Genomic DNA, 144,179 nt, shown 5'->3' on the forward strand with positions numbered 1-144,179 from the left:
AGTGCGGATGAGTCAAAACGTGAAGGCGGAAGCAAACAAAATTGGACTCCTAGTGAATGAGTCAAAAGTGGAATATCTGATGATGAGCAGGACCCATGCTTATTCAAGAGATCCACTCCAGGCTTTAATAGTCGGAAACCAATCATACAAAACGGTTCGTGAATTTAAATATCTGGGGGTAATCTTTACAAAAGACGGAGCATGTGAAGCAGAAATCAAAGCGAGGATCCAAGCCGCTAACCGATCATACTTTGGTCTCAGTCAACTTCTTGCATCGCGTGGTCTCTCGAGGAATATCAAACTCCACCTGTATAAAACAATGATTCAACCCGCAGTACTGTATGGTTGTGAAGCTTGGAGTGTCTGGAAAAAAAGACTCGAACAATCTTCTCCTTTTTGAGCGGAAAGTCTGAAGGAAGATCTTTGACCCGGTACAACATGAGATCACTGGAGAGTGGAGGATCAGACATAATTGTGAACTAGACGAAATGTACAATAGACCAGACATTGTGGGATTGATGAGAACCAAGCACCTTGCATGGGCAGGACATGTCAGTCGGATGGATAAATGCCGATGGCCTTTGAAAGCTATGGATTATACTCCCTATGAAAGACGCCTACTAGGAAGACCAAAGAAGAGACGGAGGCATGGAATCCACGAGGTCTTGCTGCAGACTGGAATAGAGAATGATTGGAGCCAGGAGGCACAAAACAGAACCCAGTGGAGGAGGAACCTTTGCAACAGCGCGCGGTCCTCTGGGCATGATCGCGTGAACTTAAGTAAAGTAAAGTAAGTAAAAAAGTTGAAGCTACAATATCTTTGATTCAGAACTGTCTTTGCTAATTTTAAGCAGCTGCATACATATTCTGAAAATTATATGTAGTTTCTTCCTGAAATTTTTAATTCGAGATTTCGAGTACCTTCTAAAATTTATGCCCCAACTCTTGATTCAACTATTTATATGACTAGCCGCATTATAATGAACATTTGATTGTGTCTCAATGTTTGTTGATCACTCCGTGTGTTACAGTTAACGCTCAGTTAGTACAAGGTGTAGTTCATAAATCTTCTCCTTCCATCCTACCCGCCACACAGTAATACTTCTTCTGATTTCATAAACGTAAGCTCCAGTCATAACAATAACACGTGTTGTTGTGTATTTCTGTGTATGCAAATGTGTGATAGAAGCTACGAGAGAGGGTACCTGACTGCAGGGAGCAGCGTTGGATATTGGAACGTCGTTTAGTTTCAACGTAAGGTAATGATTGGCTGAATCAAGAACGTCAATGAGTCAAGAACTCGCCTCTCGTGAACCGAAATGAATGTAAAATACATGCGAGAAGTGAGAACGTTTGCTTGTACAACGAACAACTGCGCTCATTTATCTCACATTATCTTTACACGATATATACACACTGATGAGCCAAAACATTACGACCAGCTCCTTAATAGCTTGTTTGTCTGTCTTGGGAACGAAATACATGACTGATTATGAATATCAGGAATCCGAAAGTTTGTTGATAGGTTTTGTGGAGGTATGTGGCTTTGGATATCTACGGGCAGGTCATGTAATTCAAGTAAAAAACGAGCCGCTGATGTCCGTACGTGGTGATGGCTCCCGATAGCGACCCGTATGGGTCCCACAGGATTTACATCAGGCACATTTGGTAGTCCAGATACCTGCATGAGTTCATTATAAAGGTCCTGAAACCACTGTAGCACGGTTCTGGATCCGAGGCACCACAGACCCCATGTAAGCGCAGGTGAATGGCTCCCATATTTCAATACTGCTCTCATTACCCTGTGTACGTGGCACGCTGCACGTGTCGAGACACCGTTCACCTCGATCACGGCGTTTGTGGAGACGATCAACGACCTAGTGTAGCAAAAATGTGATTCACCCGAAGAGCCGACACGTTTCCATTGATCGGCGGCCGAATCCTGACAGTCCTGTGTCCATTACGATCGTAATCGCTGATGACGTTGGGTCAATATATGAACACGTAAGGGTGGTCTGCTGCGGAGTGAGCCGTACGTGGCTTGTGTTCCAGCTATTATGTATTTTACACCCTGTTTTAACGTACTTCCACCTCACTACGTGAATTTAAATTACTACTGTCACTGAGTTGCTGTTTTGCCTGACCGTGAGAGGCGTTAGCAGCGCATGTCGGTATATCCCCTCTCGTAGCATTTTTGATCCACTGCTATTGCTTCACGGTCCTTGTCTGTCGTAGTTCAGTTCGGATAGGGAGTTCGGGTCGGAGGAGCAGTGAGACCTGCGTCGACATGGCTCGCCCGACCATTGCTGCCACGCATCACTTGAACCGGGCCACGGTCTTGGTGGACCGTCTGTCGACGGCCGAAATGGCCGAGCGGTTCTAGGCGCTACAGCCTGGAACCGCGAGACCGCTACGGTCTCAGGTTCGAATCCTGCCTTGGGCATGTATGTGTGTGATGTCCTTAGGTTAGTTAGGTTTAAGTAGTTCTAAGTTCTAGGGGACTGATGACCACAGCAGTTAGGTCCCACAGTGCTCAGAGCCATTTGAGCCATTTGATCGTCGGTCATCCTACCGAACGACGCGTTTTGGCTCGCCGATCGTTCATGAGTCGGCTGTGCGCGTGCGCATCCACTCCCGATTTGTCTTCGTGTGTGCCTGGTTACCGTTGGGTATCGTTCTGGTCTTCGTGCAAGTGTTTGTCAGGTTGTGTGTGTAGTTGGCGTGGTTTCCTTTGACAAGTTATTTTAAATGTTGTCAGCATCCTGGGCTATGAGAAGTCGGTCCTCTCAATGGGCGACGTGTAACTGGTTCTCTGACCGCTTCTGGTCCTCTTCAATTACCATCTTGTAGAACTTGGGTCGGTCCTTTCCTTGTGCAGGCATGTCGTTTGACGAATGGGCGTGTTTCCTCTGCATGGCTGGGTCCGGGCCAGTATTTCCGCCGTCGTGTGTCTGGAAGCGAGTCGGAAACGCATCAGCAGTGCAGTCCCGACGGAGCAGCAGTCGTTGAGGCTGTCTTAGGCATGTCTGCTTAATACTGGGAAAAAGAAGAGGGGCTAGGACTGATCCTTGTGGAATGCGACTATTAAGCTTCATTAGAGGGCGCAACCTGTTACCCATTAAAACTTGGAAGCTTCTATTGCTTTACATAGCACTGACGAAAGGCTCCGATTTTAAGACATGGTATGACTCTTAAAAGTTTGGATATAACCACTTGCCTCTATACAATATCATAGCTGCTGTTAGATCTATTAACACAGTTGAAGTCTTTTGTTTGTTTTGGAATCTTGCTGCAATACAAGTTGTCAGTGAGAGGATCTACATCTACATTCATACTCCGCAAGCCACCCAACTGTGTGTGGCGGAGGGAACTTTACGTGCCACTGTCATTACCTCCCTTTTCTGTTCCAGACGCGTATGGTTCGTGGGAAGAACGACTGTCTGAAAGCCTCCGTGCGCGCTCGAATCTCTCTGATTTTACATTCGTGATCTCCTCGGGAGATATAAGTAGGGGGAAGCAGTATATTCGATACCTCATCCAGAAACGCACCCTCTCGAAACCTGGCGAGCAAGCTACGCCGCGATGCAGAGCGCCTCTCTTGCAGATTCGGCCACTTGAGTAACGCTCCTCCGTAACGCTATCACGGTTACCAAATAACCCTCTGACGAAACGCGCCGCTCTTCTTTGGATCTTCTCTATCTCCTCCGTCAACCCTATCTGGTACGGATCCCACACTGATGAGCAAGACTCAAGTACAGTTCTAACGAGTGTTTTGTAAGCCACCTCCTTTGTTGATGGACTACATTTTGTAGGGACCCTCCCAGTGAATCTCAACCTGGTACCTGCCTTACCAACAATTAATTTTATATGATCATTCCATTTCAAATCGTTCCGCACGCATACTCCCAGATATTTAACAGAAGTAACTGCTACCAGTGTTTGTTCCGCTATCATATAACCATACAATAAAGGATCCTTCTTTCTATGTATTCGCAATACATTACATTCGTCAATGTTAAGGGTCAGTTGCCACTCCCTGCACCAAGTACCTACCGGCTGCAGATCTTCCTGCATTTCGCTACAATGTTCTAATGCTGCAACTTCTCTGTATACTACAGCATCATCCGCGAAAAGCCGCATGGTACTTCCGACACTATCTACTAGGTCATTTATATATATTGTGAAAAGCAATCCGGTGGATGCAGCAGCGGTTTGGGCGAAATCCTGTCTGTTCAACAGGCTGGTTTCGGAAAACTTTTTCCCTGATTCTTTTATACAGTATTCTTTCCAAAAGTTTGTATACTGCGCTAAATAAAGCACTGTGTCGGTAGCTTTGCGGTTCGTCATTTGGTTTACCTTGTTTGTTCCCCTCAAATCATGGGTCGGTTATCAGTCTGGAGGATATCAGTAACGAATGCTGCTAGCCAACTTTTTACATGCTTCCCACCGTGGATTAGGAATTTTGAATGAATGCCGTCAAAAACTAGGTGCCTTCCCCGCTTACACTTCCTTAAGAGCTGTCGTTATTTTCTCAGTGCTCAATGGTCTGGAGTTGTCTGATTCAGGTCTACAGGCTAGTGTGAGAGCGTTCAATTCCTTTTTGCCTTAATTGTATATGGTCGAATCTTAGGAGTTCTAGATATGGTCATAATGTTATTTGCTGCTTGCTTGGGAGTAAAAGCCTCCTTCGTGGGGTCTGGTGGTTTGGCACCTCCTAGCAGGGAGCGGGCTTTTCTGCCTGAACTTTTGAAGTCTAAGGCCACAACTGTTTCATTCCGTTGCATACAAGGAGCCGCGTCGATTCTGTGCAGAAGTTCATCAGCTGTTTCACAGTTATTGTCGTTGCAAAACTGTTCGTACTGAGTTTTGCACTTTAAGTCCGTCCATGAAACGTGTCATCGGACTCTACAGAACGTATGTGTGCCATGTACAGAGCTAGTGACGTCCACCGACTGGCTAGTGAGTGGAAGGACTAGCCTTAGGTCGTCTCTACTAGGTGACCCTCCTGCACGTTCTGTATGCACGTAGCTGCAATGGGCAGCATGCGTTATTTCAGAAGCACACATTTACTACTACTATTAAACTTCGTTTGCAAGTCCGTCTTTCAACTTCTTAGTTAATACGTTAATTCTAGCAATGAACGTGTACCTGTGAAATAACACACGCTACCCATTGCAGCGACGTGGACACAGGACATGCAAGAACGTCACCTACCAGAGGCGACCTAAAGGTAGCGCTTCAACTCGCTAGCCAATCGGCGCATGTCACTACCTCTGTAAGTGACACACTTATGCTCCGTGGGATCCAATGGCACGTTTTATATTCAATCATATATGTACATATCTTTCAAGTGGCACACAGCACGTTGTTGAATCCATTGTGCAATGTATGGTAATTTAAAAAGTCTTAAGGCAAAGCTGTGCAGGGTAGAGATATTACTTTTAAATCGTATATTTTACATGTTGATTAAGTAAATTACATGCACATGTCCTAGACAGTCAATAACTTCCACATTGGTTACAGATGATATGTGCTGCCGGCCGGAGTGGCCGTGCGGTTCTAGGCGCTACAGTCTGGAACCGAGCGACCGCTACGGTCGCAGGTTCGAATACTGCCTCGGACATGGATGTGTGTGATGTCCTTAGGTTAGTTAAATTTAATTAGTTCTAAGTTCTAGGCGACTGATGACCTCAGAAGTTAAGTGGTATAGTGCTCAGAGCCATTTGATATGTGATTCTAGGTACAATAACTTCTGCAGAACACACTTTTAAAAATATCGAAACCTTGGTCAAGGTTAATAAACCTATATTTTGTAACTGGGTGGCTGTTATCCATTGAAGTATGTGTTTATGTTAGTTCATTAAAATACTGGCAATTTATACCGTGTAAATTGCTTGGGGTCTGTGTGATGCCAGTGGTATTCAGTGGAAAAAAAACTTCTAGTAGGTGCGTTAAATAATACAGGTCTTGTCAACTCATATTTCTCAGTTAGTTCAAATTTGCTAGAACAAATAGCCCCCAAACGGTACCATCGCCATCAAATGGCTACAGGGGGAAGCGGCTTCAGACTTTTCCGCACAGTGTTGGTACTGTTAGCGCAGTGGTACCAACTTTCGCTGCCGGCAGAAAAGAGGCGCAGGCCTCTGCAGGAAGAGGCCGAGCGGGGACGACAAAAGCAGGGCGCAATCCGGCCGCGACAATGCGCCCATCCAATCTGTTAATTGCGTTCCCCACTGACGCACTTCCCGGCAATTAATCAGCTGAACCCTAAAACTGTTAAGTGGATTTCCTGCGGTCACAAGGAAGGGATTGGGGACGGCCTGCAAATGAAACGGGGAAATTGCATGGGTCGCGAAATGCCGGCCTGCGGGAACGAGTGGAAATGCTCAATTTGTGACGTCACCGTGTGGCTTGCCGTGGGCTAGCGGCTGCTTTTACTTTCGTATTACAGAGTGCTTTATCGTCCGCAGAAACCTACCAAACCAGTACACTTTTAATATCACGTCTCCTAACGCGATATCAATACCACTATAGTCGGTCTGACTGCCACGTAATTATTTGTGCACAATCGAAAGGAAACGAAAAGAATTAAGAATAAAATGTTAAAACGTATGTCACGTACGGTATCTTATTAGATGTATTATTTTCATCTCTAATTTCGGTGACGTACACTGACGATACATTTGGCATTGCATTTAATCATAATATCAGACAAACCTACGGACACTGACACCTAATTCAGTCTGGTGAGTGCATTGTCACGACAATGCTTTACAAGTATACATACAAACTACAACGGCAGTAATTCAGAGATACACTTTAGTACTATAGAGATTTGTGCAGGACAGCGCTGTCACCAAGAGGATGCTAGTGATATGGTAGAAAATGGGTGAGGTTAGTGGTAAGGTGCTGGGCACATTAAACCCATAACGTAATTTAACACCCTTTATTAAAACATTAAGTAAAGTACACTTGGTCCAAAACAATACAGAATTAATCATGATAGAAAATTTAAAAAAATCCTATATAGCTTGCATCAATACTGAAATCTTGGACATAATTATTACATAACTGATTGCTCAAACGAGTAATTAAATTGTTGTGGTATAGCTTCAAGAAAATAATTGTTCTCTAACATTCAATGTCATACAACTTTGCCTCTAGATAGATTGAAGCTCAACAAATTTTGAATTTAATACCATGACAATTAATCAAACTCAGATTCAAACTAGTGAAAATGGTAAGTTTGCGTAACGCATTTACACCGCTGCTCCCACGGCACGCATTGAAGATACTCAGTAATTAAAAAAAAAGTGATTCAGTTAAGAGGTAATGTACACTACTGTCCATTAAAATTGCTACACTACAATGATGACGTGCTACAGACGCGAAATTTAACCGACAGGGAGAAGATGCTGTAATATGCAAATGATTGGCTTTTCAGATCTTTCACACAAGGTTGGCGCCGGTGGTGAAACCTACAACGTGGTGACATGAGGAAAGTTTCCAACCGATTTCTCATACGCAAACAGCAGTTGACCGGCGTTGCCTGGTGAAACGTTGTTGTGATGCTTCGTGTAAGGAGGAGAAATGCGTACCATCACATTTCCGACTTTGATAAAGGTCGGATTGTATCCTCTCGCGATTGCGGTTTATAGTATCGCGACATTGCTGCTCGCGTTGGTCGAGATCCAATGACTGTTAGCAGAATATGAAATCGGTGGGTTGAGGAGTGTAATACGGAACACCATGCTGGATCCGAAAGCCCTTGTATCACTAGTAGGAGAGATGACAGGCATCTTATCCGCATGGATGTAACGGATCGTGCAGCCACGTCTCGATCCCCGAGTCAACAGATGGGGACGTTTGAAAGACAACAACCATCTGCACGAACAGTTCGACGGCGTTTGCAGCAGCACGGACCATCACCTCGGAGACCATGGCTGCGGTTACCCTTGACGCTGCATCACAGACAGGAGCGCCTGCGATTGTGTACTCAACGATGAACCTGGGTGCGCGGATGGGAAAACGTCATCTTTTCGGCTGAATCCAGGTTCTCTTTACAGCATCATGATGGTCGCATCCGTGTTTGGCGACATCGTGATGAACGCACATTGGAAGCGTGTATCGTCATCGCCATACTGGCGTATCACCCGGCGTGATGGTATGGGTTACACGTCTCTTTCACCTCTTGTTCGCATTGACGGCATTTTGAACAGTGGACGTTACATTTCAGATGTGTCACGACCCGTGGCTCTACCCTCTATTCGATCCCTGCGAAACCCTACATTTCAGCTGGATAATGCAAGAACGCATGTTGCAGGTCCTGTACGGGCCTTTCTGGATACAGAAAATGTTCGACTGCTGCCCTGACCACCACATTTTCCTCGGGCATGGATGTGTGTGATGTCCTTAGGTTAATTAGATTTAATTAGTTCTAAGTTCTAGGCGACTGATGACCTCAGAAGTTAAGTCGCATAGTGCTCAGAACCATTTGATCATTTAAATAAAAGCCCGTGAAATGCAGTCTACAAGTTTGGCCACACAAGTTATGGTGCATACAGTACACAGATACCGCCTCTCAAGATCATAGGCAAGATCAAAACATATTTTCCACATCTCTCACCAGTTAAAAACGTCTGGTCAATGGCGGCCGAGCAACTGGCTCGTCACAATACGCCAGTCACTACTGTTGATGATCTGTGGTATCGTGTTGAAGCTGCATGGAACGCTATACCTGTACACGCCATCCAAGATCTGTTTGACACAATGGCCAGGCGTATCAAGGCCGTTATTACGGCCAGAGGTGGTTGTTCTGAGTACTGATTTCTCAGGATCTATGCACCCACATTGCGTGAAAATGTAATCACATGTCAGTTCTAATATAATATATTTGTCCAATGAACACCCGTTTATCATCAGCGTTTCTTCTTGGCGTAGCAATTGTAATGGCCAGTAGTGTACTTCCAGACAAGTATAGCTTACCGATTGATTATTTAATTCACATAAGAGGCCCTTTGGCCGTTATTGTAAGTGCCATAGTCACCCGACGCCTCAACTGTTTACACTCACCTCGTGCCTCCGATACAACTCCATCTGTCCTCTCTCGGCCTACGCAGCCGAGCTTAAAATCTTATTTTTCCCTCTACTGTACTGACCCCTTAGGCTGGCCATTCACCGCAGATATTCCAGCCTGCCGGAAGAAAGAATTTCCATGAGAAATAACCATTGTTAAAATATATATTTAATTTGCTTACTTAATGTAAATTTTAAACATGACTGAGCCTTAAATGTGCCGCTAGTCACTTCAAGCAGTAATGCAGTAGACCGGTAGCAGTGCGTAATAGTGATTTACAATAACGGACAAAGGGCCCTGTATGTGGAATAAACAATCAGGCAGTAAGTTATACTTATTAACATTATTTAAGGGACATAGTATATAATTTTAAATTTTGGAGGCAACAACTAAACGAGAATAATAACACTGGTTACGTTAAAGAGAGGAAATTTTCAATCACGTAACCCCTTACTCACAGTAACGGCCAACTGCCAGTTTTAGGTTTGAGACAAGCGGGTGACCCATTATCGTAAATAACAACAGGACCGGTTGCAACTATAAAGTAGTAGACCACAGATAATGACGTGCGCAGTAAGATTTCAGTAGACAACTGCGCTACACAAGATCAAGAAATTCGAGAAGCTATTTACACTCCACAAACTTTGAAACGAAAGGGGGACAATAGTATGTGAATAAGTCAGATGGTGGAAAACGTGCCTCAGTGCAAGCAAGTAATAGCGTAGACAGCGAAAACATTTAAGAATAATAATAGTAGTAGTAGTAGTAGTAGTAGTATTAGTAGTAATAATAGTATGGCGCCTATATGTAAAAACACAGTCCCTGAGGGTCAAGCTGTGCTGGGTAGCCGTGCGGTCTTGGGCGCCTTGTTACGGTCCGTGCGGCTCCCCTCGTCGAAGGTGTGTGTGTTGTCCTTAGCGTGAGTTAGTTTAAGTTAGATTAAGTAGTGTGTAGGCTAGCGGCAGATGACCTCAGCAGTTTGGTCCCATAAGAACTTACCACAAATTCCCAATTTCCTGAGGGTGACACAGTGTAGGGATGTAAATCAGCTAATAATTTACATTAAAACTTACGTAAAGACTGCGTTTAACATGTTGTTGTTATGGTCATCAGCCCAAAGGCTGGTTTGATGTAGCTCTCCATGCTACTCTGTTCTGTACAAGCCTCTTCATCTTCGAGTAACTACTGCAACTTTCTTCGGAACTTACCGTAACTATCTCTTGTTCTCCCTCTGCGTTTTTTACCCTCCACGCTTCCCTCCACTACTAAATTGGCGATCCCCTGATGTCTCAGAACGTGTCCGACCAACCGATCCCATCTTTTAGTCAAGTTGTGCTACAAATTCCTCATCAGACCAATTCTATTCCGTAGCGCCTCATTAGTTACATGATCTACCCATCTGATCTTCAGCATTTTTCTGTAGCACCGCATTTCCAAAGCTTCTATTCTCTTATTGGCTAAACTGGTTATCGTCTATGTTTCACCTCCATGCGTGGTTAAACTCTATAAAAATACTTTCAGAAAAGGCTTCCTGACACTTAAATCTATACTCGATGTTGACAAATTTCTCTTCTTCAGAAACACTTTTCTTGCCATCTCCAGTGTACATTTTGTATCCTTACTACTTCGAACATCATCAGGTGTTTTGCTGCCCCAAATAGCATCTACTACTTTAGGTGTCTCATTTCCTAATCTAATTCCATCAACATCAACTGATTTAATTTGACTACATTCCATTATCCTCGCTTTGCTATTATTGATGTTCATCTTACATCCTTCTTTCAAGGCACTGTCCATTGCATTCAACTGCTCTTCCAAGTCTTTTGCTGTCTCTGACAGAATTACAATGTCATCGGCAAACCTCAAGGTTATTATTTCTTCTTCCTGGATTTTAATTCCTGCTTCAAATTTTTCTTTGGTTTCCATTACTGTATGGCCAATATATAGATTGAATAACATAGAGGATACGCTACAACCCTGTCTCACTCCCTTTTCAACCACTGCTTGCTTTTCATGCCCCTCGACTCTTATAACAGCCTTCTGGTTTCTGTAGAAATTGTAAACAGCCTTTCTCTCGCTGTATTTTATCCCTTCAACCTTCAGAACTTTGAAAGAGCGTTTTCCAATCACATATTTTCAAATACTTTCTGTAAGTTTACAAATGCTGTAAACGTGTGTGTGCTATTTCTTAACGTGTCTTCTAAGATAAGTCGTAGAGTTAGTATCGCCTCGCGTGTTCCTACATTTCTCCGGAATCCAAAGTGCTCTTCCCGAGGTCGGCTTCTACCAATGATTCGAGCGGGTCTGCCTTCCACGATCAATGCTCTTACAGGTCACCTTAGTTTCTAGTGGTTACTAGTATCCCTCTCCTGCTTTCCAAACCGCACAGAAGGATTCTAGCATTATCTCCTCGTCTATTTCTCTTGGAAGAAAGAGTAAGACAGTGAATGATATTACTCATGAAAGGCAAGGGTCTGGGTTCGAGCCTCGGTACGGGGTACTGTTTCGATCCGTCTGGAAATTTATTTCCAGTATTTTCTGTCTCTTCTTCTCTGTAAGTTTCGTTCCTTACCAGCGAGAAACACGCTTATGTTCATTCTTCTTTTAATATTTTTGTACATATAGTATAGAATATCTGCAACGTGAATATGCGTCACTTTTTTGAGACTTTACTGACATCTTGAAAATAGCTGTCTCGAGCACATTCTTCTAAATACCGGAGCCGGATGGCCATTTTCGTGTGTGTTCGGCCTTATAGTAATGTTACTAGGCCTTTGTATAAATGATTTCGGGAATGGAGGAATCTGTCGGTAGAATCTTCGTGGCGCCAAGTTCTAGGCACTGGCGTTATGGACGGAAACCGGTGTGTGCCTCTCACGGAATTGATTGGTCGATGAGTAGCAATGGGCAGCCGTTACCAGCATTGGTGAACAAGTAAACTGCTCGCCGCTCTCTGCATGCTATTTGAGGAAAGCTTGTTTCAGCATCTTCAGGGTTTCAGCAATATTTGTGGATATGTTAAGAGACTCAACGTTTACATTCAAGGTAGTCGGCGCCCAAGCTTGTTTCGAAAGCATCCTCTTTGGTTGCCGTCTGAAGTACTCGCTTATTGTTTTGTAACGTATATAACCCGTTGCAGGTAAATCTGCGTAGTATTACTTAGGTTTCAAATTAATTACATTTGCCTTTCATTTCATGATTTTGTACGTCGAGCCCATTCTTTGTAGATGTGGATATTTCTTTTCGTGTCATCAGTCTTCTGACTGGTTAGATGCGGACCGCCACGAACTCCTCTCCTGTGCCAACGTCTTCATCTCAGAGTAGTACTTGCAACCTACTTCTTCAAATACCTGCTGTAAGTATTACAATCTCTGTCTTCCTCTGCAATTTTTACCCTCTACAGTTTCATCTGATAGTATGGAAGTCATTCCGTGATGTAATAAAAGATGTCATACCATCTTGGCCCTTCCTCCTGCCTGTGTTTTCCATATATTCCTCTCCTCTCCAGAGAACCTCCTCGTTGCATACCGTATGAGGCCAGCTGTCCGACCCCGGTAGCTGAGTGGGCAGCCGGCATGGCAGCTCAGCGTGTTCGGTCAGAAGGCTGCGTGTTCTCTGTAATAAAAAAAAAAAAAAAACTGAGTCAAGGAAGCAACGATCAACTCGAACGGATGTCTTGTGACGTCCGCCCTGACCAAACCCAACGAACAATATCGAAGAAAAAAAAAGTGGTCAGCGCGACAGAATGTCAATCGAATGTTAGTCCTAAGCGCCCGGGTTCGATTCCCGACAGGGTCAGAGATTTTTCTCTGCTCAGGGACTGGGTGTTGTGTTGTCCTAATCACCATCATTTCATCCTATCTACGCGCAAGTCACCGATGTGGCGTCAAATTGAAAGACTTGCAGCCGGCGAACGGTCTTCCCGACGGGAGGCCGTAGTCGCAGGACATTCACATTTTTTTTTATCAGGCCACCTAATTTTCAACATTCCTCTGTACACCACATCTCAAATGTGGATACAAAAGACTAATAAGTAGCCCATCCGGAATTCCCCGGAATGAACTGTATTAACGATACTGCGCACTCTCAGCAAAATTCCTGGATACAATCTGAACATGGCCTTCCCCATCAAAGAAAGTGGTGGGGAGTGGGGTGGGCAGAGGGGAGAGCCGGCAAGTAAAGTAGAGTTCAAAAAGTCGCAACTATCGGGACATATCAGAAATCTTATTTACTTTGACTTCGATTACACTATTTTCCTGTTGATGTTGATGTGGGGTTTTCACAGTTTGCCTTGTAAAGTATGGAGAATGATAAACTTGAGTGATGTTAAAAGCTTTTGGAAAGATGTTACTGAGTGGAAACAACAAGAGCTAATTCCTCTTATCTGCAACGTACAACTCAGGCCAGTGCTGCTAAGGCTACGTTGGGAATTTACGTGCTATGAAATCGAACACATGGTTCCTCCGCTTTCGTCATTCAGAATTTGCTGAGAGATCTGTTTGATGAACACAGCGTGGACAGCAGACTACTAACCTGGTCACTACAGTCTGGAACCTCGCGACCTCTACGGTCGCAGGTTCGAATCCTTTCTCGGGCGTGGATGTGTGTGATGTCCTTGGGTTAGTTAGGTTTAAGTAGTTCTAAGTTCTAGGGGACTGGTGACCACAGTAGTTAAGTCCCATAGTGCTCAGAGCCATTTGAAACATTTGACCTAACCTGGTCACAGTTGTCAGCCAAAATATTTTATCAACGAAAATGAAGATTTATCGTAGAGTATAAGGCAATTAGAGACGGTCAGTTGCTGCTGTTGTGGTCCTCATTCCGAAGGTTGGTTTGATGCAGTTCTCCAGGCTAATCTATACTGTCGAAGACTCTTCATTTCTGCTGTTGTCTCATTCATTATTATCTCTATTTTTCATTACACCTTGTGTTAATAATCCTGTACTCACCTGAATAGAAGTTCTGTTCCTCGTGCCAGCGTACGGCACCAACTGCCACTGTAACTAAGTTCAGCCTCTCTATTTGTATTTATACGCTGCCTGACAATCGCTAAGGAACACAGACATTGATAGGCAGGAATAATCACAGGCAATGATGGGCGACGTGAGACGAAGTACTTACGTGAAAGAGTTGGAGCGGTATGTTTAACAAAAAATGGTACAAATTCCACCACATAGGAAAACAGGAAACAGACATGAATAACGTTCATATCTGACACAAGTCAGACTCCCAAGATAAATGAAATGATAATTTAATCAAGACCCTAAGCAGTTGACAGGCGTTGAAAATGTATGCCCCGACCGGGACTCGCACCCGGGATCTCCTGTTTACATGGCAGACGCTCTATCCATATGAGCCACCGAAGGCACAGAAGACAGTGTGACCGCAGGGATTTATCCCCTGCACGCTCTCCGTGAGACCCACATCCCCAACTTAATGTCCACAAACTACATTCGTAGTGCCCCTGCCCATTACACACTTTACTCGCGGTTGACAATCTTATCGAGTCTCGAAAGAGTTCGGGCAATGCGTGTGCATCCAGCAAAGGAGAAGAAAGTCAATGCTCGGTTAACCTTAACTATATGATATCTGTTCCTTCAGAGAGGGAACACGTTACACACAGTCCGAAAGAACGGATCCATCTTCATATAGTTAAGGCTAACCGGCCATTGACCTTCTTCTTCTGTGCTGGATGCACAAGCATTGCCCGAACTCGTACGGGACGCGGTAAGATTTTCTACCGCGAGTAATGAGTTTAATAGACAGGAGCACTATGAGTGTAATGTGTGGACCTTAAGTTGGGAATGTGAGTCTCACGGGGATCGTGCAAGGGATAAATCCCTGCAGTCGCACTATCCTCTGTGCCCTCGGTGCTCAGATGGATAGAGCGTCTGCCATGGAAGCAAGAGATCCCGCGTTCGGCTCCCGGTCGGGGCACACTTTTTCAACTGTCCCCGTTGATGTATATCAACGCCTGTCGTCAACTTAGGGTCTTGATTTAATTATCATTTCTTTCTAAGAGAGCTGCATGGTCACCGATGGTATCTGTTCTTTCGGACAGAACAGATACCATCTTCGTATATCCCAACATAAAGGTCGATATCAGACTCTCAATAACGCATGTACCATCCTCGGGCACCAATGCATGTTTTCACTTGTGGGTTACCAGACTGTTGTGGAGTCCTTGGGAGATATTTTCCAACTCCTCTCTCAATGCGATTTCAGTTCTTGCACGGTTCTGGAAGGGGTATCGACCAGAGTCTGCCGAGAGAATCCCAGGCATGTGCTATAGGGTTTTGGTCCGGAGAGTAAGCATGTCGTTCCATACATTCAATATCTGAACTTTCAAGTTTATCCGACACCTCAGCGTAGCGACCTACCACACTCCTAAGCAGACGAACATCATCTAGAATAATCTGTAACGGCATCTTGCGCAAAGACATGCAGTGGTGTTCGGCCAATGCGCATGATACCAGTTCACACGATAATGCCTAGACCGTACCGAAGACGGTCAAGAACATTCCGCAGTATGTAACGTGTCCCCTCCTCCTCCTCCCCCACTCTCTACACTGACTGCTGGCCAGAATCACTCCTTACAGTGAAGCGGAATTCGACGGAGAACATCACTCTGGACCACTGATCCTGACCCCAGCCAACATGCTCCCTACGCCAATGAACTCTTTCTCGATTATGGCTTCCGTGAAGTGGGGTACATGTAAGAGGTCTCCGAGATTACAAAGCAGCCTGATTTAATCGCACCGGAATTATTCAGTCAGCGACAATCGTCTACTCCTGGTGCCTTGCTTCGACTTGCGTCTTTCAGTGGCTTGTCAACCTCTTCCCCCACTACCGTATCCTTTATCTCATCTTCACTTACTCTCTCTTTCCTTTCCATAATATTGTCTAGAAGGTTGATTTTTTTACGTAGTACTCCTATAAATCCCTCCCACGTTTCACCATTTCTATACTTGCTTGCAGTAACATACAAGTCGCCGAATTGGCGTCCAATGGAAAGTTCTGCACCAGGTCTTCGAAACACTCGGAATTAATGTTCTTATACTTAGTACTACGTTTCTATCGGAGTTCTTGACATTGATACAGCACATCGATATTAAGGTTATTGGACAAGTTTCTCTCAGAATTAATCGATCGGAAAATTACGCAGAAACCGTGTTTATTGTAATTTTGAATAAAACAAAATATAGGTTATAAAGTACACTGTAGGACAACGTTCACTTGTCTGATAGTAACCGATTCTGAAAGGTATATTTACCGATAAACGTATTCATTTCAAGCTCTATACGCATTTGCACGGCCCGGTCACATTAACATGACCACCGCCTGTATTCAACGTCAACGGGCACTTAACCACTCGTAGACGCTCTAGCGGTGGAGATTATATGAAGCGCGTCAGGAGGGCGTGAAAAGTAGTGCAGCCATTGTGGTAATGCGAGAATAGAGCAATTTATCAGTCGTCCAAAAGGGGATGATCATTGGCTTTCGAGCCAAGGGTGGAATTATTTCTTAAACGGCTAACTGTGCAATATGTTCGCGTGCCGCCGTAGTTAAAGTACAGGGTGTCCCAAAAACAATGACCTGATTTTAACTTTAACAATATTTAGACAAATGTCACTAGGTAGCTGAAACAGCGGCATGGTCTAGAATTTCAGAAAAAATCCGCTAGATGTCGCTACGAGCGCTGACCTGGAGCGTGTAGCCAGTCTCTCGCAATATGGCGTACGCACAACAAAAGGCGTATTGGGGAATTTAGTCGTACTCAATCAGTGATCGCAGTTCAGTGGGCGTTTCATATTCGATTTCGTGCTAAACGAACATCACCATAGAACATTCGACGGTGACATAAACAGTTTGAAGAAACAGGGTGTCGCTGTAAAGGCAAAAGTCCTGGCCGGTCACACGTTCCTGAACAAACAGTGGAACAAATCCGATGAGCATTAACGCAGAGCCCCCGCAAGTCCACCCGCCGTGCTAGCCGAGAACTTGGGTTACTGCACATGGCAGTGTGGCGTGAAACCATACCGATTACAACTGGTGCAAGATCTTCGATATACTGACAAAGTGAAGCGAGTGGACTTTAGTAATGCTATTCTAGAGGACTTGCAAGACGACACTTTTATGTTACGGTTGATATTCAACGATGAGGCAACTTTCCATATTAGCGGTAAAATTCACCGCCATAATGTGCGTATAAGGGGGCACGAAAATCCTCATGAAACAACTGAACATGAACGTGATTCACCAAAAGTGATTTTTTTTGTGCTGTTTCGCAATGCATGGTTTAAGGACCCTACTTTTATGAGGAAGAAACCTTAACAGGACAATCATAACTTGCAATGCTATGGAACTGGTTATTCCCGGAACTATCAGCAAGATGGAGCACCACTGCACTGGCACAACAACGTGTGCAGTTTCCTCAATGCCAATGTGTCTCAATGTTCGATAGTGCATACAGGACTGCGAGACTACGCTTTATGCTCTTGGCCTCCTAGGTCTCGTGACTGAATACCTTGTGATTTCTTCCTGTGGGGATATGTTAAACAACGTGTTTACATTCCTCCCTTACCTCGTGACATTGATGAATTAAAAACCAGAATAGCAGCTGCTATAGCTGCAGTGACAGAAGACACCTTGCGCTCAGTTTGGGATGAATTCGGCTATTGGCTAGATGTCGTCCGTGCAGCCAATAGAGGACATACTGAACACGATGGCTGCGGAGATGTGTGCAGGCGAACAGATGTGCAACTGTTGAGAAACGGACCGCCTAGATGAACCAAGGGGCTTCCAACAATGTCATCTCAACTATCGTCCAGCGAACATTGATGCGTAGAGGCCTCCGCAGCGGGCACCTGGTTCATGCTCCCTTGCTGACTGCTGTTCATCGGCGACGAAGGCTGGAATTGCACGTCAGTACCGCAGTACCGCAACAGGTGGCCTTTAAAGATGGATCACGTTTCGTGCTCCATCGAACAGATGGCCATTGGCGTGTACAGCACCTCTGAAAGCAAACAGGTTACAACAATCGCTGGAAGAATCCAGGACAGAGGTCATTCCCTGGGTGGTCTCCTTATTCTGGAAGAGAAATTGGACCAACACAAGTCAGCATATGTCGCTGGGGACCATGTCAAAACCTTATCCAGTTTGTTTTCCCTTGGAACGATACTGCACCATACTGCCAGCAGTACATTGCAAATTGTGAAACAGCTCGAAAAACTCTAGCATGATTTTACCGTACTCTCCTGACAACCAAAGTTCACAGATTTCAACCAGTTGAGGATCTATGTGATGACCTCAATCGTGCTATTCGCGCCCATGGATCCTCAACGTAGCGCAAACAGCCACAGCACTGGAGTCCACCTTCCAGAACCCCATTGACTTTCTCCCAGCACGTATTGCAGCTGTCTGCGTTGCAAAGGATGGCTCTCTAGGCTTGTAACCGATGGTCACACTAATGTGTCTGGGATGATGTGTAAAGCTTACAGTTATGCACTGCAGAAACCTTTGCATCTTAATGGGCACCCACCTTGTGTCTGCCAAGGAAAATATTGTGCTATAAACACAAGAACAAACCTCGTAGTTATGGTGTATATACAGGGTGAGTCACCTAACGTTACCGCTGGATATATTTCGTAAACCACATCAAATACTGACTAACCGATTCCACAGACCGAACGTGAGGAGAGGGGCTAGTGTAATTGTTTAATACAAACCATAAAAAATGTACGGGAGAATATTTTTAATACAAACCTACATTTTTTAAATTGGAACCACCTTAGTTTTGTTAGCACATCTGAACATATAACCAAATACTTAATCAGTGACGTTTGTTTCATTGTAAAATGTTAATTACATCCGGAGATATTGTAACCTAAAGTTGACGCTTGAGTACCACTCCTCCGCTGTTCGATCGTGTGTATCGGAGAGCACCGAATTACGTAGGGATCCAAAGGGAACGGTGATGGACCTTAGGTACAGAAGAGACTGGAACAGCACATTACGTCCACATGCTAACACCTTTTTATTGGTCTTTTTCACTGATGCACATGTACATTACCATGAGGGGTGAATACACGTACACACTTGGTTTCCGTTTTCAATTACGGAGTGGAATAGAGTGTGTCCAGACATGTCAGGCCAATAGATGTCCAATGTGGTGGCCATCATTTACTGCACACAATTGCAATCTCTGGCGTAATGAATGTCGTACGCGCCGCAGTACATCTGGTGTAATGTCGCCGCGGGCTGCCACAATACGTTGTTTCATATCCTCTGGGGTTGTAGGCACATCACGGTACACATTCTTCTTTAACGTACTCCACAGAAAGAAGTCCAGAGGTGTAAGATCAGGAGAACGGGCTGGCCAATTTATGCGTCCTCCACGCCCTATGGAACGCCCGTCGAACATCCTGTCAAGGGTCAGCCTAGTGTTAATTGCGGAATGTGCAAGTGCACCATCATGCTGATACCACATACGTCGACGCGTTTCCAGTGGGACATTTTCGAGCGACGTTGGCAGATCATTCTGTAGAAACGCGATGTATGTTGCAGCTGTTTGGGCCCCAGCAATGAAGTGAGGACCAATGAGGTGGTCGCCAACGATTCCGCACCATACATTTACAGTACACGGTCGCTGTCGCTCTGCCTGTCTGAGCCAGCGAGGATTGTCCACGGACCAGTAATGCATGTTCCGTAGATCCACTGCCCCGTGGTTTGCGAAACCCGCTTCATCGATAAACAGATAGAACTGCAACGCATTCTCTGTTAATTCCCATTGACAGAATTGCACTCGATTATTAATGTCATCACCATGTAATTGCTGATGTAGCGACCCATGAAACGGGTGAAAGCGGTGACGATGCAATATGCGCATGACACTACTTTGACTCAGTCCACCGGCTCTCGCAATGTCCCATGTACTCATGTGCGGGTTCATGCCAAGAGCAGCTAACACACCAACTGCACCCGCTTCTCCTGTGACGGGCCTGTTACGGACCCGTTTGCGTGCTACGACCATACCTGTTGCATACAGTTGGTATATGTTTTGCAATGTGCGGCACGTTGGGTGCTCTCTGTCCGGGTACCGTTGTGCACACACCCTGCAGGTTTCAGCTGCATTTCGTCGACACTCGCCATAGATGAGTATCATCTCCTCCTTTTGAGAGTTCGAATACACCACAGTCACAGTTCCTACAACACTACACTATCACAGACGTCTGGTAACACGGTGTACTACAGTTGGTCTGCGTGCGGAGACGAATGCAGAATAACAATAGCAGCAAGCGCTACATGCGGACACTGCGACAGCTAGACCAAACCACAACAGTGCACTACAGCCACACTCGTAAACACGGTCGTCATCGTAAACATGTCCCTGCAGATGCTGCTCGCCGACCGTGGCCCGTGTTTGTTACAACACGCAACTGAACGTCGGTGGTCATTTTAGGTGACTCACCCTGTATAATAAACCAAAATGACAACGGTAAAATTAAGAAATATTACAGGTCATAATGATCTCGGAAGAGCAGAGTGATCCTATATGAATTAATACTTTATTTTCTTCTGATAACTCTCGTCAAAAGAGACACAAGTTTACCAATGAGACACGGATTTTGCTCACAGTTTATTCGAAAGCGTTTGACACTGGAGAAGTAAAAACTAAATGAAGGAAACAGACATCCTACAATATTTGATTGTAGTATGTACATCGATAAGAATGCGTGCAGAAAAAGATGAGAGACAGTCAAATCTAACATGGGATAAGACAAGGGTGTTCTTCTTACTGTTCACTTTTGTGCAATTAATACTTTCCTTCCAAGTGATAAGCTACCCCAGAAAATTATTTCATGAGACATTATACTGAATGAAAATATGCAAAATATGCCAGGAGATTGGTTAGTTTGTTTCCAAGATGAGAGACAGTCAAATCTAACGTGAGATAAGACAAGGGTAGTTTATCATAACCTCTTTTTTTAACTTATATCTTAAGAATTTTAAACAAGTAATTTCAAAGTTCCAAATTTTTATACACAAATCCTGGTAAGTCATTTTGTTGCCACCTTCGTGTTTGAATTTGGTCTAACTATCATACCAAACCAGGACGCTAAATTATAGCGATGACTTTATGCAGTGCGTCAACTTACAGAAACATTTATATCGACCTGTTCGTACTTGCACATAACGTACTGTTTCTTCGAACATCCTCACCAATAATCCATATAACCTACTGCATTATGAAGTTAATTAATGAAATCTTCTAGGTTTCTAGATATCGTGTATCGAAGAAGTAGATATTGAATCGAAGATGCAGGTATTGATTGTAGGTTGGAGGATTTCAACTAGTGGCATGAAACGCTTAGGAGAACCTAGTACAGAAGAACTACTACAAAACAGCTGCAATAACGAGTTGTTTTTACCTTCATGACGGATTTGAATTAATGAGATCAAAAACAGAATCGAAAGGGTTTAAAAGACATTTTTCAGTCCCGCAGTGGCAGCCACAAGAAGATATAGAATGAAAAATAGCAGGAGCTAAATATCTAGGACTTAGAAGTGAGAAAATTATAGTTGGCAGAAATTAACAAAGGAAGCACATAAAAAGTTGTAATTAAATAAATTTAAAGAATACTTCAATACAGACCATTGGAAGTAGGGTTGTTCGCAGACCAAATAGAATATCAACCCCATAAATACGATGAAATGTATTCGCAGTTTCGAATATAGACAGTCTCCATTGTGCAATGGAATGGCGACAATGAAAATTTGTGTCAGACCGCGGACACGAACCCGGATTTCCTTCTTTACGGCTCTGGTTCAAATGGCTCTGAGCACTATGCGACTTAACTTCTGAGGTCATCAGTAGCATAGAACTTAGAACTGATTAAACCTAAGTAACCTAATGACATCACACACATCCATGCCCGAGGCAGGATTCGAACCAGCGACCGTAGCGGTCGCTCGGTTCCAGAATGTAGCGCCTAGAACCACACGGCCACTCTGGCCGTCGGCCCTTACGCTAGCATTCGCTTTAACCGCCGTGGCTATTCAAACAGGAGATACAGCCAGTGCCAAACTTGCATATATCGTCATCCCTGTGTCTACAACCTGTACTCGTACACATCATGTAATGCATACATGTGCGAAGAAACATACCATCGTATTTGTTACCAACACAGGCGCTGCAATGTCGTATCGTATTACAGATAAGAAATTAAGCTCACAACGGATCATGAGATGTACTGTTTGGTGCAAGAAAAACAATAAGAACAATGAAAGTGAAGAAAAGACTGCCACACGCGAAACAAGAATTTCTCAACAATACAGACGAAAGTTGTCAAATGCGGGTTACAAAACGTGAGAAAATTGAGGATCTGGACGTTTGGAGCGCAGGGTTACAATACACCATATTATTCTCCACTCTTTCGGCTACAAAACCATAGTTTGCAACGTAATCTCCATTCAATGCAACGGCCTCACGTCACCTTACAGTATGCCCGCCGGGTACCACTCTACTGGTCGACTTCCAACCAACGTATTGGTGCTTCATTAATCTCCCCATCATCCACGTACTGCTTTCCGCGGAGTCTATCCTTCATTGGACAAAAATCCCTTTGCAGACGCCATTTTGAAGGCTACTTAAAGCGCCGCCATCTATCAGAACTTCATGAGACTATATAGGAGCTGAAGCGGGAATACTCCACGATGTCCCACAACGAATTCCTCATTTCTTCAACCGAAATTGGCCAAAAAAGTATTGCATTATTTATTGAATGCCCCTAGTACTAATCCAACCGTTAGTCCAAGAACTAAAAAAAATGAAAATAAATAAATAAATAAAAAATAAAAAAATACGGAGATGTTTCAGCTTGAGCGGCCGAACAAGATATAGTCAGGGCAAAGCAGCACAGGAGCAAACATGCGAGCTGGTGCCAGTGTCATAGAGACTCGCTACTTGGGCCAGTTCCACAGCGCCACGGGTTGCCCTGAGGATGAAGATATCGCCCGCACCTTGGCCAGTTGGTGGTCAAGTACAATCCGCCAATGACTGGACAACAGATGGAAGCCTACTCGGAAGATAGGAAAGCAGCTCACGCCCACTTCGTTATAGACCATCGTCCAGGGCTGAATTAGACGGGGAACGTCGTTTAGGGAACTCTTAGAAGCGGACTGACAGTTGCTGTAAATTGCATGTGCTATGTTCTGTGAAGTTTACCTACGAATATTTGCACTTAGACATCGAGGGCCTTTTTAGTGTTATATTACACGTAGTTCAAATGTTCAAATGTGTGTGGATTCCTAAGGGACCAAACTGCTTAGGTCATCGATCCATAGACTTACACACTACTCAAACTAACTTAAACTAACTTACGCTTAGAACAACACATACACCCATGCCCGAGGGAGGACTGAACCTCCGTCAAAAGGGGCCGCGCAGTCTGTGACATGGCACCTTAAACCGCGCGGCGTATTACACGGAGTGTTGCAGACTCCATCATTCGACAAGTTACAGAGATAAGTAAATCTTTTTAACTCATTTGTCAGACTTTGTTACTAATTTGTAGGTTGTAGAGCCTACGTTCTTCTGTCCCATTACCTGACCTTGGGTTATAGGTGTGTAATAATGGCAGGGAGAAATTGTCTTAGCGGTGTACTGCACCAGAAGCCGTTTCATGAACTCGCAAGCTCGACCTACCGTAACAACAGTGGCACCTCGGCCTCCCCAGCAGTAGCGACATGGCCTTTACAAAACTGGCGACGATGGTTTCCCAAAGCTACAGTTGTAGATTGCAGCTTAATGTCGCCAAGGACATCAACTTACCTCGGGGTAATTCGACCTTGACAACAGTCTTTATCAGTACTGTCAGTAGATACGGCGTAGAGTGCTTTGAGTACTCCACTGATAAAACCGGCTCATGGGCTATAACTTCTTCAGACGTTATAATTCCGACCATGACTGTTTCTATTCAGTCTGACTTGTGACACTGCCAACTCAATATTACTAGGATGATCTCGTCGTTAATAGCACTGGTGTGTGTGGCCACTATTTCGTCCTCACTGGTGAGCGCCTTTTTCTCTCCTATTACTTCCAGTCTTTATTAGATGACTATTACCACATGTTACACTACTCTCAGGACACTGGCGTCAGAATAATTTCGGGCTTACAAGTATTCGTAACGACAGACTTTTCTTTAAATGAAGAAATGAGGGATACTTTAGCTATGTTCAGACATACCAGTTTCACATGAGTGTGCTTAATATTTCGTGTAACAGGGCCATATTATACGATTAAAATCGTTGTTTTCCCATATTTGACTAGCGTAACTGCCTCTTGATGTTTTGTTTTGTGTGGTGTTGCCAACAGTCGAATGTTATTGCCAAAGATCGAATGTTATTGCCAACTATTCAATGCATTTTTGTGATATCTGTGTTCTGTTTGTGTGTGCATGTCTATGTGTGTGTGTGTGTGTGTGTGTGTGTGTGTGTGTGTGTGTGTGTGTGTGTGTGACTGAGTGTAATCGTATTTGTTTTGATATTTGATATGATTAGGTGATGGTATGTGTAGTTTTTTTCAATGTGTATGTGTGTGTGTGTGTGTGTGTGTGTGTGTGTGTGTGTGTGTGTGTGTGTGTGTGTGTGTGTGAACAGCTCTTATTCACGTGTCAGAATGTATTTAATTACTATGTATTGGTTTAACCTGCTGTTGGTGGAGTGTTTCAACTCTCTTTCCAAACTTTTTTTCCCCTTTCTCTTGTAGTTCTGACACTGTCAGGTTTAGAGGGAAACGTGAGTGAAATGTGTGTTGATGTTCTTGTCGTTTCATATTACTTCTGCAAATGTATGTCTGTGCCTTTTTTATCGTTAGTTACATTATTTTTTGTTTAAGCTTATTTTGTAAAGATTTCACTGCCGTGTATGTGTTGTCTTCGGTTTTTTCTGTCAGTGCCATGAGGAGTGCGGGGTTTCCTATGCGCTGTGTTAACTCTAAATGTGTCTCAGTTGTTTTAACGTGTAATTAGACATTCCAAAAATAAAAATTATCAACGTACCGTAGTATTGTACGCAACTGAGTACGACAGGACTTCAAAAGTTGCAGATATTCGCTCGGAATGAATAAGTAAACACTCTGTTGATTACACTGAAGTTGTAACATACTTTATATATTACAACCAACAATCAACAAATAAGGTTAATTAATTAGTAGCGTGGCTGTAGTCGGTAGTTGGTCCACAACAAAACTATCTTTACTATCTTTGACATCCTCATCTTAACGATTTTAGAACTTTTCTGAGCTGGCACATAATGAGATATCTCGGACAATAGGACATTTTCCGCAATCATCGGCCATCTGCATTTCTCACAAGACATTCCGAATCCATTGATCGAGATAGTCATGTGGATACAGTATTTCTGGACTTTCGAACAGCATTTGACGCAGTATATCACCAATGTTTACCGACGAAAATACAATCACATGGGATATCAAAAGCAAACTGTGATTGGATTGAGGATTTCTTGTTAGGGGGAAAGCAACATCTCATCTATGACAGAGAGTCATCGTTAGATGTAGAAGTAACTTCGGGCGTACCCCAGGAGAATATATTGGGACCCTTGCTCTTCATGTTGTGTATTAATGGCATGGCAGACAATATTAGTAATAACCTTAAACTTTTTGCAGACGATGGAATTATCTATAATGGCGTACAGTCAGAAAAAAGCTGCACAAATATATATTCTGAGCTTGATAAGATTTCAAAGTGTTGTAAAGATTGGGATCTTGATTTAAATCTCCAGAAATGTAAATTTGTGCAGTTTACAAAACGCTAAAACGAAGCAACTTGTGACTACAGTGTAAACGAATTACTATTGGAAGCAGTCACCTGATACAGTTACCTGGTTGTAACAGTTTTAGGGATTTTAAATCGATCGATCGGATAAGTACAGTCGTAGATAGTGCACATGGTTGGTTAGTTGCTAGGGTACTGAGATAAAGCAATAAACCTACAAAGGAGATTGCTTACAAAACACCGGCAAGAGCCAATATAATGTATTACTCAAGTGTACAAGACCCGAAACAAATAAGATTAACGGGAGATTTTGAAAGTGTATAAAGAAGAACAGAACGAAATGTTACAGGTCTGTTTGACCCACGACAGAGTGTCAGTGGAACGTTGAAAGCTGTGAACTGGCAGACGCTTGAAGACGGGCGCCAACAATACCGCGAAATCCTTTCTCCAAAGTTTGTGAAAACAGCATTGAGGAATCTACAGCTCCCTAAGCATCGCTCTCGAAGGGACCACGAAGACAAGATTAGACGCAATTAAACCATCATTCTTTCCACGATTCACATGCGAATCGATAGGGAAGCAACCTCTCTACGTGGTCCAGTGGGAAGTGCCCTCAACTGTGCTCTTCATATTGGTTTGCTGAGTATAGATGATGGTGCAGATTTAGATGGTAATATTGGGCCAATTTTAGTAATTCTTCGCTCAGCCGTGTTTTTGTCCAGACGTGTAGTTTCTGAGTGAAACCGAGGCGTAATGCAGAACGGTGGTGAGAATGGGATGGAGCAATGTACGAACGTGAAATTTTATTTTAAAGTTGGGAAGGCAATGTCGCAACATGATGCGCCAGGTATATGGAAACAATTATTTGTTGAAAAAGTATGTGGACGAATGACACAAATACTTCCTCACGGCTGGAACTTAGTGGAAAACTCGCATCGGCGAGGCAGCCTTTTGACGCGCACCTTAAACAGGACGGCACACGAAAATTCGTCAACTCTTGAACGAAAATCATCGTCGAATATTTAGAATTTTGGCATAATTTACAGCAATGCCGTACGGGAATGCTTATACAACTGCCGTGGGAACACTGGATAACCGTTACTGTGTTCGCTATTGTTGCATACAAGCCGGGATAAGACGGGCAGTGACACCATTTTTCCGGATCCCCCACGCAACGTCACAGGCAAGCAGTCGTAGTCCCTGAAGCACGATCTGGTAGCGACATGTGAAATTGTCGGGTGATGTGGTCCAGGTAAGACGAATCGAGAGAAGTTGGGTGCGAGAAGTTGCACATTAAGTGCATTTTCTCCTGTATACCGAAAAACATTGAAGATTTTAGAGGGTTCCAGGAGAAAAATAAAACTGCGACTGGAAACATGTGTCATAAACCGTCATTCATCAAGGCAACAGGGCATCAGATTCATAGGAGAGAAGGCCTGTCTACGCAGCAGCTAGCTCTATCTTCTCCTCCGGCAATCGTGGCAATTAGCCGCGATCCTTACCGTTAGCGTACATAGTCACATTTGCTGCCAAAGGGGTGGCCTAGTTGTAGGCACCGAAACCTATAAGTTAAACGCCCTGTAGCTCAATGGGTTCCTATCCTCGATCTGTTCCGCAAGACCCCTCGAAGTTAATCGCAACATTTCTGGGACACCCTGTATAAAGACCACCTGCCACAAGGAATGACTATTAATCCAGCCACCTGGTAGAAGAATATCTATCAGGTCCTGAAGATCAGACGTATGCATCGAGAGTAGTTCGCGAATGATTCGTGTCGTCTTCTGCACGACAATGCACAGTCTCACCACCGTATCTCTGCGGCTGTTACGATACTTAAAGAGAGGTGGGTGGGTCTTATTACTATCCAAATGTTTCTCCTGCCCATCATTTCCGTTATCCTCTCATGATAAACGCTTAGTAAGAAAAAAAATTTCGCAAAATTATTGATATTCAACCCAGTGGGAACGCTGCACTCGGTCGACTCCATTTGCATGTGTTGTCCGAAGTGTGTATCCAGGAGAGACGATAGTTTTGAAGATTAATAATATACTATCTGATTAAAAGTGTTTAGACAGCTGTATGTAATGAGGAATTGACCACTAGATCTCAGGAGAGGCGAATGTGCCGGTATATATGGAGGATGGAAATACGGTTATGTCAGTAGAGAAACGTAACAGCAGAACTGGTCTGTCAGGAGGGCTTAGAGTCGTCTAACATCGACTGTTCGTTGAGTAATAGATCTATCAGGGAAATTTCAACTCTCCTAAAACTGCATGTGTCGCTGGTTAGTGATGCGACTATGAAATGAAAATGCAGAGGAACAATCATACATAAATCAACACCAGATAGACCACATGATAGAGATCGTCAAGCATTGCGAGGGTGATTGTAAAAAATCACATGAAGTCAATGGAAGGGATGACTCGTGAGTTCCAAATTGCCACCATCAGAACAACTAACACAATGAGTGCATGTAGGGAGTTAAAAAGAATGGGGACAATTGTCGGCTACCTCCTCACAAGCCATACATTTCTGTAGTCAGTTCTAAGAGACGCTTGAGCTGCTGTAAGGAGCGAGGCCTATGGACGATGGATAACAGGAAATGAGTGATGTCACACTATATTCTGTGCCACTCCCACAGAAGGTTTTGGGTTTGGTGAATGCTTGCCTTCATCTGAGTGCCAACACTGAAGTACAGAGCAGGTGGTGTTTCGATATTGGTGTCTTTTCATGGTTAGGGGGTTGGGGTTGTTTTGGGGAAGGAGACCAGACAGCGAGGTCAGCGGTCTCATCGAATTAGGGAAGAATGGGGAAGGAAGTCGGCCGTGCCCTTTGAAAGGAACCATCCCGGCATTTGCCTGGAGCGATTTAGGGAAATAAAGGAAAATCTAAATCAGGATGGTCGGACGTAGGATTGAACCGTCGTCCTCCCGAATGCGAGTCGAGTGTCTAACCACTGCGCCACCTCGCTCGGTCATAGTTAGGAGGCAGGCCTCTTATTGCACTTAAAAAAACACTAAAATGGAAAGGATACGAACAGACTTTACAACATTATACACTGCGTAGGTTAGAGGAACTGTTCAGAGACGATGAGTGTTGGTATCAGCATTCCATGAAGCAGGATCTGTGAGGCGATGATTTGTGGAAAATAACATCCCGTAAATGCACTGGCCTCCTGGGCTGAACCAAATGGAACATCTTTGGAATGCTTTTTGGAATGTATTAAAACATCGACTCCGCTCCAGACCACAGCGTCCAACACAGACACCTTCTCTGGTGTTGGTTTATGTGGAAGAATGGGCTGCCATTCCTCCACAGACATCCAGACACCTCATTGAAGCTGTCCCCAGTGGAGTTCGAGCTGTCATAGAGGCGAAGAGTGGACACATTGCATAGTAATGTCATACGCAAATAAAGTAAACTCATGTGGCTTGAATGGTTGGGAGACCCAAAAGGGGATGTTTAACCACCTGATTGGAAAGATTTTCACGCTCACAGGCATCTCTCCGTCTCGAAGTATGAGATCTGAGAGGGGGGCGACGTGAATGTGTTAAGTGTAGATGACTGGATTAGTATGTGAATAGTACAGTGTGATGTTCGTGTTGTAGGTGGCGGGAGAGGGGCAAAGCCAGTGATGGCGCGTAGCACACTCCTCTAGAGGGGTACCAAAGGAGCTGTCGAGCTTAATACCCCAATCCGATGGACAGATGACTATCATCATCGCCGCTTGTCCCCACTTCATGAAAGGGTACGAAGAGGTTTGGAATTTAATCCAGGAGAGTGGCGCGAAGACTGATGACCACGGACTTCACGCCACTACCCCTCCTGTTCCCTCTGCCATAAAGGCAAGGCGGGTGGGGGGTGGGGGGGAGGAATGTTAACAGTGCGCGGTGAACCCAGACAGTCATCCATCCAAGTGCTAAAAGCGTCAGCCGTCGACCAGTAATCGGTGTCCGGATACTTTTGATCAGATAGTTTATGTGGTCCTGCATAAATACTACCTTGTCTTCGACTAGTGCATTAGTAATTAGTTGTTAAGGATAATAAATATTTCCACTAGACATCAAAATTGCAACAACTTGTTGGCTGTGTGCAACAAAAATTAAATTCTTACCAAATTTTGCTATATGCACGGATATGCACATCGTTAGCGTTTTAGTACAATTGCATAAAGCAGTTAGCACGCAATCTTCAGACTGTCAGTAAGGAAAGAATACGCAGCGGATTTCTCATTCACAAGTCGCATTTTGTGTAGGTTGTTTGTTGAATGATTTTCTTATACCACGTGTAAGGGGATGAAACGCCTACCAGCACCTGTTCCAGAGATGGCCTATTGAGAATGCAGTACTGCGATATTACAGCTCTCATCGGCTACAATCCCAAAACTGGCATGCGAGTATGCAGTCGATGGTTTTAGGTGAGCCATGTTCAGAGTTATGTAGAATCTCAACTACCACACACGACTATCGCCAGAGAGGATATAGAATCTGTTCACTTGTCCTTGCAGAGTAGTTCAACCAAGTAGCTTATTTGACTCAGGAATTAAGCCTATTTGCAGCAAGCCAAGTATTCACTGGGACAACAGGACGCCATCTGGAGGACCACTGTCTGTCAGCTGAGTGACCATTGTTGTGCCTTTCCTGCACATGGCAGCAAAGAGGGGCGACTCAACAGCAGTGCGCTGAGCCATGGGCGCATTCAGAAATTTATTTGGGGGTAGGAGGGGTGCGAGGACGAGACGTTAAATCTTCATTTTTGAAATAAATTAGCTGATTAGTTTCGAGGCTTGTCATAACACAAGAACGAAATTTTACAGGGACACAGAAAAATTATTATATCCTAGAGAAATTATTGTTAGTCACTCCCAGGAAATCAGTTCTGGAAATCTATGATACCGTAATTATGTAATAAATAAAAATATTGTATTCCAGATTACACGATGGGCGGGGGAGACACGTCGACTTCTCAAATATGTTCCGTTTCTGGATTCTGTACATCAGTGGTCACATCGATGTACAGAGCGTCTGAGGAGAACGAATGTTGCCGTATTTCATTCCGCACCGCCACAGGAGCCCACTAGCTGGAGTGATGTTATGGGAATCCGTTAAGAACACAACGCGATCACCTCTGACGTGCACAGCTGGTAATTTGGACAGTGAGGGCTACGTTTATGTTTTATGGTTAGAGGCTGTGCCCTATATTTAAGGTCTCTGTGATGTAATATTTCAACAAGATAACGCAACACCCTAATTATACCCGTGCTACCGCGACCTACTTCGATGCAAAGGATGTTCTACTATTGCTGTGATATGTGTCACCCTTGGAAATATCTGGTCACGGGTTGCCGACATCACTCACCACCCAGTACGACTGAGTGCTCTACCAGAGGATTGTGTCTTTCAAGCTCAGATCAATTTCGTGCACTGCTTCGTAGAGCCGTTGTTACTGCCAGAAGTGTTGGTTTGTTACTAAATTTCGCACTCAGTTCCTCCTCAAATCACCTATAAATTTAGTCGCGTATTCTTGATACTCAGAATATGTAAAATTTCTTTATTCGCTACAGTAAACTTTCAGAAGCTTCAGTGACTGTGGAGAGTAGCGGTGATAATTATTTACGTGGGAGAGATGTCTCCCGTTCTGCAACGTCATCACACCAATCTCACTGTAATTTGCTTCCAGGCTCAAGACGTGTATGTCACCGTGGAGCAGGGCACCCTGAGGGGTGCTGTGGTGACCAGCGCTCTGGGCACGCAGTACGCAAGCTTCAAGGGAGTGCCGTATGCACGACCACCGACGGGGGAGCTGCGGTTCCAGGTGAGATTACCCACACGGTAAAGCAGCGGTACTAGCTGCGCTGTTCTGACACCTGTTATCTAACGTTGTCTGTGTAGTTATTTTTGTTGAGAAGTTAAAAAAAATTATGTAGCAAATTTTAAATTCACTGATGAAATTTTCATTAGTAAGATTGGATCCTTCATGAAGGACAGCCATTATTTTCGTACGTGAAACAGTGAAGGCGGTGGGTTAAGGGGAAAGATGACTAAGGGTTTGTTTACGATTCAATAAAAGACAATAACACCACTTTCAATATTTTTCGAAAAGAAACGTATACTGACCAAATCGTGCCTGCTTCCTCTTTTCATCCACAGTCTCAAAAAATGGTCTTTTTTCACTCTGCCACCCACTGAGCCACCTCTATAGCACTTTCAATAGAAAAGTTAAAACCACAAGAACTACTGCGCTCAACACCTCACGCGCTGAAGTTAACCCAAAAAAACGTTTTTCTATTCCTTTCGTAGGATCCATTTACTATCAGATTCAGAGCATGCTTCGCAACAAATACAACTGCAATGTTGCCTTCTCCACTAATAACAATCTGAAGAGAAACTTCATTCATAATTTGAAATCCATTCGCTCCCCTACAGAAAGTTCTGGCGTTTGTAAGATCATCTGTGATACCTGCTCCTCCTATTATATAGGGCAAATTGAACGTGCTTTCACCATCAGATATAAAGAACATCTTTTGAGAAAAAAAGGCACCAGTCTCCTAAATTCATCCTTTGCCGATCATCTGTTAATTACTGGACACGTGCCTAAAGCCATTGGCGATAGCAATATTCTCCATACCGAAAAGAAGGGGCATAAGTTAGATGTTTTGAGGAATTTGAGATTTTCAAACATCTATCTCGTCATGATAGCCTCATTCTCAACGAACAGCTGCAGCTGCGAAATAAAAACTTTTTCGACTCTATAAAGCCGTTGCTTGATCTTTGATTCAGATTTCCTCATTCAGTTAGCCGAAATGTTATCTTCCTGTTACGTCTTTGCTGTTTTATTGTATGTCATAAATGGCGTTTTGTTTTACGTTACAAAATGTACCTCTGCTTCAAGCAGATAAAAATGTAACTTCATCTTATTATTATTAGTGCTTACGTTTTGGCTGAATCAGTTTCATTACAATCTCATGTGTCTAATTTGAATGTACAGTAGCCTAGTTGTTTCTGCGGCTACTGGATGGCGCTCGTAGCAACACCATGTTTCCTTGCCCACACTTTCTAACGTGGGCACCTCAGTTTTGTTGCAACCCGTGTTCACTCAGGTACGAGCAGCCCTTAGCGGCTCGCCATCTTATCTTATTTACAACTTTTCATGACGTCGCCTTTCCGGCTTAAATTTTTTAGAATGGGACTTGTAAGTACTGCATCTCTTTCCAGTCAGTACACACTTTAGTTTATTAATGTCTTATATACCTATTATGTTTTAGAACAGTTAGTTTAATTCTGAAGACGTCGCTCATAGTAGCGTCGAAACCTGGTCAATTTTGTCTTAATATTTGTCACCGAGGGCTTATTTGTTCTAATAGTGTTTTCCTTTTTATTTATAGTATATTCTGTTAGTACTCGGAAGAACATCTACATATTAAAAGCTGAAATAACGCATTATCAGTGTTTCACTGTTAACATTTATTTCACAATTTGTTACCACTTTCGGCTTGCTAGGCTATTGTAAGACAACTTAAGACTGAACAGACAGTCCGCACAACCAGAGGGAGAGCTTCTATTTGTAAAAGATTGTTATTTCCAAAGACATGTTTAAATATTATTTATGCATACTAAAAACACAAAGCTAGGAAAGCTTCATTTGACACAGAGACAGTACAAGAAATATTATGCAATGATACATTGAAGGATACGAGTATAAAACTGAAAATACAATGTTTGTCTACCATAAACAAAAACCAAAAAAATTGCAGAGCTTCAATTTCACATTAGTACAAAACAAAAATAATGCAGTGATATACTTAAAGTTTTAGAATCTAAAGATATGAGTACACATCCGTGAATACAATGTTCGACTAATCTAAACACGGAACTACTCAAATTATACAAATATTGTTTAGTATGCTCAACCTTTCCAAACTAATATTGATGTAATAGATACGGAGTGTTTACCAAGAAACGTTATATTAAACTGTACTCAGCCATTAAAAGTTCTTGCAAAGCACAGAAAGACTATTAAGGTGTATTATGCACAAAAATGTGATGGACTGGGAAAGGGGTGGGGAGAGAGGCAGAGGAGAACAAGGAGACAAATCAAAGTGGAGAGAACGAAACAGTCACAAAATTTACTGGGAGAATGTCGTCTTGAGGTAAGAAGATTATTAACCGCTGTTGATACTTCAGCAAGGCTGAATAATGGGACTGTATCATTAACTATTGGGTCAGGATTTTCTGTTGTTTATTGATAGCCAAAATTTCCGTTAACGTTAGTTTTCTGCTTTCATTTGATCTATGGAGGACTTGACATTTAATGTCAAACAAATGGCATTCACTCAGGGCATACTCTGCAAAGGTGTAACACTCCGTTTTAGCCTCCAATTTCTTTCACATTCAGTCAGCTTCGTAGGTACACCCCTATCTGACTGACCTACATATGCTTTTCCACACAAACTGAGGGAAAACCTATATACTCAACTCTATTCTAAGTATTCCTGATGTACAAAGCTAGTGTATATTTTCTAGATTTTAATTTGTTAGCTATTGCCTGTGTAGTTCTGCCCTTATATTACATGGGGACCCAATACTTGGTAGGATTTAGTGTCTTCTGAGAAGGATACATAAGTGTTGTTATCCTCTGTCTACTCATTCTCTTAACTAAACAATCAGTTACGATAGGATTATAATCGTTACTGTATGTAATGTCTTTAATTACGTTCAATTAACTTTATATATCTGACATGGTTGAGTGTCTCGATAAATCGGCTTTAGAGTATGGGATAATAATAGAGGATTTTCTTTTAAACATGGCTGCTTAGTTCAGTGACCGTTTACACATTAAAGTTAAAGCAATTACAGCCCTAGGTCACAACATTTAAGTCTTTTGACCAGGTTTCAACACTTCTATGAGCAACAGACTGTTGCTACCTGTGGCTTTATTGGTATGAACAGCCCATAGTGGCTCGCCTTCCATGTATTTATAAGTTGTTGTGACTAAAACCTTTCTCGCTTGATATTTATCTTATACGTGACATGATAGTACTGTGTCTTTCTTGTACTCTTAGCCAGTACTTACACTCTTATATAAAAGTTTTTTCTCATACATTTGTGCTTATATTATAGGCCAATTTGAATATTTAATTTCTGATGAAGGCACTCATATAATTGAAACCTGGTCAAAAGACTTAAATTTTGTGACCGAGGGCTGTAATAGTTTAACTTTAATTATAGAGGATATTATGCTACGAAATATGTACCAGCCCCGCAAATTACCCCTTTTACTTGCCGGGAAGTGGCTAAAATAAATGTTTAGTGGCTGCAAGTTCATAGCTGATGAAAAAGCAACACTGGCACACCTCTCTCCCAGCCGAGGTCAGTTTTCGTGACCGGAGAGCTCCTCAATTTGCCTCACAAGGGTTGAGTGCACCCCGCTTGCCAATAGTGCTCGGCAGACCGAACGGTCACCCATGCAAGTGCTAGCTGAGCCCGATAGCGCTTAACTTCGATGATCTGATGGAAACCGGCGTTAACACACGGCAAGGTCGTTGGCCACTCCTGTCAAAACGAGAGACAAAAAGAAGGCTATTCATGGTGTGCTTAAGGATAACGGAAGTTTCCCTTAACCAATTACAATATATATAATGCGCCTGACTCAGCGCGGCCCCCTAATGAGCTTGACAAGTCTTTTCTTTACGACGGCGGCGATAAAGAGTGCTTGTTCTGACAAAAGCGCTTACCTGCCTTTCCAGAGACTGAAGCTGACATCATGCTCCTGGCTTACACATACATCGAAGTAGGCCACGTGGCTAAACTCAATCCCCAAAGACATCCCGTGACTACAAGAGGTCGATTGTGAGGGTAGCAATGATCTGTTTCATCTTCAGACATTGGTTCATTAGCGTGAACTCTAAACAGCGATGGTATGACGCTGATGTGGAGATATCTTTTCAGATAGAACGTATTCATAATCCGAAACCGACAGTGTCCCCCTGAGGCAACGGTAGCGCAGAAGCAGATCAAAAGGAATTTAAACGTATCATCGACGAAAACGTCGGTAGAGACGGAGTACAGGCTTCGACTGGCGGAAGAATTCTCTATGTCCTTTTAAAAGGAACGTTTCCCCTATTTACATGAAAGTAACTTCAGAGTCTTGTAGGACCATTGTGAGAGTTATACGACCATTACTTTTCGGTATGTACACTGGTGTCCAAAATTAAAGCAATAAAACGAAATTTTGCAAGGTTGCATTTCTATTGTCACAAAACAGTATAAACAGGTGATAGTAAAGAATACAGACTGTAATCAACTTCAACATACATAACGATAGACAAAAATGTTCTTCGCTCTCTTTTTCAACTTAACAGATTAGCACACACAGTCTGGCAACTGATTAATGTTCTCAGTATCGGATGTGACCACCTTTGGCTCCAATACAGGATTGACAACGACGGGACATTCTGTGAATGATGTCATCAATCTCATAACGCCCATTTTTCCTCTAGATCTGCTCGCAAGTCTTGGAGAGTGGTTGGTGGATGCTGACGTGGTGCAATCCGTGTCCCTAGTGCATCCCAGACAAGCTCTACGGGATTCAAATCTAGAGAGCAAGCAGGCCACGCCATGAGTGCAATATTTTCCGTTCCCAATAAAACATCAACGACCTATGCTCTATGAGGTCGAGCATTATCGTCCATCAATACGAAGTCTGGGCTCTCAGCACCTCGCAACAACCGCGCACGAGATCCCAAGATCTCCCCACGGTACCTGACAGCAGTTAAATCTTTCTGATTCACCTGCACATTTTCATGAAGAGATGTTCAACTGATCAACGTAATCAGTGTCCACACCATCAGGGATATCGGTATTCTTTCCACAATGTTTGAGTCCAGAAATCGTGTTCCACGTTCCCCCAGATGCAAATGCGTCGAGAATCACTCTCCGTATCAAATCGAAACTCGTCTGTGAAAGAACATCGGCCCACAGCTCGACCGTTCAGGTGGCATGTTGATGGCTCATCTCTAGATGTTCCCTTCTGCGAAGACACGCCAGACGTAAACAGATAGCAGGTCTCCAACTATAGAGGCCATTCTGCTGAAGCCTCCTGTACACCCTTTGCCTCGATACAACACGTCCAGGGGATGCTGCAAGGTCAGATGTCAGTTGCAGTGCCCTTAGAGAAAAATAACGAACTATTCTCTCTGATGTCACGCGTGGTCAGCCCCTTCCTGTTCTCCGGGATACAGTTTCGGTTTCTATAAGCTGTCGCCTCTTCTGAGAAACAACAGAACGATTCACATTAAGCCATCGGGCCACAACAGTTTGCGACTCTGCTGTCTCCTATCTTCCTACGGCCCTCCACAGCAGAGAGTCTATATGCGCCTTCTCTTTGCCATATAGCACGTCTGTCACTGTCTACACGGCGATTGTGGATGTGGGACTACCCTGCAAACACTAACCTGTTTGATAGGTGCCATGACGTCTTTTCTGGCGTGGTTGTCCATTGATCGGAATGCCGTCTTCCGTGCAGAACACGATCGTAGCGTCATCTGTTGACAGTTTGTACGATTATATTGTGAATCAGAAACAGGACAGGGAGAAAGCAGTTTGTTTCTTTAATTATGGACATATGGGATTGTGGTGTGCGTACAAGACCTTCAGTACACACACAATCAGATTATTTGACTTGTCGCTCTAACAAAGTAGGAGAGTGTCAGCAATATGTCTTGTGGTCTTATCGTGGCGTGTTTATCTTCTGCCGTTAGGTCAGACGATAGAAATGCCACTTGCATGCTTAGTGTAGCAGATTGACGGTGACCAACTTTAAACAGAACTTGATTAATATTCACACACATTTATGAAAATAATAACAAGCATAAAAATAACTTAACTTGGTTCTGGATGCTATTTACAATTGACAATCTGAAGTTCCTTTGGTGTTGGTACGTTAATCTTATTTTCACATATATCTCTGATACTTGACAAAAGTGTCTATACATTTATCTTCATGGCTATGTACACGAATATGGTAATCTTATTAGGCGCAGACTGAAACTTGACTATAGGCTGGTACAGACAAACGTAGAACTCGTACAGACTGGTACAGACTAATGCAGACTGGTACAGACTGGTGCAGACAGATGCAGACTGACTAATCGGAGGTCTGTACACTCGTTATAATACTTCGCGCGTTCATGTATCACTGCGCGAGTGTGATCCGCGAGGAGAAAAGGTTCTACGTTAGCAGCAATCTCATTGGCTGCGTTACATATTAATACGCGAATCGGCGGAAGCAGAATTTCGTCGGTCTCTATGGCAGCGCCATCTCGTAGTGCGGAGACGGACGAGCGCTGCGCCTGCACTGTTGTGCTTAGTGGGGCGCGCTCTAGTGGGAAAGTTGTGTACGCGCTGACTACGCGGAACTATGTACAAACAGGGGTGCTCATTTTAACTGAAGAAATTGAGATATCTCGAAAATAACACATCGGGTAAAAAATTTATAATTCCATTTTTTTAAATTTTTTTTTGTCTCGGAGGGACCCGCACTCTCTATAAAAGATTACGATTCTATGACAAAATCTACAAATGTTTTGTCTGAAGCACTTTCTTCATTTCGCCACATAGGACACTGTAATCGGTGCAATAGAAATAGGTACACAACCGTAATTTACGACATTCTACTCAGTGGCCCTTGAATATCCAGTGGCGCATGAGGCCCCAAGTCCATACTGCAGGGACAGGACATTTCACAACTTCCAATTGGAACTCCCATTCGTAACGTTGTATTCCTTCAAAATATCGAACAGGGGACTACTCGACGCCTCACCGCGGCCGTGTAGCGAACTACGACGCATCATAACGGACAGTAAGCTGCATTCGCAGCTCACGTATCGTGCAGACGCAGAACAGATAGCAGCCGTAAATATTACAACACTTGCACAATGTTTATTGACTGCACGCATACCTATTATGTGAACAACTGAAGTGCAAGTGGACGATGAATGCTGCAAGCACAGAATAAAAAGCTGAAATGGTACTGTATGTCTAGCGTTTCCCATAGAAAGCTCTGATACTAGAAGTGAATATAAACCGAAAAAGTTCCGTGAACATTTATCCGATTTTCGATCGGGATGGACAGAGTATTGGTGCGACAGAGACCAGGTCCATCTTGCAAGAGGTGTTCAGAAAGTTCTCCACTCATCTCAATACATTTGTCAACGCTTTGGAGGGTTACAGATGTAACATCATCTCGACAGCTTTAATGCGGCAACAGCATCGGTGATGCGAGCAATCGGTGACGCAAACGACTATTTCTTCATATGTATCTACCTTCGTAGCGTAAGCATCCCTTTATAACCACCCCATAAACAAAGCTCTAATGGGGTTACCCCGGTTGATCTCGCAGGCCAGTTAATGGGTCCACCGCGGCAAATCCATGGCTGTGGCAATGTGTTATTAGGATACTGGGATACTTGTTTGGTACAGTGAATCGGTGATAGTATGTGTTGCTCTAATGCCACGTGTTTCAAAAGTGGAAGAAGGTCTTCTACTGGAATATCATATGCTGTGGCTGTCATGCAGTTTGGAAGGGACACAGGCCTTATCACCAGGTCATCAATCATACCACACCAGACTTTCGGTGAGAACCTTATGTGTAATCTCGTTTCTCTAGTCTCATGTCGGTTCTCCATCGCCCATATATGAGAATTGTGGGTGTTCTTGATACCACCGCGTGTAAATGTAGCCTCATCTGTAAATAAATAGCATTCAAAGAAGCAGAGTCTCCTAGATGCATATGTTTCATGGGATGCAAATGAAATGGGTACATGACCTCCGAATTTAACGTACGCCACTCTCGCGTTTGTGGAATATCGAGCTGATGGCTAATGTACCGCGTTGGTGTTGGGAGTCCATTGTACCACTACAATAATGTCTTCCCTGTTCTCAACTGATTTGACTGCCTCACGTTTGATGCTACACTACTGGCCATTAAAATTTCTACACCAAGAAGAAATGAAGATGATAAACAGGTATTCATTGGACAAATATATTATACTAGAACTGACATGTAATTACATTTTCACGCAATTTGGATGCATAGATCCTGAGAAATCAGTACCCAGAACAACCACCTCTGGCCATGATAACGGCCTTGGTACACCTGGGCATTGAGTCACAGCTTGGACGGTGTGTGCAGGTACAGCTACCCACACAGCTTCAACACCATACCACACTTCATCAAGAGTAGTGACTGGCTTATTGTGACGAGCCAGTTCCTCGGCCACCATTGACCAGACGCTTAAAATTGGTGAGAGATCTGGAGTATGTGCTGGCGAGAGCAACAGTCGAACATTTTCTATATCCAGAAAGGCCCGTACAGGACCTGCAACCTGCGGTCATGCATTATCGTGCTGAAATGTAGGGTTTAGCAGAGATCGAATGAAGGGTAGAGCCACGGGTCGTAACACATCTGAAATGTAACGTCCACTGTTCAAAGTGCCGTCAATGCGAACAAGAGGTGACCGAGACGTGTAACTAATGGCACCCCATACCATCACACCAGGTGATATGCCAGTATGGCGACGACAAATACACGCTTCCAATGTGCGTTCACCGCGATGTCGCCAAACACGGATGCGACCATCATGAACTGTAAACAGAACCTGGGTTCATCCGAAAAAATGACGTTTTGCCATTCGTGCACCCAGGTTCGTCGTTGAGTACACCATAGCAGGTGCTCCCGTCTGTGATGCAGCGTCAAGGGTAACCGCAGCCATGGTCTCCGAGCTGATAGTCCATGCTGCTGCAAACGTCGTCGAACTGTTCGTGCAGATGGTTGTTGTCTTGTAAACGTCCCCATCTGTTGACTCAGGGATCGTGACGTGGCTGCACGATCCGTTACAGCCATGCGGATAAGATGCCTGTCGTCTCGACTGCTAGTGATGGGATCCAGCACGGCGTTCCGTATTATCCTCCTGAACCCACCGATTCCATATTCTGCTAACAGTCATAGGATCTCGACCGACACGAGCAGCAATGTCGCGATACGATGAACTGCAATCGCGATAGGCTACAATCCGACATTGATCAAAGTCGTAAACGTGATGGTACGCATTTCTCGTCCTTACACGAGGCATCACAACAACGTTTCACCAGGCAACGCCAGTCCACGCCAGTAGTGTACATATACGCTGGGTAGTATAATGTTTGAAAAGCCCTGGTAAATACGTCGGTGCAGGGAGTTTGTAGATTCGGGAAACGTCTCCGGTATTCTCTCACAGCCGCATGGGCGCTGCCATTACAATACCTGTACAGAAACAACATGTCGGAGTATTCTGCATGGGTGAATGTCCGCGGCATGTTGATCCAGCCCACGGTTGTACACTGGTTACTCTAGTTGCTGTTGCCTCGGTACGACATCACAGTGCTACCATCTGTTGGAGCACTCCCTCACATCCTATAGGATAGATCAGACATGTGTCCCGCAGTTATTCTTTCCATCTCACCGCCTACAAATCACCTTGATAAAAACCACTTGTTTTACTTATTTTCTTTCCCAAACTAGTTTCAGCGACAATATCATAATCATCAGTGGATCTCTCTTTATTCTAAAACGTGCAGTATTAGCATCGTTATAAACATATAAAACAATATTACATGAGTACTGTTGGTTTCAAATACAGTAGAGCGTCGATAATCCGAAGTAATTGGGATACCTGGGTGTTCGGAAAACTGGTTTGTTCGGATAATCGAACAGTACATGTTTATTTGCCAAAAAGAAGTACTGTACAGTAAATTTATTCATAAAAACAGGCATCTCTTTTAGTATTACAAAGTAACATACAAAGGCAACTTCAGTAGGAATATATAGTATGCGGCTCAGTTTATTAAACAAAAATATATACATATTAGATACGCATTTTGCATGAACAATACACACAGTAAACAAAATTAACGTGTAAAAAAATCCTTTATTTTGGTCTGTCTAAGCAAGCCTACGCGCTTACGAGCAGCGAAGTCACGTACTTTTTTCATTACAGATATCTGAAACTCGTCACTTTCATCTTGGGCTTCAGACCATCGCAAGGCAGTATCTAAACAACTGAACGCCTCAGATTCACCTTCTTCTGACCTTATAATAATCCCGTACTTGTCCCTCATAGAAAGCACAACACGTTTACGTTTAAGCATTTTGTATCGTCAAGTTCACTTCTTCACGCAGCAGCACACAAGTGGTCGTAACAGAGAACAGAAGGTGACTGTTTGCACCGTGAGAAGCTCTTCTTGGGGGCGCGCAATCCTTCAAACTGCTCGGAGCTGGCGCAGCTGTTGCTGTTAACAGCTTTGATACGGCCGCTACTTCTACTGCCAGTGCCAAGCTGACAGATGTGTGCCGGTTGTTGAAACACAGAGACTGGCGGCCTGGCCAGTCAGCAGCGCCTTGTGAAGGCCCCACTAGAAGCAATGTTCCGCCAGCGGTGGCCCAGTGCGCCGACTACTTTAGGAAACTTGGTTTGGGAGAGTAACAGGTGCGAGCGAGTACACAGTTCGGTTAAGCGGGCGTCCGGTTGACCGACGTTCGGATAATCGACGCTCTGCTGTATTGTATTGTGTGAATAGTTTTATAATACGTTATTTACTTTTAAGTGACAGCATGGTTTCTGAATTTGTTGTCGTTATTTTCGGCATATTTTTGTGTCTCGTTGCCGTTTCTTCGGCATACACCATGTCATCTGCAACTTTACGAGCGGCTGAAGTCATTTATATCAGTGTTTGCTGTAGTGTTGCGGACAGAGTTTAGGTGTGCACTACGTGCACTTTCGTTGGTCTGTTTGCAGTTGCTTGAAAAAAACAGAAAACAACTTTTACACCTTGATCATAATTTAAAACATTAAGGTATCTTGCTGTTCGCTACACCACGAAGATGACGTGCTACAGACGCGAAATTTCACCGAAAGAAAGAACATGCTGTGGTATGCAAATGATTAGCTTTTCAGAGCATTCACACAAGGTTGGCGCCAGTGGCGACACCTGCAACGTGCTGACGTGAGATAAGTTTCCAACCGATTTCTCATACGCAAACGGCAGTTGACCGGCGTTGCCTGGTGAAACGTTGTTGTGATGCCTCGTATAAGGAGGAGAACTGCGTACCATCACGTTTCCGACTTTGATAAAGGTCGGATTGTAGCCTATCGCGATTGCGGTTTATCGTATCGCGACATTGCTGCTCGTGTCGGTAGAGATCCTATGACTGTTAGCATAATATGGAATCGGTGGGTTCAGGAGGGTAATACAGAACGCCATGCTGAATCCCAACGGCTTCGTATCACTAGCAGTCGAGATGACAGGCATCTTATCCGCATGGCTGTAACGGATCGTGCAGCCACGTCTCGATTCCTGAGTCAGCAGATGGGGACCTTTGCAAGACAACAACCATCTGCACGAACAGTTGACGACGTTTGCAGCAGCATGGACTATCACCTCGGAGACCATGGCTACGGTTACCCTTGACGCTGCATCACAGATAGGAGCGCCTGCGATTGTGTACTCAACGACGAACCTGGGTGCGCCGATGGGAAAACGTCATTTTTTCGGGTGAATAAAGGGTCTATTTACAGCATCATGATAGTCGCATCGTTTTTTGGCGACATCGCAGTGAACGCACATTGGAAACGTGTATTCGTCATCGCCATACTGGCGTATCACCCGGCGTGATGGTATGGGGTGCCGCTGGTTACACGTCTCGGTCACCTCTTGTTAGCGTTGACTGCACTTTGAACACTGGACGTTACATTTCAGATGTGTTACGACCCGTGGCTCTACCCTTCATTCGATCCCTGCGAAACACTACATTTCAGCACGATAATACACGGCCGCATGTTGCAGGAGGTCCTGTACGAGCCTTTCTGGATACGGAAAATGTTCGACTGCTGCCCTGACCAGCACATTCTCCAGATCTCTCGCCAATTTTAAACGTCTGGTCAATGGTGGCGGAGCAACTGTCTCGTCACAATACGCCAGTCACTACTGTTGATGAACTGTGGTATCGTGTTGAAGCTGCATGGGCATCTGTACCTGTACGCGCCATCCAAGCTCTGTCTGACACAATGCCCAGGCGTATCAAGGTCGTTGTTACGGCCAGAGGTAGTTGTTCTGGGTACTCATTTCTCAGGTTCTATGCACCCAAATTGCTTGAAAATGTAATCACATGTCAGTTCTAGTATAATATATTTGTCCAATGAATACTCGTTTATCATCTGCATTTATTCTTGGTGTAGCAATTTTAATGGCCAGTAGTGTAATTAGGTGCCTGACTCTGACCCTTGGGGTCCCCCAGGTATTGTTGCCTCACGACAATACCTTGTACCTCTAAGTCTTCTTCAAGACGGTGTACACCCCTAAAAAAAAACCGGACTGCATTACTGTGGGTGGAGCTTGTGCAATACGCATTTCGGCCGCTAGGTGTGTGTAGTGCAACTCACTGCCAGTTCAGTGCCACCTACGCTGTCAAAGTGGCTTGTTCTGTTCATCTGCAGTGACTGTTTTTGCTAGAGATGTTTTTTTGTTGTTTCATTTTTTATGATGGAAAGTTTAAGTAAACTACGTGAAGCTGTGAAATTTTGTTTTCTACTCTGTAAAAAGGCTGCTGAACCTTTTTTTGTGCTGAAAACAGCTTACGAAGATGACGCCATGGCAAATATTCAAGCGTACGAGTGTTTTGCTCTATTTAAAAACTGCAACATTCGATTGGTGAGAAACCTCTTTCTGGTCGTCCACCAGCTGCCGAATCGACGAAAATATTGATAAAATTCGGGAACGTGCGCTCAAAGCCCGTCGACACCTAACTGAGCTACTGTCAGAGATTAGTGGGTTATCTTAGAGCTCGGTTCAGCTTTGTTAGACAGTTTTTGGATAAAAATGGCATGGCCCCGCTGCACCACGCACGTTACTCGCCTAACCTATCTCCCTTATTTGCACTTATGAAAAGCGGCAAAAAACAATACCGATTTGACAACGTTGAAGAAGTGAAAAAAGAAACGAGGGAAGAGGTCTCATCCTTTTCTAAAGATGGCTACAAAAAATGTTTCGAACAGTGGAAGCACATATGGGACATATGTATTAGCTATAATGGAGAGTGTTTTGAAGGGGATAAGGTTGTTTTGTAAACAATTTGAAAATATTCATCAGGTTACCTTCGATTCGGAAAATGTGTGCATTCAGCGACTGTTACCTGACTTATAAATTATAGAATGAAGCAATCAGTTGTCCTTTTTTAGATTTTATTACGCAAAATCCAGATTTCGGCTAGTAGCTAGCCATTCTCAATACACTGTTTTCTATTATCAATGCATGCAAGTATTCAAAGAACTGTGACGGACGCCCGAACAACAGAGACTTACATGCATTGAGAATAGAAAATAGTGAATTGAGAATGGCTAGCTACTAGCCGAAATCAGGATTTGCGTAATAAAATCGAAAAAAAAGGCGAATGATTACGGCACTATATAATTTATAAATTTGAAAATATGTAGCTGCTAAAAAATAATTGCGGTTTTTTGTGGGTTCCCGCTCGTATGCCTCAATTTTGTTTTTATATTTTGATCTTGTGTGCTTTTGATGTGTTTTATAAAAAAACTTCTTCCGAACAGGCCATAAAGGCCCAACGGCACCGACCGGCCGCCGTGTCATATCTAGCCCAGAGGTGTCAACGGATGCAGTGTGTGTGTGGTGAGCACAGCGCTCTCCCGGCCGTATGTCAATTTCTGAGACCGGAGCCGCTACTTGTCAATCAAGCAGCTCGTCAGTTTGCCTCAGAAGGGCTGAGTGAACCCCACTTGCTAAGAGCGTTGGGCAGACCGGATGGTCAGCCATCCAAGTGCTAGCCTAGCCCGACAGAGCTTACCTTCTGTCATCTGATGGCAACCGGTATGTTGCTAACTTTAATGGTTGTACCCTAACGTATTTATAACCGCTGCTTCCGGTCCCTTCAGACGGACAGTATTAGAAGTATTGAGTACGTTGCGACGTTTGAGGGGCTGCTGCGTAACGGCCGCGATGTTTGCAGGCTCCGCAGGCGGCCGACAGCTGGGAAGGCGTGCGCGACGCCCTGGAGGAGGGGTCGGCCTGCGTGCAGGAGCCGGGAGGCCCCGAGGCGGGCTCCGAGGACTGCCTCTACCTCAATGTTCACGTGCCCCTCAACACCTCCGCGCCCTTCGCCGTCTACGTGCTGATCCCCGGCGGGGGCTTCACGGGAGGCAGCGGCGCCACCCGCATCTACGGGCCAGACCTGTTCATCGAAGAGGGCGTGGCCGTCGTCGCCGTCAACTATCGCCTGGGACCACTCGGTAAAGTCCCTCGTACACCAGCGACTTGCTTGTCTCAATCGACTACTCGTGGCAGGTTATGTCTGCTGTGGAGCAAATAAGTGGCGCGTTGTTCCTGTACCGAGGCTCTCTGTCACGATTAGTTGTTTGTGGTCCTGTACGATGTAAGTCAGGTTATGAAGGACCGATCTTCTTATAAAATGTCGCCCCCCCCCCCCCCAGGGCCCCCCTTTTCCTTTCCCCTCCTTCTTCCAGGGCGGAGTTTCCTCCCCCCCCCCCCCCCCGAGTTCCTGTACCCCATCCTCAACTGTTTCCCTCCCACGACCTTCCCTCCCCGGCCCTCTTTGGCGCTCCCCCCACCCGTCTCCTCCCTCTCTTCTTCCCTTCTCCCTCATCTCCATCTCCATCCGCTTGGCGGATCCTCTGTCTGCTCATCATCATCAGTCTGCTAGTCAGTGTTGTGTTTGGTGCTGTTCTCCTGTGCGTCGAGAGCTGTGACTTTAGTTGTGTGCTGGACTTCTACATAGTGTTACTATCAGTGATCGTTATGTGCTACGCCGTCCATCGATACTTTTATGCTGAAGCCATACTTCACCTTCTGTTCTTTTAAGTCTCCCAGTGTGCGGTTTTCTGTGCTCAGTACTTTTTAGGGTTTTGTCTCCATTTTACCCCTTTTTGTCTGTTCTCGCCCATTATGTTGCTCCTTTTTTATATTTTTGTTCGCCATATTTTCTCCTTTGTAATTTTAAATGTCTTCTGTTGTATCATTATTGTCTTTTACCGGAAGAGCAGCACATATGCTGCTACCAGCCCGCCCCGCCGGGGAATTGAAATTCAATAAAGAATTTAAAAAAAAGAAAATTATAAAACGTCGCTATATACACTGACGGGAAAAAAATCGCAGCACCAAAAAATAATTGGTGTAGAGTAATGAAATTTCGGGAATACATTTGTATAGGTAACATATGTAAATGATTAACATTGCGAGATCACAGGTTAATCTACGTGCGAGATAATCCTTTACAAATTTGAGATGCTGGTACATTTACAATCCGTGTAACCGCCACAGTGTTGAGTGCAAACGTGCTTGCAATGTGTTCCACAGATGCCGGATCTCAGTTTGTGGAATGAAGTTCCGTGCTGTTGCACTTTGTCGGTCATTATAGGGACGGTTAATACTGTTTATGGGTGACTCTGGACTTCTTGTCCGATGATGTTCCATACGTACTCGATTGGAGACAGGGCTATTGCTCGAGCAGGCTAAGGTAACATGTCGACAGTGTAGAGCATGTTGGGTTACAAGAGCGGTATGTGGGCGAGCATTATCCTATTAAAAAACGGCCCCTGGTGCGCTGTTAATGAATGGCAGGTCGAATCGCCAGATTGACGTACAAATTTTTAGTCAGTGTGCTTGGAATAACCACTAGAGGGCTCTGCTTTCTTACGAAATCCCCTCAACTGGCCACCTGCTAACCAATACACGACCATCACTGTCACAGTCGCGAGACCAGTTTCCAATGGGCTCTCCTTTGACACCACTGTAGTCGCAAACGGCAGTATTTTGGGGTCAGTGGAATGCACGCTACAAGGCTTCTAGCTCAGAGCTGTCCTTGAAGTAACTGATTTGTAACAGTTTGTTGTGTCACTTCGGTGCCAACTGCTGTTCAGATTGCTGTTGCAGGAGCAGTACGATGTGCCAGAGTCGTACATCGAACACGACGGTCATTCCTCTCGGTTGTCTCACATGGCTGTCGGCAGCCCGGTCTTCTTGCGGTCCGTACATTTTCGTGACCATTGCTGCCAGCAATAACGTACAGTGGCTGCATATCTGTCAAGTCTTCCTGCAATATCGCAGAATGAGCGCCCAGCTTCTCGTAGCCCTACTACACGACCTCGTTCAGACTCAGTGAGGTGCTGATAATGGTGTCTTTGTCACCTTACAGACATTCTTGGCAACATGTCCAATCTCAGACTAACGCTCACGACAGTTGCAACGTATATCTACAGAAATCATGATCTGCATCATTATAGAGGCGCTACTAGCTGCATTCTTGTGCGACTAGTGTGAAATTTTAAAAGGCATCGTCTTTCGGATATAGGAACTATCCTACGAATTGTCGTTTACGTCGCACAACTCCTACTTGGTGTTGCTATTTTTTCCCCGACAGCGAAATATCAAAATTAAGAAACTAGCAATTACTAGTGGTATTAGCAAAGTTTTCTTTGAAAAAAATCTAACTAGTGTTAGCCCTTCTCTGCACAATCACCCATCAGTAAGACAGAGTAATCTACCAAGTCCCGTACGAGTTGGGACATAGCGTGTGCGTTCGCACGAGAAGGTCAATGCCCGTGTAGCCATATTTTAACTATATGTGAAGGTAGTATCTGTTCCCGAAAGAACAATTACCATTCATGACCGTGCAGCTTCTCTAGAATGAAATTATAATTAAATCGACACCCTAGCTACAAACAGGCGTTGATATACATCATTGGGGATACGTTGAAAATGTATGCCCCGACAGGGACTCGAACCCCGGATCTCCTGCTTCCGTGGCAGACGCTCTATCCAACTGAACCACGAGTAATGAGTGTGATGGGAAAACATCTATTAGGCGCACTACGTATGTAGTGGTGTGGACATGTTGGGAATGTGGGTGTCAAGGGGAGCGTGCAAGGGATAAGTCCCTGCAGGCGCTCTATCCTCTGTGCCCTCGGTGGCTCAGTTGGACAGAGCGTCTTCCATGTAAGCAGGAGATCCCGGTCGGTGCACACATTTTCAACATGTCCCCAATGATGTATATCAACGCCTGATTGCAGCTAGGATATCGATTTAATTATCATTTCATTCTAGAGAAGCTGCACTTTCATCAATGGTATCTGTTCTTTCGGGAACAGATACTACCTTCATATATACAGTTTCCACTAGTTTAAGTAGTGTGTAAGTTTAGGGACCGATGACCTCAGCAGTTTGGTCCCTTTGGAATTCACACACATTTGAAACATTTACGACTCGAAAATCATCTCGTTGTCTATTTGGAAATACCTGCCACGCAATAGCTTCTTCATCCGAGGAAAGAGGAAGTATTTACCGGGTGCCTTGTCAGAAAAATACGGGAGGCCATGTAGGCAGAGGGAGAGGGTGGGAGGGGGTTGCAAGATTTGATAGTCCAAAAAAGGAGCATGTGTTAGTATATCGCGTGCTGAATTAGCTGGGGTGTTATCGTGGAGGAAAAAACACTCCCTGTCTTGGACATCTTCCAACAACTCTGCATCTGAAGCATGTGGACGTGCTGCAATGTCTGCCAACACATCTCACACGTACTCGTTAGGATTAAGTTGGGGAAGCAGGAAGGCCAGTCCATTCGCCAAGAATCCTCTCGTTCCAATAGTTCCTTCACTTGTGTGGTTCTATGCGGTCGTGCATTATCACTCATAAAAATGAAGGCAGTGCTGAATGAAACCCTGAAAAGACTCACCTAACGAAGAAGTACAGTGCGACAACAACGTTGATTGGTGGGAGTACCGTGTTCAAAGATATGGAGGTCAGTACGGCAATGCAACATTACCCTTCTCACACCATAACACCTGGCCCACCAAATGATCACGTTATATGATGTTCATGGGTACATTACGTGTTCCCACCTCTCACCAAATGAGGGCAGGTCCACCACAAGAACTCCTCATCAACTTTGTAGGGGCACGTGGCGGAGCATGCACTGCCGTTCGTAGTGCCACATACCCTATTAAGAACCATGTCCTGCTTTTTTGTAATGACCAGGGGACCATAATAGACAGCTGTGACTTCGGTATAATTATTGTCTTTGAATAAAAGTGTCATTTCTGTTCGTCTTAATAAGGTATCTTCCATATTATACTGCAACAGTTCTTTCTATGTAAGGTCCAAGTTTCATCGAGCTATGTTTCTTGGCAGTGACACATCATGCGAAAGTTATTTCGTCCTTACGTTTTGGACACTAATGCTTCACTATAACACGTGATAGTATTCTATGAACTTTGCCATATTAACAGGAGAGAGAGTATATAAAATGTTGGTTAGATTTTCGAGAAGAAATGACAGCTCTAATCAGATAAAATAAATACAGCAATAAGAGCATGTTGTTGTCAGTGGTCACATTCGTGTACGGTCTCTGTATCAGAAAACAGTTCTCTCTAATGTTGCCGTGTCCTTAAGAGGGAGTTACGTTTTTCTCTTCTTCTTATGAAGTTTCACCACGAGATTTATGTTATTCTATTGCACAACAAGCAGGATTTCTGCTGGATACCTCTATAGATTTGTGGCGGATACGCCATCTACAGCGGATGCCGAAATTTAATTTCATTGATAGATTACTTTCATTAACACAATGTTAGTAGGACTCATAGTGTTCACTCTTATTCACTCATGACCAGTCCTAGTAGCTGAGATCGCTAAAGTGCTTAAGTGCTCAAATGGTACGAATGGCTCTAAGCGCTATGGGACTTAACATCTGAGGTCATCAGTCCCATAGACTTAGAACGACCTAAACCTAACTAACCTAAGGACATCACACACATCCATGCCTGATGCAGGATTCGAACCTGTGACCGTAGCGGCAGCGCGGTTCCGGACTGAAGCGCCTGGAACCGCTCTTCCACAGCGGCTGGAGCGCAAGTGCTCCACAAGATACATACACACTTGTTTCACTGGATAATAGTTCTACGGAATCCGCGTGCAGTAAATCCTTTACCAGTACCTCCCTCTTGCTCATGAATGCCACATTGTCTTGATCTCTCAGCGAAAAATGTAGACCTGACTCGGTCTCTTATTTGTTATACGAACATGTATATAAAATTTCTTGCTTTTTCCAGGTTATCTAAGCACACAAGATGAAGTGATCCCAGGAAACGCCGGTATGAAGGACCAGGTGATGGCTCTGCGGTGGGTGAATCAGAACATCGCAGCCTTCGGTGGAGACCCTGAGAGAATAACCGCCGGTGGCTCTAGTGCTGGCGGCTGTTCGGTGTCGCACCACCTCTTGTCGCCCAGCTCTGCAGGTAATCAGCTGTCGATGTGGGCAACCGTCTCTCAATTCTGTGTTAAATGCTTTCTCAGCGCTGCAATAAATGGCAGTGACAATTGTGACCAATGTCTATAAATGAAAAAGTCATAAAAAGCGTCCACGACAATTACTACACTAAATAAGCTGATACCCACTCCTGATTCCTTTTTTATTGTATAGACCTTTATAATTTTACTCGTTATCAATTTGGTCCTAAGCATGTCACAACATGAAAGTTATTATTTAAGTTGAAGGTGGAGTGGGTAGAAAGGGGAGCAACTGATGATATCAAGTGCATCAGGAATGGGCAGTTACGAGTGAAAATGTTCGTGTCCGGCTGGGACATGAACCGAAGATCCCCTATGTACTTTTTTTACCAACTTTTTTTGGTAACATTTATTTATTGGTATTCTATTTGGATACAAAATTAGGCAGTTCACAAACACTAAATGAAATGCATCTTCTGCACACAAAAAAGAAAAAAATCATTTTAAAAAATCAAAAATTTAAAGGAACAGGGATGTTGTTTTTTATTTATTTATTTATTTTCAATAAATATCACTCTGTTAAAAGGAACATGTAGATCATTTCATCGTATAGTATGTGCATTACATATTGAGTGGTGAGAAAAGCTTGAGGTTTATTATCAGCTGTCAAATGTGCACACCGACGGAACCTGGCACATCCCAACTGCATGGGGGGGGGGGGGGGGGGTCAAGGAAGACTGCCTGAAGATAGTTGGCAAAGGTTTTACGATAGTGTGACCATCTATGAGCCTCGTTGTGGGATAGCTGCAAGAAATACCAAAAGTGAAGTCGCGACTTGGCAGCATCCCCGTAGAGGTACGCGATCGTCCAACCTGTGACCCAGATGACCGACTGACATTTAGTGGCCGGAAAGTAGTCACTCTCTAGATGTAAGAAGAAAGCAGCAGCAATATCTTGCGGGGTCACACGGAGGTAGCAAGCCACCTTCTGTCTTCCTAGGAGCCAGACGTCCTCCACCGCGATACAAGTTAAGCGGTGATGGTCGTCATCCACTTGTTGACATTTCGGGCATAGTGGAGTGTCCACTAGTCCAGTTGCATGCAGCCGTTGGTTGATGTTGAACTTGCCACAGGCTACAGAGAACCACAGTGCCCGAACGAAGGTAGGAAGGAATTTTTGGTGCACATGTCTCCAATCTTCGGCCAATGCCACCTGGGGTGTTTGAGTTCAATGACATTACGACTTATCCGTCGTAGCAGCCAAACATAAAAATCCTTCGCGCATGACCGTCTCGTGCGCGGAAGCTCGTCTCTGATATAACTAAGTTCCACGATAAATGTTGAGACATGCGCAAAATGTGGCGAAATGTTGTCCACCGCCACCGGAGGTGTGAGGGACGCTGGAACCAGGAGATCCAGTAGGCGGGATGTAAGGGAATCACGTCCACTTGTACATCATGGCTAGAAGGGGCGCCGTCGCTCGGCAGTGAACATTCGTAAGTCCGAGTCCCCCCTTGTCCGTAGGGAGCGTGAGCGTTTCGTATTGCACCTTGAGGGGCGATCCAATCATCACAAAATAGCCTAGTGCTGATTGAAGTAGACGTCCGAGCGTGAGTGGTAGGGGCAGGATCTGCGAAATATGCACCATTCGAGAAACCACATAAGTGTTCAGATACTCGACTCGCTGCAAAGGATCAAGGCGCCGTAGGAGATGTTGTTGGACCATGGTACGTGTTGTCTGTAAAATAGGTCGGTAGTTAACTGGCGCAGTACGTTTTACAGTCGAGGTAAAGTCTATGCCGAGATAGCGGAATCGTTGCACGTAAGGAAACGGACTGATTTCTTCCGGCGTAACGCCCCTTCCAACCGGTATTGCCGCCAATTTGTACATGTTAACTGCACTAACAGCCTTCACACTGTGGTCCAACAACAGTTCAAGGATCGTCTTCACCTCTTCCTCAGAGCGAACGAGCAGCAGGAGGTCGTCCGCATAGGCACGACATTTGAAGGTGTAGCCCCGTAGTTCCATCCCAGAAAGAGAATTGGTTAGCCTCCCAATTAATGGTTCCAACGCTATCGCGAACAGCAGCATCGAAAGAGGGCAGCCGTGGCGAATGGATCGTCGAGTTTGAATGGGCCCTGATATACGCCCATTAATCTGTACCAAGGATTCTGCGCCCCCATAAAACCTTCTAATCAGACCAGTAAAACGGTCTGGAAATCCCATTTGTTCCAGTACAACGTACAGATGGTTGTGGCGCACCTTATCAAAAGCACTGTCAAAATCAACCGCCACCATCGCCGCTTTAAGCCTGCACTCCTCCGCCAGCGCTATCACATCACGGCATTCGCCAGCAGCTGTTTGCACATTCACCGATCCACCCGGTGTCGTCTGTTCTGGAGAGAGAACGCTACGAATTAACATACGACATCGGGACGCTAACAACCGTGCAAAGATCTTATAGTCGGCATTAAGCAGGCTGATGGGGCGATAATGTGTGACCGTAATTATAGTGCATTCACGACGTGGTGCATGGAAGGAATCTCGTGCATTGTCGTATCCTGACATCTGGCGCGCACCATGGTTCCCTGAAGGTGTTTCCGAGCTAAAGCCACTAGTTTAGCTTTCATCCTTTTGCGTTCGATCCTTATGTCCCGTCCCGGCGGACCATCATCCAGGTCGCGCAGTGCTGCAAAATAAAAGTCGGTGGTACGGTGGCGCCATTCTATCATCTCCCTGCTATATGAGATGAACGTACGGCGAAGCGCCGGTTTAGCACAAGTCAGCCACCAATCAAGCATCGTCGTATAACTTCCAACCCTTCGCTCGCACATCGTCCATGTCTCAAGGATCCGTTGACGGCATTCAGGATCATGTAGATGTTGAATGTTTAGTTTCCACGGGGCCTTACTGTTCCACACCTCCCTACGGGGAAGAAGCACCGTACAGATGTAAGCGCTGTGATCGGAAAATGCCAATGGCCAGCGTTCCGCGTCCTGGACATCATTTGCATGAGCCCGTGAGGTATAAATGCGATCTAATCTGCTCGCCGAATGACTTGTCACATAGGTGTATCCCAGTGCATCTCCATGTCGCAATTCCCACGTGTCACTAAGTAAAAGGTCGTTGACAACGATTCGCAACTCCTGGCTGATGTTTGCTTGAAGCCATTGGTCATTCTGGCTGAGAACACAATTGAAATCTCCACCAATTATTACACATTCATAACGTCCATGGAATAGTGGAGCAATGTCTTCTGCATAAAATCGCGCCCTTTCCCGCCGCAGATTATTTACCGACTGTGCATAAAGATTGATGATGCGTGTCCCAAACGTCGTGAGAGCCATTCCCCTGGCCGTAAGGAAGATGACACACGTTTTCCCCTGGGAAGCCATCTCGCACGTAAACTGCCACCCCACTCCCATTGTGATCTCCATGTGACGAATAGGATTGGTAGCCTGCGACGTATGGGAGTGTAGCTATGTGGACTTCCTGCAGCAAAGCAATATCCACATCAGATGCCCAAATCGTTTCCTTCAGTAGGTGTATTTTGGCCGGTGAACGCACGTCATTTATATTTAATGTCGCAATACGGTTCGCATGGCGTTGAATCCCACTCTGTCGAGGCGCAACAACATCTCCCTGGATCGGCGCTGGGGGCTGAGTTAGAAGGCGTTCTCTCGCCCCTCTCTCTTCACCTTCAGCAATTATTAGGCCGTCTTCGTGAGTGCCGGCTGCCTCTGTATGACGTCCTTAATATCGTCATACCACATCTTTTCAGGCTGTGCTATATTTGTGTCCATAGCCACAGCATCTGCGTCTGGAGAGCCAACTGGCTGTGATTCCTCTTCAGCATCACCACGTCTCGGTACTGTCAATGTGACAGACCGCTGTGGGTCTGATCGAACAGTTCCTATTGCCTCATCCTGTTTCGTAGAGGCTGTTGTGTCGTCTTGGTCTACAGGCACATCGTCGTCGGGGCAAGGGGAGTCATCCCGAGGAGATGTTGTGCGACGCCGCCGTTTCCTCCTTTTCGGGGAACGTTGTTTGCGTGTTCTTCCTTCCGTGTCCTCAGATTGTAGGGAATCACGGCTGCCCGACAGAAAAGCATCCGTAGGAATTGGAAATGTTTCGATTCCCATCGTTGTACCTGGCGGGAGTTCGGTCGAAACTAATGTTGTCCTCTCAGAGTGGCTGGAACTGCTTCGTGTACTATCGGTGTGCTTGGTGGGAGTTCGGTCTCATCTGATGTTGTTGCTGTAGATTGTATGCTCGATGGAGCAGCATCCTCTGTCATCCCGACATCTGCGACAAGGTATCGGAGAGTTCCATCTTGATCTTCCACCGGGGCTGTGTTCTTTCGGTCATCAGCGGACGCAGTGAGGGCTTTGGCATAGGTGATCGGTAGTACTGTCACCGCCGGCGATGGCTTCCGCACATCTGAAGGCAGTTGCGTAATCCGCCGTTGCATACAGTTCGACCTGAGGTGTCCCTCCTGGCCACAGCCAGAACATGTACGTGGTTGACCATCGTAAATCACCACCGCCCGACAACCACCACTTCTCAGATAGGACGGTACGTGCTTCTGAAGATCAGTAGTGATCTGTCGCACTCCGTTAAGAACGTATTGTCCGTATACCCAGACCAGCATGTTCTACAGTTACCGTGACGACATTCCCGTCACTATGGCAAAATCGGAGACCTGCTTTTGTCGCCTGTAGAATTCTCTCACACGCCGCGTCATTTACCATCTTAACATACACCGTGGGACTAATGATGGACAGGTGAATTCCGACAATATCGTTTGGCGGTATCTTGACTTCCTCTCGAATGAAACGTTCCACTGCTAAAGCCTTTGGTCGTTCTTAGTCTTTGCAGAAATTGAATCGTAAAGTAGTTTTCCTGTACTTGTTCGCCATGATCGTTGTTAGTAGCCCGCGCGCAGACTAAGTCCACAAGTAAACGAACACTCGCGCACGCCGCACAGGCGGAAGTATCGGACCTCCGCTTCGCACGGCCGCTAGCGTCGAACTGCTGTTCTATCTGAGCCACCGAGGTCACAGACGATAGCGCGACTGCAGGGATTTATCTCTGGCGCGCCTCCCGCGAAAGCAGAAGATCCCGGGTTCGAGTCCCGGTCGGGGCACATATTTTCATCTGTCCGCTTTGACGTATGTCAACGCCTGTAAGCAGCTAAGGGTGTTCATTTCTTTGTAATTTCATTCTAATGAGCTGTATGGTCACCGATGGTATCTTTTCTTTCGGACTTGTCCGAAAGAACAAATACCATCTTAGTATATATACACCCTTAGAACATGTTACCAAAGTTTACCGTTAAATTTATTTACTTCTACCGACGATTGTTGTAATTTGTATATAGTCCATCAGTTAATGATTCATTTTTTATCGTTGTTATACATGGTGTCAGGAGTGATGGTCAATATTCGTGGATATGACAGGAATAATCATTCGAAACAAAGTCAAGTAAACATGGGCTCTAAACCGCATACCCTGGGAGTTGTGAGCAATTCTTGATCTTTGATACTGTGAAACAAATCTTTTCTACTGCAAGATCTTTGCTTTCCATATTTTGGGTACTGGTAGTATGGACCAAAACAAGAAAGAATTGTCCAGTAAACACGTGCTCTAAAACGCATACCTTAAAAGTTCTTCGTTAGAAGAGTTGTTTTGCAAAGGAGCGAAAATGAACAAATGGTTCAAATGGCTCTGAGCACTATGGGACTTAACAGCTATGGTCATCAGTCCCCTAGAACTTAGAACTACTTAAACCTAACTAACCTAAGGACATTCACACAACACCCAGCCACCACGAGGCAGAGAAAATCCCCAACCCCGTCGGGAATCGAACCCGGGAACCCGGGCGTGGGAAGCGAGAACGCTACCGCACGACCACGAGATGCGGGCAAATGCTATACACTACTGATAAAAGGGAAGAGAAAGAAAGAAACTACTATTAAATGCTCGCAAATTGTACTGATATAAGGAGATAAGACACACTATCAGAGTGGACGGGACATGCTTGTGAAGTGGAAAAGATGCAGGAAAAGTTGAAGGTGCGTACAGGAAGATTAAACACAATTTCTGGGAAGTGGAAAGTAAGGATTTTAATGTGGGAAATGTAGATGGGAAACTTACGTTGATGCATAATGTTGGTTATATTGATGGCAGGAGGAAAAAAAAAAGGGTCTGTACGACAGGTAAGATCTGTCCAAGAGGAAGCAGTGTACGATATAGGAGGTAATTTTATCTGGTGGGTAAACCAATTACACGTTGGAGTGAGCGGGCAAGTGGAATGTCGTTGAGTGCGTATTAGGCAAGAACTTGCACACTTGACTATCCATAGGAATTGATGCAGGATGGACAATGGCGCCCGATCATACCGACAACATAGCGGCTGGCTGCTGATCTGGTCCTACAGGCACGTATCATGAACAGACTGTCCTCAGGCTGTGCAGCATTGATCATCTTCAATACAGTAGATCCATAATCCATTCGGTACATCACGAAGGTTTAATGAAACTGGAGAATATAATCTCCGAACCAGCTCCCTAACTGTTAGCTATGATGAATGCCTGCAGGAATATGGGTTTAATTCTCATTGGTGTAGTAACCACTAGAACCACCATCTGCGGACCTATCACTATCTGGTAATGAAATGAAGCGCTCCAGTATTAGTTTGTTTTCTCGGTGCTGAGCACTGAAACTGGAGTTAAAATAACGGATGATTTGTATTGAAACCGCCACCAGATATTTTGGAAAGTCTTAGAGACCATTGGATGGTGGATGTCTACGGGTATGCTGTATTCCATTCAGAATTGCTTTAGGACTGACACTTCACAAATCGCATGGGAGCGCACAATAAGGCAGTAACATCTGGCACGGAACATACTCGTAATCTCACATTTAATTCACCTCGCTCAAAACCGCAAATTACCCCTTGTAAAACTTAAGAACTGGAGACAGTCTATTCTGGAAGAGGTGCCTAAAGCTTTCATTTTAGTATTATTTACGGTATCAAAATTTTAAGATAGGTGTACATATTGTGCGAATGAGATCATAGGAAAATATAATTTATCTATTTGATCCAAACCGGAACCCTGCCATGTCTCTAAAACGAGATGTCTGAGTTAAATGTGACGCATTATGTTCCACTCTCTCGCATGTCAAAAGCGCTCTCCCTCTCGATTTCATTACGAGCGACAGATCGGTGTGTTTATTAACCTATTACTACGAGTGTAGTACGTTTCCAGATCAACAACCCAGTTACGTCTTCTCTACCCATGAGTAGCTTAGAGCCAAGTCAATGCACATCGTGAGAGCCCAGATTGCACAGAACAAAAAATAACAATTTACAGCATCGCTGAAAAATGCAGGCACTTACTTCCTTAAAGGTGACCAATAATTTGTTGAGTACCGGATGTTTGTATCTTCAGCCAATGAATCGATTTAGGTGATCCGCTTATGAATACAGCATTTTTACGCAGAGTTTCCATTTTACTCTTTTACATTTATTTGCAGATCTTCATAACACTGTATTTCTTAATACTGAGAGCTACAGAAGTTCATGCGATCTGGTTGTTAACGGAGAGAAGTGGACGACCAGTAAGTTTTTCTTTCTCAAAGCAGACACGTAAAGTGCTAACCGTCTGTCTCAACTGAACTTGTACGGTACGCACCGGACCAAGAGAACGACTTTGATCGTTTCCACTCGTAAAATTTAACGAATTTACTTCCGACTTTGTTCAGTAGGGAAGAACACCCAACAAACGAATCCCGCAACGGTCAATCACTTAGGACAGCAAGCAGCCTGAACCTGGAATATAGTGCTGGCGGGAAATGTAAAGGTGCGAGTGAAGGTTTGTCAGTTGTGTGTGCTTGGTGTGGCAATCCTGAAGTAGCTTTACGCAGGGATCCTGGAAGTTACGGCATTTAAGAAAATCCATTATACACCAAAGTGTAAAACACAGCACTTAGATACACATGGTTTAACAAATAGCTATCCACGTTTAACTATTCGAATATACACCGCCTGACAAAAAAGAGAGAAGCACCCAGAAGTTGGAGAAGCAAACGAAATGAAACTTCGCGAGTTGAGGGAAAATGGGGATCTCGATGATCACTGGAGTACTTCAAGAACACGCAGATAGCTCATAGAGAAAAATGTGCGGACTAACACTGTATTGCTGAAAAATGGTACCACGATATCACACGAGAGGCAGCATTTTCGTGACGTGACGTACAGTTGTGCCATCACAGTTAACTCAGCATGCTGGAGTATCTGTGGGTCAGCAACTTCTGTCTAAGTACAATGAAAAACCAGTCGAAAGTTGCAAATTTTACTTTTTTTATTCATTCGATGACTAGTTTCGGGCCGAAACCTATTTTCAAGTTCCGAGGACGTGAGAACCATGTCGAAAACGTGCACCGAACAGTTAACAGAGCATATACGTGGCCTTCATCTGTGATCTGAAGTGATACCTGTTGGCCCGACACTATTACGCTAGTGGTCACTCCGCTGCGCCTCTCAATTTTGCCTCTGGTGGATGCCACACTCACTGGCGGTACTGAGGGTCGTGCAGAACGACGATTCCGTGTTGAACACAGTGCGACACTTATCATCAGCAGTCCATGCTTTCCGCTCACAGCACCACTCGAAGCGCAGCCGTTTGTGTTGTGGCAGCCTAGGCTTGTGATGGTAGTTTCCTAGTTTGGCTGCTGTTGGCCCCAGACCAAATGCTCAGGACGACACAGAGTTCTCTCATGACTGGCACAGATGGGAAGGGATATGATGTAGATGCACAACACATCCTCCTTTGTGGTGGTCGAACTTGGTCGACTGGAACGTTGATTACCGATATGCCTGCCCTCACGTTCCCACGTAGTCTATCATTGGGCGACTGTCACATCTGAATTCCACACAAATCTAGATGCTACACGATTCGACCTGCAGGCCAAATGGAGACCCAAGATTAATGCCTGTGTGACACGAGTACATAGCATCGCCGTGTCCTTCAGAGTGATCGTTCAACATCCGACGCTGTTCATACTGCTTCTATACTCTACCAGGCCTGGTTGTAACAGTAAACATAAACAACGCTTATGCACTCTGGTGTTCTGCGACTCACGGAGAATTGGAGCTCTAATCATTTACATACTCGCTGATGGTGTGTACATGTACGACATCTGACCGTGTCTACTGGGTGCTTGACTTTTTTTTCTGGTAGTGAATGAGGTGTGACTGGAAGGCTTCTGATGGCCCTTGTGCCTGCAGGCCTGTTCCAGGGTCTGACAATCCAGAGCGGAGACGCCATTAGTCCGTGGGGCATCATGGCGGACGCGAGGGAGAAGGCCTTCCGGCTGGGGGAGGTTCTCGGCCTCTCTACCAACGACTCCCGACAGCTACTCGACTTCCTGCTGGCGCAGGACGCGGCCGACCTCGTAAGCCACAACGACGACGTCATCACAGATGCGGTGGGTTCCGTCGGGAGCTGATGGATATGGTTTACATTCATTACTGAGTTACAAACATGCCACGAGACTCGAAGTACCGTTTAGTTACTGTCTAAAATTTCATTACTCGTATGTTTTCTTCCCCGCTCGGAGTTCGTACCCGACTCGGGCCGAATCGGAAGTTATCGTATTCCTCCAATTCGTGATCGTCAGCGGACTCTTCACTCACATGTTTTTCTTCCCAGCACACAGTTCGTGCCTACTCGGTAGTTTTCATATTTCTCAGATTTCCCATTCCCAGTGGAGTGGACCAAGTCGTTAGTGACAGAAGGTGCCGAATGCATTTTGTCAATCCCCACGTTTTATTTCCTGGAAGCAGTTCGTGTCCGGTTCGGCCTCAGTCGACAGCATTCGCTTCGTTACTCCTGTGAATTCAAATTCCGTGAACGAGCAGCAGATAGTGTGAGCCACTTATGTGGGACTGTTGGGTCTCAGACAGCAGTTAGTTCGAGATATCTTCGATTGTAAACTTAGTTTGCGACCCACACTGTGTGTGAGTGTGTGTGTGTGTGTGTGGCGGGGGGTTAGTTATATTGTACAACGACTCATTATACTATTCATGTGAGTTCACATTAACGATAATTTAGTACACAGTCTCGTCGTTCAGTGAAACGATAATGTAGTGGAAAAGAAGCAAACAGTGATTTTTTTTTATCAAAACTAGACATGATTGTCGTAATGGGATTTCCGCGATCGTTCATTAAATAAAAATATGGCATTTCAGTCTTTTTTCGCTATTTTTTTTATTTTCTATGGCCGGTTTCAGGCTAGCTGCCCATCTTCAGATCATATATTGCAGTTACAGAGTAACTTGTCACTACAGAACTATCGGTTCTCTGTCATGACGGACTGAAATGCCATATTTTTATAGCGATTTTTTAACTTTTTTATTTATTTATTTTTAACTTTTTTATTTTTTCCAACGAAGATACATGCAACAAAATAAAGTAAAGCAAATCATACTCAGTTACGTAAGTGTCTCGACGGTACCGGCACCGATACGTACGGTACAAAATTTAATCATTTCTTTTAAAGCATTAATCCCGTCCCATATTGGATTTCCAGAATGCGTTTTCGCAAGCGATTGTGATGCAGAGTACCGGGAAACAATTGGAAAGCGGAATTCTTTACGCGGCGACGTAACTCGTTGTGTGTAGGTGAACATGGATTTTGTTGGAATGTAGATTAATATTTCGTTTGAGAGTTTCTGCTGAAGGAAAAGAGTGGAGCGAGGGATGTCATCGATGTGTTGGACGCTTAGGGGATGGTTTCTGATCTGGTTGTCTATTGATCCCTTGCAGCCACTTTAGTTCGTGCTGGAGAAGTCATTGATGGGTATCGGGCAGGTTTAGTGAGACTGACAGGTATCCAGTCCCTTCCAGTTTGAGACATTCAATAACATGTTTTCTAATGAGGTTGTGAGGTGCAAAAACGACAGAAGGGATCATTTCATAATGGGTATTCTGTGATACGGGAACAGGGCTGCAAGGTATCCTGATGTGGGCAGGATTTTCATGAAATTCAGCTGAAAATCCTATTCCCGATTAAGCCTTGTGGGCATAGATAAAAATCCCGATCATACAAAAGTGGACAATATTTCGTATAATATTGCAATCTCTACTTTAACTTGTTCATTAGGGGTTAAAAGTGAAGGATATTCTTATAAAAATTACTGAAATTGAAAACCCTTCTTTAGTTTTAGTCAGAGAGTGAAGTCGGCAAACCTAACTCAACAGCCATTGTTTTTGAGTAGCGAGTCAGAAGTTGATCATAACAGTGATAAGTCGTTGTCTGCAAGAACAACTAGATAGTGTTGTGCAATTTCCTTCATGAAACATTTATGCAAATATGATTCCATCACACAGCGAAACTAAAGGAGTGTCACTGACGAAAAAAAAAACAAAATCGGAAAACCAAGTTCATAGAGTATGATGTAAAGTTTATTCATAGCTTAGAAAAGCTGAAGATGATCAAAAGACTTACTGTACTGTACTATGCGCACTTTAGGAAACACGCAAACACTGCAACACACAGAATTATGATCATCAGTCAGGCATCAAAACGCAGATAAGTAATTTTTTTTACCTGTCACTTAAGTGTAGAGCAAGGAAAAATAAAGCTGCAGAAGCATCCTTTGTGTTTCACTCAGTTAAACATAGCCATAGTTATGTTTCTGTGGACTGCTGCAGCAATTTATTCCCGTAGTTGTTTCCCGACTCAAAAATATGTGATAAATACTCACGTGGACGCACAAAGGCAACGAAGCTGATTTCGTCAGTTCTCAATCCGTATTCAAAAGTGGGACGATTAAGCGGTAAGAGAACTCTTCATTATTTTGTTATTATAATCTTTCCACTGTTAGTACGTTATTTTTCTCTTGAAGAAAATGTATGCACTAACCTTCCTTTATATCCGTGCTCAGAAAACGTCTCATTCAATTGCGGCAGGAATCAAAAGTGAGCTAACCAAAGCATCATTACGAAAGAAGAATATCAGCAGCTTTCCCTGCTGACAACGAATAGGCTAAATTTGGAAAGAATAAAATATACACATCGAGTTGCGCAAGGAATATCGAAACTTGACTGAAACGGCATGTAACTATCATCTCTTGAATAACGCCGCAAAGCAAGTAACAAATGCGCTTTGAATTGATACAGAAGCCGTTGTTAAGATGTATAATGAATCTCATCGGTCTACTAAAAGTCAGTGAACTAAAGGAATTTAATGCTTGTATGGACATTCAACGGTAAGAGATTTTAAAACAGATACCAGCACGCTGCATGTCTCTTGCTCTGATCGTAGAACGAAGAGTGAAAAACTTTGAACCAAACAAATCGTGCTTCCTCTCGCAGGAGTATGTATCAAAGATACTCAGAGACATTTTCGAAGATGACTTGTATATGGGCTTTATAATGAAATTGGTTGTTATTTTTCATCGTTAAATGCGAAACTTTATCAGCTGAAGCGCTTATACCAAACTTTTTTGATCTTATGAACACATCAGAACCTCTCTGAAACAAAGAGGTCAGTTTTGTGGCTCCGTAGCATTACCGATCGTCTTGAAGTGAGTAAATGTTGATTGATCATGCCAAAACATTTAAAGGAGAAGCGTCAGGTTACTTACTGCGTGGTATAGACTTTCGTGACAAAATATTTGATTTTGAAAAGAGCGTGTACAACGTTTTTAAATCATTTTAATTTACAGGGAAACAGAGCTCTGTTGTAGAATTCATAGAAGTGGCTCCTCTATATGAAATTCTTGTAAACGACGATTTGGTGTTCGAAGAATTTGTGCAATTAAACACCTTTCTCAAGGTAGAGGAGAACATTTTTAAGCTGAAATCTGATGATAAACGGATGAAATCTATACGTCACTATGAAAACTATGGAAAATTGTTCGAAGTTGTCTCTTTCATGTTTTCTATATCCCATTCCAATACTACTCCATAAAAAATGTTCAACCTCATGAGGAGCACTTGGCAAGCTAAGCGAAACCATTGTTCAATGGCTACGTTAGAAACTGAATTAATGGTAAAGATGAGTTACTCACTCAGGTGCCTACAGTTTTGTACTTTTCTCGACGGGGAAGAAAGAGAAGATCCTACAGAGGAGTTTGAAAAGCGAGCATAAATATCGATAAAATAAAATACAGTGTCTTCTTACATTGCATTTTGAATTTTGGGCCTATGTGTGTTTTGTTTAGGTTTCGTAAATAAATATCGATTTTTTCAGAAGAATCCTGGTAACCTAGGATGGGGACAATGTCTCTTTGGAAATTGTCGTTAAATGTCAACCTTGGAGTTGGAAGACTTTTGCGAAGTGACGCTTCTGCAGAGCATGCTGTAGTCTACCACATGTGTTGCTGGGAATTAGTTTTAATACATGTTTAAATGTTGGAAAAACGGCGACCAGTCAATTATTTATGTTAATTCATGTTGCCTTTACCTGCTTAACGCTAATTTGCCTATCTTCAGGCGAGGTCTATGTTAGTAGGCTGGAATCTGTCAGTTTTGGTTGCGAGTTGGTGAGGTCAATGAATATGAAAACAAAAACTTGGTTGTCGTGACAGACTTTTATATATATATATATATATATATATATATATATATATATATATATATATATATATATATGGAACGGCACTGCCGCAGTGGATACACCGGTTCCCGTCAGATCAATGAAGTTAAGCGCTGTCGGGCGTGGCCGGCGCTTGGATGGGTGACCATCCGGGCCGCCATGCGCTGTTGCCATTTTTCGGAGTGCACTCAGTCTCGTGATGCCTGTTGAGGAGCTATTCGACCGAATAGTAGCGGCTCCGGTCAAAGAAAAACCATCATAACGACCGGGAGAGCGGTGTGCTGAACACATGCTCCTCCTGTCCACATCCTCAGTGAGGATGACACGGCGGTCGGATGGTCCCGGTGAGCCACATGTGGCCTGATGACGGAGTGATATATATATATATATATATATATATATATATATATATATATATATATGTGTGTGTGTGTGTGTGTGTGTGTGTAGCTCCGTAGAACTATCAACATAGTTCAGCTTCGCACAACTTTCGCATTCGGGAGAATGCCGATATCTCTCCAAGCAAATTCCGGGATGGTTCCTTCAAAACGGCAAATCGGATTTCGTTTCCCATTCTTGAACTATTCAGATCTTGTACTCTACTTCTAATGTCCAAGAAGTGGACGGTACGTTAAACAACAATCTTCCTTCCTCATGAAAAACTCTCACAAACTCCTCAACCATAGCTAGAATTCAGGGAATCGGCTATGCCTAGGCTGGTAACACTCATGCAGGTGAAAAATGAATGCCTACACAGATGACAGAGTCGTTAAGATTTCAGGAAAAGAGTATGGAACAAGGTGCTCTGTAGAAATAATGTACTCTGTTTGTGTCCGAATAGAATTGTTTGTACCTCAACGGTTCCTGTATCTTCTCTTGCAGGAAAAAGTACGCATGCAGCATTTAGCATGGCTGCCAGCGATAGAACCAGATGTAGAGGGCGCCTTCCTCACAGACTCACCCATCAATATCCTGAGGAGTGGTCGCTTCAATAAGGTTCCGATCATCGAAGGCTACACGTCAGGAGACGGCGTCATCTTTGTTGACCGTGAGTGTTTCTTTCACTTTCTAGCACTTATCGCAATTTCCAGTTAGTCGCCTGTAGTCATCTTGTGAAACTCCTGTATTCATCTTGTGAAATCATTACGTACAATGTCTGATAAAACTTGCAACACCATGAAAGAACTGCCAGGAAAGAAGGGAAATTACTTGTCACGGTAAAAAGTAAGCGACTGATTTACTGCATTGTACTGGGAAAGCTGTAATCTAAGCTCTTTCAGGTGAACGGATCACATCATGCTTGTGTGCGTTTGGGGACGACGGCCGTTTAAATTATTGCTGTACGATCATCCGTCTTCCGCATAAACTGAAGCTGGCGCCGGCCGCTTTAGCCTGGAGGTGGCCAAGGGTTCTAGGCGCTTCAGTCTGGAACCACGCGGCTGCTAGGGTCGCATGTTCGAATCCTGCTTTGGGCATGGATGTGTGTGATGTCCTTAGGTTAGTTAGGTTTAAGTAGTTCTAAGTCTAGGGGATTGATGACCTCAGATGTTACGTCCCACAGTGGTTAGTGCCTTTTGAATTTTTGAAGGTGGCGAACGTTGTTCCTTTGAAAAGGGACAGCTGATTTCCTTCTCTATCCTTCTCCAATCAAAACTTGTGCTCCGTCTGTATCGATCTCGTCGGCGACGAGTCCATAAACCGAAATCTTCCTTCTTGTGTGTGTGCGTATGTATATATGTATTGTATGTGTGTGTGTGTGTGTGTGTGTGTCTGTGTGTGTGTGTGTGTGTGCGTGTAAACGTGCGAGCGGCTTGAGGTACCCATCGAGTCTGTAGTCAAGAGCTCAAGATCCAGTCATTATTTTGGTCAGTCGTACTGTATATGATCGCAAATGAGAGTCTTTCAGTGGAGGATAGAAGAGTTGAGAGCTGCTTGAAAATACAATTTGTCTCGAGAACGGCGTGCATCAGCACTTTCAAGACATATTTCCACCTTAATACATAGTGTAATGGATATACCAGGTGCATCGGTATGAATTGAGCGTTGAGAGACAAAGGTGTCGATAGGGAACATTTGTTGTGAACGAGTCTTAATTTTTTTTGTTTGGTTGGTATGACATTTGTCAAAGATATTTAGAATACACCAAGCCATAGGACAAGTAACATCGTATGTTTTCATCGTGTTAACGATGTCGAATTTTGTACCAGAAAGTGATGATTTGCGGAAAGCATTAGTTTTTTGTTTTCATTTGAAAAAATGTGCTGCAGAGACGAATCGAATGCTTGTCGAGGCATATGGAGATCAATCAGAAGATCTATCAGAAGCAACATACAAAAGATGGTTTCAACGGTTCAGAAATAATGATTTCGGTGTAAGAAATGAAGAACGTGGAAGACCACCAAAAAAGTTCGAGGACGCCGAATTGCAAGAAATATTGGATGAAGATGATACTTTGAGTCAGAAGAAAATGGCAGCAATGCTAAATGGTGCACAGAAAACAATTTCTGACCGTCTGAAAGCTATGGGAAAGATACAAAAGTGTGGAAAATGGGTGCCACACGAATTGAATGAAAGACTGATGGAAAACAGAAAAACCATTTGTCAAATTTTGCTTCAAAGACATGAAAGAAAATCAATTTTGCATCGAATTGTTACTGGCGATGAAAAATGGATTTATTTTAAGAATCGTAAACGGGAAAAATCGTGGGTAAATCCGGGACAACCATCAACATCGACTGCAAAACCTGATCGATTCGGCAAGAAGACAATGTGTTTGGTGGGATCAGAAAGGTGTGGTGTATCATGAACTTCTAAAACCCGGTGAAACAGTGAATACTAATCGCTACAGACAACAAATGATCAATATGAATTATGTATTGATGGAAAAAAGACCAGAATGGGCCAGAAGACATGGCAAAGTAATTTTTTTTACACGACAATGCACCTGCACACAAAGCAAAACTGGTTCAGGATACAACCAAAACACTTGGCTGGGAGCTGCTACCCCACCCGTATTCACCAGACTTGGCCCCTTCCGACAACCATTTGTTTTCACCAATGGGACACGCATTGGCTGAGGAACACTTCGATTCCTGCGAAGAAGTCGAAAATTGAGTGTCTGATTGGTTTGCTTCAAAAGACGAACATTTCTATTGGCGTGGCGTCCACAAATTGCCAGAAAGTTGGTCAAAATGTATAGAAAGCAATGGTCAGTACTTTGAGTAAAATGTTTTTACTTCTCAATTCAAAATTAGTGTTTCATTTTCACAAAAAAACGCTTATTTCATAGCGGTACACCTGGTAAGTGCAGATACTTTTAATGACGACTGAGGAAAGTGTACTCAGCAACATTACATCTATATTTGCAGACTAATAATTATTGCCTTTAGTAATGCTATATTTTTAGGTTGGTTAATACCTCCCAGTACAAGTGACCAGGGCAAGCCATTAATGCTTATTTTCCCCTGGGCAGTAGGTCAAGTGGTAAAGTGTGGAGGCATGGACACGAAACGATTAATCTACACTAACAGGCGTAATCCACTTACTAGTGGAGCTGTGACTGTGCAGAGAACATCAGGTTGTAAAGTTTGTGACGTTTTTGTGGGATACTGTTCGATGCAGAGAAAAAAAACCAAACCCATGATGTGTGTACATACTAAGATACCACACATAAAAATATATGTACTTATGCCCGTTAGATCCTGTATATGCACACAATTCTGAAAGTTTGAGAGTGGCACCTTCTGGCTAGAGTGGGCTCTCTCTCAGCTGGACATTCTCCATTAGCCTTCGAGCAAAATTTTGCAAACGTGTGGATAAAATTCTTCTTGGGATACATGCAAATGGCACATTGAGAGATTTAAAACTTACCCACCGTACATATTGTTCCACAAGATTTCGGGAGAACTGCCGGATGTTTGTTTTTTCCTACACAATATTTCGGCGCAGAGCCTTCTGGCGAAAACGCACTGAGCCTTGGTATTTAAGGGCCCATCTCCACATGCGTGGTGGATACATTTGGTGTTGCGCATGCGCTACTTGAGCGCGTTCGATTCTGCTCCGCCGCGCGCCCTCCGTAGTGAAAACTCGTCTCATCGATATCAATTCGGTTGCCTTCCCTCCGTTCCATCACAGAACTACGCCGGCTATACAGAACACAAAGGTTTTGGACGATTGGATTCCATGCCAAAGTCAATTGAAAACCGCCGTCTCGATTAATAAGAGACTGACTGCCAGACAGTCGCATTTCCACGGATTCATTAATAACAGAACTCCAAAAGTTAGACGTATGGGTCACAATTTTTGTCTCACTGTAATTCATGACATGACCACTGGAAATAGTGTTCGGCGATGGCATACTTACAAGGCTGAAGAAGGCGAGTATGCCGATGATGTTCTACAATGCGATCCTGCACAGTATCCATCGTTTGCCCTACATATGACTTGCCGCATTCACACAGAATCCTGTAAACACCTGCCTTGCGCAGCCTTAGGTCGTCTTTGACAGATCCCTACATCGACGAAATTTTTGCAGGAGGGAGAAAGACTGCTTTCACTTTATACTTTCTCAGTATTCTGCCCATTTGCGCTGAAATATTACCAACATATGGCAAATAGGCACCCGTTTTAAAGGCCTTTTCCTCTTCTTTTTTCCGTCGTTTACAGGTGTGCATCGCTCTCTTCAATTGCTGAGACGGATACCCATTCTTCAGAAATACAGTCTGCAGGTGCTCCAGTTCCGTTTGCAAACTATCGGTGTCAGAGATGACGTGGGCTCGGTGTATCAGTGGCTTCAAAACACCCATCGTTGGTGCCGGAATTCTGTTATTAATGAATCCGCGGATATACGACTGTCTGACAGTGAGTCTCTTATTAATCGAGACGTCGGTTTTCAATGGACTTTGGCATGGAATCCAACCGTCCAAAACCTTTGTGTTCTGTCTAGCCTGCGTAGTTCTGTGATGGAACGGAGGGAAGGCAATCGAACTGATATCGATGAGACGAGTTTTCACTACGGAGGGCGCGCGGCGAAGCAGAATCGAACGCGCTCAAGTAGCGCATGCGCAACACCAAATGAATTCACCACGCATGTGCAGGTGGGCCCTTAAATACCAAGTCTCACTGCGTTTTCGCCAGAGGGCTCTGCGCCGAAATATTGTGTAGGAAAAAACAAACATCCGGCAGTCCTCCCGAAATGTTGTGGAAAAAAAGGCTCATCGGTCCTCGTGGGGACCAGATTCGATAGCTGTGCATTTATGCGACGAAACTAGTCTTTATTACTGTGTACTGGCAACCAGGTCATGTAAATGTGTAAGAAGCAATTGCTGATGTGTGAGGCTTATGATACCCTTGTCTGAAGTATTATATACAGCAGAGGCGGGTACTGAATTTTCTGTTCAGGTAAGCAGCTACAGAAGAATAAAATAATTTTTTAAATATGAAATTCTCATTTTGATGAATTTGTTGATTGCTAGAACTCAGACCTCGGATACCGCGCCGGCCGCTGGGGCCGAGCGGTTGTAGGTGCTTCAGTCTGGTACCGCGCTGCTGCTACGGTCGCAGGATCGAATCCTGCCTCTGGCATGGATGTGTGTGATATCCTTAGGTTAGTTAGGATTAAGTGGTTCTAAGTGTAGGGGAATGACGAGGTCAGATATTAGTTCTTAGTGCCATTTCAACCATTTGAACCATCAGTTGCCGCAGGATACGGTTTTAAGTTGAAAATAATGTTAACTTTATGGACTACATACACAGTTTTTTTTATCGTTCTTTTGGATGGAAAGCTTTCCCCACTGTGGCATTGGCTACAAGAATAATCAAAAGGGTTTAATAATTTTACAGTATGTAGTTTAGAGTCCATTTAGCAATACAATTTAATAAATCACGAATAGTTTTTTGATACATTTTTGCTAACAATTACACAACCAGCAGCTTGTTTTAAACAGGAGAAAGGAGCCATAGAAATGAGGTAGCGATTGTGTGTAAGTTCTGGGTAATACGGTTTATATGGATAAGTATCATGTACGTTTAAAAATTCCAAAGATAACAGAGTCCAAGCTATTGAATCTTTCTTATGAAAGTCACAACCAATCCTGTGCGCCGCGCGGGGTAGCCGCGTGGTCTCGGGCGTATTGTCACGGTTCGTGCGGCACCCCCTGTCAGAGGTTCGAGTCCTCCCTCGGGCATGGGTGTGTGTGTCGTCCTTAGTGTAAGTTAGTTTAAGTTAGGTTAAGTAGTGTGTAAGCTTACGGACCCATGACCTAAGCAGTTTGGTCCCATAAGGCCTTACCACAAACAAAACAATCCTGTGCCCAAAATTTTGCATGGCTTTTTACATAATTTGTTTCAAAATTGACCGCAGCATCATGCCTAGGAAGTTTACTTACTGGTTCATCCATTTGTTGATCATGAATGACGCTTTCCCATATTCTTCCAAAACAGTCATATTTGGTTCTTAACTCTTCTTGGAATTCTTTAATTTCTGTTTTTCATCAGTCAATGTCACAAGCTCTTGCTTGCAACATATCGAACAAGGTGTCAATGACAGGAGAAATACCTGCAGGAACATTAGGACGAAACTGATTTGCATTCAGAATTGGAGGCTTCTTCGTCCCACGTACTCAACTTCTTGTTGAAAAGTGAAACTAGTTGACCCCAATACGAGGTTTTCACCAAATATACGCGACTCTACCGCTTTACAGCTTTGGGTAGTCATTTTTCTTATTTTCTTGTCTACAATCCCAGTTCTTTTGGTTGAATCTGAAAAAAAAGTAGCGAGATCATTCAAAGTCAGTGAAATAAATTCTGCAGTTTTTGATGGTTCACTCGACTTACGATAGCACTGAATTCAGCGCACAAGTGAAACGACGGTCAAAGACTGCAGTAAAAAACGAATTGGTCTCTCCTGGTCTTAGTTCATTCAAATGAGCGGTCATAGCTGCAGCTTCACCGTACCTTTGAGCATGTTCTAGTGTTTTAAAAATCTTCCCTCGAGGAATTGACATCTGTGGCATAGAAAAATTCATACCAGACCTTCGTGAAATAACGTGCATCAGTTACTTCTCCCAGAATAACTAATTGATTTAATCCCTTTAGCCCTTAAGAGGGCATAGGGCATCCAAAAGAACTCGCCATCCATCTCTACGTCTTTGAATGTTTCACTCAGTTCCGTCTATGTCTTGTCCGCTATCCTCGCTTCCTTTCCACTGTCCTCTTCCATGTATCTCTAGACCCGCTTCTCTTTATTATTCCTTTGGGACTCCACTTGAATGGCTGTCTCAATATCTGCCCCATCCATCTCCACTTTCTCTCACGTATCTTTTCTTCTGTAGGAGTCTGGTTTGTTTTTCTCCAGAGATCCTCATTACTAATGATTTACTGGCTATCAGATATTCATAAAATGACGACACAATTCTTTAAAAGCTCTGTAACTGTGATATTATCTTTTTATCTGCTTTCCAATTTCCATTCGCGGACGGAAGGACAGCTTTCACATTTGTATTAAAAATACGAATTTTGGTTTTGCTCGTGGTGTTCTACTTCTCCGTATTGAATACAGTTATGTGAAGGAAGCACTTGCCTCCTTTACGTGGTACTTCGCATTTTCTCCGGTCGCAGCATCTTCTTTCACCACACTGGCCAGATACAGGAATGATCTGACAGTCTCCGTTTGTTGCTCCCTATAATTAGCGGCACTTCCATGTTTCCAGTATTTATTCTCATTTCCTTTGTTTTACCTACGTTTATCTTGAGGCCAGCAATCTCTGCTTCTTTTTTTCAGTGAGCGGTGACTTTAATTTAGCTTTCATATCTATCAGCCTTTGAGCTAATGAAACTATGTCGTCTGCGAACAAAAAATCGTCCAGACGTTCATGGATCCCCATTGGAGTCATCGTCTCCTGCACTTTATGACTGTTCTCAAAACGTAGTCAAGGGCAAGTAGGAAGAGCGCCGTTGACAAAATACAGCCCTGCCGTACTTCTCATCCAAGCCTAGTTCACACGACGACACCAGGTTGCAGACAGTTGCGCTACCGGCCACTGTGCATGCGCGCCACGCGTTTGCGGAACTCGTTGGTGAAATTAAACACTTCCGGCGTGTTCCAACTTTGGCGACACTAGTCGCGTGAGTTTTGAGGTTATGTGTGTTCGTACTGTGTAGACAAACTGTATTATTAAGTGGGGAACGGAGAATAATGTTCTCTTTTTGGATATCTATGCTTTGCGTACATGTTTATGAGATTTCAGTGATGCTGACTACAAAAATAATAAACATATTGCTGCCGCTGAGACCGTCATGTGCAATCATAACATAGATGGTTTGACAATATCTGAGCTGAGTTAGGAGCACATATACAAGTGAATTAAGAAAGCTACAAGCAAGTGTAATTCTAGCTGTGGCAATGGTCTCTTCTACAAGACTAAAATCCCATCGTTCGAGTTGGCCAACTCTTTGTCAAGGAATATTTTTGACAGAAGGGAACACTATACAAATTCAAGAAGCTGCATTCTTTACTCAATGTTCATCTATTTAAAACGTCGCTGCAGTGCTCCCCATTCATATGTGTTAGAATTTTGAAATACTGCCACTGTAAAGATCTCTCGTCAAGAGAGTAGTTGGCAAACCATTCTCTTCTTAATGCGGCCTGCTTCGAGTAATTATTGTGGCTAATGCTAATAATTATTACTGTTAATCTTAATAATTATTGCTTTTAGTGAAATAGCGTCCTCACCAACTAAAACCGTATCTTATAGCATGCCGAGCGTTCTCGATTGTAATGCACGCAATATGGTTTCAGTTCTGGCGACAGTGCTTCATGCGTTACAGTACCTTTATTCCTTATCGCACAATTAACTCTATTTAGAAGACACGTGAACAGGGCTGGTGACATTCTAAGATAATTAAAATAACTTCTTGGATCTTCCGTTATAAATTATTTCAGCAAGGATGCTGAGCAACCGAGCTGACATCTTTTCTTCATCCAGTCACGAATCGAAACACGTTTCTTTTTTTTTCTTATGCACCGATTCCGCGCAATAAACTCGAGCTCCATCACACCTCGTGCAACGTGCAGCTGCCTAGACTTTCATTTCAGACACGAATCACGGACTCACAAAACGACGAAACTGAAGTGTATTCTGGTGTCGCCGTGTCTACAGTCATATATGAAACCACTTGTGTGCAACTCATTCCACGCAACGAGTGGCGCAACCCAATGTCGTCGTGTAAACTAAGCTTAACTCAGACAAAATTCGATTCACTTATCTCATTTTTGTTTTATTCATGAGGAAGTCAAGTCATTCTGTATTACATTTTATGCTCCTATAAACGTAGAAGAATGCTCTAAATGCAATTTCAGCTTTTCGTTATATTCACTGAAGAAAGGTAAAAGTTCAACAAAATTGCATTTATTCAGCTTTTGCATCTTAAGACGTACAGACAGTAAGTTGTTGCTGTACTAAAGATGAGTGTTGAAACATCATATACAACATTCATTTCTAGTTAGGTTGCATGATTCAGTTGTAGGTACACACAGTTGTATTATGTTCTTCTACTCCTGGAAACTGCAGGCGGTAAAATTCTGTTGCCGAGTCGCACATTTACGCTGACGCTCCTCTGCTTTGCTTACCATTATTTCGGCGACCAGCGGTACGATACGCAGCGAGCTTTGTCTCTAACCTGCCCGAATATATATATTGTGAGGCTACAGTGAAGATCTCTAGCTCTTTAAATAAGTGTCTGCAGGATCATCTTGGATGAGCTCCAGCAATTATTCTGATTACACGCTTTTGTGCAATGAACACTCTTTTACTTTATTATGAGTTATCCCAGAATATGGTGCTATACGAAATCAGAGAATGAAAATAGGTGTGGTAAGCTAATTTACTGAGATGTATATGGCCAAAATTTGCAATGACCCTAATAGCATAAGTAGCTGAACTCAAACGTTTCACCAGATCTTCCGTATTTTTTTCCAGTTCAAACCCCCATCAATGCATACACCTAGAAATATTCTACCTTAACTACCGATTTCTGATCAAAGTCTGTATTTATTAATGGTGTAATTCCATTTGCTGTGTGGAACTGTATGTACTGTGTTTTGTCAAAGTTTAATGAGAGCCTATTTGCAGAGAACCACTTAGTGATTTTCTGAAAAACATCGTTTACAATTTCACCAGTTAGTTCTTGCCTGTTGGGTGTGATAGCTATACTTGTATCATCGGCAAAAAGTACCAGCTTTGCATCATCGTGAATATAGAATGGCAAGTCATTAATATATATATTAAGAACAGCAGTGGACCCAAGACCGAACCTTGCGGCATTGTTCCCCAGTTTGAGAGATTGCTAGTTGTTTGCATATTATGTGAACTACTTATTTCAACTTACTGCACTTTTCCAGTTAGGTATGATTTAAATCACAACACTAACTTGCTTTCAGAAAAAATGTTACATTACTTACCGTACGTTCCTCCTACATTGTAAGCATATGCGGTCGAGACAGTGACGTGAAGCTTTCGAGACGAATTCGACCGACAGCAAAATTTTGTCGTTTCACTTTGACGGGCTGCTACGGGGAAATTTGTCTTCTTGCCTTGACAAAAGCTGGGTTCCCTGAATCCTGCAAGTTGAAGGTTCAAATTTCTTGTCATGACTTCCAACAAATTTTGTCAGCAATTTTGAGGAAAAAGTCGAAACGATGGCTAGAGAGCTGTGGTACTATGTTGTAGATTATTCAATATGAAGGCGTTACAGAATGACGGAACGGAGTTATGGTGTTCCGACGCTTCCATGACATCACCTTGAATGATAGTTACTGATTTCCGGGCTGCATGGCCACGTTCGAAGAAACTTTTCAGTTTCCAATATACGTCAGGAACCTAAAAGTTTCTTCCATCACTTCCATACAGCCTGGAGGACTCATCAGAAACTGTGACATCCAGTCGTGAAACTCTTCTTCGTATGACTGGGAAGATGTTGCTCGATTTGCTGGTGTATCATCGCGGTCTGTCCAACAAGACTACACGTTGCTACGAGGAATGCTTTACCCTTAACATCCATGAAGCACAGCGTATTACCGATGTTCATAAAAAATATCCTAACCGACAGGGGCCCGAGAGGTTGTCATGCCTTGTCAGTGACAATCCATTTCATTCCCGACAGGAACTGGTGACGTCCGCGAATACAGGTCCATTTTGACATGTGGAGTCGAGCACCTAGCAAATGGCCGTTTCTGACAGCGGCACATAAAGCTACACTGCTTTAATGGCCCAAACAACAGAAACTAGATAGTGTAGTGTTGTCCTACCAGTGGAGTGGTAACATGTGAGCATGCAAGCTCTCCCAGTAAGGTGGCATAATGCCATCGCATTGAATGTAGATACGAAAAAAAGGATTTTGTAGGCAAAAGATTGGGGAATGATATAGTGTATTGGAATTTCGAATAAAAGTGACCCACTTATTGAAATCCCCTCGTATATTGATGTGTGTCGATCACTTGGTGTTTCAGCGTTGATATGTCGTGGTGATTTTCAGTGGTTTTAAAGTTGTAATTTTGTTTTGTGATTAATTCACCTAAAATAAATTTTTGAATGTGTTACTATGCTGCGATACGTACGTATTATTGCGATCAAGATATTTCATAAAGACAGTACTCACAATACGTCATACTTTAATAAGAGTGTTCTGTCAACGTTATTTAGCAGAATGAATCAGGCATCCTTAATTCAGTAATCACAGGGAATATTTGTGTCTGCATGCACGATATAAAAGTTCCCACAGATACCATCACGATAGAACTCGTTATACAGCTACGTCTGTAAAAGAAAATGAATGCTGTGCCCATGGTTTAAATTTGTAATGAACCTTCTAAACTACTTTTTGGCTATGGGATACAATTAATATTTACAACAGTTTAGCAAACTTCAGTCGTGAATATTGGTGTGTCCTCTGTAAATAATTCTTAATAGCTTGAGAACACAAAAGTGGTGAATTAGTGTTGTGTCGTTTAATAATTCACAAAACATGTAAAATTCTCTCTTCTTTGCATTTTTCTCGATGTTTCTCATTTGTTCAGTATGCCTAGAAGTATGCTTCGTGTTTGAAGAGGAGAGATGCAGGATCGTGACATTGGTTATTTGTCAAACTTGCAGAAGATTTGTTACTAAATTTTTAGTCATGATTATTTCCGTTTAATACTTAGATTTGAAGAGAACATCATAATTACAAAAACTTTGCTATAAAAATTGTCTGTTTTAACAATACATCCGTTCGCAGCACGCGCAGCCGGCCGCGGTGGTCTAGCGGTTCTAGGCGCTCAGTCCGGAACCGCGCGACTGCTACGCCAGCAGGTTCGAATCCAGCCTCGGGCATGGATGTGTGTGATGTCCTTAGGTTAGTTAGGTTTAAGTAGTTCTAAGTTCTAGGGGACTGATGACCACAGATGTTAAGTCCCATAGTGCTCAGAGCCAGCACGCTCTTTTTAATAGCGACTACGGAAAACTATGCTGGCAAAAAAGAAAGGTCCACGGCGCCATAGACTTAGGCTGAACGCTGTTTTAAAGCCAGAGTGGACGGAGCCTGCCCTCATGTTAAATACACTCCTGGAAATTGAAATAAGAACACCGTGAATTCATTGCCCCAGGAAGGGGAAACTTTATTGACACATTCCTGGGGTCAAATACATCACATGATCACACTGACAGAACCACAGGCACATAGACACAGGCAACAGAGCATGCACAATGTCGGCACTAGTAAAGTGTATATCCACCTTTCGCAGCAATGCAGGCTGCTATTCTCCCAAGGAGACGATCGTAGAGATGCTGCATGTAGTCCTGTGGAACGGCTTGCCATGCCATTTCCACCTGGCGCCTCAGTTGGACCAGCGTTCGTGCTGGACGTGCAGACCGCGTGAGACGACGCTTCATCCAGTCCCAAACATGCTCAATGGGGGACAGATCCGGAAATGTTGCTGGCCAGTTGACTTACACCTTCTAGAGCACGTTGGGTGGCACGGGATACATGCGGACGTGCATTGTCCTGTTGGAACAGCAAGTTCCCTTGCCGGTCTAGGAATGGTAGAACGATGGGTTCGATGACGGTTTGGATGTACCGTGCACTATTCAGTGTCCCCTCGACGATCACCAGAGGTGTACGGCCAGTGTAGGAGATCGCTCCCCACACCATGATGCCGGGTGTTGGCCCTGTGTGCCTTGGTCGTATGCAGTCCTGATTGTGGCGCTCACCTGCACGGCGCCAAATACGCATACGACCATCATTGGCACCAAGGCAGAAGCGACTCCCATCGCTGAAGACGACACGTCTCCATTCGTCCCTCCATTCACGCCTGTCGCGACACCACTGGAGGCGGGCTGCACGATGTTGGGGCGTGAGCGGAAGACGGCCTAACGGTGTGCGGGACCGTAGCCCAGCTTCATGGAGACTGTTGCGAATGGTCCTCGCCGATACCCCAGGAGCAACAGTGTCCCTAATTTGCTGGGAAGTGGCGGTGCGGTCCCCTACGGCACTGCGTAGGATCCTACGGTCTTGGCGTGCATCCGTGCGTCGCTGCGGTCCGGTCCCAGGTCGACGGGCACGTGCACCTTCCGCCGACCACTGGCGACAACATCGATGTACTGTGGAGACCTCACGCCCCACGTGGTGAGCAATTAGGCGGTACGTCCACCCGGCCTCCCGTATGCCCACTATACGCCCTCGCTCAAAGTCCGTCAACTGCACATACGGTTCACGTCCACGCTGTCGCGGCATGCTGCCAGTGTTAAAGACTGCGATGGAGCTCCGTATGCCACGGCAAACTGGCTGACACTGACGGCGGCGGTGCACAAATGCTGCACAGCTGGCGCCATTCGACGGCCAACACCGCGGTTCCTGGTGTGTCGGCTGTGCCGTGCGTGTGATCATTGCTTGTACAGCCCTCTCGCAGTGCCCGGAGCAAGTATGGTGGGTCTGACACACCGGTGTTAATGTGTTCTTTTTTCCATTTCCAGGAGTGTAGTACAAAACATTAACAGAGTACTTTTTACGATTGGTTCATGTTCATTATTTGTATCACGTGCACGCAACAAATGTTTTAAGTACTAAAAATTACATTGCTTACATGAATGATATAGTGTTAGGAAGGCAATTTCGAACTTTTTTTCTGTTTTTAAATGAGTGTTTGACCTAGCAATAGGACACATTTGGCATCATTAATGCAACTTGTTTTTTGTTGATATATTTCGAATAACCAAGAAAAGAAGGAAGTGATGCGAAAAGCATGCTTTCGTAATCTATTTAATTCCGGTTTTACTTTATTTGTATCGGTAGAAAATGAAGCTGAAACTCCGAAACCAAAGTTTGTTTGCTTACTGGTTTTGCTTCTTTTTCGTTAGATTTTCAACTTTCAACTCGCATACACAATACTTTGTAAGTTCACGCGTGCAAGAAAGCTTACCTACGTTTTCTTTGCTAGCCCACAAAACGCGTGCAATAAATGAAGACGCAAGGCATGCTATTGTATCTTGCGCATGTCAAAAAAGTGAACAATTACTGAAATGTCAAAGAAACGGAACTGCATAGAGGTGTACCTTCACGCAGAATAGAATTATTGTCTTATAAGATAGTCAGTATATTAGTTTCATTGTAGCATGCACATCTTCTCACTCTTAAATCTTACCTACGATTCAGTGTGTGACCAACAATAGCAATTTAAAGCGTAAAAAGAGATATAATTTTTTACACATGTTCCAGCACTGAGAAATATTATAAATATGGTTAAGGGAATGGTCTCAAACGCTTAGACCGCGTAAAATTGATATTTTGCTTCAACATGTAAATAAGTCATTTTTTAAATAATGGTAGCCTAACTTGTGTAACGTACAGGCCTACCTTTCCAACGGTAGACTGTTTCTTTCTTTTTTCGGAATATTTCTCGCCAGTAACTGTCTGTTTTTCAGGAATAACCAAACATATCACAATCGGAGTGTACTTTTATCACCTGTTTTTTTTTGTTTTACTTTTGAATATCATTTTGAGGTTTTCAAAGTATAGAAGCCACCATGCTTTGTAATATACCAACAGCTAGTTACATGCTCCATGCATCATTAGCGCTGTATATCTTAACGATGTGTAACGAGTCAATTTATATTAACATCAATTTTTTTCTGAAAACCCTCCATGCTGTTCATTTATTAGTTTTTTGTATTTTAATTAAAGACATATATATTAGTCAGTAATTACTAGTTATTACCATTAACACATTACAGTAATAGATAGTCTTGTGCAGATTAGGAAGCGTTGTCAGACCGAAACGTTTACAGTTTATCGTCATTTTTTTCTGTTTTCCGTCTTTCTCTTAGTTGCCTTAGATTCGTGGAAGTATGTACCGTCTACGCAACTAATTGAAGGCAGTTTGTTTATCGCCATACGCGTTTCGCTTCTTTTACTTGGGAAGCATCATCAGTGATCTCTAATACATGTTTATTTTTATACATACAATAAACATATTGTGTGGTAGATAAAATATGCTTCTATATTGGATTTTGTCGTGTTTTCCTCTTGCTACAAAAGTTGAATCTAACCTACAAAACAAGAGAAAAACACGACAAAATGTAATACAGCAGCATATAATATCTACCACATAATACGTTTATTATATGTATAAAAGGAAACGCGGGAAACACGTGTTACAGGCCACTGATGATACTTCCCAAATAAGAGAAGCGAAACGCGTATGATAATAAACAAACTGCTTCAATTAGTTGCATGGACGGTACACACCTCCACGAAGAGTTTTCAGTTTAGTTTCAAATTTTACTTTGCTGTTTGTTAGGCATTTTACGTCCTGGGTAAGCGATCAAAACTTTTGATGGACGCATTGTGAACCGCTGTCTGTGCTAGAGGCAACCTTGTTGAGGCGTAATGAATGTCCTTTTTTCTGGTATTGTAATTAAGTATATGATTGTTCCTGTTGAAGTGCATTGGATCATTTAAACCAAATTCAGAAGGGAATAACTATGTTATGAAGCTGTTAGATTGCTACTCAAACGCCGAGCAGCAGGCAGGCAGGGCGAAAGAGTGCTCTCATCAGTTTTCGGGCAAAGCCTTCTTCCGAAACGAAACAAAGCGCGCGCGCACACATACACACACACACACACACACACACACACACACACACACAAATTCATACAATCATGCACACGAAACACACACACACACACACACACATGACCGTTGTCTCTGGCTGCTCTAGCCAGAATCTCTTATAAAGAGGGAGGGAAAGCGAACAATGAATAATATCGGCGGGATGAATTCAGGGTATGAGATGTTGCACCAACAGTCAGTGCGGTCACGCCGCCGTGAATTGTTCTACGACGAGGCCATTAATACAGTTTGGCTAGCATGTCTGTGCGTTTGGAAGGCAATGAAAACCACGGGAAAGGAAAAAAAAAGTAAACAGCGCAATGATAATTAATGTATAGAAAAGAAAATATTGCTTGAACGGCTCCACTTACGAATGAAATGTGATTCCTGTAAGCTTTACATTAGAATCGGATCGGTTGGTACACCCGTAAACAATGCTAGCTGGCAATTTTGATGAAGTAACTACGTCTCCACACAAATCACCAGATGCTATTTGGGATGTGACCATGAAAGTTGGTAGATATCCCGAACGCTCGAAACAGGTCACTGGCGCGTCAGAGTGACATCACGAGGAAGTACCCTGGAGGTATAAATGCGGTGAATCTAATGTTTTGGCTTATAGAAGATGGTGGCGGAAGCTGGCTTTAGGTTTGTGAGTAATTGCAACTTTCTTCTTTTTTTACCTCCATGCTAAAAACGAGCAAAAAAGAGCAAAGTGATCAGCGATTTTACAGGGTGGGGAAAATAAAATTGGCCCTGACGAGTGGATACGATTGGACGTGAATGAAAGTGTATAACCACACCCCACCAGGATAGAGAAACTGCCCATACGGCCGGCAGAACTTTGGAGCACATTTGTACAATCTTCACGCCTGGTAGAGGTCAGTTTGATCACGGACATAGCTAGCCACAGAGGTCACACAGCTTTGTCCGAAAACTTCTAGCGAGCAATTACTTTGTGTGGGGAGCCATCAAGGTGTATCTCAAAAACCCTCAAGGTCTCCAAAACTGCAGCAGAACATTTCGGATGAGACTGCAGCAATTCCAGCAGTCGAGCTTCGATACGACTTCAGCATTTTGCTGACCTGGAATCAAAAGTGTCAACAGATGAATGGTGGTCACTCTTAACAGCTGCAGTAGTCAGGTTAGTACAATATTTCCTTTCTTATGCTCTGTTTCTTTGTACCGTGAGACTCTGTTCTCCTGGTCACTTTTATTTGTCCTGCCCTGTATTAGGGTATACCAAGATGATGTTTGAAATCGATGTACACAAGTAAAGACAATTCTGTGTGCAGTTTATAATGTCTATAATTACATTATAAATGTTACGAGCGGTCATAAAAATTATAGAAATAATAATAATCATTACAGAAATTTCCAAAATTATAAAATACAGCTGACATTTTTTTTTGTATAACAGTCTTCTATGTGACACTAATTTCCATTCTGTATTTTTACATTTGAATACTGTACCATCAGGTTGAACGCAAATTAAAATAAAAAAATGTGTTTTGTGAAAAAGTCACTGGGCCAGGGGTGACTTTATTGTATGTATCGTGTTGTGTACTAAATAATGGTGCCCCACTGCCCAGTTCCATTACGGCCTCCATTCCTTACTTTGCAGAGAAAGCCTATCTGTCGGAGCCAGCGTCTCTGCAGGAGCTGAACGACAACTTTGAGCTGGCTGTATCGCCGTTGCTGCACCTGCCGACGGCCGAGGAGCGGTCTGCAGCTGCCCTCAGCTTGCACGACTTCTACTTCGGACACGAGAACATCACCGTGGCCGACGGGCAAGCCCTGGTCAACGTACGTACCTCACTTGTTGATGGACTCAACAGCGTCATGCGACTTCTCACAATTCGTGTCATTCCATGATTGAGGTATCACCTACTGGATAACATGTACAAGTCTGCTCTGCAAATCATAGCGAAGTGCATGGCAGAGGGTACTTCCCATTGTATTATTCTTCCGGTTCCACTCGCGTATAGAGCGCTGGGAAGAATGGTTGTTAAAAGACCTCTGTGCGTGGAGCAGTACCTAAAGGGGCGGTATGAAGTGGTTTGTAGTATATGCCTAGATTTTTCAATACAAATATTTGAAATTTTATCAGTTGGCCAAGTTCATTGGGGTGGCAATTATCCGCAGCAAGTACGTAAATAATAGTTATAGAAATTGAAACGTCATTTTATTGCTACTGTCTTTCGCTGGGCGGGGATTTCTCAAGAGGACGTCGTTATCAGGAGAAAGAAACCTGGCGTTCTACGGATTGGAGCATGGAATGTCAGGTCCCTTAATCGGCCAGGTAGGTTAGAAAATTTTAAAAGGGAAATGGATAGGCTAAATTTAGATATAGTGGGAATTAGTGAAGTTCGGTGGCAGGAGTAACAAGACTTTTGGTCAGGTGAATACAGGGTTATAAATACAAAATCAAATAATAGTAATGCAGGAGTAGGTTTAATAATGAATAAAAAAATGCTAGTACGGGTAAGCTACTACAAACAGCATAGTGAAAGCATTATTGTGGCCACGATAGACACGAAGCCCACGCCTACTACAGTAGTACAAGTTTATATGCAAACTAGCTCTGCAGATGATGAAGAAATTGATGAAATGTATGATGAGATAAAAGAAATTATTCAGGTAGTGAAGGGAGACGAAAATTTAATAGTCATGGGTGACAGGAATTCGAGAGTAGGAAAAGGGAGAGAAGGAAACATAGTGGGTGAAGATGGATTGGGGGAGAGAAATGAAAGAGGAACCCGTCTGGTAGAATTTTGCACAGAGCATCACTTAATCATAGCTAACACTTGGTTCAAGAATCATAACAGAAGGTTGTATACATGGAGGAATCCTGGAGATACAGAGATTTAGGAACCAGGTTTTAAATTGTAAGACATTTTCAGGGGAAGATGTGGACTCTGACCACAATCTATTGGTTATGAACTGTAGATTAAAACTGAAGAAACTGCACAAAGGTGGAAATTGAAGGAGATGGGACCTGGATAAACTGACTAAACCAAAGGTTGTACAGAGTTTCAGGGAGAGCATAAGGGAACAATTGACAGGAATGGGGGAAAGAAATACAGTAGTAGAAGAATGGGTAGCTCTGAGGGATGAAGTAGTGAAGGCAGCAGAGGATAAAGTAGGTAAAAAGACGAGGGCTATTAAAAATCCATGGGTAACAGAAGAAATATTGAATTTAATTGATGAGAGGAGAAAATAAAAAAAACGCAGTAAATGAAGCCGGCAAAGGGGAATACAAACGTCTCAAAAATGAGATCGACAGGAAGTGCAAAATGGCTAAGCAGGGATGGCTAGAGGACAAATGTAAGGATGTAGAAGCTTATCTCACTAGGGGTAAGTTAGATACTGCCTACAGGAAAATTAGAGAGACCTTTGGAGAAAAGAGAACCACTTGTATGAATATCAAGAGCTCAGATGGAAATCCAGTTCTAAGCAAAGAAGGGAAAGCAGAAAGGTGGATGGAGTATATAGAGGGTCTATACAAGGGCGATGTACTTTAGGACAATATTATCGAAATGGAAGAGGATGTAGATGAAGATGTAATGGGAGATACGATACTGCGTGAAGAGTTTGACAGAGCACTGAAAGACCTGAGTCGAAACAAGGCCCCCGGCGTCGACAACATTCCATTGGAACTACTGACGGCCTTGGGAGAGCCAGTCCTGACAAAACTGGGGAGCAAGATGTATGAGACAGGCGGAATACCCTCAGACTTCAAAAAGAGTATAATAATTCCAATCCCAAAGAAGGCAGGTGTTGACAGATGTGAAAATCAGTTTAACAAGTCACACCTGCAAAATACTAACGCGAATGGAAAAACTGGTTGAAGCCGACCTCGGCGAAGATCAGTTTCGATTCCGCAGAAATGTTGGAACACGTGTGGCAATACTGACCCTACGACTTATCCTAGAAAATAGATTAAGGAAAGGCAAACCTACATTTCTAGTATTTGTAGACTTAGAAAAAGCTTTTGACAATGTTGACTGGAACACTCTCTTTCAAATTCTAAAGGTGGCAGGGGTAAAATACAGGGAGCGAAAGGTTATTTACAATTTGTACAGAAACCAGATGACAGTTGTAAGAGTCGAGGGACATGAAAGGGAAGCAGTGGTTGGGAAGGGAGTAAGACAGGGTTGTAGCCTCTCCGCGATGTTATTCAATCTGTATATTGAGCAAGCAGTAAAGGAAACAAAAGAAAAATTCGGAGTCCATGGAGAAGAAGTAAAAACTTTGAGGTTTGCCGATGACATCGTAATTCTGTCAGAGAAGGCAAAGGTCGTGGAAGAGCAGTTGAACGGAATGGACAGTGTCTTGAAAGGAGGATATAAGATGAACATCAACAAAAAAAAAAAACGAGGATAATGGAATGTAGTCGAATTAAGTCGGGTGATGCTGAGGGATTTAGATTAGGAAATGAGACACTTAAAGTAGTAAAGAAGTTTTGCTATTTGGGGAGCAAAATACTAATGATGGTCGAAGTAGAGAGGATATAAAATGTAGACTGGCATTGGCAAGGAAAGCGTTTCTGAAGAAGAGAAATTTGTTAACGTCGAGTATAGATTTAAGTGTCAGGAAGTCGTTTCTGAAAGTATTTGTATGGAGTGTAGCCATGTATGGAAGTGAAACATGGACGATAAATAGTTTGGATAAGAAGAGAATAGAAGCTTTCGAAATGTGGTGGTACAGAAGACTGCTGGAGATTAGATGAATAGATCACATAACTAGTGAGGAGGTCTTGAATAGAACTGGGGAGAAGAGGAGTTTGTCGTACAACTTGAGAAGAAGAAGGGACCGGTTGGTAGAACATGTTCTGAGGCATCAAGGGATCACAAATGTACCATTGGAGGGCAGCGTGGAGGGTAAAAATCGTAGAGGGAGACCAAGAGATGAATACACTAAGCAGATTCAGAAGGATGTAGGTTGCAGTAGGTACTGGGAGATGAAGGAGCTTGCACAGGATAGAGTAGCATGGAGAGCTGCATCAAACCAATCTCAGGACTGAAGACCACAACAACAACAACCCGTACTAGATCCAGACTCATGATCCGCAGCAACGTTCTCAATTTGATCTTCGGTTTCTGGCAGGGATCAAAGTGGATGACATATGGCTGGGGCAATGTTCCGTGGAGTAACGAGGTACACTTTACACCACAGTAAATACTGCCGAATTTGGATTTATGTTTAAACTGCATGTAGCGCACGAAGATCCATTGCGCTCGCCTTATGTGGGTGTGTGCTGTTGATTCAAGAGCAGCTTTATTCTCGGTTCAGTCTTATTTGAAGAGAACGTAGTAGAAGCTCTGTCAGGTAGCCGGCCGGGGTGGCCGAGCGGATCTAGGCGCTTCATTCTGGAAACACGCGACCGCTACGGTCGCAGGTTCGAATCCTTCCTCGGGCATGGGTGTGTGTGATGTCAGGTTAGTTAGGTTTACGTAGTTCTAAGCTCTAGGGTACTGATGACCTCAGAACTTAAGTACATTGTTTATTAGTAAATGCACCGTAATGGTACCCCGGCATTTATTTCACGTAGATTAGCTATTTGCACTCACATAGTATAGCCACGCCGGTCACCTGCTTGCATCTCCAAACGAATGCACTGTGCTACAAGAACTACTTGAAGGGAATATATCAACGAGAGGTCTACAGGAACAAGTAGGATGAATTCCTAAGCGCCGATTCATCAAAGCAGTTCACGAAAGGGTTAACTTATCTTTGGCAGTTTCGAGTGGGAAGGAACCACCTTTCTACTCAGTGTCGTCTTTGCCCCTTTCTATGGACTCGCGGCTAAATGTAGAGTCATTTCTGGCGGTTTCGTACCATGAGCGGATCTTGCAAGATCCATAATGAAATTCTACTCAGGAATGTGCAGAAAGCAAAAGTTTTTGTTAAATTTATCAATACTCATTAATGAGAACGTTCAGCACAATGAAATCGTAGAAACCAATTGTAAACAATCTTTTATGAAGGTGGTTTATTCCCAAATATTGAACGAAGTGATTATTGTTGACTTTGGTCTTAACCAAAGTCGTAAAATGTCATCGAGAGTAAGCTTTCACGTTAAAATTTGATTTTTTTCACAACATTATTTCTCTCAACGCTGACTGAACAAACTACTCGGCCAATTTCTTAAATGCTTTTGTTTGAACAATACCAAACGATAAATTTTAAAACAATAGTAATGTCACATCGTAACAGTCATATTTCAGGCCGCTTGTAAAACTTAAAGGCAACGCACGCAGTTTACCTGTCACGGCAAACATAATTTTTCCGAGAAAGCAATCCACGAGTTCTAGTTTTATGGTGGTCGTTTTGTAACATACTTTGTGTCGAAAAGACACTGCTTACGGGAGTGTAGCTCTTAAGGATTTGTAACCATAATTATATTGCACAACTGCAAAATTTTAGCTGTAACACATGTTATGGATCAAGAGACACGTATTTCACAATTCGCAGAGGATAAAGTGTTCAGTGTAAGAGGTGAAGTGTCTTGTAAATAACTCTTGGTATCTGGTGACAACAGATTACTTTTGTAGCGTTTGGTGTAAACTTTCCTGTTAGCTTCAGAAACCTTGAACGACGTGTACCTGTAAATCGTTAACTACCGTGCATGAAGATAAAACATTATTTAATGGAAGGATGCCGGGAAGACACTGTATCCTTCAAGACGTTTGTGATATGCTAAAGTTGCCTGAACGATTTTTGTATTGTCCTCTTCTCCCACTTGCACGAACTTTATAGTGAGTCTGCCGGTTCCCCTTCATGGCCCTCTTCATCACAGACTTTTATAGAAGGAACTTTGGCCAGATTATCTCTACTGCATAGCGTCTACACTTTAGTCAAGTAAGCTTCTGCCCGTAAACATAGTAACCTGTGTTCTACATTTTTCCTTACTATTTTGAATATTACTAAGTTGATGATGCTGTTATCCGCTTAAAACAAACGTTGAATGTCACTTAAAACGAAATCTTTTTTTGTTGGCCTTACAGAACATTGGCTGAATTCAGATGTGTCTCGTGTCTTTTCGGAAGAGTATTTACGTCAACGTAACGGCTAGGCAACTATTCCAGAACTACTGTGATGAAAAATGAACACCTCAAAAAAACATAATTGCGGTTTACAGTATTCCAGTCGGAACTGGTAAGAGGATGCTAATGGACATGAATCAAAGTGTTGTGCTCTGGGCAAAGTATGACCTATGTTCATGAAAACATGGAGTCTGTTATTACTAAACCGGACTTGACATATTATTTTGTTCTGAACATGGTGTGCATTAGCAAACCCATGCAGACAGGTCAACATTATTCGCCGATTACCAGCGAGGGCGGATTCTTGAACTACGAAAAACTGGTTGCAGTTTCCGAAGAACAAAATGTGTTTATTAGCACTAACGTATATTTGGGAGAAAAAACCTCCAAGCTGCAAGCCGAAATAAGGCCGTTCTTCTAGATAAGTTCATAATTTGTAAGACCACTATCATATAAGGCATATTTAAAAACCAAAACAAATTTTCACGCTCCATCTTTCCTGGCTAATATATTCGGCAGACGATTCATGAAGCAGCGTAAACACCCGCAACTCTTACAGCCCAACAAATCGGCTGTGAAAGAGCACCGCATCGATACTGGTCACTCTAAGCCAGTGTTTCGCAACCTTTCTTGGACCATTACCCCTGAGCACAATCAGACATCAGCTAGATCCCCAACCCCCACCCGTTTGTTCACCCCACTCCCCTCCCCCACATTCTAATCTGTAGAATGAAAGACTTGTATTTTTACAATGATGAAAGGGGTGAGGAGGAGAGAGCAGATAGGTGGAAAGAATATATTGAAAGCCTCTATGAGGGTGAAGATGTGTCTGATGTGATAGAAGAAGAAACCGGAGTCGATTTAGAAGAGATAGGGGATCCAGTATTAAAATCGGAATTTAAAAGAGCTTTAGAGGACTTACGGTCAAATAAGGCAGAAGGGATAGATAACATTCCATCAGAATATCTAAAATCATTAGGGGAAGTGGCAACAAAACGACTATTCACGTTGGTGTGTAGAATATATGAGTCTCGCGACATACCATCTGACTTTCGGAAAAGCATCATCCACACAATTCCGAAGACGGCAAGAGCTGACAAGTGCGAGAATTATCGCACAATCAGCTTAACAGCTCATGCATCGAAGCTGCTTACAAGAATAATATACAGAAGAATGGAAAATAAAATTGAGAATGCGCTAGGTGACGATCAGTTTGGCTTTAGGAAAAGTAAAGGCACGAGAGAGGCAATTATGACGTTACGGCTAATAATGGAAGCAAAGCTAAAGAAAAATCAAGACACGTTCATAGGATTTGTCGACCTGGAAAAAGCGTTCGACAATATAAAATGGTGCAAACTGTTCGAGATTCTGAAAAAAGTACAACCAAGAGGGAATAATAAGAGTGGACGATCAAGAACGAAGTGCTCGTATTAAGAAGGGAGTAAGACAAGGCTGTAGCCTTTCGCCCCTACTCTTCAATCTGTACATCGAGGAAGCAATGATGGAAATAAAAGAAAGGGTCAGGAGTGGAATTAAAATACAAGGTGAAAGGATATCAATGATACTATTCGCTGATGACATTGCTATCCTGAGTGAAAGTGAAGAAGAATTAAATGATCTGCTGAACGGAATGAATAGTCTAATGAGTAAACAGTATGGTTTGAGAGTAAATCGGAGAAAGACGAAGGTAATGAGAAGTAGTAGAAATGAGAACACCGAGAAACTTAACATCAGGATTGATGGTCACGAAGTCAATGAAGTTAAGAAATTCTTCTACCTAGGCAGTAAAATAACCAATGACGGACGGAGCAAGGAGGACATCAAAAGCAGACTCGCTATGGCAAAAAAGGCATTTCTGGCCAAGAGAAGTCTACTAATATGAAATACCGGCCTTAATTTGAGGAAGAAATTTGTGAGGATGTACGTCTGGAATACAGCATTGTATGGTAGTGAAACATGGACTGTGGGAATACCGGAACAGAAGAGAATCGAAGCATTTGAGATGTGGTGCTATAGACGAATGTTGAAAATTAGGTGGACTGATAAGGTAAGGAATGAGGAGGTTCTACGCAGAATCGGAGAGGAAAGGAATATGTGGAAAACACTGATAAGGAGAAGGGACAGGATGATAGGACATCTGCTAAGACATGAGGGAATGACTTCCATGGTACTAGAGGGAGCTGTAGAGGGCAAAAACTGTAGAGGAAGACAGAGATTGGAATACGTCAAGCAAATAATTGAGGACGTAGGTTGCAAGTGCTACTCTGAGATGAAGAGGTTACCACAGGAAAGGAATTGGTGGCGGGCCGCATCAAACCAGTCAGTAGACTGTGACCAAAAAAAAAGAAAGGAGTGAATGATATTTAGTTTGTGTGTGTGTTGGGGGCAGTGTTACAATTGAATGACGAAGGAATTCGTGGTGCATTGCAAGTGGCGCCCGCAACTCCTTCGCAGCTAAAAAGCAAACTCTCCACAGTGAGGATAGACATTAGTTACAAAACATACTCTGCTGGCCATCAAAATTGTTATACCAAGAAGAAATGCAAATGATAAACGGGTATTCATTGGACAAATATATTACACTAGAACTGATTACATTTTCAAGCAATTTGAGTGCATAAAGCCTGAGAAATCAGTACTTAGAACAACCACTCTGGCCGTAATAACGTCCTTAATACGCCTGGGCAAGGAGTCAAACAGAGCGTGGATGGCATGTACAGGTACAGCTGCCCATGCAGCTTCGACACGATACCACAGTTCATCAATAGTAGTGACTGGCGTATTGTGACGACCCAGTTGCTCTGCCACCATTGGCCAGACGTTTTCAATTGGTGAGATATCTCGAGAATGCGCTGGCCAGGGCACCAGTCGAACATTTTCTGTATCCAGAAAGGCCCGTACAGGACCAGCAACATGCGGTCGTGCATTATCATGCTGAAATGTAGGATTTCGCAGGGATCGAATGAAGGGTAGAGCCACGGGTCGTAACACATCTGAAACGTAACGTCCAGTGTTCAAAGTGCCGTCAATGCGAACAAGAGGTGACCGAGACGTGTAACCAATGGCACCCCATACCATCACGCCGGGTGATACGCCAGTATGACGATGACGAACACACACTTCCAATGTGCGTTCACCGCGACGTCGGCAAACACGGATGCGACCATCATGATGCTGTAAAGAGAACCAGGCTTCATCCGAAGAAATGAAGTTTTGCCATTCGTACACCCAGGTTCGTCGTTGAGTACACCATCGCAGGCGCTCCTGTCTATGATGCAGCGTCAAGTGTAACCGCAGCCATGGTCTCCAAGCTGATAGTCCATGCTGCTGCAACCGTCGTCGAACTGTTCGTGCAGATGGTTGTTGGCTTGCAAACGTCCCCATCTGTTGACTCAGGGATCGAGACGTGGCTGCACGATCCGTTACAGCCATGCGGATAAGATGCCTGTCACCTCGACTGCTAGTGATACGAGGATGTCGGGATCCAGCACGACGTTCCGTATTACCCTCCTGAACCCACCAATTCCATATTATGCTAACAGTCATTTGTTCTCGACCAACGCGAGCAGCAATGTCGCGATACGATAAACCGCAATCGCAATAGGCTACAATCGGACCTTTACCTAAGTCGGATACGTGATGGTACGCATTTCACCTCATTACTCGAGGCATCAGAACAACGTTTCACCTGGAAACGCCTGTCAACTACTGTTTGTGTATGAGAAATCGGTTGGAAACTTTCCTCATTTCAGCACGTTGTAGGTGTCGCCACCGGCGCCAACCTTGTGTGGATGCTGTAAAAAGCTAATCATTTGCATATCACAGCATCTTCTTCCTGTGGGTTACATTTCGCGTCTGTAGCACGTCATCTTCATGGTGTAGCAATTTTAATGGCCAGTAGTGTACTTCCCCTGCATTACTCCTCTCCATTGGGGCACTTGCGCGACCTGCACACTGCAACACTATTTAAAGTCAGCTAAGTTAAAACTTCTGCACTATAATTACTGTTCATAAATCACTTTATTGCTGCACCCCTTACTTTTGAACTGGCAGAAATTGGAATACTTTAGGCTGTTAGTGCTTTGTGTCTGACCACAGCCGCTAATAATAATAATAGTTATAATAATAATAATAACGGTAACGTGTACATCAGTATAGTAGCCCTTACACAGTTACTGTTGTGTCGTGTTCGCAATTAATTCTGTCCTTCGCAGCTGCAGTCTGTCACTTCATTATGCAATAATTTTCCGAGCAAGTTACTCGCCTTTCTACTAACAACAGAGCGCTACTGATATTCTCTGATAAAGCATTGACATACTGGATGAACTTACTAAGCGAAGTGCACAAATGTTTTGATAAGAGGTTATAACGCTATTGATTTCATGTGTAAAATTTAGGGAAAGTTACCTCTCAACAATATCCCAGGCTTTTAGTATTCTGTGTTTATAAACAAAAAGGGCACTAACATAGGAGTTGAGACAGTGAAGTCCCGACACAATACCAATCCCTTTAATGAGGCATTCATTCTCATATTTTAAAGGAAAGATCATCTATATTCTTAACGTATGCTGTGTAAAATGAATACGGTACTTCTTTCACTGTTTCACAGATGTCAACCGACCTATACTTTGCGGAACCAGCAGATTCAGCCATGAGGTTCGTCGTCAACCAGTCTGACGCTGGTCCAGTGTACTACTACCTGTTTGACTACAGAGGGCCCGAGCTTCTGAACTCGACGTTCGGTACGTACCTTATTTCTTAAATATCTTGTTAGCTTCAACATGACGTAAACTACACGCGGTCTGCTAGTATTTTCGGACGCTATGTGTTTAGAATATCGAAGAACAGAGACTACCTATCAATTAGAAATTTATTCTGTGATTATTTGAACTGCAGGTGCTCTGGGTATCTCTCTATGACTTTACAGTATCTATTACTAGCTCAGTGTTCGCTGCTTCACTCGCAAAGAGTGTTTGGTCTACACCGATTTTTTTATTTTTCTTTAATGGAAATTTTATTTTCACAAATTGCAACATATTTTACACTATTCAAGCTAATTAAGGCCATAGAAGCACGGTCTTTCCCCGAATGTACTTCTGACCGAAAAGCGATTCTGGTAGCTGGAGTCGGACGATTTGGTTAATCCTGCCTTTTGATTTCTTTTGGTTGTATTTCCAAATAAACTTTTAAACCCTAACACATTTCTTTATTCTAACCCTGAAGTGAAATACTGGTTTTCATTCACTTAGATTTGAAATTTTTTTAATGTAACGAAATTTTATCTCAAAAATTTTCCTCCCCAGTTTCACTGCTTTAGAAGTTGAATTTCCAAAAACACTGAAACAAATTTTTTTTTTTACATTTCTAATCGATCAGTCAAATAAGAATTGTCATAGTTGTAGCTTCAAAAATGCTGTGGTAGAATTTTAATAATGATTTACACACATCAAAAAAAGTCTTGAATTATCTAGGTTTCGAGAGTTCCGGAACCTGTACAGAAAATTGGAACAGAGATCAACATAAACATAATTTCCGCCCTTTTTATTGCTTATTGCTCATGAAAACCACACATTACGTGTTGTACCACCATACAGCGAGACCTTCAGAGGTGGTGGTCCAGATTGCTGTACACACCGGTACCTCTTATACCCAGTAGCACGTCCTCTTGCATTGATGCATGCATGTATTCGTCGTGGCATACTATCCACATGTTCATCAAGGCACTGTTGGTCAACATTGTCCCACTCATCAACGGCGATTCGGTATAGATCCCTCAGAGTGGTTGGTGGGTCACGTCGTCCATAAACAGCACTTTTCCATCTACCCCAGGTATGTTCGATAGGGTTCATGTCTAGAGAACATGCTGGCCACTCTAGTCGAGCGATGTCGGAAGGAAGTCATTCACAAGATGTGCACGATGTGGGCGCGAATTGTAGTCCTTGAAGACGAATGCCTCGCCAATATGCTGCCGATAAGGTAGCACTATCGGTCGGACGTTGCACTCAGGTATCGTACAGTCATTACGGCGGATGGCATTCACGTATTGTACAGCCGTTACGGTACCTTCCATGACCACCAGCGGCGTACGTCGGCCCCACATAATGCCACCCCAAACCAGCAGGGAACCTCCACGTTGCTGCACTCGCTGGACAGTGTGTCTAAAGTGCTCAGCCTGACCAGGGTGCCTCCAAACACGTCCCCGACGATCGTGGTTGAAGGCGTATGCGACACCCATTGGTCAAGAGAACGTGATGCCAATCCTGAGCGGTCCATTCGGCATGTTGTTGGGCCCATCTGTACCGCGATGCATGGTGTTGTGTTTGCAAAGATGAACCTCGCCAGGGACGTCGGAAGTGATGTTGTGCATCATGCAGCCTATTGCGCACAGTTTGAGTCGTAACACGACGTTCTGTGGCTGCACGAAAAGTATTATTCAACATGGTGGCGTTGCTGTCAGAGTTCCTCCGAGCCATAATCCGTAAGTAGTGGTCATGCAATTTAGTAGTAGGCCTTGGGCGGCCTAAGCGAGGCACGTCATTGATAGTTCTTGTCTCTCTGTATCTCCTCCATGTCCGAACAACATCGCTTTGGTTCACTCCGAGACGCCTGGACACTTCTCTCGTCGAGAGGCCGTCCTGGCACAAAGTAACAATGCGATGTGCTCGAACTGCGGTATTGACCGTCTAGGCATGACTGAACTACAGACAACAAGAGCCGTGTATTTCCTTCCTGGTGGAATGACTGGAACTGATCGGCTGTCGGATTCCCTCCGTCTAATGGGCGCTACTCATGTATGGTTGTTTACAATTTTGGTCGGGTTTAGTGACATCTCTGAATAGTCAAAGGAACTGTGTCTGTGATAATATATCCACAGTCAACGTTTATCTTCAATCCGCCAGGGTAGCCGCGAGTGCTAATGCGCTGCTTCCTGGATTCGGGTAGGCGCGCTGGCCCCGGATCGAATCCGCCCGGCGGATTAACGACGAGGGCTGGTCTGCTGGCCAGCCTGGATGTGGTTTTTAGGTGGTTTTCCACATCCCGCTACGTGAATACCGGGCTGGTCCACAAGTTCCTCCTCAGCTACACGACTCACAGACATTTGGAAACGTTCACACTATTTCATGACTTACACTAGATGCAGACAGCTGGGGTACACTACTTCCGTCCCAGAGGGTTCGGGGTGGCGGCTGGAACGGTATCCGGTCAGCCTCTGCAGTTAACACTGCCAAATGCGTCATAACAAAGCTGACCCTGCGTTGGAGCAGGGCAAAGGCCCGAAAAAGAAAGAAAGAAGGAAAGTCAACGTCAATCTTCAGGTGTGCTGGGAACTGGGGTGATGCAAAACTTTTTTTTTAATCGAATCGAATTTTTATGTTATTCACAAACTGCAACACTAATTAAGACCTTAGAAGCATGGCCTTTTCCGAATGTACTAATGACCAAACAGCCATTCTGGTAGCTGGAGTGCAAGTTTTTGTTAATCATGCAAAACTTTTCTGGAAATTTGTGTTAAGTTCCTGTGGGACCAAACAACTAAGGTCATCGGTATCTAGCCTTGCACACTACTTAATCTAACGTAAACTAACTTACACTAAGGACAAAACACATACCGATGCCTGACGGAGGACTCGAACCTCCGAGGGGTGAGGGGGGGGGGGGCGGGAGCTGCGCGAACCGAGGCTGGGCGCCCTAGACCGGACGGCTATCCCGCGTGGCACTAATCATGCCTTAGCTATCTTGTATTGGCGTTTCCATAGAAGAAACTTTCATGCTTGTAATACATATTTCTTTACATCTAACTGAGAAGTTAAGTACCAGTTTTCATAGATTTAGTTCTAAAATTTTTTTAACATGGTGAAATATTTTCTTAAAAATTTCCATTCTCTGTTTCACCTTCTTAGGGCTCGAATTCCCAAAAACAATGAAAGAGATATTTTTATCTCTAACAGAGAAGCTAAACATAAATTTACATGGATTTAACTATGAAAATTATACAACTCTTCATCCCAAATTCACTCCCTTACGGCAGTTCGGTTTCCAAAAACACTGAAACACAGATTTTTTATTTCTCACCGAGAAGTCATATACCAGTCTTCGTAGATGCAGACTTAAAAATGCTTTAGTAGTTCTTTTATCACGATTTGTTTTCAAAAAACATTCCCAAATATTTTTCCCCTTGGTGGCAAAATTAAAAAAAAAAAAAAACGAAACACCGGTGTTTTTAGTTCTGACTGGGAAGTCAAATAGTAATTTTCGTAGTTTTAGCTTGCCTCAACAGTGACATATTTTCAAAAAATACCTTTCATCTCGTATTTAAATCCTCTTAAGAGTGGAATTTCGAACAGTCCATTCTTAAACGATGAGTACAACTTAAGATCGACACCCTCTCCAAATTTCAAGTTTCTATCCTTAGTTATTTGGGCTGGGCGATGATGAGTTAATTCACCCATTTAGAAGTTGAATTTCCAAATACAGTGAAACATGTATTTTTTCATTTCTAATCAAGAAGGCAAATACCAATTTTCAAAGATTTAGCTTTAAAAATGTTTTCGCAGTGAAATATTTCGTATAACATGTTACCGCCTTAGAGGTTGAATTTCCAAAAAAACTGTGAGATGCGTACTTTTTTATTTCCAACGAGAAGCCAAACACAAATATTAATAGATTTACATTCAAAAATAATGAATAATGAAATAAATGAATTTTGAAATATTTCCATAAAAACTGTCCTTCCCTCTTTCACCACCATAGGGGTTCAATGTCGGAAAACAGCAAAACATGTATTTTTTTATTTCCAACCAAGAAGCCAAATTCACATTTTCGTGGATTTAGCTTTAAAAATGTTTTCATAATGAAATAGTTTCATGAAACGTTTCATCCAAGATTTCCCCCCTTAGGGTTGAACTTCCGAAGACACTGAAATGCGTTTTTTTTTAAATTTGAAACCAAGAAATAAAAATATCAATGTTTACAGATGTATCTTTAAAAATACTTTAGTAGTTCTTTAATAATGATTTTCTAAAAGTAAAAAATAAAAAAGCTCTCTTCCACTTAACTTGCAGAAATGCCGAAACACATGTTTCTTTATTACTCACCGAGTTACCAAATAAGCGTTTTCGCAGGTCAAGTTTTAAAACTGCATTAAAAGCGGCGTATTTTCGAAACACCTTGCATCTCTATTTCACCACCTCTGGGGCTAGTACGAGCTAGGAGCTGGATTGACAGGGACCCCTTTAGTAGGAACTCACTGTATTTTAACGTTCCTTCCGCAAAGAGCATCTTCCGATAATTTTCATGGAGAATGCTATAATACAAATGGAAAGCAAACAGAAACACAAAGACCACACTTACAAAGGGAAAACAAACAGAAATGCAAAGACCAAGTGCCATATATTAGTAATACGGAATCAGCATATAAGGCAACTTTCGCGAAACTGTGAGAACTTTGTGATCTGACCAGTACTTTTCAGATGATGCGAATTTAGCAAACTCACATACATGAAAGTCTGGCCGTGTTGAAGTTGTACTCTACGGTGGATGAGGTCTCTAAATTATACATTACGGGTTCACTCACTGAACACACGTATGGCCCTCGTGATGTAAACGAAAAGCTTTCTCTTCTCAGATCTTTTGTCAGTAAATTAGGGCGTCAAGGGTCATCAGCACATTCTTTTAGAAATCAAGCTTAAATGCGTCCATAAAGTTAAAATACTACCATCACAACGGGGTGTACACGACTTTATTTGTCTGTATATTGAACCCTTTTTCTCCGCTAGACACAGATACATGTTGGTGAAGACGTAGAACTGCTAAAAAATGCGGTGTTTAGTAAATGGATATTTCTAAACCACTAATTTTTACACTTTCTCTTCGTAAATGAAAGTAAAAAGATAATCATCTCTTTTCTCACTGTCCGTCAAAGATATACCAGCCAATTCCCAAACAAAATTGACGATATACAGGGTGCTACAAAAAGGTACGGCCAAACTTTCAGGAAACATTCCTCACACACAGAGAAAGAAAATATGTTATGTGGACATGTGTCCGGAAATGCTTGGTTTCCATGTTAGAGCTCATTTTATTACTTCTCTTCAGCCCACATCTCGTGGTCGTGCGGTAGCGTTCTCGCTTTCCACGCCCGGGTTCCCGCGTTCGAGTCCCGGCGGGGTCAGGGATTTTCTCTGCCTCGTGATGTCTGGGTGTTGTGTGATGTCCTTAGGTTAGTTAGGTTTAAGTAGTTCTAGGTGACTGATGACCATAGATGTTAAGTCTCATAGTGCTCAGAGCCATTTGAACCATTTTTGAACTTCTCTTCAAATCACATTAATCATGGAATGGAAACACACAGCAACAGAACGTACCAGCGTGACTTCACTTTGTTACAGGAAATGTTCAAAATGTCCTCCGTTAGCGAGGATACATGCATCCACCCTCCGTCGCATGGAATCCCTGATGCGCTGATGCAGCCCTGAAGAATGGCGTATTGTATCACAACCGTCCACAATACGAGCACGAAGAGTCTCTACATTTGGTACCGGGGTTGCGTAGACAAGAGCTTTCAAATGCCCACATAAATGAAAGTCAAGAGGGTTGAGGTCAGGAGAGCGTGGATGCCATGGATTTGGTCCGCCTCTACCAATCCATCGGTCACCGAATCTGTTGTTGAGAAGCGTACGAACACTTCGACTGAAATGTGCAGGAGCTCCATCTTGCATCAACCACATGTTGTGTCGTACTTGTAAAGGCACATGTTCTAGCAACACAGGTAGAGTATCCCGTATGAAATCATGATAACGTGCTCCATTGAGCGTAGGTGGAAGAACATGGGGCCCAATGAAGACATCACCAACAATGCCTGCCCAAACGTTCACAGAAAATCTGTGCTGATGGCGTGATTGCACAATTGCGTGCGGATTCTCGTCAGCCAACACACGTTGATTGTGAAAATTTACAATTTGATCACGTTGGAATGAAGCCTCATCCGTAAAAAGAACATTTGCACTGAAATGAGGATTGACACATTGTTGGATGTGCCATTCGCAGAAGTGTACCCGTGGAGGCCAATCAGCTGCTGATAGTGCCTGCACACGCTGTACATGGTACGGAAACAACTGGTTCTCCCGTAGCACTCTCCATACAGTGACATGGTCAACGTTACCTTGTACAACAGCAACTTCTCTGACGCTGACATTAGGGTTATCGTCAACTGCACGAAGAATTGCCTCGTCCATTGCAGGTGTCCTCGTCGTTCTAGGTCTTCCCCAGTCGCGAGTCATAGGCTGGAATGTTCCGTGCTCCCTAAGACGCCGATCAATTGCTTCGAACGTCTTCCTGTCGGGACACCTTCGTCCTGGAAATCTGTCTCGATACAAACGTACCGCGCCACGGCTATTGCCCCGTGCTAATCCATACATCAAATCGACATCTGCCAACCTCGCATTTGTAAACATTGCACTGACTGCAAACCCTCGTTCGTGATGAACACTTACCTGTTAATGCTACGTACTGATGTGCTTGATGCTAGTACTGTAGAGCGATGAGTCGCATGTCAACACAAGCAGCGAAGTCAACATTACCTTCCTTCAATTGGGCCAACTGGCGGTGAATCGAGAAAGTACGGTACATACTGACGAAACTAAAATGAGCTCAAACATGGAAATTAAGCGTTTCCGGACACATGTCCACCTAACATCTTTTCTTTATTTGTGTGTGAGGAATGTTTCCTGAAAGTTTGGCAGTACCTTTTTGTATACAGGCCTTATTTTTAGCTTCCTTTGCGAAGCATGGACTTAGAGCTAGTCTTATATGAAGTGGAATATTAAAATTGAAATCTACGAAATACATCTTTCTATTCGGAAATTTTGGTGATCTATGCCACATCCAAAATTGGTAGATGTGTATTGTCAGTCTACTGGACTATTATACAGGGTGGTCAGAAACAGTCGGAATAGTAGATTGTGCTGAGAAATCATTGCTAAGAAAATAAATTGATGCTTTGCGCCGTTTCCGAGTTAATTAGCATTGAAGTTAGCCAATCAAATCCGTTACCCGCGCAAGTTCAAGCGGCTCGTCATTTAGAATCAGTGTCAGTTGGCCGCACGGCGTAGATGATGGCGCACGAGGCTGCTCAGCCTTTGGCTCGGGTTCGATCCTTACTACCTTCCCATGTCCAATTTTTGTATCGCTCTCTTGTTCGGTTATAGGAAAGCTACTGAAGAACTCGTTTGGTGGCACCGTTTCTGGCTGGCCCCTTGAATTTTCGCGTGCAGCGGCCTGTTTGACTAACTTCAATGCACACTAACTCGGAAACAGCGCAGCGTATCGAATTTTTTTTTCTTAACAGTTATTTCTCTGCCTTTTACATTGTTCCTGACGGCCCTGTAAAAGGCGACTAATGTCTGTAGCTGACAATCGATGTCTGTGGTTTCTGTTCGTGGCCCGCTAAATGTGTGAACGTGAACGTCAGACAGCGTAATTGTGCCAGAATATCCTGGACTAAAGTGCCGTCTGCGTTGCTTAAAGGTTCGTGGCATGCGGCGGAGACGGATGTGCTGTTCTTTGCTGGGAACTCTCAGCTGCCGGATCCAGACAGCGTGTATGGTCGCATGAGGTCCAACCTGGTCAGGCTCTGGTCCAACTTCATCAAGTATGGGTACGTATAACTACGTCTGCTTTGTTGCTAAGGTAATACCCTCCACTAAATTCCTGTACACATTACAGTCTATTCAAAGTCACTTATTAACTGAACCCACAACTTTTTTAATCGCTGTATCTTTTTTGATGACAACAGCAGAGCGGAAAGCAATGCTTGAATATACAGCGCCGAGTCAAGATTTTTTGTCAGAAATACGTTTATTACAGTAACAATAAGGAAGCTGTGAAGGAACACATACAGACAATAATATTGATAGTGTTAGATCAACACCGTAAACATTGGCTAATGAGAAATTCGGTGTAGGAACATTTCTAACAGCTTTTCACAATTTCTTTCTATCTACTCAGAGCTGTTCCCCAAACATGGCTATATTAACGAATATTTATCTGATCTTAAGGTTAATGTATTTGGACGTTAGCGCTGTCGCTGTGTTTGAGCTATTCTGCCGCTACATGAAATGAAATTTCATTAATCATATAGACGAGCATTATACAATCTCCAGATTACTATATTCTACAATGTTGTGGAATATCATACAGTCTATTCTTTCAAGTACTGTGACAAAATTATTTAAAAGCTGAATTTACATAATGTGATTTTTAACGTATGACTTTAACTTTGTATATTTATACCCAAAAAACTGAATATATGATTGTATAAAAAGTATGCTACCAAAATTTTTCAAGAAAAACAGGAAATATTACTTTTACACTTACAAGATTGCATTGCGGTCAATGATGAAAACTACCGTCAGGTTCTCAATCGTAAAAATGTGACAATTTCTCCTAGACAAGGTTCTGTTCCGCGAAAGAGCAAATTGCATTGTTTGTCAATCTTTGAAGTTTAAATGAAGCAAACTAATTCACTGTGAAGCTACCAGGAACCAATGCAGGAGTTTCATCGTTCAAATAACAGCAACGGTACCCACTGTTTTGGAAACTTGGTTTCCTTCAAATAGGAACCGTCGTTTTTTCACAGCTGCATCGCTCTTACTTCCGTCTACCTTTCTGAGACGTGCAAGTACACCACCAAATTCGCATATTGCTTCAGTCAAAAGCAAATAAAAAGTTAATCCCAGTTGTTTGTGGAAGACTGTTTGATGGAACTGGGGACTGTCTATGCCATAAGATAAAATGAAATAAATACGCGTGCATTTCTTTTTTTTATCCTTCACGACCCTTCTCAAGGATTTTCACCTTCGTCCTCAGATGGATACACAGTACGCAAAAATTCAGATGTGAGCCACTGTATCCATTCAAGGATAAGGATGAAAATCCGCAAAACGCGTCATTGAGGATTAAGATAAATGTGACTGATAGAGATTTAGTTTTTGTTTTAAGTCAGTAGCTACTAAAGTGAATTGTCAACATAATATTCAGTGTTACTTAGGCACGGATCAAATTCTCCTGCCGATGGGACAAGAGGGTAGGGTTGCTTTCGGATCCAAGTTGTGAACAAATTCATTTCTGCATGGTGCCTTAACAGAAGCTTTTTTGCCGTTGTCGGTCAGAGCATCAGCACTGCCAAACACAGTCCGTAGTTCCTCGCAGATACGATGCAACGCATGAACGCTGCAAAATACATTAATCATTTTAGACTATCTTGCTACTCTTGGCTCCTCTTTTCGTGTGTGTAAGCCAATGACAGCTATTTTAGTGTATATAGCCACATCAGTCAAAAGTAGAACAATATTTTTATATCATTAGACCACAGTAGTTCTATTGATTCCAAAGTATAGCAGTGGAGGAACGGCTAACAGTTTCTAACTCTTGACCATTTAGGGAGAGTGACAGAGGATTCTCCCTCTCCTGTCGATGTAACAGTAACGACTGTTCGAATATTCCGATCAATCCAGTTACATTCCTCGCCATTTTACACCGGAATATCTTTCTTACCGTAACTTTCACGAATTCTATTCACGGTTTCATTAAAACATTGTGACAAAATTTTCACAAAGTTGATTCCTGTAGTGTGAAAAGGAGCGTAATATGTAATGTTATGCTTTAATAAAATTAGGAGTTTTCCAAAATATTTGTATACACCAATTTTCATAGGAATACAATTTAAAAAGAGAAAATAGATAGACTCTATGTCTTAGTTATCCCGTATAGTCCGGTTTAGTTTTGAACAGAGAGAAATAACTGTTTTTTACCCGAAACTTGTAACTAAAAAAGAACACACAGCATCTTTATTGTATTTAAATTGTTTCTCCTAGATCCCTGCTTCCGCTATCCGCTAGTAGATTACATTACACAGTCTCTCTGATTTCAGAGCACACACACCACACACACACACACACACACACACACACACACACACACACACACAGGAGAGCAGAATATATCAAAAGCAAAGATATAAGGATATATGTAAATTATTGATACGTCCTTTACTAGTGTTCAAAGTGAAGCTGAAAACAAATGTCAAATGACGAACAAGTCAGAATTCTCATTCTCCATTCCACAACTAAAGTGCAATATAGACACCAGTATATGAGATTTTTGCACTTTTGGAATTATTTGTGTATCTTGACTACGAACTTTCTACAGCTGTCTCTTCAGAATACAAAAAATCACTGTTCATACTTCAAAACATCCATTCACTCATAAATTACACGAAAATAAACAATTACCAGTAATTCAGTAACACAATATGTTTGGCGTAAATTCTGAGGAAGACAGGAGCTCCATGCGGCGTCATACAGTCTCAGCATGTCTAAACTTGATTTCCTTCACTGTTGCAGAACACCGTCTCCCGATGGCGAGACAATTGACTGGCAGCCCTTCACGACGTCTGCGTTGAAGTACATGCACATCACGGATGATTTTCAATTAAGTGAGAATGTCAACAAGGAACGTATGGACTTCTGGCATGAAAACATTCCTTGGTGATCGATGATGTAGCGAATGTATAAGCATTGTTCGTGCTGCTACTACAAAAAGCACAGAAAACAGTTATTCTTTTTGGACTGTATATTAATGTGATACATTTTTTCTGTCAACGACGTAGATTGAGTCCCACACAAAATAAAACGTTTCTGTGGAGTATTACCTGTTGGCTTTCGTCTCGAGATTCTCGGCCGACACTTGATTGATGTCTTTCCTGACATTTCGCCAGCAGGAGTTGCTGACATTGCGAAAGATCTACTCTCCGTTGCTGTGGCGGTTTCTTTAACAATGCCAGGCACCCGTGCTGACGAAATGTCAGGAAAGTCACTAAGCAAACGTCAGCCGAAGATTCCGAGGCGAAAATGACAAGGCAATAAGTCAACAGGCCTCAACAATTTTGTTTCTGTTTCACTCATTCTATTCCCCTTCAAATTCCTCTCCGAAATCTGAAGGACTAGAAAAGCGCATAAGTTGGTTAATTTAACAAAATGGACAGTTTTTGCTGTTCCAGATCTGTCGCAACTTCTGACACGACTGAATGAGAACAGCATTGATGGTCTCTTTAGGTTCAAAAATTCATTTATTTCCCCATCACAAACCGCATTTCGTCTCTCTATACATTTGATAACTAATTTTAAGCCATTACGTCCATTCACGGGCGGCGGTCCAAAACTAGTACTTAAGGATTAAAAAAGTTGCAATGTTTGACAGTAAAATAAACATAGAATAGCTATATATATTTCCCATCGCTGTGTATAGACGATTATATAAGCGTTCATTATAAAAGAAATACACTTTCGTGATCAATAAAAAGGTTTAATAACCCAAAAAACATTCCAAAGTTTGTCACACTACACAGAGAGCATGACATACTTATTATAAAGAAGAAATGTAATGTTTATGGAGACCTTTGAGCAACGGGAGGTGCAGAACGCAAGTAAAGACCACCCAGGTGGTATCGTTATGTCCATGATACTTTCACAGTAGGGACACTCGGTGCAGTGAACCCGAAAATCTAATTTTATGTGCAGACGGAGAGTAATGGCCAACTGAATGCTTTAGATGTGTCAGTTGTCTAGCGCAAGAGCAGGTCATTGAGCCACAGGGTATATAAAAAACCAAGCACACTGACTGTTACCTTCATAAGGATTCTAACCACCACCCCAAATAAAAAAGAGGTGTGATTAAAACCCTGGTACAAAGGACGTACATATTTTGTGAACCGACTTAAATGAAAGATAATGTTGATCATCTACGGTCGACATTTAAAAAATGTTATTCTAGCAAGGAGATGGAACGAGCTCTTTGCCCTATGAAAAGAATAAGGATCAACGAGGAACAACGGCTGCCCATGGGGAAAGTTTTCGTTTCGTTCATTAGTAAGATTACAGAATGCACTGGACAAGTGTTGAGCAAGTATTGAGTGTAAATTATCTTCAGACCTACCAGGAAGTTAAAAGAATGATTAAGATCGTCAGAAGATATACGACATCCTCTGGCTACACAGAGCGTACATAACATTCCTTGTACCTATGGACTGGTTGATATCTGGTACCCCTTTGTACCACGAAAGGTAGTGTTAGCACCCGTCAGGTGGAACACAAGAGGAACTGCAGTTTGGGGCATACGGATAAATCGGTTATGCTGGAACATGTTTACCAAGAGGGAAGTCATGGAATAAAATATAGTGAGATGAGCGTCATATCGAAAACATCGCATTATCATGTCTAGAGAGGCTATTGAGTTTGTAAACACTGTAGTAATTTTAACAGAAAAGAGGAAACTGTTAAATTAGATAAAGTTTGGGTGTCAACGTTGCACCGTAAGAATAACGATCGATTACATTCAATCGTGGATGTTGGCATTACCAGGTATAATCTCGTAGCCGATATGATCTGTTGCCCTATACACTGCCTCTCGCATCCGGTGCTCCCTCGAGTTATGACTGCAGTTCGCAGCTTCACAGTTGAAGCTGTCTTCCACAGTCGGAGATGAAGCGTTAGGAGAAAGTTTTGTACATCCTCCACGGCCTATTTGCCTGGAAGTTTCAAGCGAAGTCAATACCTGCCGTGAGAGCTTACAAATGCAATAAGTGAGTCAGTTTTAAAAACGTATACAAACAAGCGAAACCGTAATGTTACGTAGCTTATATTTCTGGATACATTAAGCTGCTTAGGGGCCTGCAAACTTGAAAAACATGAATATAAAGCCCATCTTATAACATTAAATTTATATTCAGACAGTTAAATACGTAATTCATGCAAGAAATGAAATTTCCTATGACCCCAATGCTACTGATCGTAATTTTGCAGTTTTTCAAATTGGAGCTTAAAGGAAACAGTTTGTCTACGGTTGTCTCATGATTACTGCAGATCACGGAATCGCAACTTTTGGTCGCTCTTCCTGTCATGTAATACTGCATTCAGTACCATTCTTCGACTAATCGTACTCCTAACATTCTCCAAAGTTTTCGGGACTACACCAGCTGAGGCCCCATTTGTGATTCTCGGAATATGCTCAGTCGATGTAACAGATACGTGGCTGCGTCATACTGGCTATACAGGGAAGATGTAAACTGACTCCACGAAATTACAGTTTTCAGGATCGCAAATAAATGCAGCCTAAAACTCTTCATGTTATTTTGCCAGAAAAGGTCCTTCCTATGTCATAAAAATTAAAAATTCCTTCTTTGCATGTTCATGGTTTTTCAACAATGCTTTCTTTTTTTGCTTGAAGGAAACAGTTCGGTAACAAAGAGTGATAATTTGGCAGCTTATAATCCCAGGTCACATATTGGTAACGGTCTGGCCTCATTTTCGTTATTGGTCAAGGCTGCTTCAAATTTAACCCACCACATATAATCAGAAGAATTTTCAGTAAGCCAGGAGGTCACTTGTTGCTTTTGTTTGATGTACTTCAGGCCATGAACTGTTGTGTACGGAATGGAGCTAATGTAGAAAGCATTTAACACAGCCGGATAGCTGTATTACTTAGTGATGATTCGTCGTGGTGGAGGTAATTTGCGCTCTATGGTGTCTCAAACCATGCAGTGTGATGTGTCATATTGTTTCAAGGTACCCAAACTATGTTTTTGGCAAAAGATAGTACACAAAGGGTTGACTACTTTGCTTTAAAGCTAATACTGCAAAACATATTTATCTATTGAGATACAGTCGTGATCATAGTTTCTTTTGAAGGAATGATGACTTATGGCGTTTGCGTAAAGAGAAGTACAGTGCATGTAGTGCTGTTCCGATAAGTAAAGCTTATTTTAATTTCATAATTATGAAAGATGAAAACATATTTACTGTGAGAGCTTTGGAGTATCCCACAAACTAGGGCGAAACAAAAAAAAGTGTCAGCAGTAATAAATGAAGATACAGGGTGACACAGAAAAACAGGAACATTTCCACGTTCCAATAAAACTAGAAGTGATTGAAAGACATTGCATTCATAGTAATTGAAACATTACAGCTTTAGTATTTGCGAAACATTGATGGCATTTATCACTTTTTAAAAATTGCGTCCATTAGATGACGTCCTCCTGTACGAATGCATTCGTGAAATCCGCTATTGAAATTCCTCTTCCACCGCTGCAGCATCTCAGCTGGGATACTGTGAATTGCATCTATTTTAATGCATCTAGGGTTCTTGGTCGAGTCGTGTAGACTTCGCTCTTGAGGTAAACCCACAAGAAAAAATCACAAACGGATAAATCTGGCGATATGGGGAGCCAGGGAATGTTACCGATTCGTGAGATCACACGGTTGCCAAACAATTCTCGCACGTATGCCATTGATTGCCGTGCAGTGTGTGATGTCGCTCCGTCCTGTTGAAACCAGGCCTCTTGAACGTTTGGAAAGTTGTTCAATGCAGATGTAACGAAAGTTCGTAACATCTCCACATAACGATCGGCATTGACAGTTATTGTGTTTCCCTGCTCATTTTCAAAAAAAATACGGTCCGGTAATCCCATGCGATGAAACACCACACCATACCGTCACTTCACTAGCGTGTAAAGGGTGCTGATGAACGCCATTAGCATTTTTGTGTTTGCCCAGTTACTGTAGTTCTGTTTATTCACATAACCTGTGAGGTGAAAATGTGCCTCATCTGACATCCACATCTTGTTTAGAAATTCATCAAAATGGTTCAAATGGCTCTAAGCACTATGGGACTTAACTTCTGAGGTCATCAGTCCCCTAGAACGTAGGACTACTTAAACCTAACTAACCTAAGGACATCACACACATCCATGCCCGAGGCAGGAAATTCATCGTCATTGCTCATTTTTGTTATCATTTGTAATCGATATCGTTGTCCTTCTCTTGTTGCACCATCTGTAGTTTGTATGGATCAAATTTTAAATAAAGATGAAGAATGTTTCGAACACTCTCGCGGGACATTCCAGCCACTGCTGTTTGCTTACGAACTGAATGCCTTGGGCTCCGTAAGACAGACGCACGTCCAACATGAATGTTCGCTGCCGTGGGCTCCGTAAGACGGACGCACGTACAACATGAATGTTCGCTGGAGAAAGCACACTTCTTGGTCACCTTGTTGGTTTCTTCTTGAGGGCAGATCCAGTCTCTTCAATGTTACTAATCCAACATTTTACCGCGTGTTTCGACGGAACAGCATCATGACGTCCTAAGTTACAAAAACGTCGGAACTCCCTCTGCGCCGCTACCAAACTGTGATTGTTTTTATTAAAGATTGTTATGGCTAACGCACGCTGTTGTTCGTTCCACTGATCTATGTTACTGAAATGGCGGACTGTTTCCTCGCTAACTGTCACGAATCCACAGAGCTGCCACCCGCTCATGGCTGCCACTACTCATTTCAGACATTCCATTTATTCTGTGTCACCCTGTACATCGGGTACTTAATTTTCAGATGAGACGATAAAGTCAGAAATGATCTAATTAGATGCTGTTCACTTGCTCTTACACTATCCCACGAACCATTTAGTAGCAGTGCTTATGGCAAGTAGTTTGTGATGTCTGTCATTTGATTCGATCCAAGTTACACTCTTTCTAATTACATTGTTGTCTAAAGCTAACACATAGCCTGGTTTATGTGATACAAATGAACGGATGCCACTTTTGATGTTTGTCCATGAAGAATACGTAGAACAGTAACATTTTTTCTCATCTGACAAAATATTCAAACGTCCTTCGACTAAATAAAATTGGATGACGAATTTGCGGCAGAGAGTCCGTGCCAACATTCCTGACAATTGGATTCTGCATCACGATAATGCGCCATCTCATACTGCTCTGTCAATACAGCAATTTTTAACCTCAAATTTCAGTTCGTGCAACTTCTTTCTATTTCCAAGAGTCATAACGGCGGTCAAGGAACAACATTTTCAAATAACACAAGATATCCAAAAAGCTGTGACGAGGATCCTGGAGGATATTACAGAAGATGTTACCATCCATGGCAGAAGCGTTGGAAAAAGTGTGTGCAATCAGAAGGGAACTACTTTGAAGGAGACAACACTAAACTTGACTAAAACGGTAAACAAAATGTTTTTTTACACCAGTCTCATTACTTTATTGTCGCACCTCGTATATACACAAGAGCCATGTTCCTCGATCCTGTTTGTTCTCCATTATTCGCCTGTTTGTACTTTCTCGCCTATGGGTCCATGTATGTATAACTCGCTGCCTGTACGCTAATGTTACAATATATTGTTAACTAAAGTCTCTTATGTTTCCTTTCTAAAAAAACTCTCCCCCCAAGTGAAATTTATTTAAAGATAATAATAATATCGCTGTCGATTGCTCATCTGGCTTCGACTGTTTTGGTGCCGTTGAGTCCGCCATTACGTATACTAAAGAATATTTCAGTGTTGGCGGGCTTCACTCGCAAGAGAAAATAATTCTAAGTGATTTTATGAGTATTTACAGTCCATTTTCAGTATTAAAGTTAGTTAATATTTTTGATTACGAAACTGATTCAGAGATTTAACACCGCAAGGCTTAGGTGAGGCTTCGTCTCTGATTTAAAATATTTTCAGTTAATTCACAGGATTAAAAGTTAAATCATTTCTTAAAGAAAGAGAGTTAAAGGAATTTTTTGCAATAATTTTAACGCAGGTGCTTGTACCATTCTTTCATTCTGTACAAAATTAGATTTCTTTACGGGGAAAAGAAATCATTTGATGCTCTATCTTATCGCTGGGCTACATACAGGTTACGTTACGTTGTCATTCACTGAAAGAATGTGTAACATTTCAGTTAATCATAAATAACTTTTTGCATGCTTTTTGAGATTAAGTCAAAATATACGTGGCGTTCCCAAAAAATAAGATGCAGAATTTGAACTGCTACGTTACATATCGCCGCTGTAGGTGGCGACTGACGTCTACTCGCGTATTTGAAACCGCACACAACAATCTGCAGTGACTTATACGGAATAACTAAATTAATTCAACACCCCAACAACCGGTAGCTGAGTGAACTCCCTATGGATGATTTTAGAAGTCTGGAACAGACAAAAATAACAAGGCAGTGAAGGATTTTGTGATGTCGCTGTTCGGGACTGCTCTTCTGTCCACGTAATTTACCCTGGAAGGAACACACATCAAGGATTTACTGAATGATTAATTTGGGTCTGGGAAAGGATGATGAGGAACCTCAGGCTGCAGAAGAAGGGGAAGTGCATGATGAAGTGCCACCGGTTGAAGGTGACAGTGAAGGTTCTGATGCAAGATGAGGTGGACTTAACTAAGGGACAAATACAGATAAATACTGAACAAAAAATAAAAAAAAATGGACAGGCCGCAAGCAACAAAAGGGAATGGAAATATGAGAATACAATGAACTATGTAAAGCCATGTTTTAGGGAGAGAGAAAATCCAAAGCAATACAGATGATAAGCCAATTTTTGAAGAAGAAGTAGAAGACAATGACAATTAATCATCTACACTATATCTAGACATCAGCTGCTTTTCAGTTCCCATTGTAAACTCCACATTTGGCTCAGCTAGCGCAGTGCCCTATCACGTAATTCTTTATGAGCATGGCAGCCACTGTACAGATACTCTCACCCCAGGGCAGAGAGCTGCCAGGGATGAGGTATTCTAAAATGTTAAGAGATTAGAGAGAGAAGAAGCTGAGCTCAAGAGTTACATTTCAAACTTCTACATCTACATCTACATGACTACTCTGCAATTCACATTTAAGTGCTTGGCAGAGGGTTCATCGAACCACAATCATACTATCTCTCTACTATTCCACTCCCGAACAGCGAGCGGGAAAAACGAACACCTAAACCTTTCTGTTCGAGCTCTGATTTCTCTTATTTATTTTGATGATCATTCCTACCTATGTAGGTTGGGCTCAACAAAATATTTTCGCATTCGGAAGAGAAAGTTGGTGACTGAAATTTCGTAAGAAGGTCTCGCCGCGACGAAAAACGTCTATGCTGTAATGACTTCCATCCCAACTCGCTTACCATATCTGCCACACTCTCTCCCCTATAACGCGATAATACAAAACGAGCTGCCCTTTTTTGCACCCTTTCGATGTCCTCCGTCAATCCCACCTGGTAAGGATCCCACACCGCGCAGCAATATTCTAACAGAGGACGAACGAGTGTAGTGTAAGCTGTGTCTTTAGTGGACTTGTTGCATCTGCTAAGTGTCCTGCCAATGAAACGCAACCTTTGGCTCGCCTTCCCGACAATATTATCTATGTGGTCCTTCCAACTGAAGTTGTTCGTAATTTTAACACCCAGGTACTTAGTTGAATTGACAGCCTTGAGAATTGTACTATTTATCGAGTAATCGAATTCCAACGGATTTCTTTTGGAACTCATGTGGATCATCTCACACTTTTCGTTATTTAGCGTCAACTGCCACCTGACACACCATACAGCAATCTTTTCTAAATCGCTTTGCAGCTGATACTGGTCTTCGGATGACCTTACTAGATGGTAAATTACAGCATCATCTGCGAACAGTCTAAGAGAACTGCTCAGATTGTCACCCAGGTCATTTATATAGATCAGGAACAGTAGAGGTCCCAGGACGCTTCCCTGGGGAACACCTGATATCACTTCAGTTTTACTCGATGATATGCCGTCTATTACTACGAACTGCGACCTTCCTGACAGGAAATCACGAATCCAGTCGCACAACTGAGACGATACCCCATAGCTCCGCAGCTTGATTAGAAGTCGCTTGTGAGGAACGGTGTCAAAAGCTTTCCGGAAATCTAGAAATACGGAATAAACTTGAGATCCCCTGTCGATAGCGGCCATTACTTCGTGCGAATAAAGAGCTAGCTGCGTTGCACAAGAGCGATGTTTTCTGAAGCCATGCTGATTACGTGTCAATAGATCGTTCCCTTCGAGGTGGTTCATAATGTTTGAATACAGTATATGCTCCAAAACCCTACTGCAAACCGACGTCAATGATATAGGTCTGTAGTTAAATGGATTACTCCTACTACCCTTCTTAAACACTGGTGCGACCTGCGCAATTTTCCAATCTGTAGGAACAGATCTATCGGTGAGCGAGCGGTTGTATATGAGTGCTAAGTAGGGAGCTATAGTATCAGCGTAATCTGAAAGGAACCTAATCGGTATACAATCTGGACCTGAAGACTTGCCCGTATTAAGCGATTTGAGTTGCTTCGCAACCCCTAAGGTATCTACTTCTAAGAAACTCATGCTAGCAGATGTTCGTGTTTCAAATTCTGGAATATTCCATTCGTCTTCCCTGGTGAAGGAATTTCGGAAAACTGCGTTCAATAACTCCGCTTTAGCGGCACAGTCGTCGATAACAGTACCATCGGCACTTCGCAGCGAAGGTATTGACTGCGTCTTGCCGCTTGTGTATTTTACATACGACCAGAATTTCTTCGGATTTTCTACCAAATTTCGAGACAATGTTTCGTTGTGGAACCTATTAAAGGCATCTCGCATCGAAGTACGTGCCAAATTTCGCGCGTCTGTAAATTTTAGCCCATCTTCGGGATTTCGCGTTCTTCTGAACTTCGCATGCTTTTTCCGTTGCCTCTGCAACAGCGTTCGGACCTTTTTTGTGTACCACGGGGGATCCGTTCCATCTCTTACCAATTTATGAGGTATGAATCTCTCAATTGCTGCTGCTACTATATCTTTGAATTTGAGCCACATCTCGTCTACATTCGCATAGTTAGTTCGGAAGGAATGGAAATTGTCTTTTAGGAAGGCTTCTAGTGGCACTTTATCCGCTTTTTTAAATAAAATTATTTTGCGTTTGTTTCTGATGGGTTTGGAAGGAATGGTATTGAGCCTAGCTACAATGACCTTGTGATCACTAATCCCTGTATCAGTCATGATGCTCTCTATCAGCTCTGGATTGTTTGTGGCCAAGAGGTCAAGTGTGTTTTCGCAACCATTTACAATTCGCGTGGGTTCGTGGACTAACTGCTCGAAATAATTTTCGGAGAATGCATTTAGGACATTCTCGGAAGACGTTTTCTGCCTACCACCGGTTTTGAACAAGTGTTTTTGCCAACATACCGAGGGTAGGTTGAAGTCCCCACCAACTATAACCGTATGAGTGGGGTATTTATTTGTTACGAGACTCAAACTTCCTCTGAACTGTTCCGCAACTGTATCATCGGAGTCTGGGGGTCGGTAGAAGGAGCCAATTATTAACTTAATTCGGCTGTTAAGTATAACCTCCACCCACACCAATTCGCACGGAGTATCTACTTCGACTTCACTACAAGATAAACCACTACTGACAGACACAAACACTCCACCACCAATTCTGCCTAATCTATCTTTCCTGAACACCGTCTGAGACTTCGTAAAAATTTCTGCAGAACTTATTTCAGGCTTTAGCCAGCTTTCTGTACCTATAACGATATCAGCTTCTGTGCTTTCTATTAGCGCTTGAAGCTCAGGGACTTTTCCAGCGCAACTACAACAATTTACAACTATAATTCCGACTGTTCCTTGATCCAATCCAAGTGAATCTCCTTGACGTATTTTTTTATTTTTTGTAATAAATAACATTAAAGAAAAAAAAGTGGTCATCGCAACAGAATGTCAATCCTAAGGGCTCGGGTTCGATTCCCGGCTGGGTCGGAGATTTTCTCCGCTCAGGACTGGGTGTTGTGTTGTCCTTATCGTCACCATTTCATCCCCATCGACGCGCAAGCAGCCGAAGTGGCGTCAAATCGAAAGACTTGCACCCGGCGAACGGTCTACCCGACGGGAGGCCCTAGTCACACTACATTTACATGGACAAAAGTCAAAATGTCGACATTATGCGCTGTGTGTCTTGTTACCATCCTCTCACGGTAGCTGCTATTGACAACAGCAGTATCCATATTACCCTTCGTCTTTAGTATTACTGATAAATTCACCTACGAAAAACTAACCGCTATGGATTCACTGAATACTACGGCAGAGCACCACAACGGCGCTATACTGAACTGTTCTCGCAGCCACCAGCCACACCAGACTGCAGTGTTTCGTTTGAAGATTGTTGCGTTATTCTGTGTTGTGTGTCGTACGTTTCTGTTATTGCATATCACAGGTTGGGCGGTAGATTTTTTTCTTTTTGGTGTGTGTGTTGGGGGGGGGGGGGGGGGGATGGCGATCAAACAGCGAGTTCATCGGTTCCATCGGATTAAGGAAGGTTGGAGGAGGAATTCGGGCGTGCCCTTTCAGAGGAACCATGCAGGAAATCAGGAAGGTAGGACGCAGGTTTGAACCGTCGTCCTCCCGCATGCGATTCCAGTGTGCTAACCACTGCGCGATCTCGCTCGTTGCATGTTACAGGCGTCTTGGGAAGGAATTTTCACAGAAACAAACATAATAAGTCACAGTTACATTATTACTCCGTAACGAGCTGTCGGAGACCGAAGGTCCCTTATGCCAAAATTCTGAGAAAATATCCCCGAACAACCTCAGAAAGTTCGTCGGTGGAATTCTGGTTCATCCTGTATCCTACGTGGATGTTCTGTAGCTCTAGTTCTCTTGTCTGGCCATTTCTAGGTTCCTGTACACATAGAAAAATTGCCTCCAAGTTCTTGCGCCATTTTGCGAATCGAAGTGAATCAGTATTGCCTTCACCCTCAGATTACGTGTCTTTGCACTGAACCGCTCTCGGCGTGAGGAAGAAGAAGCAAGGCTTATGCCGGTATTAAACCATCCAGCTTTCTTTGACAAAGTAATTTGGTTAAATATTCATCATATTTCCTTTGATAAAGATATTTGACGTGGCGCAAATACGGATAATACGCCGTCATTAAATTTTCTTTGACAAAGAACTTTGACGTCATAGTTCCTTCAGAAGGGCCAACGAAGACTTATTAGTGTGATTTGCAGTTGCGTGTACCACAATTGCATTGAATCTACAGAAGAACACGAAAATGAAACTACTTGGGTGCAGCTGTTGATTTCACGGGAAGATGCCAAAAGCATCCACCAAAATTAGTTACGGAAGCTGCAAGTCGAGGACGTGCAGTTGTATGAAAATTACTTGCGAATGGAGGAGAGTGCATTGCAATATGTGCTCAGGTAAGCGACTCCTCAGATTACGCATCATATGGTTCTAAGCACTATGGGACTTAACATCTGAGGTCATCAGTCCCCTAGACTTAGAACTACTTAAACCTAACTAACCTAAGGACATCACACACATCCATTCCCGAGGCAGGATTCGAACCTGCGACCATAGCAGCACCTCGGTTCCGAACTGAAGCACCTAGAACCGCTCGTCCACAACGGCCGGCCATTACGCAGCAGAAATGCTATATGGCAAAAGACAGTTTTATCGTAATGCTACGATTTCTTGCAACAGGAGAAATCTACTCTAGTATTTAGTACAGCATTCTAATACATCAGTACGTATTGACGAAAATAGTACCGGAAAAGTATGAAGCTATGTGCAAAATACTGAAGGAGGAATATCTGAACATAAATATCTATTTACTATACAATGTAGCCATTACGAACTATTTCCATATTTTAGCAGTTGCAGGCCGTAATGAAACATTAGTAAAAAATTCACAAACTTTTCAACGTGTCCTTCTCCTCTACCCGTGCCTCTTAAAATGGAGCTTGAATCAAACCCGAGGAACAGGTGGACGGCTGTTGCGATACCGCCACTAACATGTCCAATCTGCGCATTAACACGCGATTAATTTCGTTCATTGTGCCTCTCGGAAACGCATCCACCACAAAAGCACTCATTTTTCGCAATTGTGATTCGAGAGGGCACAAAATCAATGTTCTTTGGGTGGTTGAGGTGGTTGAGTAGGGCTGAAGTCGGCCAGTCTGCAGCTGGTGGTCGTGACGTAGCGTTCTCGCTTCCCGCGCCCTGGTTCCCGGGTTCGATTCTCGGCGGGGTCAAGGATTTTATCTGCCTCGTGATGGCTGGGTGTTGTGTGATGTCCTTAGGTTAGTTAGGTTTAAGTAGTTCTAAGTTCTAGGTGACTGATGACCATAGATGATAAGTCCCAGAGTGCTGAGAGCCATTGGAACCCATTGAAGTCAGCCATCACCTTCAGCGTTTTGGTAGCCTCTAGAAGAACATCAGAGGATTTCCATGTTTTCCTTCTAATGGATGGGGTTCCTTCTGTCCAACTTTACGTTCCTCCTCCTGGTGTTCCTGAACCTCTATTGCGTTCTACAAATACAGAAACGAAAAACCATTAATTACATATTATTTTAAATGTACATTTAAAAAAGGAAATCGGTAGATGAGATGTAAGGACAAACACATGCTTATAATTTCAGGAAAATTCGATGATTTATTCAAGAGAAAGAGCTTCGTAAATTGAGCAAGTCAGTAACCTGCTGGTCCACCTTTTGCCCTTATGCATGCAGTTAATCGGCTTGGCATTGATTGGCAGAGTTGTTGGGTGTCCTCCTGAGGGATATCGTATGAAATTAGGTCGAACCGGCGCCTTGCAGAGTCAAAATTCCCAAATGTTTGGAGAGCCCTGTCCATAATGCACCAGAAGATTTCAACTGGGTAGAGATACAGCGACATTGCTGGCCGAGGTAGGGATTGGCAAGTACGAAAACAAGGAGTAGAGACACTTGTCGTATGCGGGCGGGCATTATCTTGCTGAAGTGTAAGGCCAGGATGGCTTGCTACGAAGAGCAACAAAACAGAGGCGTAGAATGTCGTCGACGTACCGGTGTTCTTCAACGGTGCCCGTGATGTCTACCAGAAGGATCCTGTTATGAAAAGAAATGGCAGCCGGACCATCACCTCTGGTTGTCGAGCCTTATGGCGGGCAACAGTCAGGTTGGTATCCCACCACTCTCTGGGGTATATTCGCACACGTCTTGGTCAATTGTAAGCGGGACTTATCACTGGAGACAGTTCTGCTCTAGTCATTGATTATATACACTCCTGGAAATTGAAATAAGAACACCGTGAATTCAGTGTCCCAGGAAGGGGAAACTTTATTGACACATTCCTGGGGTCAGATAAATCACATGATCACACTGACAGAACCACAGGCACATAGACACAGGCAACAGAGCATGCACAATGTCGGTACTAGTACAGTGTATATCCACCTTTCGCAGCAATGCAGGCTGCTATTCTCCCATGGAGACGATCGTAGAGATGCTGGATGTAGTCCTGTGGAACGGCTTGCCATGCCATTTCCACCTGGCGCCTCAGTTGGACCAGCGTTAGTGCTGGACGTGCAGACCGCGTGAGACGACGCTTCATCCAGTCCCAAACATGCTCAATGGGGGACAGATCCGGAAATTTTACTGGCCAGGGTAGTTGACTTACATCTTCTAGAGCACGTTGGGGGCACGGGATACATACGGACGTGCATTGTCCTGTTGGAACAGCAAGTTCCCTTGCCGGTCTAGGAATGGTAGAACGATGGGTTCGATGACGGTTTGGATGTACCGTGCACTATTCAGTGTCCCCTCGACGATCACCAGAGGTGTACGGTCAGTGTAGGAGATCGCTCCCCACACCATGATGCCGGGTGTTGGCCCTGTGTGCCTCGGTCGTATGCAGTCCTGATTGTGGCGCTCACCTGCACGGCGCCAAACACGCATACGACCATCATTGGCACCAAGGCAGAAGCGACCCCCATCGCTGAAGACGACACGTCTCCATTCGTCCCTCCATTCGCGCCTGTCGCGACACCACTGGAGGCGGGCTGAACGATGTTGGGGCGTGAGCGGAAGACGGCCTAACGGATGGCGGAACACAGCACCAAGAAGGAAGCGTTCGACCTAGAGACACGACACCATGTGACAACTTTGCAGCCGTGAGAGAGACACTCGGAGCCCCGGATTCATCAGTATCATCTATCCGACGTGGATCTGATGATTCAGGTGTCACAAAAGGATGTGGCTGAGCTCACGGGGCCCCTTGGGCAGACTACCATTGCCCTCTGTACACCAACAAGCCCGTCTGTAGTGGTGTGGGGCACATTCGGCCTGGAATCTTATTGACCGGAGTAGAATTGTATTCCGCATAAGACCCGCTTCGAACTGAGACCCGATGACCAGTGAAGACGTGACAAGAGACGTCACGAACAAAGCTGGTTTAAAAACCTCACTGTCACAAGCCATACATCGCGACAACTAAGACTGATGGTCTGGAATGCCATTTCACTTCACAGCAGAACCATTTTGTTTGTCATCCACGGTACCCATACAGTACAGCGGTATGTCGACAGTATTCTATGTCCCAGTTTTGTTGCCCTTCATCGCAAGCCATCCAGGGCTTACATTACAGCAAGATAATGTCCCCTGCACACAGAAAGAGTTGTCTTTGTGCATGTCAAACCGTACCTTGGCCACCAAGGTCACTGGATCTCTTCCAAATTGAGGACGTTCGGTGCATTATGGACACGACGCCCCAACTAGCTCGGTATTTTGATGATCTAATGCGCTAATTGGGCAGATTTTGGCACAATATCCGTAGGGACATCCAATAACTCTGCCAATCAATGCCAAGCCGAATAACTGCTTGCGTAAGGCCAGAGATGGACCTACCCTTTATTGAGTTACTCAGTTTGTGAAACTCTTTCTGTTGCTTAAATCATCCAGTCTTTCTGACATTGTAATCATTTATTAATTCGTACATGTGTACATGAACGTCATTTCTACCGATTTCCTTCCTGTTCGGGTAATTCCTTCACGTTGCGTCGTTTTCTGCCTTAAGAGTGTATTCTGGTAAAAATCCCCCCCCCCCTCTTTCTCTACTTCTTATCGCTACCTATGCAGTGACGCATGCACCAATTGTAGCTGGAAAAATTTCGCTCAAACACAGCACTTCTTCAGTACATGGACAGGAAAAGTTTCTTTTACAGGTGATCGTGACGCTAGTCTTTCACGGTGTTCATCTAATTAGGGACACGAGAAGATCCTAAAAAAGATCTAAGCAAAGGGGTTCAAATGTTGATTGTGTACGAAAAAACTGGAAGAGGAACATGACGCGGCCTAACAACCTAGCAGATACGCTATGTGATCAAAAGAATCCGGACACCTGACTGAAAATCACTTACAAGTTCACGGCGCCCTCCGTCGGTAATGCTGGAATTCAGTATGGTGTTGGCCCACCCCTAGCCTTGATGACAGCTTCCACTCTCGCAGGCATACGTTCGATCAGGTGCTGGAAGGTTTCTTGGGAATGGCAACCCATTTTTCACGGAGTGCAGCACTGAGGCCTGGCAAGAAGTCTGTATTCTAAAACATCCCAAAGGTGTGCAACAGGATTCAGGTCAGGACTCTGTGCAGGCCAGTCCATTACAGGGATGTTATTGTCGTGTAACCACTCCGCCACAGTCCGTGCATTATGAAAAGGTGCTCAATGGTGTGAAAGATACAATAGCCATCCCCGAGTTGCTCTTCAATAGTGTGAAGCAAGAAGGTACATTAAACATCAATGTAGGCCTATGCTGGGATAGTGTCACGCAAAACAACAAGGGGTGCAAGTCCCCTCCATGAAAAACACAACCACACCATAACACCACCGCCTCCGAATTTTACTTTTCGCACTACACACGCTGGCAGATGACGTCCCCTGGGCATTCGCCACATTGTGTACCGTGATTCGCCACTCCACACAAGGTTTTTCCACTGTTCAATCGTCCAAAGTTTACGCTCCTTACACCAAACGAGGCGTCGTTGGGCATTTACCGGCGTGATGTGTGGCCTATGAGCAGCTGTTCGACCATGAAATCGAAGTTTTCTCACCTCACGCCTAACTGTCATGGTACTTGCAGTGGAATTCCTGTGTCATAGTCTGGATAGCTGTCTGCCTATTACACATTACGACCCTCTTCAACTGTCGGCGGTCTCTGTCAGTCAACGACGAGCTCAGCCTGTACGCTTTTGTGCTGTACATGTCCCTACACGCTTCCGCTTCGCGATCACGTTGGAAACAATGGACCTAAAGATGATTAAAAGTGCGGAAATCTCGCGTACAGACGTATGACATAGTGACAGCCAATCACTTGACCACGTCCGAAATTCGTGAGTTCCGCGGAGCACCCTATTCTGCTCTCCCACGATGTCTAGTGACTACTGAGGTCGCTGGTATGGACTACCTGGCAGTAGGTGGCACCACAATGCACCTACTATGAAAAACGTATGTTTTTGTTGATGTCTGGTTACTTTTGATCACATAGTGTACTACTTTCAGCAGAAATGACCGCGAAAGCCGGCACACTTGCGTATTTTATGATTGTTGCAATTTGCTGTGATTTTGTTGCCAATGCTGCAATCCATGTTGTGAAATTAGCTGTACGGATAAGGTAAAAAGTGAGGAGGTTCTTTACAGAATCGGCGAGGACAGAAATATGTGGAAAACACTGAAAAGAAGAGGGAAACGTTTGAAAAGACACGTGTTAAGACAACACGAAATTGCGAAAGGCATTCAATAAGTGATGTACCACATTTTTTCAGAAAGCTAGGTGGTTTTATTCAGGTTTTCAGTGCGCTATATTATTCCCAACTCTTTTTCACTACAGAACTCAATTTTTCAACATAATCTATGTTCAATGCGACGGCTTAACGCCAGCTTACTGGAAGGGCCTGTATACCCTCAAGGTTCCACTCTAGTGGTCGACGTCGGTCCAGCACCTTGCTGTGTCAACAACCCCGCCCCCCTCCCCACCCCTCCACTCCCCACCGGATCCATAATCCACGTGTTGTATCCCACGGAGTGCGTCCTTCATTGTGTCAAACAGATGGAAGTCTAAAGGTGCGAGATGTGAGCTGTAGGGAGGACGAGGGAGAACAGTCGCCGGCCACTGTGGTCGAGCGGTTCTAGGCGCTGCAGTCCGGCGTCCCGCGGCTGCTACGGTCGCAGGTTCGAATCCTGCCTCGGGTATGGATGTGTGTGATATCCTTAGGTTAGTTAGCTTTAAGTAGTTCTAAGTCTAGGGGACTGATGACCTCAGATGTTAAGTCCCATAGTGCTTAGAGCCTTTTGAACCATTTGGAGAACAGTCCAATGAAGTTTTGTGAGCTCCTACTGGGTGCGCAAACTTTTGAGAGGCCTTTCATTTTTATGCAGAAGGAGAAGTTCATGCGCATTTTCGTGGCAATGAACAAGCTGAAGTCATTCCCGAGGGTAGCACAATACACCCCAGAGTTGATCGTTGCACTATGAGAGAGGACATCAAATAGAATAACCACTTCAGAATTCCAGAAAAGAGTCGCCATGACTTTACTTGAAGTTTTTTTTTTCGAAGGAAACATGCCATATTTAAAGAGACGCTAAACCTCTAAGACTGGCGATCTTTTGACAGAAGCTCGAAATTTGGCGCGGACTTCAATGTGAGATGCTGATAATAGTTTCCAAAACGAAACTTTGTATCGAAACCTGACAGAAAATCCAAAGAGAATCTGGTCGTACGTGAAATATGCTAGCGGCACGACACAATCAATGCGCGATAGTAATGGAGATACTATCTAAGACAGTACTACCAAAGTAGAGTTACTAAACACAGCCTTCGAAAATGCCTTCACAAAAGAAGACGATGAAAATTCGAATCAAGAACAGCTGCCAACATGAGTAACGTAGAGGTAAATATCCTCGGAGTAGCGAAGCAACTTAAATCACTTAATAAAAGCAAGTCTTCTAGTCCAGACTGCGTACCAGTTAGGTTCCTTTCAGAGTATGCTGATACAATAGCTCCATACTTAACAAACATGTGCAACCGCTAACTCATCGAAAGAACAGAACCCAAAGACTGGAAAGTTGCACAGGTCACTCCAAATACAAGAAAGATAGTATGAGTAATCCACTAAATTACAGGCCCATATCATAAACGTCGATATGCAGCAGGATTTTGGAACATATATTGTGCTCGGACACACAGTCAGCACGGATTTAGAATACATCGTTCTTGTGAAACACAACTAGCTCTCTATTCGCATGAAGTGTTGAGTGCTATTGACAAGGGATTTCAGATTGACTCCGTATTTCTGGATTTCCGGAAGGCTTTTGACACTGTACCACACAAGATGACTGTAGCGAAATTGCGTGCTTATGGAATATCGTCTCAGTTATGTGATTGGATTCGTGATTTTCTGTCAGAGAGGTCACAGTTCGTAGTAACTGACGGAAAGTCATCGAGTAAAACAGAAGTGATTTCTGGCGTTCCCCAAGGTAGTGTTATAGGCCCTTTTCTGTTTCTTATCTATACTGACGATTTGAGAGACAATCTGAGCAGCCGCCTTAGGTTTTTTGCAGATGACTGATGTCGTCATCAGAAGATCAAAGCAAATTGCACAACAATTTAGAAAAGATATCTGTATGTTGCGAAAATTGACAGTTGACCCTGAATAACGAAAAGTGTGAGGTCATCCACATGAGTGCTAAAAGCAATCCATTTAACTTCGGTTGCACGAAAAATCATTCAAATTAGAAGGCCGTAAATTCAATTAAATATCTAGGAATTACAATTACGAACAACCTAAACTGGAAGGAACACACAGAAAATGCTGTGGGGATCTAGTAAGAGACTGCTTACATTACGCTTGTCCGTCCTCTTTTAGAATACTGCTGCGTCGTGTGGGATCCTTACCAGATCGGCTTGACGGTGTACATCAAAAAAGTTCAGAGAAGAGCAGTACTTTTTATATTATCGCGAAATATTCCGCCTCGATAGCTTATTGGAATCGAACAGTTAAACACGCCGACTATATTTTTAATTAATTTTTTTAGCTTAAAAACGAAAGTGTAAAAGTCGGCATCGAACCATTGACTCTTTTAGAGGGGGGGGGGGGGGGGGGAAGGGGGGGGGGGAGGGTAGGCTACCATCAGCCCTTCGATTCTCTGTCCTTTTTGGCTTCTTCGGCTAGCTTCTTTGCTTTACTATTGCGTTGTTTTCATAATATAAACTTGAAAATCAACGTCTTCTCCTGTTTAACTAAAAGTTTTTCCTTTCGTTAAAAAAAGAAGAAATTTTGTTCGTGTAAAACAGATATTCTTCACGAAATAAAAATTTCGTTTCATATCAAAGAATTAATTCTGGCTTCACTACCGTTGTGGAATTTTGTACTCCGGAAAACGCAATATGCTATTTGTAAATTACATAGCTTCTTTCGAAGAAAAAAAGAAGAAAAAAGTTGTCTTCGTCAGCATCATATCATCCCCATCGACACGCAAGTCGCCAACGTGACGTTAACTCAAAAGACTTGCACCAGGCGATAGGTCTCCCCTTCGGGAGGCCATAGCCACACGACATTTCATTTCATCGCGAAATGAGGGAGAGAGTATCACTGAAATGATACAAAATTTGGAGTGGACACCATTAAAACAAAGGCATTTTTAGTTGTGGAGGAATCTTCTCACGAAATTCCAATCATCGACTTTCTCCTTCGAATGTGAATATACTTTGTTAACACCGACCTACATGGGGAGAAACGATCATCATGATAAAATAAGGGAAATCACAGCTCTTACGGAAAGATATAGGTTTTCGTTATTTCCACGTGCTATACGACACTGTAATAATAGAGCATTGTGCAGGTGGTTCGTTGAACCCTCCTTCAGGCACTTAAAAGTGATTGCAGAGTAGCCATGTAGATGTAGATGTAGATGTAGAGTGGCACCACTCCCCCAATTGTCGTTTTGTTTCCGCTTCGAAGTTATGAACCCATGTTCCTTTGTCCGCAGCTCGTGGTCGTACGGTAGCATTCTCGCTTCCCACGCCCGGGTTCCCGGGTTCGATTCCCGGCGGGGTCAGCGATTTTCTCTGCCTAGTGATGACTGGGTGTTGTGTGATGTCCTTAGGTTGGTTAGGTTTAAGTAGTTCTAAGTTCTAGGGGACTTATCACCTCACCAGTTGAGTCCTATAGTGCTCAGAGCCATTGGAATCAACAAAACAAGCTAAACTTGTTCAAAAGAAAAACGTCTAATAAGAATTATTTGTGGTGTGATTCAAGAACGTCCTGCAGAGGCCTCTTTAGGGAAACAGGGGTATTAACTGCTGCTTCCCAGTACATTTACTCCTTTATAAAGTTTGTCATTAAATATATCTCTTTTTTAAATCAACGGCTCAGTTTGTAATGCATATGTGCATTTCCTTCATGTGTCCAACGATCCGCCGTGGGTTTGTTCGCTGCCAGATTTTCGTAGACATTCTGCAATCTCCAGTCAGTATCTGCGATGCTCTGGTTGTTAGTCAAAAGAAACTCAATGACAGTTCTCTGATAGGAACGCATCTCCGTTACGGTCGCCAATTTGAAGGACAACTATAGCGCCGCCGCCTATCGGGAACTTCACAGACCTATAGGGACTAAAGCGGGAATATTCCACGATGTGCCATAGCAAATTCCGCAACTGAACGAAAAAAAGTGTTGCATTACTTGCTGGACGCCCTTCGTATTTTCATGTCATGGTACGTAACTAGAGGATGCTATGGAGAGGAAAAACTGTAGCGGTAGAGAGATGTTGGAATGTAGCCAAAAGATAATTAAGAAAGTCTGTTGAAAGTGGTGCTCCGAGATAAAGAGGTTGGAATAGGAAAGGGAGTCGTGGCGGGCCTCATCAGACCCAACTGGTGACAAAAATAGTGTTTAATACGTCACATTTACTCACGTTCAGCGTCAACTGCGCGGCTCTGCACCAATCGTCGAACCTCTAATAGGTCTGCTTGCACTTTCCTAGTGTTCCGTCGTTAATGCCGTACTGTACACACCAGCATCGCCCTCGAGTGGAGCCGGCATAGATGTTTATGTAACGACGTGGCCTATTACGGGCGGCTACAAGTCTGGATGGGCGAGAGAAGTGGTGGCGGATTGGGCAGATCCACATCTAATTAAACTGTGGTAGCGACAGGTGTTATTCGAACAGCCTTTACAGCACTCCGGGAAGCCTCAGGGCCACACTGTGTGCGTGCAAAGGCAGCAGATTGCTGTTGCCCAACTTCCGTTGTCCTGGGTCGCGGCCGGCAACCACCCCAGTGCCGTGTGTGTCGCCAGTGGTCAAGTATGAGTGCAGCCCGTCCACGTCGTCCGCAGTTATGCTGGCTAGGCACGGCCACGCGGACTTGTCGCTCCAAGTCGTGCGCTTGGATGCGATAGGCGACACAAGATATCCTGGCGCCGAGCAGCAACGTCCCGGACACTACCCCCCGTCCCATGCCTGCTCCCCTCCCCCCTCCCCCCCTTCTGCCCCCCTCTCACCCCTCCACCATGGATCGACCAGGAGAATGGTCGATGACGTCGAGGCCGTGAGGGCGCGCCTCCTCCAGCTGGATCGTAGACAGATTGCAGTCTGACGAGTTAATATGGGGGTCAGGCGGCCAGCTCATATACATCATCACGTGTTCACCATGGTTACTTTGAAACCCAAAAGCTTGTCATTTGCTATTGTTCAAGACGCAAACAGAGTGGCGGCGGAACTGAAAGTTTTCAAGTCCTAAGTTCGATCACGTATAACCTTAGAGTTATGCTTCTAACATACTCCTAATGGTGCAGGTGGTGGTGGTGGGTGGTCGGCAGTGGTTCTGTCAAAACACAACACGTACACGTAACACGGATTTTAGTCATGAATAATATGTTCTCCTTCACTATATACCAACGCTAGCATAACGATTCGATTCGGCGACTGTAGAAATCACATAGTTGTAAGCCGAAGAACTCGTCGAGCCATGTTCGGAGCGCATTTTCATCCGGAAAGTACGTTCCTTGAATATTTTTCGATAGAGAGCGGAAAAGGCCCAAGATGAGGTGAATCAGCCGGGTGCGGAATGATATCCCAGTCCAACCCCTGTATATTGTTTTTTGTCGGTCATGCAGAGTGCGGGTGGAGTGACACCACTTCACGCGGTCTTCCTAGTCGTTGTTCCTGGGCGCGCGTCCGGGGCGAAGCATTCATAGTACATCTCATCGTCACTGTTCCTTTCGGATGCAAAACATTTTCTTCTGTGGATGTGCACAGGTCTTTGTACGGGGAATTTCTGCTTTGTTTGGGCTCAATAAGTCCTTTCTTTTCCTTATGTTAGCATAAAGACACAATTTCTTGTCACCCGTAGTGATCCAGGATAGCAATGGTCGGTGTTGTTCACGAGCCGATTGATGAACGTATTGGTTCACATGTGGTCACCCGCTAATTTTCGTAGTTTGGGCTGAAAGCATGCGGGGCCCATACATCCAATTTTTGATCCTTCCCCATTGCATGAAAATGTCGTACGACGGTGGAATGATCACAGTTCATCATATTTGCCACTTCTCGAGTACACTCACGTGGGAAATTGTGGATTAATGCGTTTAAACTATCTTCATTAAATCTCGAAAGTCTTCCTGAACGTGGAGAGTCACTAATGTCAAAATGATTCTCCTCAAGAGGAAAAAACTATTTTCTTGCAGCACTATGTTTAATGGTATGATCTTTATACACGGCACAAATGTTTTTTGCTGCCTCCACTGTTGTTACCCCTCTATTGAACTCAGACAGAACAATACGTCGGAATTGTTTCAATTGCTTCACTTGGCAACCCATTATGTAATGTGCTCCATCCAGTATCTTTAAGTGACAAAATGACAATAAGTAAACTCAAATAGCACCAGTGAACTAGAAATAAAAAATGAAAGCCGATAAATATATCCATAGCAACTGGAATACCAACATGCAAAACAAAAATGCTACTAACATTTGCACCAATTTAATACTTATCCTGTTACCTTTTCCTAGCTCGCTCAACCCCGAGCGAGGGTTGCTTGACACGTTTAAATTTGCAACGTGTGGTGTCCTCGGTAGTACGCTAGTGCTCCGAGTTTCAAGCCGTCACTTCACTCTAGGTCACACTGTGTTGCGGTGCTGTTCTATGCGTCTGGATCATGAACACCGTCCTTTCAGGGTGTTTTGACGTAATACTGACAATACTACCCAGTGGTTTCTTGATTAGCACATCGACCACGCTGGCCTCTACCGCCTCGCTGACGGGGAAAGAAAACTTTAAAAATCCACAATTCGCCCACTGAGCATTTTCGGGTTGCAGCAATTAATATACTCGTGTACTGTACACAGAAACTTCCATATCCCTGCCGGACTCCGGAAATTGCCTTTACATTTAACAAATTTGTTCCGTTGAGTTCTAACTGCAATGAAGTTCTGAATCTATTCACAAATTTGGTCCAATAATTGGTACGTATTTTGTCCACTAAAAGACTGCTGAACTATATTGTACGTTTTGCTGAAGGCAAGTGACACATCAACCTACCGTTGTCTAGGGTGCTCTGGAATTCACGGACGAAAACAATAATCTCAGTTTCGCAAGATCTGTGTTTGCGCAATCGATCTTTATTTTTAGAGAGAAATTGTTGGTCTCCGAAAGTGCCATAATGTGCGGACATAAAACATGCTCCATAACTTCACAATACTGACATCAGTGATAAATGCTTATAATAATTATGCGCGCCAGTTCGATAACTCTTCTCGAAAACGAAAACGATCTGGGCTTTTTTTCCAGTCGTTTGGTACCCTTCGCACTCACGCGCGCCACCTTAAACTAATGATAGGAGGGGGGCAACGTCTTTCTCATACTTTCTGTACAACCTCACACGGACCTCATCCGCTCAAAATGTCTTTGCATTGCTGAGCAGCTTTGGCTGACTTTCTAATCCGCGATCGCTCATCTTTGTATCTGTGTTCGTACTAAAATTGAGAGGAGGCCTCATATTACGATCTTCCGCACTGAAACAATATTGGAAGGGCGAATTCAATATTTCGGACTTCGCCATGTCATCTTCCGTATCGGTGCCAGTAAGGTCAGTCTGCGACTGAACACATAATTTAGATCTGCTTACGGACTTAACGTAATACTAATGCTTCTTATAACTTTTAGTCAGAGCCATTTACTAATTCATATCACATTAGTATTAACGTTGATGAAGTGTTCCTTGACTTCCGGAAAGCTTTTGTTACATTTCCGTACTACCATGCCGTGAACAAAATACAAACTCTCCGAATATCTGACCGGCTTTGTGACTGAACAGAGGACTTCCTAGCAGATGGAACTCAACGGATTGTGCTTAACGGGGAGCTGTAAAAGGGGAGATGTAAAAGTAATTGCGGAAGTTTCCCTAGCATAACGTCGGAAACTTCATGAGACAATTCGCGGATGATGCTATTTTATACAGAATTAGCGAAGTCAAAAAGTCGTAAAAAAACGGCAGAAATATCCCCTAGGTGCAAAGATTGCCGATTGACCATGGAAATAGTACCGAACGGCAGAAACATCTCCTACGTGCAAAGACTGCCGATAGACCATTCAAATAGTAATGGCTGTAACAAGGAATTAACCATTCGGGGTGACCTGGAGTGAATCGCAGGAAAATCAGATGCCAGACTAAAATTCACTGGATTGAGCTGTTCATATGTAATTCACCCGCGAGAGACGTTGTTTATAAAATCATGATCAGACTAATTCGTGAGTATTGCTCCCCAATGTGCAAGCTTTACTAGGTGGGATTTTTGAGATAATTGGCAATGCCTCATCATACTCCAATTTATGAAAGTACAAGAGAGGCATTATGAGTGGTGGCCAGGTTTGTTTTTAAAATTCAAAGACCGTATATTTGACGAAGGTTCAGGTTATGCATAGCTTCCTCCGAGGAGCATGTCATGAAATGAACACAAGGAGAAAATTAGAGAAATTCCACCTCATACGAATGTATTTTTATTACTAAAAATATGGACTTTATGGTGAAGCACATCTTCAAAAATATGCTTGTTTTCACACACACAAGTCAATATATGAATTTGGGGGATATGAAATGAAGCAAAATAAGCGCAGTTTGTAGCGCCTGTTTTACACCTTTCTGATAGATATTTTGTGAGATTACTACCATTTTGCACCTTTCCTCTTCTGTTCCATGCTTAAGCCCCTTTCCCCCATTTTTATCTTCGTTTTCAATAGATTAGATAGATTTTTTCTCTACTTGAACGGGATTTTAAGATTTTATTTAATTGCAACTGAACAATGGTCAATAAATACAAAAATGTAATTTATGGAAAGCACCAGTAATTATTCATACCTCCATCAACAACAATCAACTGCAGTAACGATGGTCAATCTGCAGCTGTGAAATCAAGTTTAATATAATCAGTGATGCTGCAACAGTTGTAACCTAAATTCAGTTAGTTCTGGCATCTGTTTAAGATTGCTATCTATCAACTGCGTAATGTCTTGTTGGCTGTGTCAGTGTTCTACCAGAACGGATTTTTCACAACAAAACGATGCCGAAAGTTAGGAAGGAGAAGTAGTGTGCAATTAACAGAAAAATTCAAAACTCAGTTTAACTATGTGCCGTCTGAGAAGTAAATATTGCAACTGATGACCAGCATAAAAAAACCAGCACATCCAGAGCAACAAAAATTTAAAGAACAATGAAGTTCGCAAGTCGAAAGCTAAAAAAACTACTCTGGTTTATGTCTTCGCTTCAGGATCTGAAATGCATCTGTCATTGAATGACTTTTGTGAGGACCTTGCCAAGGCATTAATCCAGTCAGGGATTCCAATCCACAAGATAATCAATCCCGCATTTAAATCATTTCTTGAGAAGTATACATAAAGGTCAATTGCGAATGAGGAAGCACTCTGAGAAAAAATTACATACAATCAATTTATGAAAACTTTTTGGAGAAAATAAAAGGATCTGTTGCAAATATATATTTTGAATGAGTTGCTTTTTCCATTATCTGGTGAATGGATAAAAACCTATGTTTAAAAGAAAAATGTACCAACTCGAGAAGACAACCCATGCACGATAATGGAATCAAACAATAACTCATGTATGAACCTTTGGCCCTTAGGGTATACAATACGAAAAAGTCATACTTGTGGTGACTAAGCAGGCACGCTACACGTTTTCGTCTTGCCAACGCCTGAAGGGCATCTAGAAGGTCCAAAAAATTCGTCATCAACAAAAATTCCTAGAACTGGAACTTTTTGCAGTGTATGGCTACAAGTATCTGCTCGTCGTAATTCAGAGTTTGGAAGAAAAAGATATGGAGGAGGAGGAACAATGGAAGAAGTTGATGGGTGTTGGGAACGTCTTTCATCGGTTTCCTAAAGACAAATTAGAATTAAATTTGAAGATCAAATCAGATGCGGAAACCTTTGCAACTCTGACTGAACTTCCTTTATGGGCGCTGAAAAATGTACTGCATTGATTGTACATGTGAAGCCAAGTTTCTCCATATATAAGGGAGAGCTCGAGGTGCCAGCAACTTAGTATCAAAACATTGCAAGAGTGTAATCCTGTATAACACGACCCTGCAAACAGGGAAAAAGAAAGTTGATGTATCTGGTTTAAACCTAAATAAAGCAATTTCACCAGAACCTTCTATGCACCTTTTTGTATGTATTTTCAGAATCTCTTAAAGTCCATTTACTAGCTATTACTCTCCAGCACATTTCGAAAAGTCACTTGATGAGGGGCATAAATCTTCCTAAGGTCCAACACGTATGAATTTGAATAGTGCTCAACGGAATTTTAAAATATTATATATCAGTATTATATATTCACTGGTTCGCTCATTAATCATCGTATTTGGCACTAGTACTAGCTCAGGTGAATATGTGTGAACGTTTTCTAAATGTTTGCTACTTATGTACAGAGGCAGAAGGTGGCTACCAGTCCGGTGTTCATTGGGTCAAAAAACCACATCTTGGCTGTTCGGCAGACCGGCCCTCGTCGTTAATCCACCGGATGGATTCGATCCGAGGTCGGATATCTAACGGGAGCGGCTGCAATGGAATTTTTTACTGTTCTTTTCAAAGGAATTTTACCGATTCCTGAAGAGGTGCCGGAGAAGGCTACCGGAACATTAATTGTTTTTTCAATAGAAATCTCTCCATCAGATATAACAGACACCGAAACCCAGGGAAGACCTTTCATGTTCATCATATCTGAAAATTCAATTACTTGTTAGGAACAGTTCATGTGCTACTGAATGAAAAAAAAAACTATTTCAACTGATTTCAGGAACTTTATTAATTTCCCGGAGTTTCAGTGTGCTTTTACAAGTCATGCTTTGGAGTTGGAAAAAGACTAGGTGGCCGAACTGTGTTCTTTCCTGAACAGTCTCAAAACGGACAAATTTTACTACTTTAAAGAACAGCAGAAGCTAAATTTTTCAGGTCTATTTACATGAGACAATTGGCAGGTGTAATGCTTTGCATTTGTATTTTGTGGACCTTCCAAGTCTTTGCTATGATTTCGCCCGCCGTAGTGGCCGAGCGGTTCTAGGAGCTACAGTCTGGAATCGCGTGACAGCTACGGTCGCAGGTTCAAATCCTGCCTCGGGCATGGATGTGTATGTTGTCCTTAGGTTAGTTATTTTTAAGTAGTGCTAAGTTCTACGGGACTGATGACCTCAGAAGTTATGTACCATAGTGCTCAGAGCCATTTGAATCATTTTTCTATGATTTCATCTGAACTTACAAGAAACCAGCAGTAGCAGCACTACCACGAAAGCTTTATTTACAACACTAGGGTTGCGCCGGCGCTGTGTAAAGCATTAAACTGATCAGTCACTTTTGTTTGGTATTCGTAATAGAGGTAATAAATATTATAATGCTTTTCTGACCGTATCGACAAAGCTTAGGACTCCTGCGGTCCGTATGTGGAGCAGAGTACGTTTACCAAACAACAGCGTAACTTATCGTGACGTCAGGCACAGTCAGTGTCGACACACCTAGCGTGGCCTACTTCACGAACCGGGCATTCGCCGCGTGGGTGTCTCGTGGCGCCGCAGAACATTTGTGGGCGGAGCCGGTTCGATGAAGGTAGGTGATATAATTATTTTTGTTCTGGCAGTATTAACTACACTGAGGTGACATAAGTTATGGGACACCGATATGCACATGTACCAGAAAGCGTTAGTGTTGCGTACACAAGGTATAAGAGGACAGTGCATCGGTGGAGCTGTCATTTGTGCTCAGGTGATTCATGTGAAAAGGTTTCCGGCGTAAATATGGCAGGACGACGGGAAGCAACAGACTTTGAACGCGGAGTGGTAGTTGGAGCTAGACGTACGGGACATTCCATTTCAGAAATCGTCAGGGAATTCAGTATTCTGAGACACACAGTGTCAAGAGTGTGCCGAGAATACCAAATAAATTTCTGTTATTATCTCTCACAACGGGCAATGCAGTGTCCATCACTTAACTGAAAGAGGACAGTGGTGTTCGCGTAGAGATGACGGTGCTAAAAGACAAGCAGTAGTGCGTGAAATAATCGCAGAAATCAATGACGGACGTACGGCGAACGTACGACGGGGAGTTGGAAAATAAGTTTCCCCTGTCGACTGAGGTCAGAGATGTATGTGAAAGAAAAAAAAAACAGAGAATGAGACATTAAAGATATGACAAATTTTCAAATGTGTGTGATATCTTATGGGACTTAACTGTTAAGGTCATCAGTCCCTAAGCTTACACACGACTTAACCTAAATTATCCTAAGGACAGCCGGCCGGTGTGGCAGAGCGATTCTGGGCGCTTCAGTCTCAAACCACGGTACCGCTACGGTCGCAGGTTCGAATCCAGCCTCGGGCATGGATGTGTGTGATGTCCTTAGGTTAGTTAGGTTTAATTAGTTCTAAGTTCTATGAGACTTATGACCTCAGATGTTAAGTCCTGTAGTGCTCAGAGACATTTGAACAATTTTTTTCCTAAGGACAAACACACACACACCAAGCGAGCTCTAACGTCCGCCGGGACCAGCCGTACAGTCCATGACTGCAGCCCCTAGACTGCTCGGCTAATTCCGCGCGGCGAAGATAAGACATTTCTTTATTTGTCTACATAGTTTACAAGTACATTGAGGCATTTGTCATACCGCTTTGTAAGCTTCAAAAAGCCTTCCAGGCAAAAAACGGTGCGTTGCATACGGAAGATGCTGAAACGTCCCCTTAGAAAAATTATACATGACTTTGCTTAAACTGACTCACAATATTTTTAGCGCAACGCAATCTGACTTTCAAAAATCCCTACAAAAGAATGGCCCTGACTAACATTAACCTATACGTTTCACAAATGACTTACCTCACCAAAAATCTTCGTTACTCGAACTACTGCAATACAGTGAGCGCCACTACTGTCAGCTAAATAAAAGATTCTAACTACTGAAGGCACTAACTACTGATAGACATAGTTAGCAAATGAAAGATTTTGATAGAGAACAAACAATGTATTTATCTTACTAGTGTTAAAAAGTCATAATATATGTATATATCAGTTCATGTCAGCCAGTCTTACAAAGTTACTGTCTCTGTCCAGATCATCCGCTCTCACAACTCCGCCATTTCTCTCCCCACATCCACCACTGCTGGCGGCTCACCTCCAACTGCGCAACGCTACGCGCTGTTAACAGCCGACTGCCCAACACTACAATGGCGAGTATTACAACCATGCCAACCAGCCACTGACTGTACACAGCACAGCCAGTGATTTTCATACAGAGCGCTACGTGGCGTTACCAATATAAAAATAACCTAACAACCTACTTACAAAGCGTTGAACGGCTTATTTGACGTCAGCGTTGACGCCAAAGCGCATTCCGCCGAGAGTCCTTTTCAAAGCATGAAACAGATGGAAGTCACTTGGTGCGAGATTTGGAATGTAAGGCGGATGGTGTAGGCTCTCCCGACGAAGAGTTGCAATATGGTTTTGCGTTTCTGTCGCGCGTGTGGTCTCGCATTGTCATCCAACAACAGAACGCTAGATCTCAGAAGGCCAGGCCGCTTTTTACGAATCACCTCTTACAAAAAATGGTTCAAATGGCTCTGAGCACTATGGGACTCAACTGCTGTGGTCATCAGTCCCCTAGAACTTAGAACTACTTAAACCTAACTAACCTAAGGACATCACACACATCCATGCCCGAGGCAGGATTCGAACCTGCGACCGTAGCAGTCGCACCGTTCCGGACTGCGCGCCTAGAACCGCGAGACCACCGCGGCCGGCTGACCTCTTACAGTTTCGACAGAGTGGAACAGTACCGTGCAGCATTGATGGTTGCATCCTCCAGAAAGTCCAGCAGAGAAACTCCTTTGGCGTCGCAGAAAACGGTGAGTAGCTTTAAATGCAGACGGAGTCCCTTTGAACTTCTTTCGGACAGGTGATGGCGGATTTTTCAACTCCATGGATAAGGCTTTCGATTCGGGCGTGTAATGGTGGACCCACCTTTCATCCCCCGCCACAATCCGAAACAGAAGGTCATTGCCAGGTTCATGGTAACGCACCGCTGTTCCATGTGGGTCGGGGTTACTCGGCGGTGGCACCCATCGTGCTGACACCTTACTGTATCGAAGAGTGTCGTGGATGATCTTACGAGCTCGCTCATGTCCGATTCCAAGTTTTACTGTTACTCCATCGCTGGTGATACCCCGGTTCGCTTTAATTACGTCATCCAGATTCCTGACATTTGCATCTGTAGTGGCTGTGTGCGTCCGTCCAGGTCTCCGTATGTCCTGCACTTGCTGACGTCCTTCACTGAATTGCTGGCACCATCTCCGCACCGTTTGCCTCGACGTCACACCTGACCCATACACCTCCACAAGGCGGTTGTGAATTTCTGTGCCTGATACCCCACGTGCCCATTCATAGCGAAAAACAGCTCTCACTTCCGCCTTTGACCACGACTCCAAAACGCTCCTTTTCTCCATAGCTCCGGGAAAAGACTAAGCGGCTGGCCTCCGCTTTGCGCAGACACTGCGGCAGCGCTATCTGCTTGATCGCGGTCGACCTCTACCCAATGGTTTGTCGGTGTCTTGCACGTGCGCGTTCACCTGCCATGTCGTCTTTCCCCCATATCACACAATTCTGCCCACAGTCGACAGGGGAAACTTATTTTCCAACACCCCCTCGTATGTGTTAGGACAGTGCGGGCCAAATCTGGCGTTATTGGGCAATGGCAGCAAACGACAGACGCGAGTGCCTTTGCTAACAGCACGACGTCGCTTGCAGCACCTCTCCTGGGCTCGTGACTGTATCAGTTGGACCGTAGACGACTGGACTGGCGTGGCATGGTCGGATGAGCTCCGATTTCAGTTGATTAGAGCTGATGTTAATGTTCGAGTGTAGCAGAGACCCTCAAAAACATGGACTCAAGTTGTCAACAAGGCGCTGTGTAAGCTGGTGGTGGCTCCGTAACGGTGTGGGCTATGTTTACATTTAATGTACTGTGTCCTCTGATCGAGCTGAATCGATAATTGACTGGAAATGATTATGTTCGGCTACTTGCGGACAATTTACAGCCATTCATGGCCTTCTTGTTTCCAAACTACGATGTAATTTTTGTGAGTGACAATGCCCCATGTCACCAGGCCACAATTGTTCTAAACTAATTTGTAGAACATTCTGGACATCCGAGCGAAAGATCTGGCCACCCACAATGCCTGACATGAATCCCTTCGACTATTTACGGGACGTAATAGAGACGTCAATTATTGCACAAATTCCTCCTCCGGCTGTAGAGGCAGTGTATTTCTGCAACGCACTTCCAACGACTTGCTGCTGCACTGCGCTCGGAAAAAGAAGGTCCGTCTCGATATTAGGAGGTATCCCATAACCTTTCCACCTCAGCGTATTTCACACAATCGCTGTCTCTACACTTAGCCATTTCACGCTCTCTCTCTCTCTCTCTCTCTCTCTCTCTCTCTCTCACACACACACACACACACACACACACACACACACACACACACCTATATACCAAACACCGAATGTAACGTCGTTACGGAACTTGTGTTTATTTGTCGTTCATAGATTTTCTACGACGGAATTCACTTTTAAAATCTCTGTGTACCCTGTTTTATTTTCTGATGTATTTTTCAGGGATGAATGATCACTTCAGCGTTTAGAACAGTACGTATACTACAGTGCAATGAAGTTCTAATTTTGTCTCGTTAACGGTTTTACTGTGAGTTTGAGCGACGGCAGTGTATCTAATGTTGCAGTTGTTTAAGTCATTCTGTGGGCTTCCTACAGCTGTCACCGCATCCTACAAGTCTATCGCCAGTGATTTCTGCTTCTTATGCTTCCTTGTCTTTTTCTTTTTCTCATGGACTCCTTTATCCCATCTTACTAGGTTACCTTCGACCTTCCTCTTCTCTCTTACCTAAGGATGGTACGTCGAATCTTCTTTGGTCACCGTCATGTGTCATTCCCATTGTGTGTCCATACCAGGAGAGCTACCATTCTACTGTTCTATCTGTGATGCTTTCCCGAGTGTATGTCATTTCCCTAACTTTGTACTTCTTACGTGGTCTCGCCGAGATATTCTACGCGATTCTCTGAGATAGTCAGTTCCTACAAGTCTAAATTTGGTTATATTTTTCCCAATAAATTCCCAACATTCGCATCCTCACGTCGTTATAGGTTGTACAATACTTCTTCCAACTTATCTTAGAAGACCATAACAGAGGGTTTGGCTTCTGAATTGTTGTTCACCCATGGGCTACTCGTTATTGTATTTCCCAATTACTTGTTCGAATTTTTTACGTGCCGGCTGCTCCATAACTACTAAGTTTCCTACATTTTCTCCACTAGGTAGATATTCAGTCATTTCAAAATTTGCTTTCAATTCCCACTTATCTCACTTTTCTAATGATTTTATTAGCATAAAGAAGATATCTTCTTCACTGGCTACCACTACCTGATCTTCTGTGAAGAACAAGATTTACAAACATTATTCCCTTGTCATTGGAATGTTCATTCTTGCACATTTCCTACTCCACAGATCTAAGGCTTTTTGGATGTGTGTTTAAATAAACGAAGGAGACAAGCGGTGTGCTTGTTTCAACCCTTTTGTAATTCTGAAGGCTGTGATGAAATTTTATCCCACCCGTTTCATTACACACTCTGAAAACTTATATAGCTTACATAATTTCTAATATGGCTTTTTCAGGCTAACTTCACATCAGGGCTTCAAACAGCGACACAGTGTCATAGGCCTTCTGGAGGTCTACGAACACTAAATGACTACTAAGATCCCTTTCCAATCTCTTTGCTATTAGTTGTTGTTGTTGTGGTATTCTTCAGTCCTGCGACTGGTTTGATGCAGCTCTCCACTCTACTCTATCCTGTGCAAGCTTCTTCATCTCCAAGTACGTACTGCAGCCTACATCCCTCTGAATCTGCTTAGTGTAGTCATCTCTTGGTCTCCCTCTACGATTTTTACCATCCAATACTAAATTGGTGATCCCTTGATGCCTCAGAACATGTCCTACCAACCGATCCCTTCTTCTAGTCAAGTTGTGCAACAAACTCCTCTTCTCCCCAATCCTATTCAGTACCTCCTCATTAGTTATGTGATCTACCCATCTAATCTTCAACATTCTTCTGTAGCACCACGTTTCGAAAGCTTCTATTCTCTTCTTGTCCAAACTAGTTATCGTCCATGTTTCATTTGCATACATGGCTACACTCCATACATACACTTTCAGAAACGACTTCCTGACACTTGAATCTATACTCGATGATAACAAATTTCTCTTCTTCAGAAATGCTTTCCTTGCCATTGCCAGTCTACATTTTATATCCTCTCTATTTCGACCAGCATCAGTTATTTTGCTCCCCAAATATCAAAACTCCTATTAGTTGTATTAAAGTAAATATATTTTCATTACAAAATCTTCCCTTCCGGAATCAACTTTACTGTACAACTTTCATCAACATCCGTTGTATCCTGTTCTCTAGGACCCGACCATACAACCTACCAATGGAGTTTGTAACAATGAACCCACGACAATTTCCAAGTATCTTTATAGTAGCTTCCTTATGTATAGGATATAGGTATGTCAAATTCCATTCCTTGGGCACTTCTTCCGCCTCTAACACGCACGCATTAAACAACTTGCTCAAGCATTCCCATAATGTATTCGGCCCATACTTCACTAATTCTGTGGTAGGTTTCCTGGTCCAAGTGAGGTTCTGTATTTCGCATCTTTCACAGATCTTCCAACTTCTGCTACAGTTATTGGATCTACATTTCTAACAGATAATTCAATCTAGAAATCCGATTCTGTGTCCTTATCCCGGCACTCTGTTCCGTTAATAGTGCCTTGAAATAATTTTCCCATTCTCAAATGGCAATAACTGTTATATTTCTCAATCGTTTCGCGCATCTTCTTAAACTCTTCACTGTTTTAGAAGCTTCTGTTACCTTTGTCGCCCCCATAGATATCGTTCAAATGGCTCTAAGCACTATGGGACTTAACATCTGAAGTCATCAGTCCCCTAGACTTAGAACTACTTAAACCTAGCTAACCTAAGGATATCACACACATCCATGCCCGAGGCAGGATTCGAACCTGCGACCGTAGCAGCAGCGCGGTTCCGGACTGAAGCGCCTAGAACCGTTCGGTCACACAGGCCGGCTAACCCCCATAGATCCATCTGTCTTCACACATCTCTTTCCCCACAGTTCATTTTTCCGATTCATAATTTCTTTTCTAACTTCCCTGATTATTTCCACATAGATTTTCTGTTCTCGAGGTCTCTCGTGCCCTGCCAATTGGTATACTGTTTCGTCGGCTTTTATCTGTCTTCCCATGCTCTCCTTCCACCACACTGGACTTTTTTTTCTTTCCCACCGCTTCATATGTTGCCTCGTGAATGCATCTTTCAATTTCTTGATATTCTCTTCACGATTTCCTCCTTAATAAAAACTTTCTAGGGTGCTAGATAGATTCAGATTTTAAAGAAATTTTACACTTTCATTTCTGAGACTTTTTTCGATACATTTAATAGCGTCCACAATTTTAATAGCAGCACTACCTGCCTGTAGTACCCTTTGCCCCCATGGTGGGAAGACTAACGTTTTCCCAAGCAGGAAGTGGTCGGGGGTGCTGTCCGGGCCTTCGTATACCCTTAAGCCACTGACCATAAGTCTAAAATTTTTCTCTTGAATGATGTGGTTCATGGTGTGGGTTCCTGTAGTCATGTCCTAGTTCATGAACCATGGGCAACGTATGAGAGGCCAAGTAAGTTGTCTCGACAGTCGGGACACCAGTTACTTTGGAATAAGGCTGGGCATCTCGGACATATTCTGAGTCGTGGTCACCTTTGTGCTCATACTGCAAAGACTACCAAATCCACCGGTTAGTTCCTCGACCGTTAGGGATAAAGCCCAACGGGACTCGGGGCAAGTAAGGCTAGCAACCTGCTTCCCTGGTACTTTAAATATGATGCTGGCAACAATCAGAGCATAATGCCTCGGACCTTTGGAGGTGACGGAGTCCCACCTCTAACTGACAAACCAGGGACTCCTAAGATACGACTTGGCAAACAAATGGTAATGAGATGGGGAGCTATTAATATCAATGGGGGCCACTCTGTGAAGAAGGTAGAGCTGGCAGAGGCTGCAAGTAAGATGGGGCTGGACGTTTTAGCTGTTAGTGACATTCGGGTAAGGGGTGAGAAAGAAGAGGAAGTAGGAGAATACAAGGTCTACCTGTCAGGAGTCAAAGTAGGAATAGCACAATGGGGTGTAGGGCTTTACATCAGGAAAGAAATGGAACCCAGCGTAGTTGCAATAAGGTATGTAAACGAACGACTGATGTGGATAGATTTGACAGTGTCTAGCAAGAAAATTAGGATTGTGTCAGTATATTCACATTGTGAAGGGACAGATCAAGATAAGATGGATAGTTTTTGTGAGGCACTCAGTGATGTAGTTGTTAGAGTAAAGGACAAGGACAGTGTTCTGCTCATGGGTGATTTTAACGCCAGGATTGGAAATCGAACAGAAGGGTATGAAAGGGTTGTGGGTAAATTTGTAGAGGATATGGAGGCCAACAGGAACGGGAAACAACTCTTGGCTTTCTGTGGCAGTATGGGCTTAGTAATCACAAACTCCTTTTTAAACATAAGAACATTCCCCGCTATACTTGGGAAGGCAGGGGCACCAGATCTGTCATTGACTATATAATAACAGATCAGGAATTCAGGAAGGCTGTGGGGGACACACATGTATTCAGGGGATTCTTTGATGACACTAATCATTATTTAATCTGCACTGAAATTGGGATTGTGAGGCTGAAAGTGCAGGAGGTCAGGTCCATATGTAGGAGGATAAGAGTGGAGAAACATTAGGATAAGGAAATCAGGCACAAGTACATAACAGCGTTCTCAGAAAGGTACCAGTCAGTTGAATGTAGTGAATTACAGTCATTCGAAAAGGAATGGACAAGGTACAGGGACACAGTACTAGAAGTGGCTAAAGAATGTCTTGGAACAGTAGTGTGTAAAAGTAAGGTGAAGCAAACAGCTTGGTGGAATGACACAGTCAAGGCAGCCTGTAAAAGGAAAAAGTGGGCGTATCAAAAATGGCTACATACTAGAACTCAGGTAGACAGAGAACGTTATGTTGAAGAAAGAAACAAAGCCAAACAGATAATTGCAGCATCCAAGAAGAAATCTTGGGAAGACTTTGGAAACAGGTTGGAGACTATGGGTCAAGCTGCTGGAAAACCATTCTGGAATGTAATTAGCAGTCTTCTAAAGGGAGGTAAGAAGGAAATGACAAGTATTTTGGACAGGTCAGGAAAACTGCTGGTGAATCCTGTGGAGGCCTTGGGCAGATGGAGGGAATATTTTGAAGAGTTGCTCAATGTAAGTGAAAATACGATCAGTAAAGTTTTAGATTTCGAGGTAGAATGGGATAGGAATGATGATGGAAATAGCATCACATTTGAGGAAGTGGAGAAAATGGTCAATAGGTTGCAGTGCAATAAAGCAGCTGGGGTGGATGAAATTAAGTCGGAACTCATCAAATACAGTGGAATGTCAGGTCTTAAATGGCTACACAGGATAATTGAAATGGCCTGGGAGTCGGGACAGGTTCCATCAGACTGGACAAAAGCAGTAATCACACCAATCTTTAAACATGGAAACAGAAAAGATTGTAACAACTACAGAGGTATCTCTTTAATCAGCGTTGTGGGTAAAATCTTCTCAGGTATTGTTGATAGGAAAGTGCGAATATTAGTTGAGGACCAATTGGATGAAAATCAGTGTGGGTTTAGGCCTCTTAGAGGTTGTCAGGACCAGATCTTTAGCTTACGGCAAATAATGGAGAAGTGTTATGAGTGGAACAGGGAACTGTATCTATGCTTTATAGATCTAGAAAAGGCATATGACCGGGTTCCTAGGAGGAAGTTATTGTCTGTTCTACGAGATTATGGAATAGGAGGCAAACTTTTGCAAGCAATTAAAGGTCTTTACATGGATAGTCAGGCAGCAGTTATAGTTGATGGTAAATTGAGTTCATGGTTCAGAGTAGTTTCAGGGGTAAGACAAGGCTGCAACCTGTCTCCACTGTTGTTCGTATTATTTATGGATCATATGTTGAAAACAATAGACTGGCTGGGTGATATCAAGATATGTGAACACAAAATAAGCAGTCTTGCATATGCGGATGACTCAGTTGTGATGGCAGATTCGATTGAAAGTTTGCAAGGTAATATTTCAGAGCTAGATCATAAATGTAAGGACTATGGTACGAAGATTAGCATCTCGAAAACGAAAGTAATGTCAGTGGGAAAGAAATATAAACGGATTGAGTGCCAAATAGGAGGAACGAAGTTAGAACAGGTGGACGGTTTCAAGTACTTAGGATGCATATTCTCACAGGATGGCAACATAGTGAAAGAACTGGAAGCGAGGTGTAGCAAAGCAAATGCAGTGAGCGCTCAGCTACGATCTACTCTCTTCTGCAAGAAGGAAGTCAGTACCAAGACTAAGTTATCTGTGCACCGTTCAATCTTTCGACCAACTTTGTTGTATGGGAGCGAAAACTGGGTGGATTCAGGTTACCTTATCAACAAGGATGAGGTCACGGATATGAAAGTAGCTAGGGTGATTGCAGGTACTAGTAGATGGAAACAATGGCCGGATGGTGTCCACAATGAGGAAATCAAAGAAAAACTGGGAATGAACTCTATAGATGTAGCAGTCAGGGCGAACAGGCTTAGATGGTGGGGTCATATTACACGCATGGGAGAAGCAAGGTTACCCAAGAGACTCATGGGTTCAGCAGTAGAGGGTAGGAGCAGTCGGGGCAGACCAAGGAGAACGTATCTGGAATCGGTTAAGAATGATTTTGAAGTAATAGGTTTAACATAAGAAGAGGCACCAATGTTAGCACTATATAGGGTATCATGGAGGAATTGTATAAGGCGGCAATGCTCCAGACTGAACGCTGAAAGGCATAATCAGTCTTAAATGATGATGATGTAATCTATGATTGTTATTAAATCTCTTGACTGACTTTGTCGAGTCACCTAAAACTTGAAACGCAAGTAACATGGAAATGATAAGTACTATTTATGTACAGTTTTAACAGAATTGATTGGTAGACAGAGGTGGGTGTTGTTAGCCAATGAAACGAATTGTAATAACATTTAGAAAGTGTATTTTTTGGCCAAACATACACCTTTTTAAACGGAACAATCCTACTGACATTAACATTCTAGAAGTAGTGTAAATTAGAATGTCAATGGTGCTCGTTGCAGTATATTAGTTTGAGTCGCATTTCCACAGCGGCCCTTGTTTGTGCACCTCAACGTGCGTAATTGCTAAGTACGATGTTGATATGTTTGCTTACAGAGTGCTTATGTGGCCCTTGTGTGCACTGCGACTTTGCGACTTGCTAGTCCGGTTGTGTATTTAAGTCCAAGCAGTACGTCGCGAGTGGACGGCAGGACTTAGCAAAGCAGAAAAAGCCGGCATGCCCAGGGAGTACGGAGAGTGTAGTAAGAATGCAGTTTGTTCTCGTACGGTGCACGCGGCAAGATATCCCAATGTACGTCAACCATCTCTGCCATTATTTATCAATCTCTTCAACCAGTTACGTGAAAGTGATAGTGCAATTCCTGGAAAACGTAACAGAAGGAGACAAGTGATGACAGAAGAAGATGAAATTAATGTTCTCGCCACTGTTGCAGTTGATCCGCACGCATTCGTACGAGGAAGTGGCATGAGTTAGGCATGTATCCCAAGCATTCTCCATCGGCATGGGTTCCATTCCTATGGTATCTCTCTCCATCAAGAGCTGCATGGAAAAGTTTATGAGAATCACGTTAATTTATGTGCATGAGCATTAAGACAGGATACTCCATATGTATCACATGCGTCGTTAAGTGATGAAGCCAAATGTATGTCATGGCCAGTTAAATCGCCGAAACCTGCGCTATTGGTCTGTTGACAATGCCCGTTGGCTTCTTTAGGTGGAACGTCGGCATCCATGGAGTGAAAACGTATGTTGCGGATAGTGATGAAGATGTTTGGTTTGTGGGGCCCTCAACTGGGCGGTCATCAGCGCCCGTACAAATTCCCAATCTGTACACAGTCCAATCTAGCCACTTTCACGAATGATGATGGAATGACGACGACAACACAAACACCAGTCCCCGGGCACAGAAAATCTCCCCAACCCGGCCGGGAATCGAACCCGAGACCCCGTGATGAGAGGTAGCAATGCTAGCTGCTCGACCACGAGCTTCGGACGATGTGGATAGTGGACCATCAGTTCAGAGGTGCATGTTTCATAGACGGAACACTGAACGAACACCAGTATCACAACCTCCTAACAGACCATCTTCCACGTATGCTAGAGGACGTTCTTTTGCAGCCTAGGAGTAACCTGTGATATCAACACGATAGCGTCCAGCTCATAGTGCACGAAGTACAACAGCACAACGGCATGTCTTCGTGAATTGTTTCCAGATCAATGGATTGGACGAAGAGGAGCTGTACCTCGGCCTATCCGTTTCTCGGATTTGACGCCTGTAGTTTTTTTTTATGGGGAAAGCTGAAAGACGTTGTCTACGAGGACGCACCAACTGAATACGATGATATGCAACGAAGTATTACTACAGTCTGCTAGGACGTCCCTGCTAAAACGCCAGCATGTGTGCAACAGTCATTCCATATCAGACTGGAAGCGTGTAATGTCGGTAATGCAGCTGCCGGTGGTCATTTTAGACAAAGCTTGAGGGTTAAGTGTCTCGTTACTGGTCAGAATGCACATAACTAGTGTTTGCAGTTGTTTTGTTCTATAATGTGTGCTATTACAGGTATTATGCAAGTGTCAGTGTGGGAACATTTATAAATGATATCTCGTAAACGACTCGCACTAGAACGCTGCA

The 144,179-nt window shown here is 43.4% G+C and overlaps 1 protein-coding gene across 1 annotated transcript; it reads left to right on the forward strand.

Moving 5' to 3' along the window:
- Positions 1-24,021: 24,021 nt before the first annotated feature.
- Positions 24,022-103,953, forward strand: LOC126281638 (acetylcholinesterase-like). The gene is made up of 10 exons (XM_049980770.1): positions 24,022-24,148; positions 31,555-31,689; positions 45,934-46,213; positions 51,041-51,226; positions 60,511-60,710; positions 65,709-65,874; positions 82,591-82,772; positions 92,625-92,757; positions 100,538-100,667; positions 103,414-103,953. The coding sequence occupies exons 1-10, from the start codon at positions 24,095-24,097 to the stop codon at positions 103,559-103,561; spliced, it is 1,614 nt and encodes a 537-aa protein (XP_049836727.1). The 5' UTR covers positions 24,022-24,094; the 3' UTR covers positions 103,562-103,953.
- The last annotated feature ends 40,226 nt before the right edge of the window (positions 103,954-144,179 follow it).

This window comes from Schistocerca gregaria, chromosome 7 (genome assembly GCF_023897955.1).
Source record: "Schistocerca gregaria isolate iqSchGreg1 chromosome 7, iqSchGreg1.2, whole genome shotgun sequence".
In the NCBI taxonomy this organism is placed as follows: domain Eukaryota; kingdom Metazoa; phylum Arthropoda; class Insecta; order Orthoptera; family Acrididae; genus Schistocerca; species Schistocerca gregaria.

What these genes read in the sequence shown, in the direction of transcription:
- LOC126281638 (XM_049980770.1), top strand. Translation starts at nt 24,095, where the DNA reads ATGATCTCGTCGTTAATAGCACTGGTGTGTGTGGCCACTATTTCGTCC. An exon ending in CGGCGTCATCTTTGTTGACC is followed by an intron (nt 65,875 to 82,590) that starts GTGAGTGTTTCT and finishes CTTACTTTGCAG; the next exon opens with AGAAAGCCTATCTGTCGGAG. An exon ending in GCTTCTGAACTCGACGTTCG is followed by an intron (nt 92,758 to 100,537) that starts GTACGTACCTTA and finishes CGTTGCTTAAAG; the next exon opens with GTTCGTGGCATGCGGCGGAG.